Source organism: Vicugna pacos, chromosome 13 (genome assembly GCF_048564905.1).
Source record: "Vicugna pacos chromosome 13, VicPac4, whole genome shotgun sequence".
In the NCBI taxonomy this organism is placed as follows: domain Eukaryota; kingdom Metazoa; phylum Chordata; class Mammalia; order Artiodactyla; family Camelidae; genus Vicugna; species Vicugna pacos.
The window spans coordinates 52,472,965-52,594,860 of record NC_132999.1 but is presented as its reverse complement, the minus strand read 5'-3'; the positions used below and the strand labels follow the sequence as shown (position 1 = coordinate 52,594,860).

General features: G+C 54.8%; 3 protein-coding genes and 1 long non-coding RNA gene across 13 annotated transcripts; 2 read left to right on the top strand and 2 right to left on the bottom strand.

Annotated features, from left to right (window-relative positions):
• The first annotated feature begins 464 nt into the window (after positions 1-464).
• On the top strand, positions 465-7,912 carry LDLRAD2 (low density lipoprotein receptor class A domain containing 2). Its single transcript, XM_072975879.1, is given in 5 exon segments — positions 465-546; positions 2,416-2,835; positions 4,606-4,737; positions 7,402-7,569; positions 7,572-7,912. Coding segments are annotated over 5 exon segments (1,143 nt in total).
• Positions 7,913-8,275: 363 nt separating this feature from the next.
• HSPG2 (heparan sulfate proteoglycan 2) lies at positions 8,276-106,196 on the bottom strand. 6 transcript variants are annotated; one of them, XR_012079415.1, is made up of 99 exons: positions 106,036-106,196; positions 73,272-73,407; positions 71,936-71,980; positions 66,127-66,236; positions 65,967-66,025; positions 65,515-65,675; positions 64,323-64,373; positions 63,768-63,896; positions 63,280-63,534; positions 63,069-63,188; positions 60,725-60,856; positions 60,412-60,556; positions 60,169-60,320; positions 59,933-60,079; positions 58,385-58,548; positions 57,688-57,867; positions 57,398-57,594; positions 57,143-57,290; positions 56,300-56,427; positions 55,858-55,944; positions 55,711-55,769; positions 55,468-55,535; positions 54,451-54,591; positions 54,157-54,333; positions 53,840-54,019; positions 53,606-53,724; positions 52,847-52,958; positions 52,560-52,673; positions 52,350-52,477; positions 51,882-51,968; positions 51,343-51,392; positions 50,931-51,025; positions 50,472-50,612; positions 49,886-50,077; positions 44,661-44,753; positions 44,251-44,331; positions 43,800-44,030; positions 42,032-42,145; positions 40,723-40,850; positions 40,497-40,583; positions 39,406-39,464; positions 39,065-39,232; positions 38,872-38,982; positions 36,743-36,843; positions 36,459-36,639; positions 35,565-35,690; positions 35,267-35,419; positions 35,045-35,187; positions 34,590-34,725; positions 34,353-34,507; positions 34,037-34,187; positions 33,169-33,320; positions 32,936-33,083; positions 32,333-32,484; positions 32,031-32,166; positions 31,786-31,937; positions 30,950-31,085; positions 30,673-30,824; positions 30,141-30,279; positions 29,898-30,049; positions 29,174-29,309; positions 28,911-29,062; positions 28,570-28,708; positions 27,971-28,122; positions 27,607-27,754; positions 26,395-26,546; positions 25,827-25,968; positions 25,357-25,508; positions 24,826-24,967; positions 24,579-24,719; positions 24,124-24,258; positions 23,688-23,869; positions 22,922-23,117; positions 22,485-22,664; positions 21,913-22,173; positions 20,480-20,684; positions 19,849-19,946; positions 19,161-19,427; positions 18,302-18,411; positions 17,955-18,102; positions 17,756-17,872; positions 16,998-17,109; positions 16,108-16,252; positions 15,920-16,019; positions 15,654-15,763; positions 15,426-15,534; positions 14,583-14,681; positions 13,984-14,205; positions 13,444-13,688; positions 12,938-13,109; positions 12,720-12,842; positions 12,578-12,634; positions 10,800-10,875; positions 10,615-10,693; positions 10,390-10,460; positions 10,108-10,191; positions 9,663-9,766; positions 9,286-9,512; positions 8,276-8,963 (listed from the first exon to the last, which is right to left on the bottom strand). XR_012079415.1 is itself a non-coding variant. In XM_072975160.1 (98 exons), the coding sequence occupies exons 1-98, from the start codon at positions 106,096-106,098 to the stop codon at positions 9,340-9,342; spliced, it is 13,245 nt and encodes a 4,414-aa protein (XP_072831261.1). In that variant the 5' UTR covers positions 106,099-106,196; the 3' UTR covers positions 8,276-9,339. The 6 variants fall into 6 exon arrangements, 5 of the variants coding, with proteins under 5 accessions (XP_072831261.1, XP_072831263.1, XP_072831262.1 ...); XM_072975160.1 differs by having other exon boundaries at positions 8,276-9,512; XM_072975162.1 differs by having other exon boundaries at positions 8,276-9,512; positions 20,480-20,645.
• Positions 106,197-115,765: 9,569 nt separating this feature from the next.
• On the bottom strand, positions 115,766-118,327 carry LOC102530236 (uncharacterized). Of its 5 annotated transcripts, XM_072975836.1 has the most exons (4): positions 118,243-118,302; positions 116,850-116,895; positions 116,728-116,748; positions 115,766-116,597 (listed from the first exon to the last, which is right to left on the bottom strand). In XM_072975836.1, exons 2-4 carry the CDS (start codon positions 116,865-116,867, stop codon positions 115,842-115,844), a joined length of 795 nt encoding a protein of 264 aa, XP_072831937.1. In that variant the 5' UTR covers positions 116,868-116,895; positions 118,243-118,302; the 3' UTR covers positions 115,766-115,841. The 5 variants fall into 5 exon arrangements, with proteins under 5 accessions (XP_072831937.1, XP_072831938.1, XP_072831935.1 ...); XM_072975837.1 differs by lacking the exon at positions 116,850-116,895 and having other exon boundaries at positions 115,766-115,924; positions 116,059-116,748; positions 118,243-118,327; XM_072975834.1 differs by having other exon boundaries at positions 115,766-116,748; positions 118,243-118,299.
• A 67-nt stretch (positions 118,328-118,394) lies between these two features.
• Positions 118,395-121,695, top strand: LOC140700956 (uncharacterized). Its single transcript, XR_012079720.1, has 3 exons — positions 118,395-118,449; positions 120,255-120,404; positions 121,644-121,695. It is a non-coding gene; the product is annotated as an uncharacterized lncRNA (long non-coding RNA).
• The last annotated feature ends 201 nt before the right edge of the window (positions 121,696-121,896 follow it).

The window sequence follows — 121,896 nt, the reverse complement described above, 5'->3', positions numbered from 1 at the left end:
ACCACTTGCTGCCTCCCTAGGCCCTCAGAGAGAACTCTTTGGTGTCCTGGGCCTCCCTTAAGCTCAACCATAAGGTACCAGCTTATCTAGCAAGGCAGCAGCTCTCTGAGGCTATGGATCTCCGTCCCAGAAGCCCTCTGGCTAAACCAGATCTGAGTTTCCTGGTTCCTGTCTGGCAGGGGATGAGCAGACATCCTCCCCGCCTTCTCTCCCCAGGCTCCAGCCCCAGCCCCAAGTCTCCATGGCAACCCTAGACACAATCCTGATCTGAAGGAGGATCTGGAACGGGGAGCACAAACATCACTGTGAAGAGATCAGAGGCAGGGGTGCACTTGCCTCCCCTGCTCCTTGTGTCCTGCTAGCCTCTCCCCTGGCCTAGCCAGGCCCCTACACCCCAGTCTCCCCAAGACCCCACACTGAGGATTCCGCAGGTCTGCCTTATTGCTGGGCGCAGGAGGGCCTGGATGGAAGCCTGTCCTCTACTGTTGCCCCAAAGGCTGCTCCTGCTCGGGGCAGCCGGCCTGATGGCCTCTGCTCTGCACACAGGTGAGTATGAGGGGGCTTGGCTGGGGCAGGTGGGAGATTCAGGCCCCACCACCCTTAGAGATTTTGTTTCCCCAGTCAGCACTCACCCAAATGGGCTGGAATCCCTTGAGTTGGGGGAGGCTGGGAGACCTGGTACCTGGTCTTACCTGATAGCCCCAAGTCCACCCCAACCCCTCTGGGTGGCTCAAACTCCAAGTCACCTGGAAGCAGGGGTCTGGGGGCAGGTGGGGCAGCCCTTGGGTCTGGCAATGGAAAACACTGTGGGCTTTAGGGTCAGGAGGCCCTGAGTTCACACGCTCACTCTGCCTCTTCCTACATTTCTACCCTTGACATCACTATTTCACCCTCTAAGTCTAGGTTTCTTCAGCAATAAAATGGGAAGAATAATAGGTCCCTGCCCCTTAAGGGACTATTATTATTGTGTATATAAGATGAGACGAACCATGCAAGACAGACAGTGCCTAGCATGTAGAAAGTGCTCAGTTCACCCATTCTCTAAACCTCCCCCTGCCCTGTGTGCCTCCAGGGCAGGTTCTGGGTTTAGTATGTCTATGCAGATATGAGAAGATGCTCTAAAATCCTAAGCCTTAATGGAGAATGTCTCCCCCAAAGACCCACATCCCGGCTTGTCCTCAAGCACCACTGGTGCCCCTACCATGCACCAGGAAAGCCACCTCCTGTTCCCTCTCTATCCTTATAAAAATCAGAGATGGTTTGAGTACTTATATGTTATTGCATTAATCCTCCCAACTCTGTATGAGTGAGGGTGTTTTGGGCTGTAAGTAACAGATACCAAACTAAATGGAGCTTAAACTATAAGGAATAAAGACATTTAGTATTTCACTTAAGAAGAGTGGGGCTGTAAGTGATTCCAGAAATGGTTAATTCAGCAGCTCAACTGTGTCAGGACTTCTCTGTAATTCTCATGACCTCATCCTTGCAAAATGGCTGCTGCAGCTCTGGGCACTGCATTCTCTTTCAAGCAGGAAGAAAAAGGGGCTCCTCATCACACAGTTCCCCCCAGCCCCTCCCCCACTTTTGTTAAAGCAGGGAGGTAAATGTTTCCCAGGAACCTTCAGCAAACCTCTCTTTAAATCTCATCGGCCAGAATCAGATCACATGCCAATCCCTAAATCTGGCAAATAGAATTAAGATTACAAGGTTTGGTTTAGGACAGTGAGGGGGCAGGGGGTGGGGAGAGGGTGCTAGCATGTTGCTTCCTGATAGCGGAGGGAAATTAAGGATCTTTCAGCAAGGAGAAACACGGGATGGGTGTTGGCTGGGACAGGTGCTCAACCGTGTCTACCCCATCCTTGAATAAGTTAAAAACTAACACTTCTGTAACACTCACTAAATGCCAGGCATTGTCCTAAGCACTGAACCCACACATGCCCACGATCCTTAAGGTTTCCACTCCGAAATAAGAAACTTTCTGAAAACCAAAGTGTGTTCTTAAACTAACTTACTGGCAACACCTGACTGGAACTGACAGGAGGCTGCTTATTGTCTTTATTCGTCCTACTTAGGGAAAATGTTCTCTACAATTGCTCTAGAAAAATGTGTTTGAGCATGGAGGGCCGTGGCAGACTCCACTTGGGGCTGCATCATACCATCTTTCTAATATCTGGAAAATTCTGGAACATATCCTAGGGGTTTTAAAGAAGAGATTGAGGACTTGAATTAATTTTTTTTAAATCCTCACCAAAAGTCTGAGATTGCTTAATTATTCTCATTTCCCCGAGAAGAAAACTGGGGCTCAGAGAGGGTGAGTGACCCCCTTGGGGTCACACAGCGTGGGAGTGGGTGGGGAGGGAGCGGGCAGAGTCAGGCTTGGAACCTCGGGACCAGCGTGCGTGCTTTTCGCTGCAGCCGACCTGGTGGACCTGTGCGGCCAGACGTGGCGGGGGGACGGGCTGCTGCTGCGCTCGCACCGCGCGTCGCGCCGCTTCTACTTCGTGGCCCCGGAAACTGACTGCGGGCTCTGGCTGCGGGCGGCGGCCCCCGGCGACAGGATCCGCTTCCAGTTCCGCTTCTTCCTGGTCTACAGCCTGACCCCGGCGGCGCCCAACGCCTCCTCCGCGGGGCAGGCCGATCCTTGCGCCTTCGGGTCCTACCTGCAGTTCTACGAGGGCCCGCCGGGGGCGCCCCGGCCCCTCGGGGCCCCGCTCTGCGGCCTGACCATCCCGGCTCCGGTGGCATCCTCTGGGGACTTTCTGGGTCTGCGTCTGGTCACCCGAGGCCGCCAGCCCCGCGTGGACTTCGTGGGCGAAGTCACCTCTTTCCGGTTAGGTGGGTTGGGGCTGGGGCCCTGGGGATACCAAGAATGGACGGGCTGGTTCCTCGGAGAGGGGAAGAGGTGACACTTGGTGTCAGGGTTCTGGGGTTACAGTAAGGGACATTCCAGATCCCAAGAACCAACCCCATAAATCTGATTTCCATGGATGTACATACCAGCCCCCTCGCCTGTTCACACACAGCTCCCACGCAATTCCCACACACTTACACACCTCACACCCTGACACCCACCCACACACACTGTGCATGTCCACAACTCACACTTCATGCACAGAACTCCTTGCACACCCACATGCCTCACAGGCACTGCAGCACACAACCCACATACCTCACAAACTGCACACTGACACACACGGTTCACATCACATACACACCTCAGACACACACAGTACTGTCTTGCACGCTGATACAACTCACTCACTCATTTATGTGCTGGCTCCTCTTTCCCGGGTCAGCCTTTTAGATGATTGTAGAGGGACCAAGTTAGGATTCTTGTGATTGTAAGTGACAGAAACCCACTTGAGCAAGAATTTAACAAGACATTAACAATAATCCCTTATTAAGCATTGCCTTTGGCCCTTCCCACGCCACATCTCATCTGTTCCTCACAGCAGCTCCGTCTGGCTAGTGCTCTTACTCTCATATTTATAGATGAGAAACAGGCTCCGGGAGGTTAAGCAAAGTGCCGCAGGCACTCACAAGTGGAGCAGCTGGGATTTAGCTGCTGAAGTTTGTCCTCCGCTGACACTGAGTCAAGCCTTTAGTCCCTGCAGGTTCCCCCAGGGCTGGAGACACTCACTGTTGTTACAGCAGATGAGCTGCCAAAGCCCAGTTTCCAAAACCACAGAGAAGCTTTATTGCCTTCTTTGGCAAAATATCCAGACTGAAGAATTAAACATGGACTTGTGAGCACTTTGAGACAAGAACATGGGGGGCTCTGAGCGCCAGCACGGGTTCACCAGGAGCTGGACCCGGACATGCCCAGCCCTGGACAGCACTTCAACTTGAGCTGGTCAGAGAGTGCCCTGTTCTGTCTCATGTCTCAGTCAAGTCCCACCTTTCTTCTTTCCTGGAATTGGGCATGGTCTGAATTTTGAATTTTAGGTTCTCTCGCTCTTCCCATTAGTGTCTCTGGCACTGGAGGAAACATAAAATTTGTACCCTAAATCCTTGGAGGTGAGGGGAGGCCTTCCGATGAGATGATATTTGAGCGGAGACCTAAAGGGAGCTAGCCATGCAGTTACTTGGGGAAGAGAACACCAGGCTGAGCTGATGGCAAGTGTAGAGCCACGAGTGAGGATTTGCTTGGCGTGTTCAGGTTCCCTGAGCTCACACATACTTACACACACTGGGTACCACAGTGTTGTGATCATGGGAGTGAACTCCTACTGTGTTGCTTGGATACAAATTATGTGGCCTTGAGCTAGTGACCTAACCTCCCTGTGCCTCAGTCTTCTCATCTCTCAAATGGGGGTGGTAACAATATTGACCCCACAGGGTTATTGTGAGAACTTCATGAGCTGGGATGCAAACCCTGCCTGGCCTGGAACAGGAACTCAGTAAATGTTAGGAACCATTATCACCATCACCATCATCATCTTCATGATGATACATCTGTCTCCCATGAAATGCTCATCCATACTCGCATCTGTATGCACACAGAAACAGCCTCTCCTGCTCACGCCTCCCACATTCTCTCACTGTAGATCCACACATCCCCTGCTGCCTGTGCTCCTCATCTCATGATTCCCCTCTCAGCCCCAGGATCCTGTGGTGCCTACTTCCCGTGTCGGAATGGCAGGTGCATCCCCCAGAGCCTGGTGTGTGATCGCTGGGGCATGGACAACTGTGGTGACGGCAGTGATCAGGCTTCCAGGCCACCAGCTGACTGCACAGGTCAGTGATGGGTGTGGCCTGGGCCCAGCTGAGCAGCTAGAATGGAGGCTGGGCCTGACTCCCCTTCCCTTGGGCAGGGCCTCAGAGGGGAGGCTGGGGGCAGGGGTTCAGCAGGAGGGAGCAAGTTGAAGCACAGAAGTGGGTAATCTGTTTAGACCAGACTGCCTGAAGATCAGAGGATGTTAGGATGAGAATGATGCTAGAGATGATCTAATCCAGCTGATTCCACATGTGTTAGTGGTAGAAGCTTTCCCTAAATGGAGCCTTGCACAGAGGACCCAGGCATCACAAAGAGAGAAGCTCTGTTTAACTGGACATGGTGGGGCCCAGGCCCTGGCTGACTGATGTCTCAAAGGAGAGACTTGAGTTTGATCCTCAAGAATTACTTTGAAAACCATTGACCCAACGGCACTCCCACATTTTACTGATGGGGAAACCCAGGCCTAAGGAGGAGAAATAACTTGCCCAAGGTTATAGAATCAGCGAGTAACATAACCAGAAATGATCTCTAGATGGACAGATGATACAGACTAAGTTACCCAGGGTTATCCTTCCCAGGAATCTGGAAATGTCCCACCCCTAGCCAGGGCTGCCATGTCCTGTCGAACAGGTTGTTCACTGCAAAAAAGCACCTGGCTGGGGGTGAAATCCAGCTTCCCAGGGTCCCACACACTGTGCTCCCCAGCCACTCCTCAGTCTCCTAGGTGGGTTCCTCCTTAGCTACCTTACACTATGCTTTGTGCCATGAGGCCCAATTCCTGTATCCTCTCCTCCATCTGTCACACCTGTTCTCCATGGTCTCCTTTATATTGTATCCCCAGCTGGACTTGTCTTTGAACTCTAGTTACATAACCACCTCCCTCCTGGGCATCGCCACATGGATGTGTAGGCAGTTCTCAGAGTTAACTTGCCTAAAACTGAACTCGTGATCCACAGTCCCCCCTGCATCCTCCTTTCTTCCCCTCAGCCCATAACCCACCCATCCATGTTGTCAGATTTAGGCTGATATTTTCCTCATGATGAGACTGGAGTGATGGGTTATCAGGAGGAAGACCATAGAGGTAAAGTGCCATTCACATCACATTGTGCCCGACCAGCACAGTTAATCACTGACGTGATGTAATGAGGTTGATGTTGGCCTGGATCACTGGGCTGAGGTTGTGTTTGTAGGTTTCTCCGCTGTTACACTTTCTGCATGCTCTCTCTACACTGTCCTCTTTGGAAGGAAGTCACCACGTGCAGCCCACACATAAGGGAGTTAAGCTCCCCAGCCAGAGGAGCCTTTAAAAACACCAAGTTGGATTGCATCACTCCTGCACAGAACCCTCTACACTCCTCACTCAGCCCATGCAAGCCTCCCAGGGGTGCCACCCCAGCCCTGAGTCACCTGGCCGGTCACCTCCCACCTACTCTCCAGCTCCCTTGGCTCCTCCACTCTGGCCTCTGCAGCTCCTTCCACGATCCAGTCTGGTCCTGCCTCTGGTCTCTGCATTCATGCTTTCCTCTGCCTGGAGAGCTTTCCTCTGAGATTTACATGCTCATTCCTTTGCCTTCTGCAGGTCTCTGCTTAACCTTCACACTCTCAGTGAGCTTTTTCCTGACCCCTTTACTTAACAGTAGCAACCCTGTGTCCATTGAAAGAAAAACATGGTAAACAGAATGTGGTATGTCCACAAAATGAAGTATCATTCAGCCCTAAAAAGGAAGGAAGTTCGGATACAGGCTACAACATGGATGAACCTTGAGGACATTATGCCAAGTGAAATAAGCCAGCCACAAAAGGATAAGTTCCACTTATATGAGATCCCTAGAGCAGTGAAAATCATAGAGGCGGAAGGCAGAAGGAGGGTTGTCAGGGGCTGGGGGGGGAGGGGGAATGGGGAGTTATTGTTAAATGCATATAGAGTTTCAGCTTTACCAGATGAAAGCAGTTTTGGAGATGAATGCTGTTAATGGCTGCACAACAATATGAAGGTAGTTAATGCTGCTGAGCTGTGCACTTACAAATGGTAAAAATGATAAATTTGATTTTGTATAGTTTATCACAATTAGAAAAAATAGCAACCCTGCCACTCACCAGCATGTCCTGACCTTTTCCCTGCTTCGTTTATCTCCATCTGACGTACTATGTGTGTTTTGTGTCTCCTCACATGAAAATGCCAGCTCAATGAAGACACTTTCGTCTGTTTTGCTCACTGTCCCTAGAGCATTGCCTCGGGGATAGTAAATGATGGAAAAATACTAGTCGAATTAGTAGAAGAATCAACCTCTCTATGTTTCTGTTTCCTTATCTGTAAACTGGATATGATAAGCCTAACCTTCAGATTTGTCATGAACTTTGAGTGAAACATTGTGGGTAAAGGGCCCCAGCCCAGAGTGTGGTGCTTTGGGCACAGGAAATGTTCAATATATGTATATACTCCTTGGGAAGTAGCTCTGTTCAGAAACCTCAGCCCCTGGAGCTAGACTGTGAGTTTAAGTCCACCCCTATCACTTTCAGCTGTGTGACCTTGGCAAGTGACTGAACCTCTCTGTGCCTCACTTCTCTTATCTGTATGATGAAATTACTAACACTCTCTAGGTGGTTTGGGGAGGACTAAATGAGACATAATCAGGCCCCGAAGGGGCAGTTCTGTGTGTTGGCTCTATTATTTCCCACTGCAGGTCCCTCTCCAGTGCCCAGCCAGGCAGGGAGGATGGCCGATGGTACCTCCCAGCCCCTGACTCTTTCCCCAGCTCTTGGGTCTGCAGGCCCCCTGGGGATTGCAGCTGGGAGGAGTCCTCCAGCAGGCGGGGACCCTGCAGGACAGGATGCAGCTCCAGAAGGTAGATGGTTACCACCTGCACCCGCTCCTCTCACCAAGATCACACTTGTCCCTCTCCAGTGACGGATGGGGGCAGCAGGCCCAGGCTGAGGCCTGAGTGGACTCTCTTTCTTTCCGCAGGCCCCCGGCTGCGGGGTGTGGCGCTGGCCTCCTCACTGCTCCTAGCCTCTGCTGGCCTCCTCATCGGCCTCCTCTGGTGCTGTTGCTCCTCCAGCTGGCTGGCCCGGCGGGCAGGTGCCCATGGCCTCTGCCCCAGCTGCACCATCTGTTACCCATGTCCTGGCCAGGTGGCCCCTGGGGGGCTGCGGCTGAGTAAGCCAGCTTTCCAGGGTCAGGGAGGACATCCCTAGAGAGGCTGCGGGCATCAGAGGAAGGAGAGTGGGCTCTGGGGTTGGACAGTCCCTGGGTTCTGCCCCACCCACCACAGGGCTGTATAACCTTGGGCAGATCACATCACTCTCTGAGACTCAGTCTGCTCTTCTGGAAAATGGGATGATTCCTGCCTTATAGGGTCATGAAGACCAAAGGAGACAGCTGGGCCTGCAACTTGCACGGTGGCTAGCACACGGCTGGCTCAGTGAAGGGCAGGGAGTAGGGCCTTTGCTCACCTCAAGCTGCCTTGCTTCAGTCCCAGACCTCCCTGCTTTGCCCCACGCTGGCCCCCTCTCAGGTACCACAAGTCCAGCCCTAGTAAGAGACACAGGAGACAGCCCTGGCGGGGATAGCACCGTTTATTAAGAAAGATCAAGACAAAGACCACAGGAGGGTCCCTTCTAGGACACAGAGGCCAGGCATCCTGACCCCACATCTGGGGGCTGCTGGTGGGGAGGGCGCTTGCCCCAGCTGGGCCCTCAGGCTCCCACAGATGGGGCAGGGCTGTTATGCCCCCTTCCTGTCCCTCCCAGTCATGAGTCCTGGCTTCCCCCACCCAAGGCACTAACTTTTTCCAACCACCAACGCCCTCCTCCCCCCATGTCCCCTGGGCCTTCACTTCCAGATCAGTGGGGGGACGTGGCCTGGTGTGGGCAGGGAGACCCTCTCAGTGCTGGGCTCTGCCTGTAGCAGCTCCGGGTAAGAGCTGGGATGGCGTTTCCCTTGCAGCCCCTGAGGGCAGGGGCCCTGGGTGAGGTGTGGGGTGAGGGGTATGCAGGCCAGGAGGGCTTGGTGGGAGGGGGCGGCTGCCAGGGCCCGGTGGCCCAGTTGGCTAGGTGGAGGTGGCGGGGCTGGGACATGGGCTGGCGGGGGTGGGGGTTGCCTGCCCAGGGGTGAGCTGCCTTTTGCTCCACAGTTGGCACTAAAGAGGTTTCCCAACTCAGAGGAGGGTGGCGAAGGCCACTGCGATGCCCCCTGCTCCAGGTAGCTGGTGAGGTTCCAGGTAGCGGTGAGGCACCAGGCTGTAAGCTGAGGTTGGTTTGTGTAGGAATGAGGGCTGCCCAAGGGCTGAAGAAATGGGCAGCCCGCACTACCGTGGGGGGCTCTACTGGTGGGGGCAGTTTTGAGCCCACTCAGCCATTGCACCTGACCCCAAGTCCTGGTGGCCCTCTGAGGCACCTGCTCCCATCCAACCTGCCCTGCCCAGCGCCTGTGGCTTTGCCCAGGTGTGTCTGTGTGTGGGGGGTGGCGTGCCCACCCTCCAGTCCAGCCCAGGGCAGTAGCAGCAAAGCGTGGCATCGCCTCAGTTTCTTACAAAATATTCATAATAATAATATTAATAATAATATACTTGATGTCGTGGGGCTGTGGCGTTGCCCGGGAGTCCGCGTGGGGCAGGTAGCGCCTATGAGGGGCAGGGGCGCGTGTTGGCCCCCGCCTGGGCGCGGTGTTGCAGGTCCAGTGGCTGTGGGGGTGGGGCGCCAGGCCGGGCAGAGTGCAGCACCAGATTCTTGATACAGCCTGTGATGCCCGAGGAGAACCTGCCCCCGGTCAGCGCGGCTACATCGGGGGCTCCGCCTGCAGGGGAGGGAGAGGATGGGGCCTGTCAGCTCCAGGAGCCCAGGAGGCGAGGATGGCTGTGGGCTTTATCTCTTTGGGAGCCCCATTCCCTCCCTCGCCCGGAGGGTGGGCCCCAGGCCTGCACAGAGGCCCAAGCTCAAGACTTACCGATGTAGATGCTGCCCTTGGTGTTGACCGCCACGTTAGGGCCTGGGGACTGGCCGCTGACCAACTCCTCACCATCCAACTGGATGGAGCCTCTCCGGCCCTCTCTACGGTGGAACTGGGTCAGGCCCCTCCACCAGTTCCCCATCCTTCCCAACCCAGTGAGAGTCCCCTCCCTTTGCTACAAAGACTGCAGACAGAGAAGTCTGCCCCCTGCTCCCTGAGTTCTTTCCTTCCCCTGCTGGATGAGAGATCTGGCCCCACTCCCATGTAGTTCTGTCCTGTCCTGGAAGTCTGTGCTCTGGCTGGTGGGCTGTCTCCTGACCCTGGCTTCAAGTTCTGTCTCCCCAGAGGTCAGTGCCTGTTCCGCTGTGCATAGTAGGGGGGTGTCCTGTCCCACTCCAGAACTTTGGGCTCCTCGCCCTAGTACCTGGGTGGGCTCCTTTACCTCAATGCCGTCACCCGATGCCACTCGCCATCATTGATGGGATCCTCAGAGACAAGGCGGGCCTCCCCACTGCCCAGCTGGTAGCTGCAGTCACATAGGCCCAAGCAGGTGTGAGCATGCGGCAGGACAGGAGCGGGTGTGGGATGGTGGTGGTGGTGTGTAGCTGGGCACTAGGAGCTGCAGCTTCTTATAGGAGGAGCCATGGGGTTGACCAGAGGGGAAACCACCAGAGGGTAAGGTGGGCAAGGGAAGGGAGAGGAAGGGTCAGGTGCCAGGACCCACCTGAAGACAAGATGCCCATCCTGAAGCCCCAGACCGATGAAATCTTTGCCTCGTCCAGACTCACCCACCTCCTGTCAGGGAAGCACAGGGTCTCTGGGGCCCCCAGCCTGGAGAGGTGAGGCCCCCGAGAGCTGTAGCCTCCTCCCTCCTCCCTCCTCTCTCCCACTTCCCTGGCCATCAGGAGCCTGGAAGCCCTAAGATCCAGGGCCAGACGCCCACACTCACCACGCCCTGCCAGAGCAGGAGGCCACTGGCCGTGCTGGTCCGAACCTCCAGCTCGATGGTCTCGGGCACCTCGGGCAGGCTGTTGGCAGGGTGGGGCGGGGGGGTGGGAAGCAGGTGAGCGGGCAGAAGTCCCAGATTTCCCTTCCCCACTCTGGGCCCACACACTGTCCCAACACCTGTCTCACCTCCTGGAGAAGATGCGGCCAGGGAGAATAAGGAAGCCGTTATCATAGAAATAGGCTCCATACTGCCCGGGGGCATCTGCAGGGGGTTTGGGGGGGTGATAATGAGACACCTGCTCAGCCACATGGAGCATCCATCCCACGTCGGTGCCCCTGACCCCCACCTCCACTCCCACCTGTACCATGCGGGGCTCTGAACCTGCCATCCCTGGAGACCCAAGGGGACTGTGGACAGAATTTAGGGGCCTGTGAACTTGGATGGGAAAACATTACAGTTCTACTCTCACTCACTTCTCCCTGAAGGTTAGCAGTTCCTATCCAGGTAGCCAACAAACTAAAGGAGTAGCAGGGCCTGTGACTCAGTCACCAACTGGGTCACAAGGGCTTATCCTTGTCACATTATGGTAATTACAAATATTTCAAAACACTGTTTATGCTTATTACAGTTGTGGGAGCTATTGGGGCCACCACTGTATCTTGTTATTTAACGTGTGGCTAAAGAAGCAAAAAATTGAAAATATTTTGATAACCTTGTTTCCGTATAATTGGTTTCCTTTGAAATCCTATGTATTTTATCCTATGCAGTCAACAGGGTCCAGGTAAGGTGATCAACAATCCCTATTTGCCAGGTTTGTCCTGGTGTTAGCTCTGAAAGTCCCACATTTTGAGAAGCCCTTTAGTCCTGAGCGAAGCAGGGCAGCTGGTCACTTAGGTCAGTGGCAAATAAACGGTTCTGAACCCTTGTGTTTCCTCCATCTTACAGATGAGAAGAAAGGCTCAGGGGTGAGTGACTTGCCCAGGAAGTGGGAAGCCAGGATGGCACCAGGACCTTTTGGTTCCAACATCCATACTGTGTGTGATGCCCACATTCCCAGCCCTACCTGCTCAAATATATCCCACACTAGCGCTGGCCCCTGGGGCCTGGCAGCTACCATGGTAGGGGACACTTTGCCACCCTCCACCAAGTGATGACGATAACAGCTAACAGTTATATGCACCTATTATGTGCCAGTCACTGGGCAGGGAGCTTCACGTCCAGCTACAAACACGATTTTTAATTGGATCCTTGTAACAACCCTATGACTTAGTTATAATGTTAACAAAAGCTAGACCAGACGTTGCTCTAAGCATTAAATACGTTAAATAACTTGACTCTTGTGCATAATTTTATTGAAAGCCTTGTGGAAGGATGTTATGTCTTTCTATTTCATAGATGAGGAAACTGAGGCACAGAGAGGTTAAATGACTCACCCAAAGTCATGCACCTAGTAAATGGTGGGGCTAAGATTTGAATCCAGGCTCTTAACCACTACCACTACCTCGTCTATCACATTAGTGATAAATAAGACATGTATCTATAAAGCAGTTAGCACTGGGTCACAGGGGCTGTAAATATTCAACATTTTTATCATCATCATTGCTTTTAAACAGATTACGGAATCCTTGAGAATGAGGGTCCTGCCTTATTCATCTTATATTTATTGCTCCCAGGGCAAGGATAGGCACACATACACGTTTGTTGGTGGAATGCATGAATACAGAGGAGGAAACTGACATCAGAGGGGTTCGAGGTCTGCCCAAGGTCGCCTAGCCAGTAAACACAGGGCAGGACCCAGCTTTGTGGCTGTGCTCTTGTTTATTCAGTCTGTGCCTAGTGAGCTCCTGTTTCGTTTAGAGGCCAGGATGGAGGGTGTTGGATCATTGGAAGAGGGGCTGAGAGACCCAAAGTCTGGGAGGGACAAGCCCCTCAGCTTCTCTGGCTGGTGATAGCAAGGACATACCATTGCCCCCGCTGCCTTCAAGATGCCAGTCGGACTCCGCCATGCCATGTCCAGAGCCTGTGGGGAAAGGCGGGGTCCAGTTGGTGGGCTGTGCCAGCCCCAGGGCCCCAAGGGGGAGGTGGAGAGATGACAGGGCGGCTACCTTGTTGGCAGCGTGGGCCAGAGAAGCCTGGGGGACAGAGGCAGCGGGTGCCCTGGCAGGTGCCCCCATGCAGACAGGGCTCACGGAGCTGGCAGGGGCTCTCCTCGTGCTCACAGAGGTCTCCTGGGAGTCAGGGAAGAGGCGAGTGGGCATGGGCTGGAGCAGCCGCTGACCAGCCTGTGCCCCTCCCTCCCAGGGCCCAGGGCAGGCTCGCTCGCCTTTGAAGCCATCTCGACACAGGCACTGGAACTCGTACTCGCCCGCGGGCATGCACGTGGCGCCATTCTGGCAAGGCTGGCGCTCACACGGGGAGCTGTCGTAGCACTGCCCGATGCCCTGGCTGCCCAGGAAGCTGTAGGTGAGGTCCAGCCGCTTCCCGTTCACTGACACCTGTGGGCACAGGGACACTGAGGGCTTAAAGAGTGCAGGACGCAGAGGCACCGCTGTGCCAGCAGAAAGAATGCGGCAGAGGACAGCCAGGAACCCAAGTGGGGCTGTAGGGTGGGGGAGGAGGAACAAAGCTGAGTGCCTACTGTGTGCCAGGAACATCCACCAGGGCAGGCCATCCTCAGTACAAGCCTTCAAAACGGGTGTCAATACCTCCGTTTTAGAGAGGAGGAAACAGGCTCATAGGTGAAGCGTCTGGTTCCAAGCACCTGGGGTTGGCTGCAGGTGGAAGGAAATCACCCCACCCTCCCACTTGCCATCTGGAGCTGCTCCTCACCTCGCCCACACAGCCGCGGAAGTGGGCGCTCACGTTGGTGGCCGGGGGCAGCTGCACGGATGGCTCCACGCCGCCGAGGTAGAGGAGGGTGTTCAGGTTGAGGCCCTGGCTCTTGCCGGGCGAGGAGCGCAGCACAGGGCGCCCGCTGTTCACACGCAGGCTGCCGTCCTTGTTGAGACGCTCTGCAGACACCCGGTGCCAGCGGCCCAGGGCCAGCGGCTCGGAGCTCCGCAGGATGGCCAGCCCTGGGGAGGATACCAGGTGGGGTTGGCCCAAGGATGGCCCCCTGCCCTGCCCCACCCACTACAGGAACTTGAGCAGACAGGGAGGCTTCCTTCAGCCTCCTGGTGTCCCAGGGGAACCTGGGAGGTCTCGGGACTTACCTGAAGTCACACAGAAAGAGGGAATGTGAAGAACGGGGGACCTGCAGTTGGTCTGAATTAGGAATTCATTCTCCTGTACCTCCTTGGGGAGTGGAGGGCCAAGGGGGTCACAGAGCTGGGCGCCTACCACCCATCTGCATTTGGTGTTGCTGCTCACCTGATCCCAACTCGTAGCGGAACTCCAGGTGGCTGCCAACCATCGCCAGGGACACAAAGTCCTCCACAGGCCCCCTTGGCCCCCCGCTGAATAGCAGGATCCCGTCGGGCGCCAGCGGCTTAAACTCGACGTCCAGGCGTAGCTCGTGGTGTGTGTTGGTGAGAGCAGGCAGTGCCAGGTAGGAGCCCGTGCCCGACATGGAGGGGGTGGTCACAGTCACACCTGCAGCAGCCACAGCTCAGCCAGGGCAGTGGGGATGCTGGAGTCCCAGGAGGGCTCCAGCTACTCAGCCTTCCTCTGGGGCCCCACTCTCTAGTCCCAGAGGCTCAGGACCAGATGGGCAAAGACTGTAGCAGCCCAGAAGCCCCTGCTCCCAGCCCTGCAGATCAGGCTGGATCTCCAATAAGATGGGGTGTCCCTTTGGAGCCCTTGTGTGAAGGATTCAGGCTGGGCAGGAGCTTGGCTAGGTGACTCTGAGGCCCTCCGGCTCTAGAACAATTTTATCATCCATAGGGCCCATCATGGCCTCAGCATGCCCTATCCAGTTTCCTCTGTCCTTATAGGGATCCCTGGGGGGTCTCAGGCCTGGCTCTGCTCACCTTCCTCACACCTCATCCCTGAGCGGCCCAGGTGGCAGCGGCAGGTGTAGCCTCGGCCGTCGGGCCGGTTCACACAGGTGGCATCGGGCCCACAGGCCTCTGGGGAACACACAGACAAGTAAGGAGAACGTGGAGGTGGTTTGGGAAAGGATGGGGTCCTGATGCCAAAGCCCTACCCATTAAACTCCAGGAGCCTGGGCCAGTGAGGGCCAGGCCAGCCTGAGAACAGGAGACTGGGAGGCGGAATGGATTTGGGCAAGAGTGGCGGGGGGAAGGTACAGCTCAGTGGTAGAATGAATGCTTAGCATGCATGAAGTCATGGGTTCGATCCCCAGTATCTCTGTTAAATTAATAATAAATAGTAAATAAGTAAACCTAATTACTCCCCCCACCAAAACAAACAAAAAAAAAAGAGTGGGGCCAGAGGAGGCTGAGCAGAGGGACAGCGTGGGGGAGGTGAATGAGTGACTGTCAGTTGTTCTTGAAAGACTAGACCTGTACAACAGTGTGGAGCCATCGAGTACCTGGCTGGCAGGTAGTGGGGTGAGTGCCTTGGTAAAGTGGCAGATACTGAGGAGCAGTGATTATGGCAGGGCGGGTGCCTGGGTGCAGTGATGGGGGATGAGTGCTTGCGTAGCAGAGATGTGAGGTAGAGTGAGTTACCAAGGTGGCAGTGATGGAAGTCAGAATCCAGGAAGAGTGGTAAGTGCTTGGGTAAGACCAATAAAATGCAGATGGTACAGTCAGCAGTGGAGGTGGGGGTGGATATGAAGGGGTAGCAGTGGCAGAGGGAAGTACCTGGCGGTGGCAGTGCTTGGGAGGAAGGGAGGGTGGGGTACACACCTGGGTGGCAGTGCAGGGCCTGCGAGTGTTCACAGCGGCTCCCGGTGAAGCCAGCTGGGCAGACACACACGTAGCTGCTGCTCTCCGAGTCCTGACACAGGCCCCCGTTCTGCAAAGTAACCCCAGAAATCAGGCTGACGCTCTGTCCTTCCCCACTCCCCACTGGGCCCTGCCATGACTGAGGGCAGTGGCTTGGGCAGCCAGGTGATGTGTGCTGCATGGGGTTACCTGGCAGGGCCGGTCCCGACAGGTGGGGCAATGGGAGATGCCGTGCGCTGTAAGGTTGAGGTCATGGAAGATGATCTCCTCACCTTGGATGCGCAGTTCCCGGACACAGCCTGGGTGGGGCGGGCAGACAGGATGAGCCAAGGCAGGGTGCTGGGAGGCCTGCCTAGCACCAGCCCACGCCCTGTGGTACCCTCCCCAGTGCCCAGGGGCTCTGCCAGCCAGCCAGGTTAGGTTTGGCCAGGGCTGAAGGTGGGGAGGAGGCTCACCTACAAAGCCGCTGCTCAGGCCCGCTTTGGGGATGGCGCCGTAGTCGGGATAGCCACCCAGGTAGAGCTCCTCATTCAGGTCCAGGCCCTGGAACTTACCCTGGGGAGTGGGGAAGTCAGGAATGGCAGACAGAGGCTGGGTGGCAGTGGGGAGGGGCTAGAAATAGGGGGACAGAGCTGGGTCTCACCTGGGAGGTCCCGTTGACTGGAGCCAGGCTGCCCACGATCAAGGATCCCTGGGTGAGGCTGCGCAGCAGGGTCACCGTGTGGAACTGGCCCAATGCCAGCGGTGTGGGGTGGCGAATGGTGGCCATGCCCGAGCCTGCATCAAACCTGCTCCATGGGGAAGGGGGTGGGAGGGCCAGGGCAGGAGAGAGCAGATATGGGGTTTGTAGGAAGGGCTGGGAAGGGGGCCCAGGCTGGGCAAAGGTGTCGTCACCATTCCCTGCAGTCCTGCTCCTGTTTCTGTTCCTGCCTTGTCCTCTCGCCCCACCACCACCCCCAGCTCACCTCATCCCTGCCTCTCCCCATGCCACCTTCTCTCCCCACACCCTTTCCCTGGGAGCTTATCCAGAGCGGCCCCTGGGGCTCCAAGTGCCCCTGGCTCCAGGCCCTGCAGCCTAGCACCTGGCCTCACTGTTCCTCTAAGCACCCCTCCCTCTGAGATCACCTTGCTTCTTTCCTTCTTTGTTTACGGCTGGTCTCCCCCAACTAGAATATACTTTCCCACAAGAGCCAGGACTTGATCTGTTTTGTTTATCTCTGTATCAGTGCCTGGCACATGAATGAATGAATGAATGAATGAATGAACGAATCCTGGCCCACCCTGGAAGGATGCTCTCGGCCTCACTGAGTATTTCTGCGGCAGTTCTGTGCAAGTCTGAGGCTGCTTCCTCCTCCTCCTGGCTGTGCTGACTCCCGCAGAACGGTGGTCACGGAGGGTAACTGCCACCTCTCCTCCTTATTCCAGAACCTCCTCCATGTGACTCAGCCCAGGGTGGCATGTGCCTGACTAAAATCCTGCAGTCTAGTCCCCCAGCCCCGCTTCCCCTGTAAACGGGAAGGACAAGGGTCTCACCGGAACTCGGGCCTTCCGCCCACAAGGCCGAAGGAGATGAAGTCGGGCTGCCTGCTTGCCAGGTTGGTGGGGCTCCCCGGGATCTGCTTCTGCCCGTTGTACAGCAGCATCCCTGGGCGGGCACAGCTGTGTTAGGGCCTCCCGTCCAGCTATGGGCTCCCCGTCTGCCCAGCCCCGGCATGAATGACCCAAGCTTGTGAGCCTGACCCCTTGCTGACTCCTGTCCCTCCCCTGACACACCCCACACAGCCAGGGCCTTCCTGCTCTCAGGATGGGGACCTAATAGAAGGGCTGTGTTGAGAGCCCCTAGGAAGAAACTGCTTCACTTACACTGTAGGGTCTACCTGAAGGAGGAGAGGGAGCAGAGACTCACCCGAGTAGAGAAGGAGGCCTGGACAGTGAAAGTCAGAGACCCGTAAGAGGTGGGAGGAGACAGATGAGAGAGAGAGAAAGGGGGAAAGGGTGAGAGATGGGGGAATAGGAAGGAGGAAGGAGCACAGACAGGAAAGGGAGATGGGCCAGGAGGCCTTGGGGTGGCTGCACCGATGGCGGAAGGGCCAGGAGGAGGCTTGGGCGGGGATGGAGAAGGGAGGAGGCAGGAGAGAACCAAAAGGGGAGGCCCGGCAGGCCTGGGGGTGCTGGGACAGGGAAGGCTGAGCAGGTGGGGAGGACTGGGGGCTCCCAGGGCTCACACCATGAAGGCAGTTACTCAGAGACCCCTGGCTCTGGGCAACCCCATCAGCTCCTCTCCTGCTCACCATCTGCTGAGTCAGGCCGGAAGGTGATCTTGATCTCAAACTTCCGGTAGGCATCCTTGATGGTGGGCAGTGGCAGGAAGGAGTGAGGGGTTTGGGTGAAGTAGGGCACCACCCGCTCTGCCGGCAGAAAGCACAGGTTAGGACGACACCCGTGAGGCTGTGGGCAGGGCACTGTCAATCCCAGGGGGTGAGTTCTCACCTGGCACCTGCAGATGGGCAAAGGCTTTGACCTTGCCTTGGCGGTTGGTGGCAGTGCAGACGTAGGTGCCTGCATCCTGGGGTCGGACCGAGGGCAGCAGCAGCATGTTGTTCTCCAGGCGGCTGTCAGGCGGCAGGTTCCCATCCAGCTGCAGACACATCCGCACATTGGACCATGGCCTTGGCCCGCACCTCCACGGGGCTTGTCTCCCATCTCTGCCTTGGCCCACCCTCAAACATGGAGATTATACTCTGTGCCAAGCCTAGGCCAGGTCCCAGGGGCCACCGAGTTGGTAGACCTGGTCCCTGCCCCTCGGGTATGCCTGTGATCCCCTGCCCAGCAGTTACCTTGGTCCAGGTGATGTCAGGAGTAGGGTAGCCAGAGGCCATGCAGGGGAAGACGGCTGCAGAACCAGCAGGCACACGGACCTCTGGGGGCGTAGAGATCTGGGGCAAGGCTGAGGGGGGAGAAGGAGACACAGGCCATCAACCTGATGACAGCCACCATTTGTGAGCCCAGTTTGTGCCCTGACTCATTGAATCCTCACACCATCTCTGGAAGGGAGGCACTCTGTCCCCATTTCACAGATGAGGAAACTGTGGCTTAGAGGGAAAAGTAGCTGTTATTCCTGGTTGCACAAGTGGGACAGGGCAGAGCCAGGGCTCAGGGACAGGTCCATTTGACTCTACAGACTGAGACTCTTCAACACACCTGGGTACAAATCTGTATAGCTCTTTGGAGATCTGAGAAGAGGGTACCAGGGCAGTGTGGATAAGTTTGGGAGGAAGTCATAGGGCTTGGCGTGAAAAGGAATAGCCTTTGAAGAACACACAGATGGTGTCTGCCGGGCATCATCCGTTGCCCTGTTTTACTCTTTTATGTCTGTTTTGTGTTTGTGTTTGTGCTGTCTTTGCCATCAGACTGGGCTGTAGGTCTCCCTCACCAGAGCAGGTGCTGCAGTAGGTGAGGACTACACATCTGGTTTCCTCTCAGTGCCGCACGGCATAGCTTTTCCCTGCAAGTTCCAGCTGCTCCCAGAGGAATGCTCACCTCTATCCCCTGCTGCCCCTGCTCGTTATGCAACCTGCCCCTTAAACACACGAAACTGAAAATCTCCAAGAGTGGGGAGGAAGACCAGAGCAGGCAAGGCAGGAGAGGGTGGTGTGAGCAGCCCCCACCACGCTTCTCATCCCCACCGGCCTTCACCTTGCACGAGCAGCAGCACGTGAGACTGGGTGGTGCCGGCGGCGTTGGTGGCGGTGCAGCGGTACTGTCCCGCGTCGGCCAGCTCCACATGGGCAATCCTGACGACGCCTCCGCTCTGCACGATGCCAGGCCGCAGGCGCCCTCCGACTTTGCTCCATGTCACCTGAGGCTTGGGGTCACCCAGGGCCAGGCACTCGAACTCCACGGCATGGCCGACCACCACGGTCTGCACGGAGGTCCGGATGTTGATGAGCACGGAGGGCAGAGCTGGGGGAGGACGCAGGCAGAGTTTAGTGAGGCCAGCCTGCTGCAGGCCTGGGCTCAGAGAGGCTGCAGACTGCCCTGGAAAAGGGGAGCCCTGGAGCCCGAGGCATTCATCACTTCACTTGCTTTTTTGTGCATTCGCCCATGAGCACATGCACTCGTTTGTTCCCGTTCATTCATTACTCCCTTGTGCGCCCACCATCATTCCTCATTGGTTTGTCTGAGTGCCCACTCATTCTGCCTGGCTCCCTTCTTCCTCCCTCCCTTGTGATATTTGTCAAGCCTCCTTACTGTAAGCTAGACACAAGCAAGATAAAATTGAATAATTCTCTTTATTCCTACGCATTTAAGAGGTTTCTTCGGGAAGATGTGTCTTTTATCTTTGTCCCCTGCTCTTAGCAGAAGCCTGTAGCCACCCTCCTACCTTGGACAACCAGCTGGGCACTGGCTTGGGCCTGTCCCCAGGGTCCATGGGCCTGGCAAACATACGTCCCTTGGCAGCTCTGGTCCAAGTTCTGGATTCTGTAAAGACAAAATAGTAAGACATCAGTGAGTAAAAATAATTGGTGAGAATACTTTTTAATTGTGTCAGACAGAGTTAAAAGCCACCAGAGATCAGCACACGATGTAAACTTCTAGTCTCCCCTCAAAACCATGGGGGATAGGTAGGCAGGGTGAGTGTCACCACAACCATTTTAGACCAAAACTGTGAATCATGGTCTAGAGATCAAGACCACACAGTTACCGAGCAGCACAGCTGAGCTCCAGGCCGCGTACCTGGCCTGTGTATACACCTGGCTTCAGAGCCTATTCTCTTTTCTTTAACAATCATGTGAATATGGGCCACTGATTACTGAAGGCCATCCACGCACACAGCACTGTGCTAAGTGCTTTAGGTAATCTCACGTTGGTCTCATATAACCCACTGTAAAGCTGGGAACACTGAGGCTCAGAGGGATGAGGTGACTTGCCCAGGGATATCCTTTCATGCTAAGCCCTACTATGCGCCTTGGGCTGGAGCGCCCAAGTTCAGTTCTACCCCCATCCCCACTCACCGGAGCACCCCATCGTGCACACTGTGGCCAGGAGGCAGCTGACCCCCTTCCTTGAACCAACGGAGTTGGGTGCCCTGGTCGCTGGGCACGATGCAGTGGAACTCGACACTGGCCCCTATGCTCTTGGTCTCCAGCTGAGGCGTGACCTGAATGGTGGGTGTGGATCCTGCTGGGACAGGTGTGGCGGGGAGAGAGCCGGAGGGGCCTGTGGGAACAGGTATGAGGTTGTGTGTTTCTGTGTGTGTGTGTGTGTGTGATATCGCCGATGCCGATGCCCCTCCAGGGCTCAGAGAACCCCCATCCTAACATGCTGGGGATGTTCTTCCCCTGTTAACCTCTCTGACCAGGGGAAAAATACCTTTCATCGGTAGGTTCATTCATTTGCTCAAGTCATTCCATCAGCACAAATAAGAGTCTGTGGAGTGCTGGGCTGTGCGTTTACAAGCCCCCGGCCTTGGGGAGGGGAGGGCAGTCCAAGGTGCAAGCAGGAGGGGTCAGTCTTGGAAAGATTTAGACATTTTAAGGAAGGACAGCAAAGGCTATTCTGGTGCTAGTGTAAAATAGGATGGTCCCAGGTGAAGGCGCCTGCCTGTCCTGGTGCGGGGGAGGGGGTGGAGGGGAGGGTAGATCGGACGCGTATTTTTACCATTTACCAAGTGCCTACGATGTGCCACAGGCTCTACCTACGTGTACCCTTCTAAGTCAGCCTGTGTGTTGGCGTTGTTCTCTCTACTTCACAGATAAACAAACTGAGGCTTGAGGTTCACTGACTTGGCCAAGGTTGCACAACTGTCAAGTGACTGAACTGTGCACTGAATGTGGGTTCCCTGCAGCCCAGGCTCTTGAGCGCTGGGCTTCATGCTTTTCTGCTTCTAGAATTTGGGGCCCATCAGCACTTGCTGGGCTTTGTCATTGATGGAGGAGACCACAGAGATGCTAGATTCTCTGGAGATCCACTGAGACCCCGGGCGTGTGGGGGTGGGAGCTGCCCCGTCACACATTCATTATTGTCACTGTCCAGCATTTACACAGCCCGTTCTGGGTCCTGCTGTGGACAAGCCAGGGGCTGCTGAGATGACTGGGTCCAGGCTCTGCCCTGAGCATCCTCAGGCTGGCAGGTGAGGTGCGCTGGGGTACTTATGTAAACATAGCCTCTGGCAGTGTGAGGTCAATGCCAAGGAAGGGATGCAGCAACGAGAGCTGGAGTTGTTGAGAACCCAGTGATAGGGGCTCTCCCTGGAGGAGGCAGGTCTACCTCGGGCCTGGGGGAACGGGGAAAGGAAGACATTCCAGCTGCGGTAATGGAGGGAGGTCTTCGTGCTCCCAGTGGGGGTCGTCAGGTCCCAGTTGCCGGGTAAGTAAAGGGCTCAGACAAGGGCTTAGTGGAAAACTGACTGACCTCCTTTTGCCCAGCCTGAGCTGGGGCTGCTCACCTTGGACGAGCACCTGGGCGAAGGCCTCAGCTGAGCCCACCTTGTTGGTGACCTGGCAGCGGTAGCGGCCTGAGTCCTCAGGGGCAGCAGACTCAAAGAGCAGCAGCTCGTTCCTGGCAGTTGCCCTCCCAGGGAGGCTGCCACCCACACGGCTCCACTGGAAGGTGAGCGGGGGTGTCCCATGAGCCAGGCACTGGAGTTGCACCGTCTCCCCTGCCCGCACCGAGGCATGCTCCGGGACTGTGGTGGCATATGGCGGGCCTGGGGTGGGGAGGACACAGAGGTCAGTGTGGCAAAGAGCAGAGGTCAAGATGGGAGCAGGTGTTGGGCCCTGCGACTTGCCAAAGGACCAGGGAAGCTGAATGGTGAGCCCAGAGGACTGGGGATGAGGGAAGCGAAGGTTCGAGGAGGGGGTGTGGGTTTCAGGTTAGGGCAGGCTCTGGGGGCCTGAAGTTCATGGGGCCCTCGGAATGGGGTCTTTGGGGTTCATTCCAGGGTGCAGCCTGGTTGGGGGGCTCAGCCTCCATGCAGTGCAGAAAGGGTAGCCCCAAGAAGGTGGATGAGTGCCTTACTTTCTACATGCAGGGCGATGGTGGCCTCAGCGTGCCCGACAGGGCTAGTGGCGTTGCAGATGTACTGGCCCGAGTCCTGCTGGGCTACCCGCGGGATGATCAGCGTGTCACCTTCCAGCTGGTGCTGCCAGGGCAGCGGGGAGCGAAGCTTGGACCAGTGGATGGTGGGCGTGGGGCTGCCTGTGGCGTGGAGTGGCAGATGGCAGAGGTCAGTGGACTGGCCCAGTGACCAGCTGGGGCTGAGGATGGTCAGGGAGGGACCTGGATGAACTTGCTCCTTCATGGGGGCACTACACGGGCACCACAGTGATCACTAGGAGACGTCAGCAAGAAAGCCCCTCCCCAAGCGTGACATCACCTTCAGATCTCCGGTGTCTAAAGTCAGGCCCTAGGGCACGGCTGCTCTGCCTGCCCTGCATGCTAGCCCCCGTCCACACCTGTGGCTGAGCAGCGCAGGGTGGCCGTGTGTCCAGCCTCCACAGTCAGCTCGGCTTCTTCAACCTGGACCTGGGGGGCACCTGGGGCCACGATGCCTGTGTCCACAATCACTTCCACCCGCTTCTGTGCTGTGCCCAGTGCATTCTGAGCTAGGCACACATAGGTGCCTGCATCTGATGGTTTGGCTGATGAAATCTGGAAGAAAGTGAAGATGCTGGTTATTGGGTCCCTGAGAAGGGATCTTGGCATCAGCCCCCAGCTCTGGCTTGGATTTACTTCTTTCTTCCAACTTTCTCTTTGTTTTCAACTTTTCTATTTGACTAGCTGCTTGAATGTTCACACTCAAGACATCCCATTAGTCCATCCATCCACTTGTCCATCAACTCATCCACACATTCATCCACCCATCTACCCACCCATCTATCCACCCATCCCTCCATACCCACCAACCCAACCATCCATCATCCACTCATCTACTCATCTACCCACCCATCCACCTATCCACCCATCTACCCACCCACCTACTCACTCAACCACCCTTCCTACCCATACCTTCTTCCATCTTCCTTCTTTCTTCCTGACAGTCTCCCAATCTACCCATCATCCACCTATTCCATCCTTCCCTTTCTCTCTTCATCCATTTATCACCCATCTGCCGATCTGCCAATCTTTCCTCCAAGCATCTGGTCAAGGATGGGCCCTGACTGGGCCTCAGACCCAGAGGTGAGAGACCTGGCCTCTGGCCAGGGGAAGGCCGTGCCTCACCTGCAGCACTGTATGGCTGTCCAGGTGCCCGTACGCCCGCTGCTCCAAGTTGGTTGGGGTGCCAATCCGGGTCCAGCGAGCAGAAGAGCGGGGCTCCCCAGCACTGACACACTCCAGGGTGACAGATTTTCCCACTTTCACCCGCACAGGGCCCTCGGGGAGCACCGACACTGTAGGGGGCCCTGCCCAGAGGAAGGACACAGCTGATGCGTATGCAGGACTCTGCTGGTCATGTGCACTGGCACAGTCCCCTTACCAGTAACTGGTGGTGGGCACTAGTCTCCCCACTGCACAGATGTAGAGACTGAGGCTCAGACACAGAGAATGTCCAAGAGGGAGGGAGGCAGTGGCAGAGGCGGGATTTAAACTCAGACTCTGAGCTTGGAATCAGGGCTGGAAACGCGAAGGCAGAGCCCATGGGGCTGAAGGCCCTCACCGTGCACACTGAGGTTCACGACACTCTGGGCCACACCGTAGGCGTTGGACGCCACGCAGCGGTAGGCACCGTGGTTGCTGGGCCGGGTGCCCACGATGGTGATGATGGAGCCGTTGGGGCTGATGTGGACGTTGTCTGCGGGGTTGGCTTACGGTCAGTGAGGATGCCTTCATGCCTTGGTGTTGCCAGTAGGTGCACCAGTGCCCCATACCCCCCACCCCTCCAGTCTGGGGGTGTCCAGCCCACAGGGTCACGGATGGCTGATAAACAAGTCCTTGGAGACTCCTGGGTCCAGCCCCCTCACTATCCAGATAGAGACACCGCATTCCCAGGGAGGAAGGGCTTTACCAGGGTCATACAGTGAGTTTGGTGCCATCCTTGCCTCTGCCCAGCCCCCAGGGGTAAGCATTGTGCATTCACACCTGCCTCCAGCCCACCCACCTCGCCCGGCTCACCCTCTAGCTCTTGGTTCCGAGTCTTCCACTCAAGGCTGATGGGGGCTGCCCCGTCATGGATGAGGCACTGGAAGCTGGCATCTTGGCCCTGCTGCACGGTACTGCTGGGCGGGTCGATAGAGATGACAGGGCTCCTAAGGCCTGGGGGAGGAGAGGGGCAGAGGGCTGGGCTCGGCAGGATGGGGTGGGCTCAACCCTGCTCCAGGGTCTCCCTGCTTCCCCCGCCCACGGCACTGGTCTCACTCACGGTAGGAGGACCCCTCACTGGGTGGGACAGTGACCGTGAAGGAGGCCTCCTGCTCAGGGTCTGAGCTGCCAACCACGCGGCACACATATTCTCCAGAGTCGGCTTGAGAGACATGGTGCAGCCGCAGCCTGGAGCCATGGGTCTGTTGGAATGAGGAGGGGGTTGCCATCGCACCAAAGCACTTGGGACAGATTGCATCCTGAAGCCCGGCTGTGCCAGTGCCCAAGAGTTCTCCCTTGGGTCTTGGGAGCTCAGGGCTCCAGCTGGTGGGGATGAAGAAGCTTCATTCACAGAATCCTACAAGTCCATCCCCTTTACAGAGGAGGAAATTGGCTCAGGAAATGATTCAGCAACAGCCAGAAGAAAAACGCATTCTCTTGACTCCCAGGCTGGTGAACTCCTCCCTGACAAGTATTTTATCCCCTGGGGTCTCCTAGCAGGCTGGGGTTGGTGTGAAAGTTTGGGATGCAGAAGGCAACCGCAGGTCAAACCTTGCCTGCCCTGGAATGCTCCCTACCCTTGGCCCCGTACCTGGTGCCGGGTGGGGAGGTTTCCCCCGCGTTTGTACCATGTGACCTGGGCGTGGGCTTGCCCGGGTACCACACAGTTCAGGTCCAGGGTCTGCCCTTCAGACACGTGGGAGGAGGAAGCCTCAATGTAGACAGGCTGGGCCAGTCCTGGGGCTGCAGGCACATGGATGGGTGAGAAAGGTGAGGCTCTGAGGGTGCAGGCAGGGACCTAAGGTGGTGGCAGTGAGTACCAGCTGGTCCTCCTGGAGGTGCAGTGGCTTGAGAGGGGCTGACGTGGCTGAGCGCCATTGACCTAAGAAGGGGCTCCATCTCCTGGGGGCCAAGATGCCATGGTTAGACCTTGGTCCCCAGTGGTGGGGGGAGGGGCTGGAGAACCATCGTGGAGCTGAGGGCTAGAGCCCTGCTGGGAGAGCAGGAGGAGCAAGGCCAGGAAGGGGCCTCCAAGCACCACCCACTGCTCCTGTCACTCACCAGGAATGGGGCCTGGGCTGGAGGCCTCGATGGTGACCAGGACAGAAGCCTCCAGGGTGCCTGAGCTGCCAGTCACTTGGCATGAGTACTCGCCAGAGTCGGCTGGGGACACTTGGTTCAGCCTCAGCAGGGAGCCATGGACCTAGCCAGGGTAGGGTGAGAGTGGGGCGAGTGAGCTGGGGGGCAATGGCCAAGGCGTTCAGATGCCCAGCGCTCTCATACCTGAACTCCAGGGCTGGACCACAGGTATGTACCGTGGTGGAGGCTGCCTCCTGCCAAAGACGACCCTTTGATATTAGACATTGTAGAGTATGTTTCCTATTACATTTTTCCTGGTGTCCAGTGTCTTGAGTGGGAGGTGTCTTTTTCTAATATGCACCAAGGGGCTGGGTGGCCAGTGGCGGCCCCGTCATGCCCAGCCTCTTCTTGACCTCCCGACTCCCAGTGATCTCCTGCTGCAATTTTCCTGAGGCCCCAGATGTTGTGGCCACCTTCCCTCCTGGACAGGGGATGGGGTGGGGTGTTCCCATGGTGCATTTCCACATTCCACTTTCTCCAGCCTCCATACCTGATGCCGGGCTGGGAGGCTGCCCCCGCGCCTGTGCCATGTGACCTGGGCGTGGGCCTGGCCAGGCACCACGCAGTTCAGATCCAGGGTCTGCCCTTCCGCCACGTGGGAGGAGGAGGTCTCGATGCGGATGGGTGGGGTTCCGCCTGGGGCTGGGGCACAGGAAGAAGTCAGTGAACTGGGATTCCTACTCCTGTGCCCTCAGTCCCTGCTCCTAGTTGCCCAGATGCTCAGACCAGAGGCCATGGAGAGGTGGCCTTGACTCTTCCCTTCCCATTCCTCTGAGGCCTGGAGCAGCTGGGCTAGCCTGGGGCATGTAGGCGCCTTATTCTCCCAGCCCTGCCTCAGACTATGGCTCCACCATCTCCTCCTGTGCTCCCAGCACCACTGGCAGCCAGGGTTCAGGGCCAGGCACCTCCAATACAGATGGTGGTTTCCCAAACTTGAGTAGTGTGTGGCTAAGAACCCAGACTCAGGCCAGACTGCCTGGGTTCCAAACCCAGCCCTGCCATTTATTAGTTGTGTGACCTTCAGAAAGCTATTTCACCTCGCCATGCCTCAGTTTCCCCATCTGTGAAATGGAAGGAATAACTCTTCCTACTTCAAAGGGTTATTATTATGAAGGTGAAATGAGTTAATATGTGTAACTGTAACAGGGCCCAGTACCTAGTAAGTGCATAGCATGTTTATTACCTAGCAATTCAGGTACTATTATCATGATGTCTGGTATAACTATGTGCTGTTAATTCCTTTACAGTTCCCTTTCAATTGATTCACTTAAAAAAAACTCTTAAATACTTAACCCCATTACAGGCACTGATTTCCGTGCAATCGTGACAGGTTTGATGGGCTGCTATTTTCCCCCTAATACAGCACTATTAATATAAAAGATGTTTATCCAGGTACCACCTAAAATCACCCTCATAGACCCCAGGGCGCAGTTCCAGCCTTTAGGGAACTTGTGTAGTTGCTGCAAGAGCTCTGCTAGCCCCACATCACAGATGAGGAAAGTGAAACACGGAAAGAAGTCCCTCGTGTAACACTCGGTGTGGACAGAGGAGCTGGAACTCAAGTCTGCACGTGCCAGACTCCAGAGTCTGCGCGCTCAGGCCCTACAGACAAAATGCACTTGACCTAGCTCCAATCTCTGTCTGCCGGTCCCCTACTTTCTCCCCTCCTCCAGCCTCCCAGTCCCACTGTAGGAATCCTCACCAGGGACGAGAACAGCACCAGAGCCAGAAGCCTCGATGGTGACCAGGACTGAGGCCTCCAGCTGGCCAGAGCTGCTCACCACACGGCACACATACTCGCCCGAGTCAGCCGGGGACAACCGGTGCAGCCGCAGCCGTGAGCCGTGGGCCTGAGCAGGGACAGGACAGGAGACAGAAAAGCAGAATGAGATGGCACTCGGAGTCCTTGAAGGCCTGGGGCCAGGGTCCAACCACTGACCAAGGCAGGTGCTGCACTCCACGGAGGTTCCCAGCCTCCTTCGTGGGCAGAGATGGGGGACAGGCCCTTGGCCAGGGCCTCCACATCCAGCAGCCCTCCCACTGTTTCCTGCCCCCAACTCCCATACCTGGTGGTGAGTGGGGAGGCTGCCCCCACGCTTGTGCCACGTGACCTGGGCATGGGCCTGGCCAGGCACCACGCAGTTCAGATCCAGGGTCTGCCCTTCAGCCACATGTGAAGATGACGACTCAATTCTGATGGGCAAAGCCCCGCCAGGGACTGGGGCACAGAAACAGCAAGTTGGGGCTTTGGTCATAGTCAGATTTGGGAACAGATTTGGGAAATGTTCTATTACCTGCACTGTCTGATGTAATGCTACCAGCTACACATGGCTCCTGAGCACTTGAAACATGAGGATGTGAATTTTAAATTTTAACTAAATTTAATTACCACGCAAGGGTAGTGGTCACTATATTGGACAGGTTTACAAGGCTGGAATGATCAATACCCACATCTTACTGATGAGGGTACTGAAGCTGAGACAGGAGAATAACTCACTCAAGCCCTTTAGTGGTGCAGTCAGGATTGGAACCCAGGCACTTTTCTGCACAGCCCTCTCCCTGGACCACCATCCTCATCTGAGGGCTCTGACTACAGAGCCCTTCCTCCCCAGAAGTACTGTTACTTGCATCTCCCAGTCCCTTCCTGGGCCTTCATCAGACTCACCAGAGGGGCTGCTGGCACTGGGGGAGACTGAGATCATGATGGAGGCTTCCTGGGCATCGATGTTGTTGTTAGCCCGGCAGACGTATTCGCCGGAGTCTGCCACGGACACCTGGTTCAGCCGCAGGCGGGAGCCGTGGGCCTGGGGGTGTGGATGGGGAAGAAGGGAGCTGAGGGACGAAGGTGCTGACGGCTGGCTCAGGCTCCTCCATCAGACCAGCTACCCTCTGTCTACCCAGCACTGGAGGGAGCACTGCCCTGGGACTGCCAGCTAATGATTCAGGTTCTTTACTCGTGGGGCTGTTCCTGCACTGCCCACCCCACTGCCAGGCTCCACTTTGTACCTGGTGTCGAGTGGGAAGGCTGCCCCCACGCTTGTACCATGTGATGGTGGCCTGGGGCTGCCCAGCGACCACACAGTTCAGATCCAAGGTCTGCCCTTCAACCACTGTGGGGGATGAGGACTCGATCCTGATTGGTGGGGAGACACTGGGCACTGGGGACAGAGAGGGAAGGATCACACAGCCATAGTCAGACAACAGTGATGGTGTGAGAGACCATCACCCTGCACCCACTTGCCCAGGCCACCTGCTCTATGAGTTCTCACCGTGGGATGAGCCACTGCCCTGGATGGTGACAATCAGTGAGGTCTCCTGGGAGCCGGCACCATTACTGACATGACACACGTATTCGCCCGAGTCTGCCGGTGTCACCTGGGGGATCCGTAGCCGGGAGCCCACGATCTGTGGGGGAGCAGGTGTCAGTGGATGGGTGCAGTATCTCCAGCACTGCTGCTGTTGCCCCCAGACTTCAGGAGCCTCCATGCCTTACCTGGGGCCTGTCCCTATCCTGGTCTCTTTCAGAACTCCCTCAGTGACCTTCCTGAGGCTCTGGGCTGAGTGGACAGTACCTCTAGCCTTTGTACTGTTCTCCTCCATCACCCCTGCAGGAAGTTTGCTGAGGCCCACCCTGGTGATTCACAGTGACCTACTCTGGCTCCTAATACACTGCTGTCGTTGGTATGTCCCCCTCACCCTCTAGCTTGTGAGCTCCCTTTCGAATCTTTAGTGCCAGGAGCAAGACTTGACCTGGATCAGGTTCCCAAGGAAATGTAGTGAGTGAGTAAACCACAGAATGTTCTATAAAAATACAGAATCCAACTGAGGTCAGTGGGACTTATCTTTATATCCTCAGCACTGGTCCACGGCCCACCCAGCAAGAACAATCAATGTTTGCTGAATGACCGAATGAGCACAGAGTGGATGCTGAGAGCTCCTCCTGTTTCCCATCAGGGCTGGTGATCCCAGCTTTTGCCCTGCCTGACTCCATACCTGGTGCCGGCTGGGTAGGCTGCCTCCACGTTTATACCAAGTGATGGTGTGGGGGGCTTGACTGGCCACCAGGCAGTTGAGGTCCAGGGTATGTCCATTGGCCAGCGAGGCTGAGGAGGACTCGATGCGGACGGGGTACACGACATTCTGGACTGGGAGGGTGAGACGGAAGGCAAGGTTTGGGAGCCACTAGGGGTGGAGTGGCCCTCTCAGCCTGTTTGTTATGACCCTTGGGACACTCACAGCGAGTGGGGCCGAGGCGCTGCTGAATGGTGACAAGGACGGAGGCTTCCTGGGTGCCTGAGCTGCTGACCACGCGGCACACGTACTCCCCAGAGTCAGCTGGAGTCATCTGGGGCAGCCGCAGCCTTGAGCCATGCACCTGGGAGGGCAGGAGAGAGGCAGGCTCAGAGCTGGGCATGGAGGCTCACAGCCAGGCTCTGGCTCCCTTCCCTGGTCCCTCTCCCAGCCTGAACCAGTAAGATGGAGCTTGAGGGAAGCTCTCCCAGGGAGAACCACCAGTGACAACCCTTCAATTCCTTTGCCCAAGGGTGAGACTGGGTCCAGTGGGAAGAAGCGGGGGACCAGCTTTTGTTGATGTACTATGGGGCAGGTGAGGGAAGGCAGTGTAAGCCCATTTGACAGATGAGGACACTGTGGACCAGGGAAGTCAAAGGACTGGCCAGGCAAGTGGCAGTGCAGTGTCTAAACTTAAAGCTCCTTACTCCGCAGCTTGAAGGGTCCTTTGGGCCCCCCTTATTTCCCCGCCTCCTACCTGATGGCGGGCAGGGAGGCTGCCCCCACGCCTGTGCCACGTGACCTGAGCGTGGGCCTGTCCAGAAACCAGGCAGTTCAGATCCAGGGTCTGCCCTTCAGCCACGTGTGAGGATGACGACTCGATCCGGACTGGCGGGGTAACCCCCAGTGCTGGGGACAGAGGGCAAAGGGTCAGTCTCCAGCTGGGAGGGGAGGGTGTGAGTGAAGGTAGGGGCTACTGGTCTCTGGGGTCCTGCCATTGCTGGAGTGGGGAGCCTCCCCCCAGCATCACTCACCAGGCACAGAGTCTGCAGGCTCAATGGTGACCAGGACAGAGGCTTCCAGGGGCACGGAACCACCCACCACACGGCACACATACTCGCCTGAGTCGGCTGGGGACACCTGGTAGAGTCTCAGCAGTGAGCCGTGAGTCTGGCCAGAATAAAAGTGAGGTCAGAGGGGGCCCTCTCAGGACCCCTGCACCTATAACCTGCAACCCTGCCTCACTCGGAGCCCGAGGGCTGGCTATTAGGTCAGTCCTGCTTAGAGGTGGAGAAGTGGGTGTCTTGTCCTAGGAGTGGGGAGTGGCCAGGAGGAGCAGTGAGGAACTGGGCAGACACTAATACCACTCTCCATCAGTTCTAAGGCACACTTTAAAATCAAGACGCATCTTGCAGTGAATTATAATTACAAACGGCAGATTTTTTTTTCTTAGTGGTACATAAAATAATGGTGCATCTTGCAATCAGTGGCATCCTAAATTCTGTAAAATACAGCAATAATAATAGCTAATGGTATTATAGTAATAACAGCTCAGAGCGCTTTCTATAAGTCAGAGCTCTGAGCACTTTGCATATATATTCATTCACTTCATCCTTAAGGTAATTCTGTAAGGTAGGTACTATTACCATTTTACAGATGTTGAAAATACGGTCCAGAGAGGTGAAGTAATCTGCCCAAAGTCACAACCTAGTAAGTGGTAGAAGCAGCATTCACACCTAGGCTGGCTGGTCCTAGAGCCTGGGTTCTAACCATTGCCTCCGGCCCTCCCCAACCCACCACCCCTGACCTCCACTCCACAGTGGCCTCCCTCTTGTCCCTTTCTTGGCCTGTCCATCCTCTGCTTCTGTACCTGGTGCCGGGTAGGGAGGCTGCCCCCACGCTTGTGCCATGTGACCTGGGCGTGGGCCTGCCCGGGCACCACGCAATTCAGATCCAGAGTCTGCCCTTCGGCCACGTGGGAGGAGGAGGGCTCAATGCGCATGGCCTGGGTGCCACCAGGAGCTGGGGGAGAAGATGGTCACTGGTCAGCCCTGTTCTCTGCAGCTGCCCCATACCCCTTTCTCTGTCCAAGCCCAGCCTGGTGGTCTCACTCACGGTAGGCGAAGTTGGCTCCCTGGGTCCTGGTTACTGTGACTGTGATGGAGGCCTCCACACCATTGCTGGCCCGGCAAACATACTCGCCAGCATCAGCTGGTGAGGCCTGGAAGATGTACAGGCGGGAGCCGCGGACCTGGACAGCCGTGCGCAAGGGTGTGAGGGGAGGCTTCCAGAGCCCAGCAGACACCCTATTCCTCTGAGCTGGGAACTGACAGCCCCTCAGCTCAGGGGCTGCCCCCCACAACCCACTGTCCAGAGCTTGGCCTGGCTGACCCCCTCCCACCTTTCTAACAGTGTACCTGGTGCCGGGCAGGGAGGCTGCCTCCACGTTTGTACCACGTGACCTGGGCATGGGCCTGCCCTGCCACCACGCAGCTCAGATCCAGGGTCTGCCCTTCTGCCACTGTCGGGGATGAGGACTCAATCCTGACAGGTGGGACGGGTCCTGGGGCTGTGGGGAAAGGGGCGAGGGTGGTAGATGCTCCCCAGAAAAGAAGGCGAGAAGGCAAGAACTGTCCACCCTGGAACCAGCTCAGCCTGGCAGGTTTAGTGGCCTGGGCTTGAGGTCCTCAGCTGAGAAACCCCGAGGGGAGGGCTGGGGCAGGAGCCCAGCCTTGCAGAGGGGAGTGAGGAAGTGGGAGAGATGAGGGTGACTGAGGCTGGGAGAGAGGAAGACGAGGCAGGAGCAGAAACATGAGGAGTGACGTGGCCAGAGAGAAGGGATGGGGAAACCATGGACTACTCAGAGCAGTGGAGTCCGCCTGTGGCCAGGCCCTATGGTCAGCCCCAACATGAGCTTCCCGCTACCCTCTTTCCTGTCAGCAACGGGAGTCACTAGGACCTCAGCACCTGGGAAGGCTCTCATCCTCCTCCAGCTTGCCCTGTCACGCGCAGTGACTCACCAGGGATGGAGCCAGTGCCGGAGTCGGAGGCCTCAATGGTGACTAGGACGGAGGTCTCGAGGGGCCCAGAGCCAAGAACTACGCGGCACACATACTCGCCTGAGTCGGCTGGGGACACCTGGTGCAGCCGCAGCAGCGAGCCGTGGGTCTGCGTGCAAACAGGGAAGGTTAGGAGGAGGCTGAATGGCCCTATTCACTCCCTCCAGCAGGCTGGCCCTGGGGGGCTGCTGTACCTGGTGCCGGGCGGGGAGGCTGCCCCCACGCCTGTACCACGTGACGTGGGCATGGGCCTGCGCGGGCACCACACAGTTCAGATCCAGCGTCTGCCCTTCGGCCACGTGAGATGAGGAGGACTCGATGCGGACGGGCTGGGTACTGCCCGGAGCTGGGGCACAGAGGAGCTGGTCAGAGGCCTGGGCACCTGAGCCCCAGCCCTGCAGCCCTGGGACAGAGGGCCCTGGGATATGACCAGGCCTGGGCTTGGGAGGGCAGATGGGAGGCCTTTCTGGGGCTGGGACCATGCTTTTCTGCCTCGGCACGGCCAGCCAGACTCCTCCTTCCCTCCTCAACCTCCAACTTGGAGTTCGAGGCCCATTTGCCCTCCCATGACTCCATGATCTGTGACAAACTGCTCTGGCTTACAGGGAATCAGAGTCCTTAGTGCCCAGGCTGTGCCAAAGGACGCAGACAAGAATGCCACAGCTCTCTTCTTCGGAGTGCCTGACAGGTACTCACACCACATGTCCCCATTTCAGGCATGAGGAAACTGAGGCCCGTAAAATAACCCGTTCAAGGTTGATGAGGGATAGAGCCAGGATTGGAACCCAGGTCAGCATGACTCCCAACTCAATATTCAACCCTGACTCTGCTGCTTTCTGCCAAAGTGAAAACAGTACCCTTACCATGGGGTCCCAGGTCAGCCAGGTCAACCTCACCCCTACCTTCAGTTCCCTCATCTCCCCTCGCAGGGAATGCAGGGTCAAAGCCTGCCTAGGGCGCCTCCTCCAGACCTGGTGTCACCAAAGAGACCACAGGCACCATCTTTGGAAACAGAGCGAGGCTCGAGGGCTCAGCCTCCACCCAGCCCCACCGGCTCCTCACCTGGGGTATAGCTGGGTCCTGAATGGGTGCTGTGGAGGACAGAGACGATGATGGAGGCCTCCTTGGGGCCTGACTCATTCTCCACTCGGCACACGTATTCTCCAGAATCAGCTGGTGAAACGTGGGGCAGCCGCAGCCGGGAGCCGTGCACCTGGGCCGGGTAAGGACAGAGCTTATGTGAGGAAGAGCAGGGAGCTGCCCCATATTGGAAGCTGGAGCAGGAGGGAAATAAGGGTGGGCCGTGCTTGTGCAGAGTGCAGGGCTGTGTGAAGGAGCACCCCCAGGCCCCCTGCCACGGGCTCAGGGACCCTCATACCTGGGCATGAGGAGGCAGGCTGCCCCCTCGTTTGTACCAAGTGACCTGGGTGTGGGCCAGCCCTGTCACCACGCAGTTGAGGTCCAGTGTCTGCCCTTCGGTCACAGAAGGTGCTGAGGACTCGATCCTGACTGGCGGCGAGCTGGCACCTGAGGCTGGGGCCAGAGAGGGAGTGAGCAGGCCTCAGGGCAGCCCTGGCTTGCCCTCCCATTCCTCCAGCCCCTAGGGGTCCCGCACCTGGAAGGACGACCACTTGGATCCGGGCCTGTGCGGTGCCTGCGGGGCTGGTGGCCACGCAGAGGTAGAAGCCGGCGTCGGCGGGTGTGATGGCTGGGATGAGCAGTGTGGCGATGTCTGTGCGCTCAGACCGGGCCTGCCACACAGTGAGAAAGGTCAGCTGCCAGAGGGGCCAAGGAAGCCTGGCAAGGGCTAGCCAGTGAGGGCAGGCAGAGAGGGCATAAAGAGTAGGGGTGAGCTCAGGGCTAATGTTAGGGCCCAGTTGGGCACCAAGGAGTGTGGAGCCAGGCAGCAAAGTAAGAGGCCAATAGCTGCCACTTGCAGGATGCACAGAGCAGGATGTCTGAGAGGCCACCCCCTTGGAGGTGAAAGGAACCAGAAGAGATGGGCAGGGTAGGTGGCAAGTGCTGGGACTCTGCTGAGCCTGTGGGCCTGGCCCGGAAGGATATCCTCACCTGTGGGGGGAGGCTGCCTCCTTCCTTCCTCCAGGTGATGGTGGCACTGGGCACACCTGCAGCCCTGCAGTACAGCCTAACAGTGCGGCCTTCATGTACCTGGGTCCTCTCTGGACTCACTTGGACCCGAGGTCCGCTGCCCCCTGCAGACAGAGCCCTGTGAGAACTTCTCTCTGGGCTGCAGTGCACCCCCAACCCTCACCTGCAGCCCTGGCCTCTCACCGTGCACGTGGAGCACCGCCCTGGCCACGTGCTGCCCGGAGCTGCTGACGGCGCGGCACAGGTACTGCGCTTGATCCGCGGGCTCGACGGCTGGCAGGTGCAGGATGCCACCGTGGATTTGTGCCTTCTGAGGGAGCTGGCCACCAGGGCCCCCTGACGTGGAGAAGTGGGGTCAGCACCCATGGGACTGGCATTGCTGGGACCCCCAGACGTTGTAGTCCACAGCCTAGAGTCCTGTCCCTAGTCCCCCAGATCCAGGAGAGCCAGGCCCTGACTGCCATTCCCCCCATGGCCTCACCTGTCCACTCGAGGGTGGGCGTGGGGTTCCCCGTGGCGCTGCAGTGGAACTCAGCCACCTGCCCAGGCTGCACTGTGAGCTGTGGCGGGTGGATGGAGGCCAGGGGGGCAGATGGCGTGCCTGAGGCTGACGAGGCAGGAGAAAGAAGATGTGGTCAGGGTGGGGAGTAACCCACAGCAACAGCCTCCTTGCTGCTCTTTGCTTCCACTCTAGTCCCTCGTGGCCGTTTGTCCACAGAGCAGCCAGAGGGAGCTTTTAAAATATCAGTGGACTCTTGTTACTTTCCCACTTAAGATCTGTCTGTGGCTTTTAGAACAAAATCCGAATTCCCTGCTGTGATTGGTCCATACTGCGCACACTCACCTCTGCCTACATCTTCAAGTTCCTCACCCACCCTCCCTTTCATGGCTTCAGCCATGCTGGCCTTGCTGTTCTTCAAACACATCCACATGCTCCTGCTTCAGGGCCTTTGTAGCTGCTGCTTCCTCTGCCAGCTCTTTACTACCTCTTTTCTTCAGGTCTCAACTGAGATGTCACCTCCTCAGAGAGGTCCACCCAGACCACCCCGTGTAGAAGAGCTCACCCATCTCCCAACTCATTTCTCGCTATCCTATCACTCTGTTTACTCCCGTCCCTGGTCTGGTCACCTGTGTAATTATGTTATTTGTTCATCTGTTTCCATGCTTATTGTCTCCCTACTAGAACATGGAAAACAGGAGGGCAGAGCTCCTGTTTGTCTTTCTCTCCCCACCCACCGTTTCTTCAGAGTCTAGGCTGGAACCTGGCATATCATAGTTCAGAAACTGTCAGTTGAATGAAGAAATGGTCACTGGTCCTGGTGGGTATGGAGGAAGGCCAAGACTGGTGGGACAGGCACGGACATGAACAGCGTACCTTGCACATGCAGCGTGGCAGTGCCCTGGTCCATGGCGAACATGTTGGAGCCGGTGCACACATAGGTGCCTGCATCACTCGGCTGTACATTGCGAATGGTCAGGATTCCATTGAAATCCATGGCTCGGGCTGGCAGTTTCCCATTATGCAGGCGGGTCCACACGAGGGTGTAAGCTGGAGACTGCAGGCGGGGCAGAGAGGAATGGGGTGAGGGTCAGGGTCAGGGTGGGTCTTGGAGACCCCAGAAGACAGATCCTCACCAAGCCACTCTCTGCCCTGCCCACCTTGCTCTTGGCAGTGCAGATGAAGGTGACGTCGGCTCCAGGGCGCACGCTCTGGCTCCGCTGCTCCTCCACTGTCACCGTGATGGGCTTGCTTGGAGCCTCTGCAGGGATGAGAGGTCCCTCAGTGAGCTGGCTGCTGGCCAGGCCCCTGTTTGTGGCCACTCTCTCTCCATCACCCCATCCAGATGTCGCTTCCTTCCCAGCCTGGCTAAGATTTCATCCACTTCCTGGCGCCTCCCTTGCTCATCCTGGCTGAAACCCATCGTCCACTTTCTTCCTGCTGGCACTGAGCACCCAGCAGGCTGTGATCAGAGAACACCATGCCATCATTCACTTGGCTCCAGTTCATGATCACAGACCACAAATGAGCTTTTAACACTTCTCACTTCACTCCAACTGGGCTTCTCTGTCTGGTTTGAGTTTCTATCCTCCCAAACAACCATTTCACACTTCCTCCCAAATTCTCCACCCTCCTGAGCCCCACTTCCAACTTTCATGGCTAACAGTTTCAACTCACACATCTTGACAAAATCGAGACTATTAGTGAGGAATTTTCCATGTTCCCAGATCTACCCGCCTCCCTCCTTCCTGGTCCCTGAAGGATGAGCCTCTCCCCTCCTTCAGGCCCCCACCCTCTTCCAGAGTGCTGGAGCCCCTCTCAGGGACTTCCAACCCCCACTGTGTCCTCTCTTGCTACATCATCCTCTCCGTCTCCCAGGATCAGTCTGCTCCACAGATGTGTTCTAGAAGTTCCCATCTCTGAAAACAACCCCTTGACCCTGTACTCCCCCCAGCCACTGCCCCATTTCTTGGCCTCCCTGCAGAGCCAAGACTCTTGAAGGAGTTGTCTACATGTGCTGCCTTCCCATCCATTTTTCGCCTCCCTCCAGTCTGGTTTCTAGCCCTTCTCTCCAACGCAAACTGCTTTGTCAATGCATGACCTCCAAGGGTTATTTCTCTGCCCGTATCTGACTTCCCCGGGGCATCTGGTGAGGTCAGCCACACTCTCCGGGAAGCCCTTTTCCCCCTTGACTCCCGACACCCCAACCCCTCCGGCTTCCTCCTGTCTACTGGCTGTGCTGCTCAGCCTGTCTGGCTGCCCTCCCTCCTCCATTTGACATGTTCAAGTTGGAGTTCCTTGGGGCTCTGTCCTGGGCCCTGTCCTTGAGCCACACTCTCCTGGGTAATTTCATCCTGCCCCAACCCCATGCCAAGAGTTCCCCAATTCATTTCTGGCCAGGGCCTCTTTCCTGAGTTCCAGACTCACATATCTAAGTGCCTGCCTGATGTATACCGACTTCAGTGTTTCCCCGAACATCTCAAACTGTAACCAGTCCAAAACCAAACCTGTGTTTCCCTTGGACCTGTTGGTAGCTGGTGCTGCCGGTGTCCTGCCCATGACCCCTCATCCTGTCACTTTAGAACCCGCCTGCCTGACTTCTGCCAGCCGCTGCATTTCTTTGCATGAGGACTTCCTTGGGCCACTGGTGACCATTGTGCTTGCCCATGAGGTGGGACAGACGGAAGGGAATTGACGCTCCTGGAACAGGCCCCAACCAGTGACTGACAGGAGCTGGTGGACACACAGCCCAGCTCCCTTGACCCTGGGGCAGGGTGACTCCAAGGAGTGTGTTTTGTTATGGAGTTTCCCAGATCTGCCTTGGCTGCATTCAGCAATCACTGCTCTAGGTGGTAACATGTTTGATGGCACACTGTTCACTGGATGCCTTCTCTTCCTTGCTTCACTTGAACCTCCCAAATAAACTATGTACACACAAATCCTTGTCTCAGCCTCTGCTCTTAGGGAAGCCCAAATGAAGATGCCCACCTATTGGAGCCTCTCTCATCTCAGTAAATGGTACCCCGTTTGCCCAGATGCTGGAATCCAGACTCCTGGGCATCTTCCTAGACTTTTCTCTCTTCCTCAGTGACCACAATCAAGTCCTGCCATTTCTGGCTTCTAAAACCAGTCTCAACTCCATCACCTCTTTCCCTCTTTCTGGCTAGTGTCCTTGTTCGGGCAACCACCATCCCTTCTGGTAGATGAATGCACCAGCGGCCTGGGTCTGCAGTTTGCAGCCCATCCCAGGACAGGCAATCTTGGGGATGGGAGGGGAACAGGGACTCACCAGTGACCAGCAGCTCCGCCCTGCTGGTGTTGGCATGATGGAGATTACGACAGGTGCAAATATAGACTCCAGCATCTGAGGGCTGGACGCTGGGGAAGTGGAGCTCGGAGCCTGGTGGCAAGGAGACGGGAGGTCATCAGTACAGGTGCCCCCTTCTCCCACCCAGCCCTGCGCCTCCCCTCCCACTGCATACCTTGATGTCGCTGCTGGGTGCTGCTGGGCAAGGGCCGCCCATCTTCACGAGACCAGTAGAAGTAGTGGGGTGGGCTCCCACTGACCTGGCACCGCAGGGAGTGGGGACCACCTTGAGGTACTACGCTCCTAGTTGGTTGGACCTGGACCACCAGCGGGGCTTGGTCTGCTGGGGGAGGGACAGGAGAGGCCATTCAGGCAGGAGGCCCCTAGCACGTACACTGTCTCTGATATCTCTGGCATGCCCCACCCTTGGCCCTGCCCCCAGACCCCGTATCTCTCAAACTCCCTGGGCCCCCTGTCTTGCCTATCACCCCAACTCAGGGCCACAGTCCCACTTACCCTGTGGCAGGCACCGGCCCCCTCGCACATTGGGGTTACCCACGTATCCTGGGGCACACCTGCAAGGAGGAACAAGGACTAGCTCTTTCTGACCCCAGGGGCCCAGTGCCTCATAGTGGACTCGGGGAGCCAGAAGCTCAGCTCTCTGCCCAGTGTTGGGTGAGGAGGCTCAGAGCTCTGGAGGGACTTCAGAGACCAAAGAGGCTCCAGCACAGGGCCTCTGTGAGCTGAGAAAGGGGAGTGTGAGGAAACATCAGCAGGTTGGATAATGGAGGTGGTAAGGGAAACATTCATTCAACAAACGTTTATTAAACAATTACTATGCTAGGTGATGGAAACACAACAGTGAACGTGAAGAAGTCCCTGCTCTTACGGAACTCACTTGTTGTAAAACCAACATGCAAACCATGTAAATGAGAGGAGGGGCGTGTATGGGGGCTGTGAGGGCATGGGGTGGGGGGCAGTGATCCGGCCCTGAGAAGCGGGAGGCTTCCCATAGGATGGGACTGCTGAACTTCTGTATTTCCTTGGAGCAGACTACACTCTATAGGGATCTACCACTGTTTATAATTAAATATTTATATGATCACGCATTGTCTTGTCTCCCATTATAGGTGCCAGACTCTATGAGGGCTGGGACTGAATCTGTTTTTGTTCACCACTTGATTTCCAACACCTTGGTACACTGCATGGCACACAGCAGATGCTCAATAAAAACGTGCTGAATGAGAGAATGAAGTTGTGCCTTGAAGGCTAAGCACAAGTTAGCCAGGAACAGGGTGTTTGAGGGTGAAGACTGTTCCATGTAGAGGGAATAGCATATGCAAAGACCTGAACACAAAGAAGTCAAGAAGCTAAGTTCAACTTGAGTACAGAGTTGGGTGTCAGAAGTGGGATGAGACTGAAGAGTGATAAAGCTACCTAAGGAGCTGGGCTGGTCCCAAGGGCAATGAGGAATCTTGTAAGGGTTCTGGGGAGGGGAAGGACATGATCTTGGTAGGGACCTTTCTGAGTAACACCATCGGGGACTCTCACTTAGGAGTCAAACATATGCCCCCCTCTCCCTTCATCCCACTTATTTGCAAACTTACTGCTCACAATACTGGCCAGTGTAGCCAGGTTCGCAGGCTGTGCAGCGGTACCCACTAGCTCCCAGGCTTTCACAGGTGCGAGAGAACCTGGAATAAGAGAGGCAAAAGTTAGGCCATGGATGTCAGCTCCTCACTCTGTTCCTTCCACTTCTGCCCTCAAAGCCAGGGCAGTGCCCTCCACTCCCCAGTGGGAGTTCTTCCTTGGGCCTTGAGCAAGGGCACCCACATGTTCTCTGGGTTGGTCAGTGGGCAGGCACAGGGCTGGCAGTCTTCAGGTGTTCCAGCTGTGGCATCTCCATAGTAGCCAGGTGCACACAGCTCGCAGAACTCCCCAGCGGCGTTGTGCTGGCATTGCTGTGAGGCACAAAAATGTCAGCCACTCATCATTTGGCAAAATTTACCAAAAACTCAACAACTTTATAATCCCTTGATCTGGAAATTCCATGTTTGGGAGCTTATCTTAAAGAAATAACCGTGGAGGGGCACAAAGATTTCACTACAGGAAGTTCTTCCCAGTGTGTTTATAAAAGCAGTATGTTGGAAACAAACCATGAATAAAGAACTAGATAAATTAAAAAGAACACCCATCCAACCATCAAAAAGCATGATACCGATTGCATTTCTTACATTTTTCTACTTAAACACTTGAAGTACCAGAGGAAAGTGAAGGTGTACACCTGGGTTTGTGGGGGCAGAGTTTTGGATGTAAGTACTTTATTGTAAAAATGTGTATGAGTTTAATGCTCTCCTCCAAAGAGACCCAGAAATCGTGTTTGTTCTATTTGTTATTTATTTATTTTTTGGGGGCGAAGGAGGTAATTAAGTTTATTTATTGAATTATTATTTTTTTAATGGAGGTACTGGGCACTCTACCACTTGAGCTATACCCTCCTGCACTCGTGTTTGTTTTATTAACATAGCATATTCCTCATTCCATATTTAGCTTGTGGTTCTGTTGACCATTCAGTCCTTGACCATATACCCTGGACATACATCACTCTGAAGAGTTCAGGTATAAAAAGGTATTTGAATATTGAAAATGTTCATGAGCTTGTTAAGTGAGAAAGGCTGACCATCAAACATGATGATCCTATGTTGATTTGTAAAATGGAAGGTATATTAATATGTGTAAATATTTGCTCAGAAAAAGAGCAAAAGTCCAATGTTGACAGTCTAATGTTGACGGTAATTACTTCCAGTTGGTAGGATTACAGGGAATTTTTACTTTCTTTTTAAGTTATCTCTACAGTCTGATTCTTCTACAGAAAACATGTGTCACTTTGGTGATAAAAAATAGCAGGAACCAAAGATTTCTTTATAAAGAAGGTTGTTATTCCATAGTTCTAAGCACCCCACTGTGCCTGAAACCCCTCAATGGCCAGACCTGCTGGTCCAGGTGCTTTGTGACCCATGACCTTGCCCCTGGACCTATGCCTACCTTACCAAGCCCACCCCTCCCTATCCTACAGCCAGCCCTGATATCTCCACCCAGGTCCAGCCAAGCTGACCCCTACCCTGGCCTGCTTGCATCTTACCGAGCAGGATCCAGTCTCTGGGTGGCACAGGTCTGAGTGGCCATTGCATTCACACAGCTCACAGTGGCCAAGGTAGAGTCCACTCCCAGTGCGTGTGTAGCCGGGGGCACAGTCCTGGGGGGTAGAGAGGAGAGCTGGTCTCTGATGTGGTCCCACCCAGAGCCAGCAGACCCAGAACCCCTCTCCTCCTCCATCATCAAGACTCCCACTGGCCCTTGGAGGGGAGATTCCAGGTCCAGCTCTCCACCCCAGTGCCCCCTCTCAATAGCCCTCCCCTTCCATCTTCATTTTCCCAACACTCCAGAGCTGGGACAGCGTTCGCCCATCCTGCCTGGCATCTCCAGCTACTATGGATATACTGAAATAATAGTTCATCCAAAATGGAGAACCCTTCTCCATCCCTAGGGCTTTGCTCCTGAAAATTCTTCCAGCAGGGTCTTCACTGAAAAACTTAACCCCTAGATGGAAAAAAGAGGGTTCAGGAGACCTGGATTTGGAATAAGTCCTTGAAGACCTTTACGTTTGCTCATAAAGCAAAAGAGGTAGCACCCATACAACCAAGGATGTTTTTTTACACATCCTAAGTGAGTAATCACAGGTTCTGAGAACCATGAATTTCTATTTGCTGCCCCTTCTTTCAAATCTCCCCAGGCCCTCCCTCCTCGATCATTTAAAAAGGATGTTTATGAATCTGTTTGTTTCACTGCAGAAAATGTGCACCAAGGATTCTGCTTTCCCCAGGGGCTCTCCAAAATGTGTTAAATTGGTAACTTCAAGGGACATGTAGTTCCTCTATCTGGATTTGAAAGTTCTTGTGGCCACAGCCAAGGTGCACAGATGCAAAGCTGCAGCGATGTGGACTTCCCATTGGGAGTTCCTGAGTGGGAGGCAGGGGTGGGCTGGCTGTTCCCAGGCTTGACCTCCCTGCTGCCCACCTGGCATTGAGGCCCTGCCCCCCGCCCTGAGATTCCCCTTCCCTGGTTCCACATTCACTCATCAAATGTTAACTGGTTGTCTGCTGTGTGCCTGGGGATTCAGTGGAGCAGTCAGCTCGGGCCCCGCCCTCGTGTCCATGGTCTCCAGCTGAACCCTGCAGATGTTCTCGGAGTCCCTCCAACTGGCCCTCTGTTCTACCCCCCACTGCCCTTCCCTCCCAGTAGGACCCCCTGTCTCTCTCCTGCCCCATCCTTCCCATTCACCATGGGCAGAGGAATTTCCTGGGGCCAGTTCCAGTCCCAGCACGCCCTCAGTATCTTAGCACCCTCTCTGGACAGAGCCTTGCTCCAGGCCTGAAGAAGCGCCCTCCCTACCCAGCTTTCCAGGGGTGACCCTTCTGCCTCTCAGGCTATTTCCCTACACGTTCCTCCTTCTGAGATTCTGCTTATTCTGCCCTCCTGCCTAGAATCCTACTCCAGTCCACGTTGTTCACCATTCTGAGGCATCTCTACGCTCTGCTTTGGGCTAGCTTGAGTCTTTGTATCGTCTTCCTGTCTCTGGTAGGAGCCCCGAGAACACAAGCTGGGTCTTAATCTCCAGAGAGCGTAGCTGTGTGCTCTTGGGTAAGTCACTCACCCTTTAGCACCTCATTAAAAAACAAAGTCTGTTTAAAGGAGAATATTATACATTTCTCAGTGCTGTTGGAAAGAACAAATGAGATGTTGCCGAGTACATTAAAGTTACAACGGTAATCGGAGGCCACAGAAATCCCAGTGGACCTGCTTGCTGATCCAGCAGTGCTGGTGCAGGTGTCTAGGCTGGTCATCCTCACCTGACAGGATGAGCCGACGTAGCCTGGAGGGCAGCGGCATTCCTCCACCTCAAGGGCCCGGGGTCCCTCTGAGGGCCCAGGCTGGGCGACCTCCAGGCTGACTGCGCTGATGCTGGCCGCTAGTGGCATCGAGGAGAATGTGGCCCGGACCAGGAGCTCATCCAGGTCGGCCAGTGCCATCAGGAGGTGCTCACGCGTGGCTGGCTGCCCGTCAGGACGGCGCCAGAATTCCTAGGTGGGAGCACACAGCACATGAGGGTGAGGGGCCTTGGGCTTTGTGTGCTGCCCCTGCAGTGCCCCCACCCCCAGTTCCAGCTCTCCAGGTGCTGGCTGAGGACAGTGAGCTGAGGATGGGGGAGTGAGAGGCAGGGGTAGCTGGTGGCAAAGCCAGGCTCCAAAGCGGGGTGGAGGGTGGGGAGGGTCAGACATGGTATGGCCAAGCGCATCTCACCTCTTGGAAAATGATCTCATAGCTCTTCCTCTCCGGGCCCTGCAGTGCTGGCTGGGAGGCCACCAGCATGATGTTGTTGCCCTGGGGAGACACCAGTGGGATTGGGAGGGGAACTGAGAGGTTCCCAGGGACAGTGGGATCCTCCAACAATCCCAGCCTCGCCTAACACCAGTCTCCCACATCTCCAGTCTCCCAAGCTCATGTGCCCAAAGGTATCAGGTACATGCCCACTGCCCCCGTCTTCCAGTAGCTGGCCCTCTGCTTGGGTGGCATCCAAACAGATAGTGGGTGGAGACATGAGCCTAACCAGTGGGTGGGTGCCTGGCCAGCTGAGTGCTGGACTGAAGGGTGCCCCCTGGCCTCCACACTCCAACTCCTTCTGCCTGCTGGCATGGAATCCACATGCTCACCGTGATCTGGATGTCAGGGTCAGAGAGCGGGCTGCCCTGGGCCCCCGCCGTGTAGGAGAGGGTGTAACGCAGCTTCCCACCATAGGCCGCCACCTGCAAGAAGCAAGCCCTTGCATTCACAACCTGACTGCCCTCTTCTGGGGTGTGTGGGACCACACAGGTGAGGGGGCGGAGCCTCTCCAGGCCCTTTTGCACCTGTGCTGTCCCCCCCACCCCCACTCAACCAGAGGCCAGAGGTTGCCCAAGTGAGAGGATATCTCTCAGTTTCTTCAGTCTCAGACCTGGTGGCAGTGAGCCTGAGAAGCCTCTTTTCTGTTATTTGCGGTTCCCCATGTCCCATCATCTGACAATTCCAGCAAACAAACTCCAAGTCCCTTCCGTTAAAGGAATTTCCCATAAAGCAGAATGAGGTAATGGCAGTGACCACCAGGGGAGGTTGTAGAAGGTTCAAAAGTTCTCAGCCGTTGTTGGGGTGGGGTGGAGGGTCCTGAAGGTAGCCACTTAGAGCTTTTGCCTCCTGGGTAGATAGGGTTTTTGTTTGTTTGTTCAGAATCCATTTCTCCCGTTTTTGCGAACTGCAGTCCTGGTTTCCTTTAAAGGGAACTGTTCTACAGGGAGGCCATGTGGTTTGAGGGGCCCGCCCCCTCCTCTGCAGTGGAGACATGAGCCAGGTCTGGCTCATCTGCATATTCCACCACTCACTGTCTCTGCTCCATCAGGGATGAATGTGTGAACCTGGTACTTCTGCTCTTTCCACTGGCACAGAGAAACTTCCTTTACTAGTCAGATCAGAAGTTGGAGAATGGCTCCAACTGAGATAAAGTCCTAATGAGCTCCTGGATCCAGCCATGCCTGATATCCTTGGGCTTTGTAGTTACACGAGCCAAAAGATTCTTTGTTGCGGACAAGCCAGCTGGAGCTGGGTATTCTACTGCTTACAACTGTAAGAGTCCTTACACCTGCTGCTGGGCGCCTGCATGTGGGCAGTAAGGCCCCAGCTCTGCCCACAGGATTTTCCTTTCTCTCCTCTGCCAACAGGGCAGATGTTCAGATCAATACCACACTGTGGCAGGCCTAGCCCATTTGTTCATTTGTGTTCTTTCAGTTGATAAGCATTTATCAAACATCTACTGACTGCATGCCAGGCCCCAGGCTACACAAGCTCTGAGAATGTTCTCTGTAAGCTCAGGGCGAGGTAGGGAATTCAGGGGCACAACCAGATAACCATGAAACAGCTGGTTTCCCGTTTGCTTTGGATGCCCAAGTTCATTGCCATGTCTAGGACCAAGCTGGTGGCTAAGGGAGCAGATTCTGCAGTCTAAGAGCAGAGTTCAAGTCCAGCTCTACTGGCTAGATAGCCTTGGACAAGTCACTTCATTTCTCTGAGCTCAACTTTCCTCATATGGAAATGGGAATACAAACAATACCTCCCTTGAAAGGCAGGATGAGGATTAAGTAATATAGGCCATGTAACATCCTGCACTCAGCACAGGGCCAGCCGAACACACAGCCTCAATGCTTGCTAACTCCTCACTGCACCCATCTCTACCCTTCGCTCCAGCAGATCTTCCCGATCTTCATTTCCCCCTGGACCAGGCTGTCTTGTCTGCTTCTCTGAATGTTATTTTACTGTATACTGTGTGTATTCTTAAGAGGCAGGCAGTCACTTTTGGAACAACACTAACAATAATGCAGTGCTAATAATAATAATGACAATGCAGAGGCTGATGCTGTTGATGGCAGGAAGGATAATCAGACTAACAGGAGCTCTGGGAGGCCAGGGTCTTGCTCCGCCTACACACAATACAGCACACAGTTAAGTACCAATTTATGCTTCTTGAATGAATGAATGTAGTGCCCAGAGCTAGGTCAGTGATCTGGATACAGGGGACAAGGAGCCCAAAGAAGGGTGTTTTACCTCCCAGGAGAGAGCCCCTCTGCCAGGGCTTGCGGCCCGCTGAAGGGTAAGAGTAGAGCTGGGTTCAATCATAGCCCAGCTTTGACCTGGATGTGGGCGCCCTCTCTGAGCCTTGGTCCACGCATCTGTGTCCTTTGACAAAGTGCCTTTGGATATTTTAGGATTCTATGGAACCCCTGTTACCTCCCCCCAAATCCTTGTTACCTTGTTCCCCAGGAAGGCTTTGGGCAGCTGCCAATAATAGAGTCTTTCAGGAAGCAGAGAGAAGCCTTCGTAGGACAGAGAGAACTAGGACAGAAGGACAGGCGGTGAAAGGGAGGGGACAGGTCGAGGGGGCAGAGATGGTCCTAATGCGGTGAGCACAGACCCTGGAGAGAGACCCAGGAGGGCGGAGGGAGTGAAGCCCCACCCCCACTCTCATAGCTTAGGTCCTGGCCCTGCTCTTTGGACAACCTGCTCCCCTGTCTGGACCTGGACACCCCAACGGCTCTTGCTGGCCAGTTTAGGTGGGTGTCTCCTCACATCTGGTGCTGTGCTTCTTGTGGAACATAAGATGATTTACGGGACACACCAGAGAACATTTTGAAATTTAGTGGCTATTTTAATGTGTATTTAAAAATGTATAACTAACATAATTGCATTGGTATGTGATTGAGTTAAAGAAACAGAGTAAATAATAGTGCAGCAATGACAGAATTTGTGAAGTTGATTCAGAATCAGCTGAAGTCTAGAAAACATGGTGGGTGGAGGTCCCTTGGTGGGTGCCTTGGCACATACCTGAGAGCCTGCTGAGGAAGACAGGGAAGTGGAGGAGGAGAAGGAGGAAGAGATGGAGGAAGAAGAGGAGGGAGAGGAGGGTGGAGCTTCTTGTAGAGCAGCTGCAGGCTGGGGATGGGGAGAGAGTCTCTGGGGAGGGGGAGGGGGGTGGGCAGCAAAACTGGAAAGGAGCTGCCAGATCTCAGCATCCATCCGCCTCTGGGCCTCATCCACCTAGGGGACCAGAAGAGGGAGAAGGAAAGGAGCAGAGGGACAGAAAGGACACCATGAGGCTTTTCCTACCCACCAGGCCATGCTGGGCCGAGCCAGCCACCCACTTCAGTGCTATCTGTTCACAAGTACTGATGTCTGATGCTCGGCCCTTGTACTCCCTGCCCTCCTGCTCCTCATGAGCCTGGTAGAGCTATCCTGGAATGGGCCCAGACTATGAGGGAAAGGCCATACAGTGGGTGCCTGGGCAAGAGAGGGGCAGACACCCAGCCCAGCTCAGGAGAGAGGGGCTGGAGGCAGCCCCAGGGGCATTTGTGGTGGGGGAGACCAATCCTTGGACCTCACGGTCCATGAGTATCTATGGGACCAGCCCAAGCCATTCACAGTTCTGGAACGTCTCCCAAGGACAACAATGGGGTGGTCTGGGCATCAGCCTGGGGCCTGGCCTGGTAGGGGAGAAAATGACCCAGGATGACCTGGGTCTCAGCTCCAAGCTCCTACTTGGACTATGCTCTCTGGTTTCCCCCCCTAGACACAGCCTGTCCCTGGTCAGGCTTTTAGTTACCTGTGATGGCTGCTGTGCCCAGCCCTTGCCCCGTGGGGGCCCCGGGATCCTCCCCGCTGTCACAGCTGCCCGCAACTGCTCCTCTGAGAGGGACGTGCGGTTCTGACGGGTAGAGGGCACAGGCCAGCTCAGAACCTCTGAGCCCCAGAGCTAGAGCCCTGGTGAGTGTTCTCTCCCCATGGATATGGTGGCCAGAAAGGCCCACATTGACTGGGAAAAAAGATGCATGCTCCCCTCCCCAGGCTGGCACGCTGGGGTTAACTCCGGGCCGCTTGAGGGCCATACACACACAGGTGGTTAATGGAGGCTGCTTGAGAGGCAGTGCTAGGGTAACCTGGTGGGCCAGGTATAGTCACGTGGTTTAGCATCATGTTAGTTTCCCTGCCACCTCTCTGGCCACAGACAACTGGCACCAGGACCAGACCACACAGCAGATGAGGCACACACCCCTCCTGGCAAATTCCTGCCATCCCAGGGCTTGGGCAAAGCAGTGCCCTGACCATGGGCCATTGGGCCCAACCCGGGTCCACGAGGACCCACACTGCCGTGGGTACTGGGCACCTCCCCATGCGGGGCTGAGGGCATCCAAGAACACAGCACGCCAGGTCACATCACTCAGATCACAGGCCTACCTGGTGAGCCCGCCGTAGCCGTGCAAAATACGCCTCCCTCTGTGGGGCCCAGGGAAGTACCAGGACAGGGAGTCAGAGAGAGAGAGAAGGGTCTGAGAGCTGCGGGGCAGGACAGTAAGCAGGCAGACACGGTGGCCAGGAGAGGAGGAACCGAGAAGGGAGAAGGGACTAGAAGGCAGCCTGCTCTGCAAGGAGGCTAGGATACGTGGGTCTGAAAAAAGGAACAGGGAGAGGGCAGGCTCGGAAGTCCTCCTCCTCGGTCCCTGACCTGGGACCCTGGGCCGGGGGACACATCTGCTTGAACACTGGCCTTGGCCAGCAAGGGATTCGTGAACCAAGATCCACTTCCTCTGGGTGCCACCAGGTGGCCTTGACTGCCCAAGGAACACATTTGGGCAGGCCGCCCAGAGTCCGCCCCAAGACCCTGAGCCCCACAACGCCATCATCACCACTGCCCCATCGCCTCTCCACTAGACCATGACTTGGCAAGAGCAAAGACACATTCATCTCTGACCAGTGTCATATTTAAGGGCAGCCTCTGACCTGGTTTGAATCCCAGCATTGCCACCTTCAGGCTGTGCGAGCTCAGGCAAGTTATCTAATCTCTCTCACCTAGTGGTACAGTTGTGACTTACAACACGTAAGAGTGCTTGGAAGAGCACCTAGCACAGAGTAAGAGCTCACTGAGTATGACCTGTAATAAGAATGACTATTTGTCCAACCCCAAGCACAGGGCAGACAGCAAAGAGGAGTGAATTCTGAGTGAGCAAGTGAGTGACACTGAAACTGTCTCATTTGTCCTTGTGTTTCGAGGGCCTCACCCTGGACCTGTTTGTTGACTAACTGCATGAAAGCTAATAATCGTTAACAGGTGAGCACTTACTATGTACCAGGCACCTATGTACCACCAAGCTGCCCTGGAGCTAAGGCTTATCACAAGGCAGCCAGCTGGGAAGTGGCAGAGCTCGGTTTAGACCGAGGTCAATCTGACCCCAGAGTCCGCACACTCAACCATGACGTAGCTGACGCCTGCCTGCCAGCCTAGATCGCTCTAAGGTCAACTCAAGGCTTGGCTCAGAGCTGCCATCAGGGAGGGCCTGCCAGGCCCTGCTGCGTGTCACACCTTGTCTCCCTGGTATGTTTCTGGCAGCTGCCAGTAGAAGGACTCATGGCCAAGTTGGGCAAAGTTGCCAAAAGAAAGCTGGGCGCCCTCGGGCACAGGTTCCACGGTGAAGCCTCCTGTCAGGTGGCTGTTTCGCTGCGGGTTCACCAGGGCGAAGCCTTGGAAGTCCCCGGGGGCAAAGCGCGTGGAGATCTGGCAGGGGAAGGAGCATGGGTGTTAGCCTGGGCACTGGGGCAGGTACCCTGGTGGGGGAGGGGCACAGGAGAGCATTAAGGTGGGCAATGGGGGGTTGGTGAGATCAGGGCTGGGATAGAAATAATGGGGAAACAGAGAGGATATTGGGGGAAAGGAGCGGGGTTGGGGGTCAATGTTGATGTAAGCAATAATGGGGCATAGGGAGGGCATTAGGATAGGGGGCGAGGGTTGCTGGGGTCTGTGCTTACATGAGCAGTATCGGAGGCATGGGGATGGGCATCCCTATAGGCAATGGGGGACACCACTGGGCCAGGCTTCTCACCTGCCCTGGTGATGACCCAGGAGAGGCAGGTGGCAGGCCCCGGTGCTGGGGCAGTGAACAGGCTCTTACCAGGTGGCGAGTGTAGGAGGAGCTGGAGCACTGCTGGGTGATGCCCATGCAGAAGCAGGGCAGGCAGCCGTCCGGGTTGCTAGCGCTCAGGTGGAAGTGGTGGGGCCGGCAACTGTCGCAGGTGAGGCCTTCCACCTGGGCCTGGGAGGAAGGATGGACAGGTGGGTGCAGGGGGTTGGGACAGGCCACCTGCACCTCTAGTAGCCTTTGAGGCCAACCTTCCCAGACACTTCTGGCAGGTGTGGGGAGCCCCTGCTGCCCCCATGCCTAGGCTGCGGTTCCCATCGGATGCTGCCTGATTTCTCAGCAGACCCCGAGCAGTGGGGCAGAGGTGGGTTTCATGACAAGGAAGGGTCACAGGGGCACAGGGACAGCGCCGAGGGTATGATGAGAGGGAAGGCCTGGCCACAGCCGTGGCTGTGGTTCAGGGCTTTGTGGAGGGCAGGGGTTTGGACTAACCTTGCACTGGCACTGTCCAGCGGCGTCACACTGGTTGCTGACGCTGCCCTGAGGGTCACAGCCACAGTCAGCCGGCTCTGGCAGTTGGCCGTCTCCTGAGGTGGAGGGAATTCACAGTTGGAGCCCCAAACCTGCCCCTGAGCACCCCCACTTCCACTACCTTTTGGGCATCTAACTCACCACCTGAGAGAGGGAGTGTTTGTGTCTGAACACCTACCATGCGTAGGCATTATACACATTCACAGCAGCCCCCTGGGGTGGGTGGGCCTTTTACTACTCCCATTTTATGGATAAAGAAGCTGAGGTTCAGAAAGGTAAAGTCACTTGTCCCAGGTTGAAGGAGAACACAGGCTCTGCCCCAGCTCCACCCCTGAGGTGGCCTGATCCCAAAGGCCTCCCCAACCCTACTCACTTCGACAAGGCTGGCCCTGGCTGGGGTTGCCATAGTAACCTGGAGCACACCTGCAGAGAGAGAAGGCATTGCATGAACGGAGGGCAGAACCACAGAATCCTGGACTGCGCTGGGGCCCCGCATTGATTCAGTGACCTCAGAGTGCTGGAACCAGTCAGCCTCACTCACCTATTTCACAGATAGGGAAATAGATGGGAGAAGAAGGGCAGGGGCATTCCTTAGGTCACAGAGCCAGTGCCTGGCACAATCAAGCCTTGAACCTATTTCAGCAAGAAAGAGGGGTTTCCTGGGAAGGCTCTGGCCTGGCTGGGGCAGGGGGTGCAGGGGTTGGAGGTGAATTGTAGGCCTAGATCTCTGAGGGCCTCAAATGCCAGACTAAAGGTTTAGGCTCTTAGGCAAGGGGAGCTGACTGTCTTCTCGGGGTCTCTGAAAGTGGGGGTAGAGGCTGCTGGTCCCTCATGGTCAGGAGGGCTGGGCCCACTCTGACTCCAGGGGCAGCCCCTCCTGCACGCTCCCCACCCCGCCTGCGCCTGCCTCACCTCTCACAGTGACGCCCACTGTGGCCTGGGGAACACGCATCACAGGTGGGGTGTCCGTCTGTGTCCAGAAAGCAAGTGTGGGTGGCCCTGCGGGTGTGGGGGCAAATTTCCAGTTAGAAGGTCAGTAGCTCTTCCTTCAGGACCAGGGGAGGAGGGAGAGAAGGAGCAGGCATGTGAACTAAGGTGTCCTGAGCACCAGCTACGTGCCAGGCACTGTGCGAAGGGTTTCTTGGGCATCATCTCATTCTCACACCAGGGGCCAGAGTGGGGTACAGCATTATCCTCGTTTCACAGATGAGGAAGTTGAGGCCCAAGAGGGAAGTAAATCTTAGACAAAGTGACACACCAAAGAGGTGGTAAGGCCAGGATGTATCCACTGCCTCTCAGAAGGTCCTGGGAGGAAGGGAACCTAGGAGGGGGCAGCGGACATTTCAGGAAAGGACAGGTACAGGCAGGGGCTGGACGCACTGGCCAGAGGCCGGGGCTCCGTGGCATGGGCATGGCTGGCAGTCCTGCGGTGTCCCACGCTGGGCATCCCCGTAGTATCCCGGCTGGCACTGCTCACACCGAGGACCCTCTGTGTGGTGCTGGCAGCCCTGGGGGGCAGACCGTGCGTTGAGGCTGAGCCCCTGGAGGCCACAGATCCCTGGGGTAGGAAGGAAGGAGGGTGGGACTCACCTGGCAGGAACCTGTTTCAGGCTCACAGACCTCCGTGTGGCCATGGCAGCTGCAGCGTTCACAGGTGCCCAGGTAGAGGCCGCTGGGCATGCGTGTGTAGCCTGTGTCACAGTCCTGGGTGGGGAGATGGCAGTGGGAAGGACTTCCTCAGCAGGGTCCCTTCTGGGCAGGGACCACTGGGTGGCGGGGTTGGGGTGGGCCTGGGGAGGTGGAAGAGCTAAGGGAGGAGGAGCCAGAGAGCCCATGGAGGGAGCTGGCTGGACAGGTGGGTGGGGCCCAGGGCTCACCTGGCAGGATGGGCCACGGTACCCAGGTGGGCATGTACACTGCTCCACTTCCAGTGCAGGGTCCTGGCCGGTGTCCTCGGGTATAGCCACATCCATGCTGATGCCAGAGACCCTGGGTGTGGCAAGACCCACTATGAATGAGCACTCGTGCTGTGCCAGGCATCCCTAGAGTCCTATACACGATCACCTTGTTAATCTTCCCAATGGCCCTGTCGTGATGCAACTGGGGCCCATCCAGCTCTCTGACTGGGCATCCATCCAGCTGCTGCAAGAGCTGTGGTAAGTGGCTTATACCTGCAACTTTCTCCAGAGAACAAGCCTTCCTTGCTAGAAGAGGTCACACTCCCTTGGGGTGACCAACGACAAACTGACCCAGGGTACAAAGGTCCCTTTGCCTCAAGGCAGGATGACTCTGCAGGGCTCCAAAGGGATGGGACAGAGGCTGGTCTTTTCCAGAAATCACTTCCTTGCCTTGCCACTTCCCTCTCCTGTGTCCCTCCCTTGCTCCCAGGTTCTCCTTGTGAATCATGTGCACCCAAATCCGTCTCAGGCTTTGCTTCTAGGGAACCCGACATAAGACAAGCCCTGTGAGGGAGGTAATGTTATAATCTTTTTACAGCTGGGGAAAATGAGGCACAAAAAGGCCACATAGCCCGTAAGCGGGAGAGCTGGCCGTCTGGCTGTACTGCATCCCACTGCTTAGCCTGGAGCCGCCTACCCAAGCCCCCCCCCGCCCTCCTGCCCTCCTGCCCCAGACACCTGCTCTCAGCTGGCCGCTGGGTGTAGGATGCCTGGATCAGGAGGGTGTCAATGCCCGCCAGTGCCATCAGCAGGTGCTCCCGTGTGGCCGGCTGCCCATCAGGACGCTGCCATGCTTGCTGCCAAGGAAAGGACATATGGGCTGTAACCCCTGACATCCTGACACCCCTGAGTGACAGGAGCAGGGAGCCTGCCTGCCTCCCCCCAGAGGTGTCCTGGGAGGGTGCCACTCACCTCTCGGAAGGGCACAGTGAAGGTGCTGGGCTGGCCGGGGCTTGGTTCCTGGGAGGTGTGATGCTCCAAGACAATGTTATTGCCCTGCAGTACCACCAATGGCTGCCCGTGCAGGGGCGCGGAGCCAGGCTGGGGCTGCTGGGTTACTGTGAAACGCAGCTCTCCTCCGTAAGAGGTCACCTGTGACACAAGGTGGACAGGCGCTCAGCTGGGGCCCCCACTGTTGGGCCCTGCTACTGCTCTGGCCACCTCTAAGCCTCTTCTCCAAACGCACCGTGCTGCCTGGAATTCCCTCTCTCTTCCCACTCCCTGCCCACCTTGTCCCCCAGGAAGCGAGAAGGGAGGTTCCAGAAGTAGGGTCCAGACAGGAGGCTGTGGAATGAAGAGAAGGCCAGTTCCCCGGGCCTGGGTGACGAGATGCCCTCGCTGGTGGTGTGGGTGCCCACGGCGTTGGTCAGGCTGAACTGAGCAGGCTCCTCAGAGGCCCCAAGCACCTGCGAGGGGGAGAAGAGGCTGTGGTGGGGGCCGTGGCCTGCGATGGCCCTTGGCTCACTCAGCCCTGGGCTCAGTGGTCCCGCCCGTCTGCCCAGCCAGTCACCTCGTGTAGGTACCTGGGAGCGGCTCCAGGAGGAGCTGGTGCACTGGCGACTGACGCCCATGCAGAAGCACTTGAGGCAGCCGTCGGGGTTGTGGGCACTCAGGTGGAAAGAGCCGGCGACACACTCATTGCACAGGCGTCCCACCACGTTGTTCTGCAGGCAGAGAGCTGGGAGCTGCAGGGTGGCCCCTGGAGGGGCTGCCTGGAGCTTCTGGTCTAATCTACCCATATTCTGGATGGGAACCACGGCCAGAGGCAGCCATGGAACAAGCACATGTATAAGGGATTGCCACCATGTGAACAAGAATACAATCAATCATTTTTCTCTTTTCTCTTTGGTTGCTAGGGGGCTCACAAATAAATTTAGATTTGAAATATAGCAATTTGGTTAAATTAATTAGTTACTGTTTATGGAGTATTTCATGCACTGTGCTAGTTTCTGTTTAACCAGCACCTCATTTAACATCTCTGAGTACCTTGAGAGGTATGTGGTATCTCTGCGCTTCACATGAGGAAAACCAGGCTCAGGAATGAGAAACGATTTACACTGGATAACTCGGCTTGCTAACCCACACTAGGATTTAAGGTCAGAAGTGCCAGACTCCAAAGTCTGTCCAGTTCTTTTTTCTACAGATACCTGATGCTCCCACTCTCAATGCAAATGATTTCCCTCCTCTTCTCATCTGTGAATTGGTGATGCTAATTGCTACTTATCCCCTTGTGTTAACGTGAGAATGAAAGCATGGTTAAAGCAAAGGTGCAGTACGGATACAACGGTCACACAAAGAATGACTAGCAAAGGACCTGAGACTTGAACCCAGGTCACCTGCCTTCCCAAACCAGTGCTCCTTCCTGGCGTCAGGCCACCTCTCATGAGGGGGAGACTGGCTGGTCAGGCTCATCAGCCTGCACTAGGCTCCCAACCACTGGCCCAAGGAGCCATGGAGGGGATGGAGTGTCCCTCCTCCCTCTCCCAGCTGTGTGCCAGGACCCTAGGCCCCTGGGGTCGGGGAGGGGAGCACATGTGTACCTTACAGCGGCAGGCCTCCCCAGAGGCCCCTGTACTGCCTCGCTCATCACAACGCACGATCTGCTGGTCTGGAGACACAAAGTGGGTGTTGGCAGGGAAGGCAGGATGGGATAGACACAGTCTGAGCAGACAGGGGGAAAGTGGGGTGGCTCCCCAAGGACCATGGGGTTTGTGCTGGGCTCTGGGACTATGGCCTGGTAGGCAGCCTGGGGAGGTGCCAGGGATGGTGGCAGGAATACTCACTGGTGGGCCTACACTTCCCGCCTGGCTGGATGGGGTTGCCCTCATATCCGGGGGCACAGCTGTGGGGGAGGGAGGGTTGTCAGCGGTACGCCCATGCCCCCACCCAATATGGCCTGCTTCCCCCAACCTCCACCATCTCTCCTTCACCTCTCACAGCGGCGGCCTGTGTAGCCTGGGGCACATGCATCACACGTGGCTTGGCCATCTGTGTCCAGGAAGCAGGTGTCTGAGAATCTATGGGTATCAAGTGGACAGGACATGGGGCAGGGCTGCAGTGATGAGCCAGGCCAGGGCCTACAGTCCCACTCTAGGAGTGACTGCTGTCCACATGGATACAGCAGGCTATGAGGCAGGATGTCGTCTCTCTGCCCACCTACTCTGGATCTCATAGCAACACTAGGAAGACAGACAGGCCCATTATATGGAAAAGGAAACTGAGGCCCAGATAGCATGAGGAATCTAGAATAATTTAGTGTCCAGGTGAGAATGTGAAGCCAGATTTCCCACCTCCCTGCCCAGAGGATGCCCCTAGCCTAAGGCATTGCCCACTCCCCTAGCCATGTCTGCCCCATCCCAAGTTGGGTCTGACCTGCGGGAGGCATCAATGTATGGGCAAGGGCAGGGTCGACAGGCAGTGGCCGTGGCCTTTGTGGCGTCGCCAAAGAAGCCGGCCTTGCATTTGTTGCACTGTGGCCCCTCCGTGTTGTGCTGGCAGTTCTGGGAGGAAAGGGAGGGAGTGGTTCAGGTTCTACAGAGCAGTCCTCTGCCCTCAACGCACTGGACCAGATGGGCTCCTTGAAGGTGGGTGGTTGAGGCTGTCGGGATCAGCCTCCCCCATCATGCTAGAATTACCCCACAGCTCTGCAGAATCAGGGGAACATCCAGCTCTATCCTGACAGGGAGCTCATCACTTCACATTGGCAGCTTGTCCCATAGAAGGTTTCAAATGCCTGCTTTGTATTGACCTAAACCCACATCTCTCTTCCAGTCCACACTCGTTGGCCCATCTGCCCTCTGCAAGCCACTCCTTCTACCCCTGACAGATCTCCAGGGGTTTGGTGATAACAGCTCTCCCTGTTTGAGCCTTCTTTTCTGTCAGCTCTACAATCCCAGCTCCCCCTACCATTTGTAAGAAATAATGTATGACTTATAGGCTCCTTCCCCTTAAGGCTGCCCAGCTAAAGGCCATGCTTTACACAGTGCTCTCCAGGATTGGTCTGACCAGGGTAGAAGAGATTAGGACCTTTGCTTCCCTCATCTGGACATAATATCTCTATTAATACAACTAGAGGTCAAGATGCCTTGCCTGGCAGCCATGAGAGTCATTCTGGAGGCTTATGCTAAGCTTGTGGGCACAAGGAAGCCTCAGCCTGGACCTCCCACCCTGCCCTTGCCCCTAGCCAGTGTCCAAGTGTGAGCTGGCACGACTCACCAGGCAGTGGCCATATACAGGGTCACAGGAACTGGCATGGCCATTGCAGTTGCAGCCAGAGCAGGTGCCCAGGTAGGGCCCACCAGGCACCCGGGTGAAGTGGGCATCACAGCTCTCACAGGACAAGCCAGAATAGCCAATGGGGCATCTGTAGGGATAGGACCAAGACAGCAGCTACAGAAACCATGAGGCCTTGCTGTTTCTCCCCTATTCTTCCCAGGGTCTCTGTGATCCCGGCCCTGCTGGGTCAGGCACCTGCACTCCTCTACGCTGTGGGCACGGCCATGGCTGGTGGCGTAGGTGACGGTGGTGTCCATGGAGATGTCACTCAGCCCCACGTTTGCCATCTTGGTGTTGTACACCGTCTGGATGAGCATGGCCTCCAGGCTCTGCAGCACCTGCAGCATCTCTGCCCGCTGCACGGGCTGGCCAGACTCATGCACCCAGTGCTCCTGGGTGTGGACGAAGTTCCGGGGTCATGCATCAGCATCTGCCCAGCCTATACCCCCTTCAACCCCAGCCCCGAGGGCTCAGGCCCCACACACCTCAGAGAACTGGACCTGGCGCTGGTTCACAGCACCTGGCTGGGTGGGAGTGTGGCCGCGGGAGAGCAGGCGATATCCAGCACCCACAAGGACCACATCTGGCCGCTGCACTGGCTCCAGCATGCCACGTGCCAGCTCATAGCGCACCTTGTAGCGCAGGAAGCCACCGTAGGAATCCACCTGGCCAAGACAGGGCAGATCAGGGGCGGTTGTGGGCACGCTTGATGCCCACTATGTGTCCAGTCATCCCCCTCCTTCCTCACTCTGCATACCTGGTGCTCACTGTGTGCTTGGCATGGAGCTGGGCACAGGGAAGCAGAGATGGGTGGGGCTTGGGCTCTGCCTTTGGGGTGCTCAGTCCAATATGGGGGAGGAGTCTGATAATGCTGTGTACAAGGTGCCCAGGGAGGCCAGAGGAGGGGCACTGAACACTGCCCAGGTGTGGGGAGTGGTCCACGAGGGCTTTCCAAAGGCTGAGTTAGCATTCCTCCCAACCTGAGCACAGCACGTGGAGACCTTGCCCTGAATGAATGAGCCACTGTCCACAGGGGGCTGTGCTGGGGCATGACACCCTTCCCCGAGGGGAGACCGCCCTGCTGCCCCCCAGCTTCAGAGGGAGTAGAGCCCAGGCAGTTTCTGGGCATGTGTGTAGGGGTTCGGCTCCCTCTCCATCCAGGGTGGCAGCCCTGTCCCTCACCTTGTTGCCTAGGAACTGCTCAGGCAGAGTCCAGAAAGAGTCATGGACCAGGAAGCGTCGGGACAGGTCGACCAGCTGGAACTCCTGCAGAGCAGTGTCGATCAGCAGCTGGGTGGAGGAGAGGGGCTGCGTGCCAGGCTGTGAGGGCATCGTCACATTCACACCTGGGTGGTGAGGGGGAGGAGTGAGGGCCATGCACGTGCCTGTTCCAGACAGCCACCTCGAGGGATCCTAAATGTAACTTCTGCAACCATGGAGAAGTCCAGCCCCTCATCTGCGTAGCACCCAAGATGAGGCTACCCTGCACCAGGCCTTCCTTCCAGGGATGTTTTCAGGCCCCCTCTATCCTGGTCACCATCTACATACAGGCCACATGCTTGGCCTGGAATCCCTGCCTACCCATCCCCTCCTGATTCCGGTCAAAAAGGCCTGGGTTCTGAACTTGCCTTTAAACAGCTACATGACCCCAGTGAAGCTCCACGATCTTTCGGAGCCTCAGGGTCCTCATCTGAAAACATTAAAAACAGCTCCCACTTGCAAGGACTACTGACTGTCCAGTGACCACGAGTCAAGCCACAGTGCCGCCCGAGTGCTTAACAAATGGTGACCGTGGCCGTCATTATTCCAAAATACTGGGGACAACTTTGGGAGGTAATTAGTTTTACAAGAGTCAATCTGAGGCTCCTCAACCAATGAAGGGACATAATAGGCAACACCTGTTGAGTGCTCACTGTGTAAGGACCTAAGCCCTCAAATTGAATTTAATCCTCTGTGATGAAGGAAGTCAAATGAGGGGCTGCCTGGCATCAGGTGATAAAAGACAGACCTGGGACTTGCACGCAGGTCCATCTGGTGTCTGGGTCCATAATATACTGCCTCTCAGAGACAGAGAGAGCTGAATTCAATTGCCTGCTTTTATGTTTGTGAAAACAGGGGCAGTGAAGTCGAGTCCCAGAGTCACACAGGCAGTAACTGGTGCACCTGGGGAAGATGCCAAAGCTTGGGCTCTTACGCTCTGGTCACTGGTACCTCTCTGGCTCTTAGCATGAGGATGATGAGGACGATGAGGATGACATTAGGGCGACAGTGACTTACTGGACACATCCCACAGACCAAGCACTATTCTCAGGCGCTTACACATATTAATCCATTATGTCCTTGCAACAACCTGGGAAGTTATTATTTTATCCTCATTGTGTAGATGAGAAAATGGAGACACAAGATAGTAAGTTGACAAGGGCACACAGGCAGTAAGGGTCAAAGTCAGGATCTGAACCTGGAATCTGGCTCCAGAGCCCACCCTCTTCGTCACCTAATGTGGGCAAATGCCAACTGTGGACTTGGCTTTTCCTAAAAAAGTTTGTTTCCCCCAAAATGCTCTTCTTACAGGGCTCAGCATTTCTTCAGCAACCCCGTGTCCCCCCAAAACCTGGCCGCATCTGTCCGGCATGTGCTGCTCTCCCGTACCTGCCCTCTAAGCCCGCAGGAGCCTGACGCCCGCCGCCCGCCCACCAAGGCACCCGGTCACCTGCCTGCCCACCAACGCACCCTTGAAGTCATTGGGCTGGTCAAAGCGCAGATGGATCTGGTCTCGGAAGCGGCGGCTGCTCTGGCACACGTTGGTGATGCCAAAGCAGAAGCAGGGCAGGCAGGAGGCGCTGTGTTCCAGGTAGAAGTGCCCATCGGGGCAGGGTCCTGCTGGGCGGCATGGGAGTGGGCTGCAGCTGGTCCCCGGCAGGCAGCCCTGGCTCCACGCCCAGTGCCCACCTGCCCATCGGCCGTACCTCGCTGTGGGATGAGCTCCAGGACACCGTCGGGAATGCCAAACACCATGCCTCGGGCGTTCATGGCCTCACATGTGTATGCACCCTGGTCTGCCTCCTTCACATCGCGAATGGTCAGCGTGCCACGGCCTCCCTCGCTGGTCATTGTTATCCTGGTGGGCCCCAAGACAGGTGTGGTCAGGCCTCGTCCATGGGTCCAGCCGCCCCCAAGTGCGCAGCCCCTGCCCAGGCCCAGAACCGCACCTGGGATGAGAGGGGATGTGGCCCCAGTTGAGCCTCCAGTTGATGATAGGGGTGGGGACGCCGATGGCCACACAGGTGAAGGTCACCGTTTGGCCCCGGGAAGCCTGGATCGACTCCTGGGGAGGGGTCACCACCTGGGGAGGCACTGGGAGACCGAAATAGGAATGAGGGGTGTGAGGGGCAAAGAGAGGAGGAGCAGGGGCATGACACAGAGGAGCCAGGATGGAGGACAGACTGTGGGGAAGGGTACCCGGAACCCAGAACCTGGCCCGGGGCCCGGGGCCCAGAGTTTGCCCCCCAGCTCCCTGCTCACTGCAGCCAAACTCGTCGCTGCGGTCGGGACAGTCGCTCTCCTCGTCACAGTGGAAGCTGGCCGGGATGCACGCATTTGTGGAGACACAGCGGAACTGCGTGGGCCCGCACACGTCCTCGGGGCGCTTGGCGGCTGAGGACAGAACCAGGTGGTGTGGGCAGCCGGCACTGCCCCCACTGCCCACCTATACCCAACAGCCTACCCTGCCCACCCTCCCCAGGTGTCCCCAGGATCACTCTCTCATCTTGCCCACATGACACACAGCTGCCCTGGCCAAGCCCAGACATTGTCGCCACGACTACCCACAATGTCATGGTCACCAGTCAGCCATCCAACAGCCATCACCAAGTTTCTACCTGCGTTCCCTGAAACAGAGTTCTACTTGGCACATCACACTCAGCCCCTCCTACATGAAGCCACAGGAAAACACAAGACCCCCCAGTCAAAGGCACAGCCCCAGTTGCCAGTACCTCTGGATACCAGTAATACCTGGGCAGTTCTCTCTACTGGAAAGGATGTGCAAGGGCCTGCCACAGCCTGGACCTTGCTGCTCTGGACACCTCTAACTGGCCCAGCAACCCCATGACCCTTCCTGAACCTCGGAGCCCCAACCTAAGGCAGCTACTGATGGACTGGCCAGAGGTCCCAGCTAGGCATCTCCAGTAGATGGTACCTGACATTCTTCTAAAGGGAGAGTGAACTTGAGACAGACACACAGGCAGGGACAGAGAGGGCAGAGTGGTACAGGAGGGGAGGCCACCTGCCCACAGAGAAGGAACGAAGAGGAGGCCAGGAGGCGGCCACCTACTGACGTTAACCTCAGGGGCTTCAGCCCCGACACTCTATGAGCCCCCAAAGCCATTCAGCTTTCACGTTCTCTGTTTCACACACTCTGTCAACAAGGACTTGGCCTTCCTTAGACTGTTTCCAGGAAGATGCCTCTGAGAAGGGCTTTTCAACTAAAACCCTCAATTACTTCTCTCTCCCAAGGGGCCATGGTGTCAGGCAAGCTTAGAGCGACAGAAGGGCATCACAAGACTCTGCCAGTCTGCGGCATGATGCTGCCTCTTTCCAGAGTCTGCTGCAGAGTGGGGAAGCGGAGGGGAGGCCAGGAGGAGAAGCAGGACCAGCAGACGGTGGGAATGTCAACATGCATTCAGACATGTGACCCAAGATCACAGAGAAATGATTAGAAGAGTATCCTCAATCTTGGACTAACAAGCCCCAGGCTTCACCTCACAGGGAAAGGCACTCACAGTGCTACCTGATATGGATCTCTGACTCTCCAGTCTCACCTATTTAACAGTCATAATTTCTATAACATTGACTACATAGGTGGGTGTCAGATGGATGGATGGGCAATGGGTAGGTGGATGGCTGGACAGATGAATAGGAGGAAGGAAAGATGTTGGCTATACGAATGGCTGGCTGGCTGGAGAGCTGGAAAGATGGACACAGCATGGATGGATGATGAATGGGTGGATGAAGAGACAGATAGGAGGAAGGATGTTGGACAAACAGATGGATGGATGGACAATGGATGGATGATAGAATGGATGACGAGATGGACAGAAGGAGGGATGCTGGAAAGATAGGTAGATGAAGAGCTTTGAGGATAGACAATGGATGGATGGATAGATGGATAAATGCATGGATGGACAGATGGATAAGAGGGAGGAAGGATGTTGGAAGGATGGATGGACAGACAGACGATGGATGGTTGAATGGTTACATGGATGAAAAGTTGGGCAGATGGAGGAACAAATAACTCAGAACCAGCTCTAGACCAAAAACAACAACAACAACAAAACCCCTCTAGGGGAGGGTACAGATCAGTGGTAGAGGGCATTCCTAACATGCACAAGGTCCTGGGTTCAATTCTCAGTACCTCTGTTCAAAAAAAAAGCAAATAAATAAACTTAACATTACCTCCCCCATTAAAAATCAAAACCAAAAACACCTCTAGGCCCATCAGGGAAAGGCTGTGACTCACACGTACATCGGGGACCTGATCATTAAGGAACCCTGGTGTATCAAGTCCTCTTAGTCACTCGCCTGACCCACACATGAGCATAAATAACAAGGAGGTTAATGGCACAGAATAAAGAAATAAAGAGACATTAACCACGGGCAGTCTAGCAACATTGCTTGCTACAAAGGCCAGATCAGAGTCCAGGGTCCTCACTGCTGGGGTCAGAGAGAGATAAACCTTAAAGTCTGTCCCTAGGGCCTTTACCGCTCAGCCAGGGACAGCAAATAAACTTGCTGGAGAAGGGTGGGGGCTGGGGGAAGTAGGCCTGGGCAGGGGGGTCGGGTGGTGCCAGGTGGACCCTGGGACACTCACGGCAGTTGGCTTCATCGGTGCGGTCCTCACAGTCAAAGTCGCCATCACAGCGCCACAGCTTGAGGGCACAGTGCCCATTTCCACAGGGGAACTCATTGGGCTCACAGGGCGGGCTGGGGCCTGGGTGGGCCAGGCAGGGTTCTGCTAGTGGCCTTCCTGTGGCCATTTCCCCCACCCCCTACCCCCACCTGCACCCCTGCCCAGTCCTCACCGCAGTCCAGCTCATCACTGCCGTCCTTGCAGTCCTCCTGCCCATCACAGACGTAGTCTTTGGGGATGCAGTGCCCACTGTGGCATGTGGCCTCGTGGGGCCCACAGGGCACAGGCCTGTCTGGACCAGGGAACAGAGCCTGGGGAGCAGGGGTGGCTGGTAGCAGCCGTGTGGTGGTTGCCTCCGGCTGGGGTGGTAAAGGTGGTGTCTCCACCAGACGGGGTGGCAGGGAGCTGAGCGCTGGGACTGGCTCCTCTGTGGACAGAGCCCGCATGGCGTTGGCACAAAGCAGGGGCTCCTCACGCCTGGCCCCCCACACTCCCCAGGCCCTGACCCTGTTATTACTCCTCCTGTGTCCCTGCCCACCTCCCTCAGACCCCTTTGCCTGCAGCCAACCCTCCCGGCCCCAGGATGGACTTGGAGGCCCAGGCAGACTCTGGCCCTCCCCTGGCGTCTGGAGGTCACTGTGTCCCCGGAAAGCCCCTCACCACAATCGAGCTCATCGGACATGTCCCTGCAGTCAGGCCTCCGGTCACAGCGATACTCCAGGGCCACACACTCATTGTAGCGGTGGCAGGCGAACTCGGCCTCGGTGCAGGCCCTTGAGACCTGAGGCACTGTGGGGGTTGGGGGGAGTCAGAGGCAGGCAGGAGGTTGGTGGGCAATGTCACGGGTGGCACGGGCACTGCAGGGCTGAGAGTGGGCTCTGGTGCTCCGCGTAAGGCCACGTGCTTTCTGGCAGACTCGGTGAGGGCAGAGAGCACGTGGTGGACACACCCACAGCACACGTGGGACACGGGATACGTGGTCGTGGCCTCACCCACCCCTTACACAGACCCCACACATGGTTAACATGCCACACCATGCAGCCACCACATCACACATGTGCAGGCCACCACCAGGCCTAGCGAGGATGCAGAGGAAGGGGAGGAGGGGTGGCCTGAGGGCTCTGCCCAGCCATTGTGCCCTCATCCTGTCCTTCCCCTCCATCCATTAACTTCTCTAGTTACCCGGCTGGGCCTGGGTCTGGCTTACACTCTCACCTGGTGTCACTGCAGCCGCCACGGCGGCCAAGGGGGGCGGGGGTGTCTGTGCTGGAAAGGAAGGTGTGATCAGCAGCCATCCCACCTGGGACCTGGGAGCTGTGGGCTGCAGGGCTGAGCCAGGCCCATCCCACCATCCCTAGTCAGGGAACTCATTGGAAAGTGAGGAGAAGAAGACTAGACCCCCAGAAATCTTCACACCTGGGCCTCGGGATGCCAAAGAACAAACTTGATCTTTGGGTGCATTGATTGAGGTTTCACGTGCAGAACAGGGAAGTGATGGTTTCACTATTTTTTTTTTTCGATTGGGTTACACCATGGTAGGGTTGGGGTTTGTTCTTTTCTGGGATCCACTGAGTCAGGGATGGCGACATGTTAAAGGCTTCCCAGAGAGAGAGGACTGAGATGGAGACTGAGATAGAGTGGGGACTGCAGCCTGGGAGGAATGAACTGGGACTGTCTGACCCAGAGAAGACACTCAGGGAGTTGAAACAGGAGACAGAACGGGCAGTGAAATTAAAGAGCTGGGCCAACTGAGAGTACAAACGCCAAGCCTTTGTGTCCAACAGCTGTGTGACTTGGGGCCAGTTTCCTACACTCTCTGAGCTGCGTTTCTCATCCCATCTCATCACAGGTTCTGGCAAGACCAGCACAGACGCAGGGTTTGGTTCAAACTCTGGCAGTTGTACTGTCTGTATTTGTGGATTCGGACAAGCCAGTTTTCCTTGCTAGGCCTCAGTGCCCTCATCTCTAAAACAGGAGAAATAATATCTACTTCATAAGAATTACTGTGAAGATTGAATGAGTGGCTGGAGTCAGGGCCTGATGGTGTGTCTTGTGCATAGTTAGTGCTCAGTAAATAATTGTCGGTTATCATGAAACACAAAAGTGTGTTGGATGGGAAAGTGTATATGAAGAAAGTAATTACTACCTATAGTCAATGTAGAGAGGTCAATAGGGAGAGAGAGAGCAGAAACTGGGTCTAATGGGTACATGTTAGAGGAAACAGTTTTGCTCAACCCAAGCCAAGATTGCATAAAGATTGATGGGGCAGACCCCTAAGGTAGTGAGCTCCCTGTCCCTAGTGGTGTGCAAGCCCAAGCTAGGAAGGCCCATGGTGGGGACACTGAAAGGGGGCCCACATGAGTCTGAGAAACTGGAGAAGGTGCCCGCAATTCCAGAATGGGCTCACCTGTGCCCAGGCGCCGGAACTGAAATCCCTGGGGAGAGGTGATGTAGGAGGCAATGGAGCCGCTGGAAATGACCGTGTGCAGCACCTCCTGAATCTGAGCCCCATCCGCATTCCCTTCGGAGCCCACATCCAGCTCCACAAAGACCCAGCCATCCAGCTCCCTAGGGATAGTCATGAGGCAGGGCAGCAGGGTGAGGAAGATGCCTGCAGTCTCAGCTCCTCCCTTTGTCCCCTGCCTGATGCTCAAGCCTGATCTCTTGACTCCACCCCTGCTCCTGGATAGCCTGGACCCCAAGTAGGGCAAGTTAAGGTCCAAACTGACCACCCACCAATTCCCAAATTCCCACCAATAGAGGTTCAGCCCATTAGGCCCCTTCTGCCTCCCCTCCTGGCACCCAGGCTTCTCCCCATCATTGTCAGTCCCTCACCAGCCCCCAGGGGACCCTTCTCACTTGATGAACACCACACTGACAACCTGGTCTCCAGGAATCTTCAAGTACTCTGACTCCAGCTGCAGAGGGACACAGCACCATGAGCCTCCAGACCCCTTCCCCCCAGCTTCGGTCCTGCCCTGCCACACCCAGGGAGCTCCCCAAAGCCCCGTCACCTCACCGTGTCTACCACAGCCTCGGACACCTCTCGGAACTTCTCGGAGCCAGCATCCTCTAGCTGAGGGCTGTAGTCGATGGAGCGAGTGAAATTTACCAGGGCTCGGAAATAAACTGCAGAAGAGGAAGTGGGGGAGGGCACCACTGTGAGGGATCCAGCCTGGCAGGTAGTGGCCTCAGGCAGCTGGGCCACTGGGTCCAAATGGGGGGATGGTTCGCAGAGGCCTCTTCCTGAGGCTGACACCTGTGCCCCACAGCCTGTAGGGGCATGTGCTGCAGTGGCCTTGGCAGGCCTGCCCAGGGGTCAAAGCCGAAGCCCCACCCTTGAGTGAGGGGCTTCAACTAGCAGGGAAAATGTCCTGACCCAGACACCAAGCAAAAGTGCAGAAAAGGAGACCGCCAGTGGCTCAGAGGAAGGCTTGGTGAGAAGAGGTGGCTTCCAGAGGGGGTGAGCCTGGCACAGAAATTACTTGAGAGTGACTGAGACATGCTTCTCCATGGTTCATGTCAGTCCCTCCTCATCCCTCAGGGCTCAGCTCAGCCATCACCTCCTCCAAGAAGACTGCCTGAACTGCCCTCCTTCCCCAACCCTGGCTAGGTTAAAGACCTCTCCTCTGGGCTCCCCCAGCCCTCAGCTTTTCCTATCAAAGCACCTTCTACCCTACGTTGCATAGCCCCTGCCTGGTTACACACGGCTTCTAGAGCATCCTCATAAAAGTCATGGGTTCTGAGGTCAGCACACCTCAGGCATGGACCTCACCTCTCTGAGCTTGCTTCCTCCTTGGTCAAACGAGGATATTAATGACACCTACTGCACTGGGTTGCTGTGGCGAATAAATGATACCATGCTCACAGGCCCAGCTCCCTGCGCACTTACATGCAGCATCCAGAAGGAACAAGTGCTAGGGAATTGGAAGCTGTTGTCATCTTTCTCTCTCTACTGCTGGATTATACACTTGATTGGGGGGGACCTTAGAACTCATTCACCCTGTACCCTCAGTGCCTGCACAGTGCCTGGCACACAGTAGGTACCTAATAAGTGATGGCTGAATAAATTCATAGAAGATTAGTGTGAGGATACACTTATAGCAACTTTTTCTCAAGAACCTACTATATACATTTTATACATATTAAATCTCATAATGTTCATGAGTTCATACAGAAGTTATGAATATGAGTTAATAAGAGTTGCAAATGAATCATATATATATATGTGTGTGTGTATGTACACACACATACATACACAGTGCTTAGATTAGAGCCTGGTGCACAGTAGATGCTGAATCAATCCATAACATATACCTATGGTATACACAGACTGGTGTACACACATACACACACACAAAGATTATTTCATGCACAAGATTATTTTATGCATTAATTCTCATAACGTTCATGAGTTGAGGTGTAAATTATAAACAGTGAGTTAAAATGAGTTACAAATTAACTTAAATATGTACAAAGTGCTTAGAACAGAGCCCTGAACACAGTAGGTGCAATATAACGTAAGCTATTACTATATAAGAGGCAGTGTAGCTTGGTGGTTAAAAGCTCAGCTCTGGAGAAAAACTGCCACTTACAGTCCTATGACAAGCAAGTTACTTAATCTCTCTGAGCCTCAGTTTCTTCATCTATAAGACATCTATAAGATGTCCCCCTATAAGATGGGGACAATAGTAGTGCCCACCCCAGAGGGCTGTTGTGAGAATGAAATAACAAATCTAAAATGCTTGTAACAGTATCTGGCACACACTAGGAGCTTGTCGTCTCTCTAATTATCATCTCTGGTCTTTTATGACAAACTTGAGGCATGGATTTGGTTTTATTTCTTCCTATCTGAGAGAGGCATTCATCACTTTAACAATTCTATATTGAGGCCCTATTATATGTTAAGCGGTGCTCTAGGGTCAAGGGATACAGCAGTGAACTCCAAAGATGACAATTCCTGTCTCCAGGAAGATCACTTCTAAGGGGAGGAGAAAGGAAATAAAATAAATGCGCAAGGAACATATGGACTATGGGGAAAAAACAAGAGTTGGGGGAGGGCATGCTGGGGTGGGGGTAGGTTGCTACTTTCCCAGGGTGGCCAAGAAGGCCTCTCTTCAAGGAGGAGGCTTGAAGGAAGAGTGAACCACTGGGAGGCATCTGGGAGAAGAGCATTCCAGGTACAGGGAACAGCAGCTGCAAAGTCCCTGAGGCAGAAGTGGGCTCAGAGAAGTGACAGATGACCAGTGTACAGGTGGCAGAGCAGGGAGTGGCACTGGCTGGGCCTGTCCTTTCCCTTCACTCTGTCTGTCAGGCCCACAGGTGCACAAGCCCCCAGAACCAGGACCCTCCCCTGCTGTGGCTCATGGAGCAGGCCCTGGGGGAAAGGATGGGGCAGCCAAGCAAGCTGCCCGAGTGAACTCCTGCACCAAGAGAGGGTGCTGGTGAGGGCGGCGCTGCCTGCTCTGAACCTTAGGGGCTGTGCTGGGCGGGACTCCTGGGTGCCGGGCAGGCAGTGAGCTCCGCCACAGAGGCCCCTTGTGAGCCGGCACAGAGGCCCATTGAGAGTCCCCCACCCCGGCCCCTGGCCTCAGCCCCACGGCTCAGCGCGGGCGAGGAGGCCGGGCCTCTGCCCAGGAATGTGCCCACTCCTGGAGGAGGGGGCAGGGGCTCCACAAAGCCCCTTTCTACTAGGGCCTGGGAAGGGCACAGGCCCTCCAGGCTGACCCCAGGCCCCATCTTCTCCTGGACTAGGAGCAGGTCAGGGTGAGACCCTCCCTCTCCCACCCTGAGTAGCTTCCCCGTGGCAAGTATCTGAGGGCTGGGGCAGAAGGTGTCTGTTTCAGGAACCAGCCCCCAGAGCCGAGGAGGCTCTCAGGGGGTGATGCTGCCCGGGGGTGAGAGTGTTCTCTGGGTGCCTGCGCAGCCAGTCCTCTCCCTGCTGGCCTTCATCTGACCCCATCTGGAGAGCTCACTTGGAGCCAGAGGCTGGAGGGACGAGAGGCCCAGAGCTGTCCCGCGCCCGGGGTTGGGATGGGGAATGGATACCTGACAACCCCTAGCCCAGTCCCGGAGCCGGTTACCCCACCTATACCCAGCCCCTGCTCAACAGGACTCCTCCCACACACCTGGGCCCCAAACCCCAACCGGGTCCTTCTGGGTCCCCTGGGGGCATTCAGGATCAGCCAGGCCCGAGGTGGATATAAGTCATCTCCAGACTCTAGGGCCTTTCCCCAGAGGGGTGGCTGCACCTGTCTTGCTAACTGCCACCCTGAGGGGAGAACACCAGAAGCCCGGCCCACTGCTTAGATCCAGTGCCCAGATGGGGCCTGGCTGCCTCCCGAGCAGGGGCAGGGGAGAAGGCGGGGCCAGCTGGGGCAGGGCAGCAGCTGGCCTGGCCCTAGACCCTGCAGGGAGATGCCTCTGAGCCTCAAGTGTGACAAGTGCAAGCTGGGGAAGAGGAGGGAAGGAAGGAGAAAGGAGTGAGAGGAAGAGGTGGGAAACAGGGCCGGGAGGGAGAGCAGGAGCGAGTCCCAGGCCGATGGGGTGGGAGAGCAGGAGCGAGTTCCGGGCCAGGCACTTACTGAGAGGAGACTCCTCATCAGGTTCCAAGACCATCACACCAGCCCCAGGAGGGCGGCCCAGGGGTGGCCCAGGGCCTGCAGAGTGGAGCAGCAGAGCCGAGGGGTCGAGGAGGGGCAGAGACAGCAGGGAGGCGGAGAGAGACAGAGGGGAGAAATGACAGAGACACACAGAGATGAAGACAGTGACACAGAGACAGATGAGACAGTGACAGAAATGGTGACAGAGACACACAGAGAGATATAGGCAGAGACACAGAGAGAAAGTGGTGGGGAGCAGAAGAGAGAGAAAAGACAAAGGGAGAAGGGAGAGAGGGAAAGACAGAGACATGAAAGCAGAGATGGTGAGTTCAGGAGACCAAGGGAGAAAGGCAGAATGGGACAGAAGGATGAGACACAGATGAGACAGAGACACAGAGTAGGAAAGAGACAGCCCAAGGCAGAGGAGGGAGGGAGCAGGAGAGACACGGGGACAGGTGTCAGAGCAGGACAGACAAGAGCAGGAAAGATAAAGAGACGGTCAGAAGATGGAAAGAAATTGGGTGAGGGGGAGGGTGGTAAGGGTCCTGGGGAGGGGAGGCAGATCCAGGGGCTGCCAGGGAGGGGTACTGGCATATGGGAGTGGGGTGGGACAGGGCTGGGACGGAGCCAAGGGGAGCCACAACCCTGCCTGAGGGAACAGGAGAGGGAGGAGCCGTTTCAGGGCTACATTCCAGGATCTGGGGTTGGGCCAGGCAAGGGGTGGCCAGACATGGCCCCATCATGGTCAGGAAGGTCTTTTCCTACCAGAGTAAGGAGGCAAGGTTGAAGCAGGCACACTGACCCTAGGAATCAGGGAGACATATCTCTGCCTCCAGCTGCCTGGACCTGCCCCAAGGGCAATGGGCTGGTGCCAGTGTTTGGGCCTGGAGGGCCTAAGGCCCACATCTTCCCACAGATCAGCCCCACTAACAAGGAAAGGCTCCTGCCCTGCCCTGGGGCCCTCCCCAGCTGCTGCTCTCCATCCCCACCCTTCCCCCTCCTCTGCCTCCTCCAACCTCACAGCTGCTTCTCATGGGAGGAGGTGGGCTAGCAAGCACCAAGGATGGCTCAGAGTGGGCGGGGCTGCCACAGTGAGCAGCCCTGTGGGAGGGGCCCAAGGTGTTTCTGAATAGACAGGGTGGACTGGACCAGGGCCTCAGCAGGCAGGCCTGGCTTGGCAAGAGGCAGCTCCCAGGGATGTATCAGCACAGGCCTTTCTGGCGTGTGGGTTGTGTGCACAGGCCTCACCTGGCTCCCAGGCATCTGTAGCCACACGTGGAAAAGCTTCAGGCAGTATCTGAGTCCCAGGTGCTGGGAGGTCACAGTCAAGACCATGCCACCCAGGGACCAACCCTCCTGTCTGTACTGGCCCAGGTAGGATGCCACCTTCTGGCATTTGGATACTCGCGAGGGAGGCAACCCCACCCCTGGAGAGGCCCGGGCCTGCTGGGTGGGCAGCAATGGGTGCAGTGGGGCCGCAGAGTGGTCACTCTGAGCTGAGCTCCATCTTCGGTCCTGATCACAGACGCCTAGGCGATGGCTCCCAGAGAGGGCAGTGGGAACCATATGGAGCTGCTGGGCTTTGATCCCAGTAGTTCCTTCTCTACCCAGAATCCCAAAGTGGGAGGCAGGAGGGACTCTGAGCCCCGACCCTGGTGCTGGGCCAGGCCCTGCTCTGATGGTGCACTTGGAGTGCTGGCAGCGTGGGCAGCTGCAGAGGCCTGATTCCTTTTCATCCATGAAGCCTTGCCTGCTTTCCCCAACCCAGGAACACCTGGTTTCCCAGCAGGTGACCCAACCTAAGGCAGGTTCCCTCCCAGGTCCAGCTCTTGGCCTGCCAGAATGCCATGTCCACCCCTACCCAGGGTCCCCTGCTCTGCAGCAGTTACCCCCAAGGAGGGCTCTGGGGAAGGACTCCACAGCTAAGCTGCCCTGGGAGGTGAGAATTTGGCTTTGAATGCTGAGCGGCTGACTTTCAGTCCCCACCAGAACCTGGCATTTCCCAGCACAGGCAGGCAAAGAACCTGGCCACCCCCAACCATGCAGGGACTGGCCAACCAACACATACAATTGTCACGCAGCAGGGACAAGACCATTCCCACTGCAGGCCCAAGGAGCCCTCAAAGCCGTCAGCCCAGGAGATGGAGCCTCTGTGGCTGGGAAGACCTGCTCTGGGGCTTCCCCCAGGGACAGGATAGGGGCCTGTGGGGTGCCCCAGACACTTACCCATCTGGAAGTCCCCACTGCCCAGGTCCCCGCTGCCCACGCCATCTGCAAACAAAAGAGAGACTTATTTAGCAACAACAAATCTTTGTTGAGTACCTACTGAGCATCAGGCACTGTTCTGGGTATGTGGCACACCGTGGGGAAGGTCATGAAAACACAGCTGTTGCCTCCTCTCCACCCCAGGGAGGGCTAGCCTGTAAAAGCCAGCTTAGAAGCATCCATCACAGAGGGTGTGGACCAAGAATGGAGTGGGTGGGCAGGGCCAGGTCAGACTGGCCTCCAGGTGAGGACAGGAGGAAGTGGAGGAAGGGGTGGCAATCACCCTCTACTGTGCATGGCCTACCACCTTCCCCTTAGGTCCTGCTCATCCTGTGCCGTCAGAAGAAGCAGCCACCAGCCCAGGGTCACATGGTTTTAAGTGGAGGATCCTGGAGTCACCGGGACCAGGGCTGAAGATGCACATAGCTCTTAGCTCATCTCTCTTCTTTTTTTTAATGTATTTTTTAATTGAAGTATAGTTGCTGTACAATGTTAAAGTTACAGGTGTACGGTATAGGGATTCACAATTTTTAAAGGTTATGTTCCACTTACAGTGATTGTAAAATATTGGCTATATTGCCCATGTTTTACAATATATCCTTGTAGCTTATTTTATACCTAATAGTTTGTACCTCTTACTCCCCTCACCCTACCTTTCTCCTTCCCACTTCCCTCTCTCCACTGGTAACCACTAGTTTGCTCTCTATATCTGTGAGTCAGATTTTTTTTTGTTATATTCACTAGTTTGTTGCTGTTTTTAGATCCCACATATAAGTGATATCATAGAGTATTTGTCTTTCTCTGACTTATTTCACTGAGCATAATACCTTCTCTAAGTCCACCCACATTATTCGAAGCGGCAAAATTTCATTCTTTTTTACGGCTGAGTAGTATTCCACTACATACATACATATATATATATTCCACTATACACACACACACACATATATACACACATCTTCTTAATCCAGTCATCAGCTGATGCACACTGAGGTTGCTTCTCTATCTTTCTTAACCATCTCTTTTGTTTGTTTTGTTTTTGTTTTGTTTTGTTTGAGCAGGGGGGAGGTAATTAGGTTTACTTATTTATTTATTTTTTAATGGAGGTACTGGGGATTGGACCCAGGACCTTGTGCATGCTAAGCATACACTCTAGCACTGAGCTATACCCTCCCCCCTCTTCTCAGCCTGTCTCTTCAGGTGTCACCTTGGGCACGTGTCCTGGGGCCTCTTAAAGGACAACCCCAACTCCATCCCTCATCCCCTCCACTCCCAGCCACCAGGACCCTCTGCTCACCTCCAGAGGCCTCGTCAGCCAGGAAGTCCTCATCATCAGAAAGGTCTGAATAACTCCAGCCAGCCCGGCCAGCTGTGATTGTCTCTGCATCCTCAGGCAGGGACAAGCCATCGTACGCCCTCAGCCCATGGGTCACCTGTGGGAGACCACACAACCGATTGCATCACACTCTCCAGCTCCTGCTAAGCCCAGGACCTCTCTTCTCACCTCCAGGGAGACCCAGAGTCTCACCCCAAGGCTCTGCAGTGGTTAAATCAGATGTGTTTTGGCAAAGAGAGTCAGGCTGGGGCTATATCACTGTTTTTGATTCAGTTTCCCCAAATTCCATTAGTCTTTGGAGGCCTCAGAGCCCAACCTGGCAAATTCATCGAGTCTGAATGAATCCTCAAATAAACAGACAATAAAATTAAAGTCACCTTGGTAAGGGATGAATCTTCTTCCTTTGAAGAAGTCAAGTGATATCCAGGATATGAGTTAGTGGACAAGGGGACACAGGCAGATACAGGGTGACCAGGGCCAGCAAAGATGGGGGCTGTGGGCAGGTGACTGGGTGGCCAGGGTCAGCATGGATGAGAAACAGAAGCAGAAATTGAGGGTGAGTCAACTGAAGCTGTTGCCTTCAACAGCAGCTCCCCCTCAACCCCGCCTAAGCCGTCTTGGCCACCTCCTTCTGCCTCAGTCTGGCCTCTGCACTCCAGGCCACAGGGAACACATCCCAGCCATGTAGGAGATGGGCTCTGGCACTTGCCGCCACACTGACAGGCTGATCTGTTCACCCAGAGGCGGGGGTGGAGCCCAGCAGCTGGGCTGAATGGGGGCAGGACAGGCACGGTGTCAGCTCCACGTGACCCCAGGCTGATGCTGAGCCCAGCACAAGCCCCATGGAGGGGCTGCTGGGACCCCATGTCCTGCAGGCTGGCTCAGGAGGGCCCCAGCAGCCATAACATCTGCCTCTCTCAGGCTGGATGTGGGCCATGAACGCCTCTTTGCCCTTAGACAAGATTGACATGTTTTCAAAGGAGTTTTATGAGATAACTTAGAGGAAAACAAACCCTGCGGCGCCCAAGGGAACCCCAGAGTCCCCAAGCACAAGAGAGTACGGACTCGTATGTCCAGGCCCAGATGGCTTGGCGTGAGCGTCTCAGGCCCTGCTCTGGCCTCAGCCCTATCTGGGGAGCCCCGCCTGGCCAGAAGGAAATAGTCTCACTTGTGAAAACCAAACCCAGCCCTCACTGGCTAGACAAGGTGTTGGCAGCAGGAGAGAGGCCCCAAGGAGAAGAAAAAAAACCAAAGACAGCCAATGCCTCTCCCTCCCCGTCCTGCCCTGACTTCACACGTCCATGTCCCGGAGCCTCTGGCCTTTTCTCACGCTGGTCCCTCTGCTGGAATGCCCTTCCTCCTTTTGTTTATCTGGCTAACTCCAATTCATCCCCCCAAACTCAGCTAAACATCACCTCCTCTCGCTACTCAGTAGTAAAAAGGAACAAATCGCAGGCCCAGAGACGTGGATGAATCTCAGACCCACTGGGATGAGTGAAAGAAGCCAGACACAAAGACACCACACTGTATGATTCCACTTATATAAGACTCTGGGGATGGGGGGAACCTAATCTACAAAGAGAGGAAGATCAGTAGTTGCCTGGGACCAGGGGTGGGGCAGGGCTCACTCGGAAGGGGCATGAGGAAACCTCTTGGATTAACGGTCCCCTGGGTATACACGTCTCATTCTCATTACTGAATTGTACACTTAAATTAGGTATGTTTAATTGTATGTAATTTATGCCTCAATAAAGATGACTAAAAGGAAAATCTCCTCTGGGAGACTGTCATGACTCCTCGCCCTTTCCAGGCTGGGTTCTGGGCTCTCTGGGGCTCACTCACACTGCAGTGGCCTGTGCCTCCACTAGAATGAGAGCATCTTGAGGGCAGGGACTGTGATGAACTCATCTCAACCTTCTTAGCACCCCATGTTCCATAAGCACTTGAATAAATGAATGGACAAAAATGTCATCACTTATTAATTCTAGCTGCTTCCTGAAGATGGCTTGCTTTGAAGGTAACACCTGCCCTCAGCACAGTCTATACACATCTCCCTTCCAGGCTAGGAGCTCCCTTGGGTGCCATTTGGTCATCTTTCTGTTTCCAGTGCTACAAAGCCTTGTTTTAAGGTCCACACAGCCCACGTCTTATTCCCTGCTATGGGCTCCAACCCATTCCTCGGCAATCCCCGGGCAAATCCCTCCTTCTGTTCCTTCTTCTTTCCCCTCCCTCTCCCTCTGGACAAGTGCCCATTCCTGCCCTGGGTCTCCAGTGGACTTGCAGGCCATGCCTACGAGGTTTGCATCCAGGAGTAAGCTGGAGAATCTCCAGAACTGGTGAGAAATAGATTCCTGGGCTTCTTCTCAGAACTACTGAGTCAGGCTCTCCTCACCCCAGGCAGGAGGGTTAAAGTTGTGCCTGCTCAGGGGATTCTGACACTCACTGGTTAAGAAACACAAGACCAGCTCCCTACCCGGGGTTCTCCTTCCTCCCCCAGCTATGGGTGGAGAGCAATGTTCCCACTGGATGTGGAGTGGGTCCTGAACAGGTCCTGATTGACCTAAGGGAAGTGTGAGGCTAAGGCTGGTGCAGGGGCACTGACACTGGACAAAGGAGGTTAGAGGGGTAGGCTTAGATCCTCCTCACCAGGGGAGGTCTCCCTATGTGTCACTGCCGCCCCTCCTTCTCCTGATGCAAGCAATGCATAGGTCCCAGAGACTCCTGGCATCCCCTAGATACCAGACTGCTGTCTGGAAAGGAAAATCTTGGTGGTAAGCAAGGTCCAGAGCCTCTCCCAGGGAAGAAGAGGCCATCAGGGCTTGGGAATGGACAGGAAATAGCAAAGTGAGATTCAGCTTGGAAAAAATGCTAGGAACACACAACTGCAGTGGGAGAGGAGAATCCAGAGCATGTTGGGGCCTGGACCGAAGCCCCTCCATCCCAGGGACCCCAGGGAAGGGGTCCTTCCGCATGCCTGCCTGCCCTTGTTGCAGCCCTCTCCCCAGGACCCAAGGCTCGGGGGTCAGATCAGGGCCTGCAGCAAGGGATAAGTCAGCAAAAGCAGAGACTTCGTTTGTGAAAAGCTGAAGATCAAAAGGTTTTAGCAGCTGTATTTTACATCTGGGAGAGGAAATGAAGCCAGACCGGAAAGAAGATTCCAGAAAGAGCCCACAGGAGCCTGAGACTTGACCATAAAGGGAACTTGGATTCAGACCTGGAAAGTCCAGGGTCTACTTAGGGAAGAAAAAGAACTAACATTTATTCAACACTTACTATGCATCAGGCACTCCTTTAAGAATTTTGTACGTGTTAACCCAGGTTCAGTGCTGGGCAGCCCCACTGTGAAGATGCGGAAATGTTTGAAGATCTAGCACATGGTAGAGCTGGGATTTGAACCCTGGTGGTCTGGTTCCAACCCTTACCCTTACCACTGTGCCGCACCGCCTCTATAACCAAGGCTGCGGAGGGAGAGGAACCGACTGAGGTCAGTGACAATCACTCCCGCAAAGCCTCTCAACCACACTGCAGTTCACAGTTTATAGAGCATTTCCTTAGCCTCTGTGTCATTTGACCCTGACAATGACCCCCTGAGGTGGATGAGCTGGTGTGAAGGGTCCCTCTTCACTGGCTGGCAGAGTCGGGACTGACCCGGGACCTCTGAGCTCCCTACCCCAAGCCCCCTGCTTCCCAGGAAAGGCGGTGGGGCTTGGGCTGGGCCTCCAAGCTGGCCAGGAGGCCTAAGCAGAGGGCAGGGCCAGGAAGCCCAGGGCTAGCTGGTCCCCACTTCCAACCAGACCAGCTCCCAGGATGACCCAGGGGATGCCTGAGCTGGCAGTGGCCTAGGACCATGCGATGGGTGCTTAAGGTCTCAGGGAGGGCAGTCAGTGGCTCTAAGGTCACAGGCAGAAATAGAACCCAGGTTTCCTGCCCTCCAGCCCATCTCCAGCTGCAAGGGAGCCCTGCTTCCTCCCAGAGGAACACAGTACTTCAGGCAAGGGTTGGAGCCGGATGGTGGGGCCAGAGAGGAGAGATTCAGAGGGTCAGAGAGGAAGGAGTCAAGCAGAGAGGGGGATTTTCCAGACCCTGCAGGTTCCTGGTGGGGGAAAGGGGGGTGCAGTGACTCATACAGGCCAAGGACTATTCTAGAATGCTGGGAACAATTGCTTGGGGTGGAGGTATGGGCAGAGTGCCCCACCACAGCCAAGCACTCCCTGAACACAGGCAGGGCAGGCGAGGGGGACGAAACAGGCGAGGACTTCTAGGAAGCACCCACTCCCTGAGGTGAGGTTATATCTAGGGCCTCCTGGTGAGGACGAGGATGCACGTGGAGCTCCAAGCCCAAGTCTTGCAAAGGCCCTTGGGGACAAGGGGCAGAAGCTGGACCCTCCTGTCCTGGCCTGCAGAGGATGCAGAGGGAGCCAAGCATGGCTGGGAAGAAGCGTGGGGGTGAAAGGTCAGGCTATTAGAAAAGAATATAGAAGGCAGAGGTTTGGGTTGCAGGGGGAGGTACAGATACAGATATAAGATATAGTTTTAAGTGAGGGTTGTGGGTCCTGCAGAGGTTATGTGTTCAGATAAGAGTTTCTGAAGTTTCTACTAAAATCAAAGGTGTAGGAAGGTGGCGGCACAGAGAAGAAATGACAGTAACAGTCACTGTCCACGGAGGACTTTCTAAACACTGCGTGGACCGTCTCAATTAATCCTCACAGCACAGGGCCACCACCCCTCATCTGCAGTAAGGGAAATCCAAAGAGCTCTGAAAACTGAGGGTTTTTTAAAATAAGTTTATAGAAGTTCATTTGGTGCCAAGTCCTGACCTAAATTGACCTAAATTGACGTGAAGCTATTAATAGCTTTTTCACTCTACTTGGAGTGAACACTCATACATTTTGCTGCAGCAATATTAATATGTTTGATTATGGGGTGTTGCCCCAGACTCTATTGAGGATGTCACATCACAGCTGGCATGTGCTCTAGGGTACCTTCTGAAGTCTGGAAACTTGTGAATTCCAAGACACATCTGATCCCAAGGGTTTTGATTAAGGGACAGTGAACTTATACTATTATTTCCATTTTGCAGGTGAGGAAACTGAGGCTTGAGAGGGTCATCTGTGTGAAGGCATTAAGCATGTTAGACACTCAGCATGGCATCTTGTATACAGTCAGGGCCCAATAAGCTCTAGAATTAGTACCACGCAGGGGATACAGGGTAGCGGTGAGGGGATGAGAGGTGAGGAGTGTGGGGTGTGGGCTCAGGCCTAGGGTCAGGCTCAGGTCTGGGATGAAGGAAGGGTCTGGTTCTGCTGCCCAGGCCCTAGCTGGGGGTGACAACAAAGCTTGGTTCCAAGGTTCAAGTTGTCTGCCTGCTCTAACGTTGACTCTGGGAGGCCTGGGTGACTTTGGGCTTCTCCATGGACATTCTTGGGCCGCCAGCCCGCCCCCCCCCTACTCCCCATGGTCCAGGCCTAGAGCTGAGTCCCCCACAACCCTCCAGCTGGGCAAGAAGGTCTGAGCACTGCAGCTGCCCAGGGCGAGGCTCCAGGCATCTGGGCTGGAGTGAGCTCACCCCATCAGAATCCAGAGACAGCATGGGGGTGGAGGACAGACGAGCCGCTGCCTGCCCACCTGCCTCCTGCCAGCACAGACTCTGCCTCATCCCTGTCCACCCCCACCTCCACCCTGTCCACGGCAGAGGAACCAGATGCTGTGACCCAAGGCCCCCAGATCCCCAGGGAGGGACCAGAACCCAGACAAAATCCCCCTCCCACTCTGCTATGATGCAGACTCCCAGGTAACTCCACAACAAGTGCTCCCCAGACTCTGTTTCAACCCAGCCCCCAGACACAGGGTTAAGGTGCCATGCCCCACCCCCAGGCCGCTGGGTACCCTGTCCACGGGCAGCAGACGGCAAAGGGGAAGGAATCTGTCTGGGCAGCACTTTGTTGTGCAAACTGCCAGGGGCGGGAGAGCCCAATACAAAGGCCAAAAGGCCTTTAATCCCCCGGGAGGCTGAGAGGGGCGCCGGGCCGGAAAGGTGGTGGCCACAGCCTCCTCTGGCATGCCTGCACTGCCCGTGCCACTCGGGAGGCCTGCCAGCTTCCCACACTTGGGCTCCCAAGGTGGAAGACCTTTGCCAGCCAGGTGGCCAGGAAGAAAAATGACCTCCCAAATAAGGAGACTGGCCGAGGGTCACTGTGTGCAGGTTCTGAGACAAGGTCCCTAGAAGGCTTATCTTATGCAAACCCACAGCCTCATAAGGAGAGGCCAGCGGCTCCTTCATTTTACAGATAAGGAAAGAGGCTCAGAGAAGTGAAGTCACCTGCCCAAGGTCACACAGCTAAGACAACAGAAATCCAGTTTGAAAGTGGGGCCTCTGTGCTAGCTCAAGAGGCACAGCTGCCATCAGGCCTCTCCTTCTGACCCCTGCCCTGTGTCAGCTCCAGTACTACTGCCTGGAACCCGGAAAGGCAGCATTCCAGCCAGGGCCCCATGGGAGCACTGAGGCCCAGTTAGAGCCTTCAACAGAGGCCAAGGGAGCAAGAAGCTGGCATCTGGGGTCTCTAGTCCCAGCTCTGCACCAAACTTACCATGTGGCCTTGGACAAGCCCCTTGACACCCTTCCCTTCTAGCAAAGTGCAGTGAGTCCTTACTATATGCACTAGGCTTCCATACCAGGCATCTCACAAAAGCACCAGGAGGGCAGTGATTTGTATGTGTTTTGATCATTGCTGCATCTTCAGAACAGACAGCATGTAATAGGTGCTCAATTAATATCTGTTGGCTCACTGGTAAAGGTGAATGAATGAACCTGCCCGACAACGCTGGGGTAGATATTAGACCATTTGTCAGAAGAAAGCAAAGTTCAGAAAGAGAAAGCAAAGACTTGCCCAAGATCACACAGCTAGAATGTGCCAGAATAATCAAAATGGGCTTCATTTCCCCATGGATAACATTGAGGCCGTAATACCTCAACCCAAGTGAAGGAGGGGACAGAACCACACACTCCCTGAAATCCATCCTAGGACACCTTGCCCTTGGATGATGATCCCTCCAGGCCTCAGGTCCCTAGCTGATAAAATGGGAGCAAAACCCCCTGCTTTGTTTGCCTCCTTCCTGGGGCTATTGGGAAAGGCGAGTAGACTGAGGGGTGACCTGCTTCTGGAAGTGTGGCCAGAGAACTCTGAATCTGTCTGCCCTGTCCCAGGTGGACCTGATCCGGTCTCTGCCTTGAAGTCCCCTCTAACGCAGCTGGGGCAGCACTGGAAAGGGTCTGTTACTGCCATGGGCGAGCAAGAACGCGTTACCCCTGAGTCTCAGAGAGATGTGGCCGGTGGGGCAGAGAGGGTGGGCACCCCTGATTCCAGGCCACCTCAGCCACTTTCTAGCTGGGTGGCCTCAGTTTCCTCATCTGTCAAAAAAAAAATCATCAAACAGACCTGCCCCATAAGTTTCAATTCAAGTCACTCTGACCTCAGGGAGGAGGGTATAGTGGTAGACAGCATGTTTAGCATGCACGAGGTCGAGTTTGATCCCCAGGACTGCCGTTAAATAAAAAATACTAACAGTAAGTAAATAAAACTAATTACCTCCCCCTCAAAAAAATAAAAGCAAAACCAAACCAAAACACTGTCACACTGACCTCTACTTATTGAGCGCCTACTAGGGGCTGGCCCTGGGGATCAAATGAGAAGGCAGATGGACACGGAGCACCGTGTTTCTAGAGGAGACACACCATTAAACTGAGTGATGACAACAGTGTGTAGAGGACAGCTCTGCAGAGGAAGGACGGGGACTGGGAGAGCCCAGAGGAGGGTCCCCCTGCTTCGCATGGTCGGGTAGGAGGTTGGAAATGTTTCCCTGGGGAAGGGACGGTTCAACCAGGTTTAAAAATGATGTCACCTAAGCAGGATGGAGAAGGGAGAGTGCGCACCAGGCAGAAAGAAGCTGGGAGAGTGCATGGCATGGGCGGAGCTATGGGAAGAAGTTTGGTGCAGTGAGTGGTGGCAGAGGATCAAAGGAGACCAGCCCTAAATGGGCTTTTCCACTTAAAGAGCAGTGTCCCTTTCTGTGCTGTTGTCATGGTGCTAGTCACAGAGCCCAATTCTCCCCGTCCCAGTCCCCCCCCCCCCCCGGAGTCCCCACACTCACCTCCTGCTCCAATACCCCAAGTACGGGCCTCCCCTGGTGCTTCCTGTGCTGCCTGCTAACAGGGAGGAAGCAGGAAGCTATCGCTACCGGGAAATGTCCCTGCCCCACCGGGTGCCAGGTGGGGCCAGGGGAAGGATGGGGGGTGGCCAAGCAGGAGCAGCTTCCTGGCTGGGCCGCCCAGCAAGAAATTCCCCGGGGGCTGAACATTATCCGCCCAGCACTGTGGGTGACAACAGGGCCCGTGGTGTTCACGTGCCTGCCTCCAGCCCACAGCCCGGCTCGCTCCTCAGATTCTCCGGCTGGCGGTGGCCCTGCTGCCATGGAACACTGGTGTGTCTGTGGGCATTCAAGGCCACACCAACTTGGTGGGGTGTGCGCATGCCTTCTGGGGTCACGACCCACAGATTTCATGAATGAAGTCCCCAGCACTGTGCCAGTCTTCTGGGAGGATAGGGGAGAGTTTGATGAAATGAGACACCACTAACAACAACCACCACTTCCTGAACCTACTAGGTTAGGCCTTTCCGCTGCGCTGGACTCCCCAAAGGATTAGGGGGAAAGCCTTTATTATGGCCAACCAGGTCTTGTGTGATCCACCTACATACACAGTATACCTGTACACACCTCTGCACCTCATCTCCTACCGTGCTCTCCCCACTCCCTGCCACATTTCTCTCAATAGTCCTCAAACACACCAAGCCCTCTCCCACCTCAGGGACTTTGCACTTGCTTTTTCCCCTGCCTGGGACTCTGCCCCCAGGTATACACATTCCTCTTCCTCTAATATCTGCTCAAATGTCACCTTTAGAGAGACCCACCCTGACTATATTCCAGGTCCAGAATCCATTACAGTTAGCTCTCTGTCACTTCCCTTCCCTTGCTTCAGAGCATCTCACCACCTACAGTGTACCCTATATTTACCTGTTTATCACGTCTCTCCAACTAGAACATTAGCTTCACAAAGGCAGGGACTTCGTCCCTTTTGCTCACTGCTGTATCCCCAGCACCTAAAAGTACCTGGCATACAATAGATGCTCAATAATATTTGTTAAATTAATGAATGAATGGGGTTTACAAATGAAGAGACTGAGGCTCAGAAAGGTGACCTGCCCATGGTTACAGAGTTCAAAGAGCCAAGACTTGAAGCCAGACCGCTGGTTCCAAACAGTGAACTCTGTTCTATCGGAGCCCTCCTCAGGCCATCTCTGACGCTTAGAGCCTTCCAGCTCAGAGGCCCATCTCTGGGGGGACAAGAAGCTGCCCATGCCGGCAGCCCAGGGAGTGGGCAGAGGTCTCACAGGCGAGCAGGCCCACAGCCCCGGCTCCAGGGCCTTGCGCAAGGCAGCCAGATCGCCAGGCCTTGGTGACTCCATTCCTGCTTGTTCCCATGGGCATTGGCAACAGGAAAAAAACAGGCTGGAAAGGCAGCCCAACAGCTGCAGACAAAAAGGCCAGCTCCCCCTGTCCCCAGGGTTTTCCTCATCTGCTTCCTGGAGGGGAAGAGGGGCAGGCAGGGCTGAGTCCGTGGTTGAAGACAGGCCTTCGGGCAACAGAGCTGGAAATAAGAGGAAGGGCCTCTTCCTTCTGAAGTGCCCCCATCCCTTTCCCTCATGACTAACGTCCATTCCAGGGCACAGTAACTCTGGACAGGAATAGGTATGGGGGAGGGTAGTACAAACAGCTCTGGGAAAGGCTGGTTACACAAAGCTGAGCTGGTTCCTTCCATCTTAAATGTCCTAAACACCACGAGGAGGGAACAGGGGAGGGACACAACTATTTAGTGTTTCACAAACTTGCTTAATTTGGAACCCTTACTTCTTACAGATCTCATGGGACTAGGGTTCAATACATTTGGGGAACACCCACCCCAAACATACCTTTCCCTTGGCTAGGGGCCAACTAGCCCTCCCTAAGTAAGGATTCAGATGTCAGGTATGAGCCGCCACCACCACAGGGGTTTTGCAAAGTGGGCTCCTGAGACAGAAAAGCCTCGGCTGAAGTCCCATGAGATGAAGTGCGGATGGGAAAAGCAGGCCAGGTGCCAGCTAGCTGGCAGCAGGAGGGTATGCTCTCTCCTGGGGTGAGAAAACCCCGACAAAAGTTGCCCCTTCCCTCCCTGGCCACCAGCTGCCTTCTTAGGAAATGAGTTCCATCAGAGAGGACAGAGAGACCTAGCACCTGGTCACTCCTAGCATCCTAAGACCAAGAAGAAGGTCCCAGGGTACCTATGCCCAGAGACAAAGGGAGTTGAGTGTTGGACGGAAAGCTCTGATGCTGAGTGCAGAGATGGGGACGGGGGATTGCTAAGTGAGGGGCTGGTGGTCCTCCAGGCAGCAGGTGGGCCATGAGGGATGGACAATGAGCTTCCACCTCACCCCACTGTCTTGGGCAAGTCCTGTCCCCACTCTGGACCTCAGGCTCCCTTGGTCAAATGATGCAGTAGGCCTAGATCACCGGTTTCCAATCTGTCCTCAGCAGCCTCAGGGGCCACTTCAGACAGTGGGTAAAAAGGGCTTGGGGGGGATAGGTAGAGTTTGAGCCCTCTCCCCCCAAGTACTAGCTTCAATAAAAGCAAATCCACCTTTTCCCATTTTATATTCTGAACTTCTACATAATATGCCTGGTTCAGTCCCTGGTTAGCTGTAAGCAAGTCACTTCACCTCTCTGTGCCTCTGTTTCCAGAACTGTAAAGTGGGCAAGACAATTTATATTAATAGTATCTACCTCAGAGGGTTGTTGTGAAAATTAATTAAAAATGTAAAATGCTACAAATGGCCCTAGCACATGATGAACGCTCTATAAGAGTTTGCTGTTATTTATCAAAATATAATAGCATTTAATCAAAATACTAGTATTTTGATTGAAATAAGGGTTTTACTGCTTAATAAGAAGTTTGAAGGTTTTCAGCTTAAATGATCCCAAAGGTTCCTTCTGGCTTTGCCATTTCAGGACTGAAATCCTGAAATGTTAGGATTCTAAAATTCTGGGAAACAACAAGTTTCTACTGTATGGCACAGGGAACTATATTCAATCTCTTGTAGTAACTTATGGTAAGAAAGAATATGAAAATGAATATATGTATGTTCCTATATGACTTAAGTATTGTGCTGTACACCAGAATCTGACACAACATTGTAAACTGACTATACTTCAATAAAAATACATGTAAAAAATTAAAAAATAAATCCTGGGCTGTGACTCCCACCAACACAGAGGGTGGGGCTCATGGAGGGAATTACAAAGTTAGAATCAAGCCGTATGGAACAACTTCAGAGAACCGACCAGCAAAGGGTTACCGTCATCATCGCCATCATCATCGCCATCATCATCATCTACCTATTTATACTTCCCCCACCACCCTGTTCCAGAAACTCAAAGCAGCTTACAAAGATGTCCACATAACAGCAAGAGAAAATTAACTGAAGATGCATAAGAAAAACTCGGGTACAGCAGACAGATAGGGCCTGGAGTGAGGTGGGTCGGCAGAACGCATGTGCTCAATTCTGGGGGTCTGGGAAAGTGACAAGGCATAGGGTTCTAAGCTTTCCAGTAGCCAATGGGAAGAAGGAAACCTGACCGGTCCCTGGATTCCCCAGGAGGTAAAAACAAACTGGTTGCTTAGAAGAAGCACAACTATTCCTGATACTGACAGCACGAGTGTCCTGAGGGTAAAGGTTTATCGGGCACCCTTCTTTGCCCTTGCCAGAGGGGCCAGCATCCTGCTGGAGTCCATTGACCGTGACCCTTTGAGGCTGAGGTCAGGGGCAGAGGCTACAGTGATCAAAAATCCAGGAGGCTGGAATGGAGGTCCAGGGAGTGCCCCAGCATCCTTGGTCTGGGCAGGATTACCCATCCCTCCCCATGCCTGAACACAGCCAATGCCCAAAATAGCCAGAGCAGGCGACTGGTGCCAGGAGGCCCGGGGCAGGGGACCTGACTAGGCCCGCCCACAGCGGAGGGCCCAGTGGGCCAAAGCACACACATCCCTGGGGCACAAACGAGCACCTTCTCTTGGGCACACGGCCGTCTCTGGGAGTCCCCCACCCACCAGGCTCCCCCCTCAGCTGCACGTTGCTCACGCAGAGCCCAGGCAGCTGCTCCACCCTTCCCGCAAGGCAGGCCTTCCTGCAGGAGCCAAATGGAAAAGGCTTCACAGAAACACCCGTACCATATAGGGAAGTCCTTGAAGACCTCCTCCCGCTCCTCACCTCCAGGACCAGCCTCCCTCAGGATTCTCCTGGATCTCCTCAGCTGCAGGTCAAGACAATGGGGGCTATTCTGGGCTGCATGGAGGGTATTTAAAGCCCTGGCTGGGCCTCATTCCTGGGGCAACAAGAGGCCTGACCTTGGCAAGACCTTCCTGAAATTGTTGCTGCTCAGACTGTTGTGGCTGCCTCCCAACCTCTCCTGCCAGGCCTTAAGGCCTTGAGGGATGCAGCACAAGTGCCTCCTCCTCCAGGAAGCCCTCAGGGCCACTGCCTCAGACCCTCAGAGGAGCTAGGTCCTGGCCCCTGCTTTGTCACTGATCTTCTCAGCCCCAGTTTTCTCACAAAATGTGGATGAAAGTACCAGAATATATACATGTACTCAGAGGCTTCTGTGGTTAAAATAAAGTTGTGTCTCCCCAGCCACTATGCGGGGTACAACATAAGCGGGGTAGAAATCTTGTCTGTTTTGTCACTGCTCTTTTTCTAGCACCTGGCACACAGTAGGTGCCAAATAAATATTTACTGACTGATACAAATATTTGTGGAATGTGTCTGTAACCCCCACAGAACCACCCACAGAGCTGAGTACACAGGTGGCTAGTACTTTTTGGTAGTAATATTGCCAGATCTCATTTTGGGCCCTTGAAATATGCCAGGCCTTATGCTAAGCACTTTACATCACTTATCTCATTTAATTTGCTCAACAATCCCAAGAGGTAGGTACTATTATTATTTTATTTTACAAGAAAATGGGAATTCCTCTCCAGGTGATTAAGGAACTTGCTTGGGGTCCTAAAACTAAGCAGCCAAGCTGGGAGTCAAAGCCAAGAACCCGGAAGCCACTGCCATCCTGCACAAACACACTCCAAAAGAAGGCAGTGGGGTGAACACTGAGCTGGCAGCCAGGAGCTTGAATTCAGCCACTCAGCAGCTGTGTGACTTTAAGCAAGCCACTGGCCTCTCTGGAACTGTTTTCTCTTTTGTAAAAACAGGAGCACTTATTCCTATTCCTTTGTGTCATCAGTAAAATCAAAGAAACTAAGGGATGAGACCATGTCCCCTGTGTTCACCCCAACCCCTCCCCAGGGTCAGCAGCTATGGAGAATGGTGGGAAGATGTTCCGGAGAGGATGGGGGTGCCCAGCACTGGCTCTTTAACAAAGCTGAGCAGCTGCTGACAACAGCTGGTAAGAGTTCTGGGCCTGGCCCAAGCCGGGGGAGAAGGGGTGGGCTGAGAGGTCACCTCTGGCCCTCCCCTGTCACCCTTCCCTGTTGACAGCTGCAGGGGCCTCAGGGCCAAGGGTCCCACAGCAGGAGGCAGGTGGAAGCGGGCTGACTAGGGTCATCTCAGTCCTCATGCTGCCAAATTCTCAAATCCCAGGGTGCCTGGCCCCGCTGGGCCCACTGGCCAGGATACGGGCCTCACTGCCCCACCCCACAGCCCTTTCCCCAGTTCCTGGGGAAGTCTGGGGTGAGGGTGGAGGGGCTGGAGCAAAGGTCTGCGGGCTGAACATGCCTCGCCTGGAGGCTGGGCTGCCCCAGGGACCCTGGCGGGAGGTGGATGGGCAGGGCTGGGTAGGAAGGGGGTCCTAGGAGAGGCCTTGTGGTTTTCCTGGCAAATGGCCAGGGTTGCAGGCCCTTCAGGGAGCCTCCTTGGAGCCTATGAACCCAGCCTTGCCCCGCCCCACCCCAGGGCCCTCTTGGCTCCTCAGCTCCACTCCCAGCTCAGTGCCGATCCCTCTGGTCTGCAAGCCCACGCGGCTCTCGCTCCTCTGAACTCTTGCACACCCGTAATTACCACTGACCATATTTTCCGAAGCAAACATGGAGAACAGTTTAACAAAGGATTCCTGGGCCACTTCCAGGTGTCAGAGGCAGCCTGGGAGATGTTCAAATACTAGGACATGGTCACAGTTTTGGTGAAAGACTATTGTTATATTATTTTATTCAAAAATCAAAGCTATCCTAGGAAATGTGTGTTGGCCACATACTACCTCACACCACTTAGAGCTGACTGGATGCCCTAGCCTTGCAACTTCCTAGCTGTGCAGCCCTGGGCAAATCACTAGAACTCTCTGAGCCTCTGATGCCTCAGCCATGAAACAGGAGTAAAAATGGCCACCTCACAAGGCTGCTGTGATTCAACAGGACGACCCAAGAGCTTAACCCACTGTCTGGCATTTACCAGGTTTAAGAGTCATTTCTTGCCTTTTCTCCCCTCCCACCCTTACTCATCCAAGACCTTATACGTCGAGAGAGTGAACTCTTCAGAAACCCCTGGGGAGAATAATTCCTGTTCTGCCCCCTCACAGGCTAGGTAGGGCTCAAGAGAAACCTACCTACAAAAGTTTCCAACAGATTCCTGGGTCCTGGGCTGTCAGGGCTGGAAGGGATCACCTAGCCTGACACCCTCATTTATCAGAAGGGGAAACCAAGGACCAGAGAGGGCAAGTAAGGACATCAAGAAGGCCCAACCAGTGTTGGAGAGGCTGTGTTCACATTCCATTCACCCTGGGTGATGCTACCTCTTGGAGCTTCATTTTAATGTACCTCCCCACCCCAGCACTGTTACAAGGATAAGCTGGATTATGTATGGCAAGTTCCCAGAGCAGTCCTGGGTACTTGGAGAAGATGTGGCAGATGAAGAAGTGGAAGAAGTCTCCCAGCAAGTTATTGACAGAGGCAATAGGAGTCTCCAGGCTCCTAACACAGGGTCCTCTGCCTCCCATGGTGCCCTTCCTTCCTATCCCTCCCCAAGGCTGGGGTCTGGGCTGCACAGATGAGGACTCGGGAGGGTGCCATTAGGCTGGGTCTTTGTGATGGGCTGATTAAGGCCTGAGACCCCAGTCTCAACCTCTGGGATTGAGAATGGGTCCCTTCAGCCCACCCCAAGCCCCAGGCAGACAGGCCCCGCGTCGGAAATGTCAGAAAGGGCTGGCAAGCAAGGGGTGCATGTCCTTGGCAGGGAGAATTCACCTCCCAGGGACTCGGGTTACCGGGTTACCGGAAATGATAAATCTTCTGCTGCCTGCCACCTCCAACCAGGAATGTCTGCTGCCCCAGGGAACATCCTGTGCACCTGCCCCCAACAGCCCAGGGACAGCCGGGACCTGGCCCACCCTCTGCTCCGGACCCGACCCCAGGGGCCTTGGCTTGGTCTCTCAGCCAAAGGGCACCTGCCATTCTGGGATGGTGGGAGAGGTTATAACTGACCAATCACAGGAGGAGAAGAGAGGGCTGGAAGGGAGACCCCCAGATTATTGAGAGCCATGCTAAATCTGTTCCATTCAATCTTGTTAAACATGGAATCTGAGCCTCAAGTTTGGATGAAACTTGGGTAAACTCTTGTTAACTCAATGTAGGGGCAGCATCACGTTAAGCTCTGGGGTAGGATTAACCAGGCTGGAGGCCTGGCTCTGCCACTTGCCAGTTGGGAGGCTTTGGGTAAGTCACTGCAGCACCTCCCACTCCTCATCTCTGATACGGAAGTGACAAGGCAGTGATGGGCACCCTGTGACATGCATGGAGCTCAGCTGTGAGTCATTTAGCACAGGGCCTGCACACAGAAGGGCCCAATAAACAGTGGCCATTAGGTACCAGGAAGTATCAGAAAGGAGAAGGGAAGATAACCAAGAACTGTTACGTGAGCACATACGACTTTACTTGGAACCAGCTGGATCATAAACCAGTACTTGTTAAATGGTGACAGTGCTACAAAGAAAGATATAATAGGGTGAGGGGGACAGGGAGTGGCTGGGTGGAGGTTGCTACTTTATACAGGCTGATCAGGGAAGGCGGCACAGAAATGTGAAGGAAGCTGGTGCATTCATAGAAGAGCTCTCCAAGCACAGGGAACAGCAACTGCAAAGGCCCCAAGGCAGGAGTATCCTTGGAATGTTCTGGAAACAGCCAGGAGGCCAGTTATCTAACCCTAACTGCCCTGAGAGTGAGGTATAATTATTCCCATTCCTCAGATGAGGAACATGGGCTCAGGGAGGCTTGCCAAGATCATAGAAGGAGCAAGTGGCAGAACCAGAATTCCAACCCTCTTCTCAGCAAAAAGTCTAGGGACTCTTGCCCTCAGAGCTCCCATGGGGAGGGACAGAACAGGAGAAAAGTATGCAAGATGTTCAATCAGAGACCTGATTCCTCCAGACTGGCTGTGTGATCTCGGACAGGTTATATCTCATTGCTGGGCCTCCATGTCCTTAGCACTCATGGACCAGTAGTGATGTCTGTTCGTCCACGCCCCAGCTGATGAGGGGACAGAAGGGGAGGGGAGAGTATGATGCCGCCAGGTGACCTTGAGATTCTCTGGCACCTCAGACCCAAAGCTCCTCCCCTGATAGGTGTGAATGCCACATACAGACCAGACCAACCTGAACTGCCCAGGGCAACCTCCTGCCTGGCCCCTGAGAGTTTGCACCCTGCCTATGACTGCCTGGACCCTGTCCCCACTCAGCACCCAGGGCCCAGCCACAGCCAGGAATCTGTCCTGCACTCTACCTCCAGGTGTCAGCCATGCCCCTCACCTCCGGGACCCAGGACCCAGCCCATAAATAGCTCCTGGTGTTCCTGGCCAGGCAGAGGCCCATGATCAGCCTTTGTAACCAGGGGTGCCAAAGCAGGCCAGGCCTCGCGGGCATCAGGCCAGACCCTGAGGCCCAGCCAAGTGCAAACAGCATGCTTGGCGCCCAGATACAGGCGCGTTAGAGCGGGCAGGCTGCCCACTGCCCCCGTCACAACAAACCATCATCTCCACCCTGCCGAGAGGGGCCCAGGCAGCCAGCACCTCTGCTGGGAGCTGGGGACTGCCAGGGGAGGCCTCCTCCCCCAAACCCAGGAATGGGCAGTGGGAATCTCCAAGGCTGGACATGGAGATTCCAGATGCCAGCAGCTGAACGGGGAGCTAAGCAGAGGCAGACTGAAGGGAGTGGGTGGGAAATGAAAGCAGGAAGGGTGGGCTGGATGGAGCCAAGTCATGGACTCCTTAGTACTATGTGTGGAGTCAGGGAAGGGGAGAGTGAGACCTCCCCAGTGCCAAAGGGAAAGCAGTCGTGGCACAGTGTGGCAAGAGGGGCAATCCTATCTGCCTCCCTCAAGGCCCAGGGGTCTCTCAGGCCTCCAGAGACTGCGGCTTCCAGAGTGGGACAAGGGTCCAGTAACAATGACTACAGCTACACCTTACTGAATGCACACGTGCTAGCAAACAGAACTTTCCGCAGTGATGGAAATGTTCCGTATCTACATCGTCCAGTAAGATAGCCACCAGTCCCCCTGTGGCTACTGAGCACCTGAAATGTAGTTAGTGCAACTGAGAAAGTTTAATTTTATTTAGTGAAATCTTAACTTTAAACAGTCACGTGTGGCTGGCGGTCACCAAGGGCAGCCATCCCCTCGGACAGGGCAAGGTTACACCATCACCAATCCTTAACCCAAGCCTGAAGGTAGAGCTATCTCCAGTTGACAGAGCAGGATATTGAGGCTTGCCCAAAACCACACAGCTGGTGAATGGCACAGACGAAACCAGAACCCAGGCCTGGCCCCTCCATTGTGCTCCCCACCCAGGGTTATTGTCAATACTGGAAAAGACTAACGGAAATGGTACATGCACGGGCGATAAGGCGGCCCAGCTAATCAAGATGTCAAGTCTCTTGTTTTGGCCTGAACTCTATCAGCTACACCGGTTATCACACGTTGACCAGACGGGCCATTTATAAAAGTCTTTGATTTCTTGACATGAAAAAAGGCAGGATGATGATGGAATAATACCATCTGGTGGAGAAGCCAAGTCTTTGAGAACACTGGGAATCTTCAGTGACAATGATGATCTGCTTTGCCTTCCCCACCTCATCACTGAGACCCCAAGCAGCCCCTCGAGGCCGTGAGAACTGGATGACTCTCCCATAGGACACATTTTCCTGCCTCCAGGCCTATATGTATGCTTTTCCCTCCTCCCAGAATGCTGTTCCTATGCCTCCCAATCAATCTACTCGTCCATCCTTCAAGGTCTGGCTTAACTACCACCTCCACTCTCAACTCTTCCTGGATCCCCCACAAAGACATCTTTCTCCCCCACACATCCGTAGGACTTAATTTCTACCTCTTAGAGGATTTGGTCTTAATTATAGCCACTTGAGTAAATGTCTCTCCTCTCCTGTTGAAATCAAAGCTCCTTGGGGACAAATATCAGGTTGAGTTTTTTTCCCATCATACTTATATATATTATGATTTTATATATATATATATATATATATATAAAACATTTGGACATTTCTCAATGCCAAGCAGCAGCAAGTGCATAATAACCAAATATTTGCTAAATTGAAGTGAATTATAAATAGTGGCTCAGAAGTTTGAGGACTCAATTTCTTATGGCTCTGCCCTAATCTCCTGTGATCCTGACAGGCAAGTCCCCTCCCTACTCAGGACTTCAATTTATACGTCTGTAAAATGGGGGCAATGATAGTGCCCACCTTGTTGAGAGATTGTTTGTACCTATTATATTTACTTAACCAACACTACGTGCCAGACACTTGACAAAAATTATCTTCCTCATAACCCTATGAGACAGGTATTACTATCACTCTCCCTATTTTATAGAGAAGGAAACTGACTATGAAATTAAACAGATAAGAAAGATAATGCAAGTCAGGTGTTCAGCACAGCATGTGGCACATGGCACGTACTAAATAAACTATAGTAACTTTTTTTTTCCTGTATAAAGAAAAGTCTACAGAATTGGAGGACATTTAGGATACCTTCCCAGGGCTGGGCATGTAGTATTTGCTGTTCGATTGACTCAATCCCCAAAGTACCAGTGATAGGAGGGGTGGCCCTAACTAAGCCCAGGGCAGCCGCTGCTCTGACTCCCCCGTCTCCCTCTGACCTGCCAGGCAGTGGCCACTGTGCATACCACAAGCACACCAGTAGGGAACTCTTTTCCTGCCCCCACTTTCTCCAAGGATGCGAAGTATGGAATGACTTTGGGGAGATGGCTCAGGCTCAGCTGTGCTGATCCCATGGGTGAATGGAGGGAACAGAGTCTGATTAAGTCTCAAAGGCAGGGGATACCCTTGACCTTCTCCAGTCCTGCCAGGGGCTAGGACACCCCATTCTTCTCCCCACCTTCAGCCCAGACCAAAAGAGGGGAAGGAGGAGCAGAACTGGAGAGAGACAACATTCCTGGGGTTTCTATGTTGGCCATCTCTCCAGGCCCGCGTTTTCACAATTGTCAAATGATAGTAATTCCTACATCACAGGGGTGGTTTTCAAGATAAAATGAGACAATGCACGTAAAGTGGAGCTTCTCCATCTTTAACATGCACATGAATCACTGGGATCTTAGGATCTTGTTGGCATACAGATTTGAATTCAGTACGTTTGGGTGAGGCCTGAGACTATGCATTTATAACAAGTTCCCAGGTGAGGCCCAAGCTGCTGGTGCATGGATCACCCTTTGGGTTATGAGGATAAAAAGGGACTAGAACAGCACCTTGCACACAGCAGCCCTCAGTAAAAGTTAGCTGTACTTTTTCTTCTAGAGATTTAATCCCTAGGAAACATCCCTAGGGCGTTGGAACCATTATGTCACCCCTGGTAATACTGAGTCCAGTGAGGCTGAGTGACTTGCCCAAGCACAGAAGGCTAGGACTCAAGGCAGAAGCAGGATTCAAGGCCAAGTCTGCAGATCCATCCTCGGCATGCATCACACCACCCCAAGCCCCACCCGCCTCAGTGGCAGCCAGAGGCCTGGAACTGAGGACACACCAGCCCTGCCCCTCAGTGCCCTCTCAGGCCCCTGCAGGGCCAACCAGGCCTTTGGGCACGAGCCCAGGGTCCCCTCAAGAGAGGCCCTGGACTATCACCTCCACTCCCCCAGTGGCAGCTTCCAGCAGCCTCCCCCTCCACCGCCTTATAAAGCGCCCCAAGCTGCTCTTTTCCAAGTTGCAGTTTAATTTTATGTGGAGGGAACCAACTGTCCTCTCCCTGCAGCCTCAGCCTGACTGCTTCACACATTCCTTCTGGAGCAACATTACCTAATTTAACCATAGCCCCTGCTCTCCAGGGCTCTCAAAATAGCAGCTGCCAGTGGGGGAAAATGCCCTAATGTTATCAAAATAAACAATTCTCCCTCCTCCCCGACTCTTGGCCAGCACCAGCCTCAGGACCCAGCCCAGGGAGGAAGGAGGGCTGGGAGGACGGAGGTGGGCCAACGCCGAAGCCCCCTTCTCTCCATTCTTTCAGCCCTCTCAGAGATACCCTCTCATACGTGTTCCTGGGTCCGCCCCATGCCTTCTCCCCGCAAATCCTCCAGCTAATCCCACGAGGCCAACGTTGCCCAAGACTAGGATTCAACTTTCACTTTCACCTAATAACAAAAACTATACTAGCAATAATTGCCACCATTCCCCAGGTACTCATTATGAGCTAACTACTTCCCACACCTTGGCTTACGGACACCTGCAAAGCAGGGATTAGTATTCTCTTGTTTCAGATAAGGAAATGGATGCTCAAAAAAGTGCAGTGACTTGCCCAGGGTCCCCCAGCCCTGAAGTGGCAGAGGTAGGACTGGAACCCAAGCCCACCTGCCTCAAAGCCCTAACTACCTACTACCTTGTGACGGGGACACCTCTGCAGGGTCTGAGCCCAGGAAAGGAGGAGCAAAGGGGTTTTTTGCTGCTAGAAGGGGCTTGCTCAGCTGGTGTATCACTGTAGGGTCTGCTCACATGGCTGGCGCCAAACCACAGGGGCCTATTATACCCTAGCTCACATTTCACCCAAGGACTCCAGGGGCACAGGCTGCCGGTCAATCTGTGATTCCAAGCCCCTACTCCCTGCCCCCCCAGCCCCACGTGCCCCAGAGCAGGGCTGCCATATTAAAGCAGGGAACACCCAAGTGCCCACATACCTCAAGTGCAACCAGTGGTTAAGGAGCTGGGAGAGTGGGCCTCCCCCTCCTCTGCTCTCAACACACAGAGTAATCATTAACCAGCGCACAGCATCCCACCCCCGGGGCCAGCTCTGGGCCCCTTCCCACCTAGGGTATTCTAGGGCCACTTTCCCAGCCAGCCACTGGGATTCTGAGGCCCCCTGTACAGGGGAAGGGGCGACTTAGACCGGGAAGGCCTAATCTGTTATCACTAGGGCAGGTGGCCCAGCAGGTGCCTGGAGGGCACTTAGGAGCATCTGGGCCTTCTTCACTCACAACCCTCCCTGCCCTGCTCCCCTCCCCAAATTATGAAGATTCATAAGTGAAGAGTGTTGGACAAGAGAATGGACACTAGGGTCCCCTTAAGGGGCAGGGGGAGGCAGAACAAAACCAAGCCCCAGCATTTACCCAGGACCAAGTACCAGGGGCAGTCTTGAAGAGGGGAGGCGAAAATCACAAAATAATAGCTCCTGTTATTTATCAACTGCCTGTTCTGGCTGGAGGTGATTTACGTGATCTAATCTTCATCAAAGCCCTGCAAAGACGGTATTATCATTTCCAGCTAATAGATGAAGCTTAGAGAGGTTAAGTCACCAGCCCACGGTCACACAGCAATAAGTAACAGAGCTAGGACAGGACTCAGGCCTGTGCCTCCCGCCCATGACACTGTCCCAGAGCATAATCTGTAGAATTAACTAGAGCAGAATTAACTGATGGGGGGCTAACAGGACACATAAAGGAGCATCTGAGCCCTGGCCAAAAACTCAAGGGGTGAGCGAGCTAGTGGGGGTGGGGATGGTAGGCAGGGTGTCCCCCAAATCTGGACATGCCAAGTAAAGGTGGCCCCTAGGGCTTCCACCCTTCCTGGAAGGGACCTGAGGCCTGCGTGAGGTGGGTGGGGCCTCTCAGAGCGCCGAAGGGTGGAGGGTGGGACCTGCAAACCCCTCCCCCAGGAGGTCACTTAGAGAATTCCCTTCGATTGCTCAGGTGAAACCTAGGTGAGGCCCAGGCAGGCTGGAAGCTTTGATCTTATCACACATTCCTGCCCCAGCCATCCCTGTCCCTGTCCCCTCCCTACCTCCTCCCACCCAGGAGGTGGGAAACTAGGAGGACTTAACCCTTTCCTCCCATTGCTTCAAATCAAATCCAGGCTTGAGCTGATCTCTGCCTCCCTGGAGCTCCCCGATGAGAGCAGGGAGAGAGAAAAGGAAGGAAACTGGGGCGCAGGGACTTCAGCCCTACTTCTCTTGTTTAAGTCACTCAACGCTGCAGAGCCCCAAACCTGAGCTGCTGGCAGCTTCCATTTCTCTTCAATCAAGTAAAATAACCAGACCTGGGATAAATAAGCCTCGCTATCTTTCACATCCATGAGCTCATCTGAGACTCGCAGCAAAACGGCCTGCTCTCCAATCTGCCCTAGCTCAGGGGAGCGCTCTCCCTAACGGGGCTGAGACAGAGTCACAAAGACCCCAGATATCTCCCAGAGGTCCTGTGGCCCTGGGAAGGTGCTCTCAAGCTCTTAGATACCCTTCCTTGAATGCAGCCTCCCTCTGTCGAATGACCTCCCCTTTTACTGAGGAGTCCGCCACCCAGCTTGTCACCCCATCAGACTAGAAGCTCCTTCAACCCACACTTGGGGTTTATACCTAATACAAGGCTGGGTATATAGCTGGCGCTCCATAAATGTTGGCTGAATGACTGAATGAACGGTCTCATTTCGCCTCTGGGGAAAATTATGATCCGAGAAGTTAAATGACTTGCCCAGGATCACTCTGGTAGGGCCAGGAGGAGAATGACTTCTAGTCTAGCACTCACTGGTTAAACAAACATTCCAGGGTCCCTGGATGTTAGCTGAGGTGAACCTCCACGGGTGGACCACTGCAGGAGTGACCCCAAGTCCACATAGGAGGACAGGTGAGGCTTCAGGGAGGTCTTAGGGGAGCAGGCGAGGCTTCTCCTTCATCTATTTCCCTAGCCTGGGGCCTGGCACTTGTGGGCTGGTGGCATCAATGAAGGAAGACATGAGATTGGTAAGACGGTGGGCTCTGCATGGTGGCTCCACCAACCCTTGAGGGCAAGCTGGCAGTTTACTCCAATAACTCAATGTCCCTTTCCTCTGACTTGGCAAGTGGGTAAAGAGTGAGAAAGGAGCCCATTTTACGAGTAGGAAAAGTGAAGTCCAGGGAAGAGGGTCAGTGGCTGGCAACTAAGAGGAGGCCCAGGCATTGACCTTTGCCTCCTGGTCTGACCAGTTATAGGGTAGGGGACTGGAATGCATGTCACCTCAGCTATCTTGGTGACTTCCTTCCATTCTTTCCCAGTGTTAATGACTCAAGCAGCAGGCCAGGGCCTTCCTGCTCACACACTTAACAATGTAAACCTAGGGGCGATGGGGACAACTTCTGGACCCCTCCCCCCGATGCCTTTCTCCTTCACCAGCCACATCCTCCTTGCTCTTTAAGCCCGACTTCCTCCAGAAAGTCTTTCCAGATAATTCATGCCAAACTGATCTTTTCCTTCCCTGACAATCCACTATTGTTTAGACTGTGAGTTGTGCTGCGTAATTATGGTTCGTGTGTTCTATCTCTCCCAAAAGATCCAGAGCTTCTGGAGAGTAGCGACCATGGTGCTAATTTCTTCCAGGTGGACCGACAGAGCTGGATTCAGCTCCCACTTTCCTCTGCATTTGGCTGTGTGATCTTGGGCAAGTCACTGTCTTCTCTGAGCTGTTTTTCACCTGGGAAGTGGGGGCATAATCCCAACTACACAGGGAAGTTGATAATGCGGACAAAACATTAGTACATTGTCTGGTACACACATGAATGAGTGAATAAATGAATGGATGCATGGATTCTTGATTCTTCCACCACACGAAGATGTTCAAATGACACAGTTTGGGACTTACATATAGATTCTGCTCCCAGCTGGGCCACTATTGAGATGGGCCCAGGGCTGGCTCAGAGCAGGCCTCACTCAGCAAAAATCCACTGAACTCCAAACAGGGCAAAACCTACAGGCCCCGAAGGGAGCCTGGGACTTGACTGACAAGGGTCCAGGATCCCAAGGATCTCAATCCCAGGGAAAGCCAAATCCATTTCCCTGGGGCATGTTATCACAAACTGAGCTAGAGGCCAAGGGGCAAAAGGCACCCAAGTCTGAGAAGTAGAAGCTGGATAAGCCCACGTGGCAGATATGCAGCTCGCTGTACCCTCTCCCAAGGCTGGCCCAGCCCACCTCCTCCAGGCAGCCTGTCCTGACCAGGCCAGCCCTCCCAGATTGACCTCTCTCTCCCTCCAGCAGGCTGGACCCATTCAGGAAGGGATGACAAGTCTGGAGTCAGACAACCTGGGCTCTACTCCCAGTTGTGCCACGTACTGAACCTGAACGGATGACTTGGGCCAGCCATGCCCCGTCTCTGTGCCTCATTTCCCCTTCTGCAAAATGGAGATAACAATGCCAACGTCAGAAGACTGCTGTGAGGATTTCATGTGATAATGCCCGGAGACAGCCCCGTGTGGGGCTTGGCTAAGAGAGGGTGGCAGCTTTAATTAGAAGGTGTGAGCGCTCACTGAGCGCTGGCTGATGATCTGGGTGACTGAGGTCATTGGGGAGGAGACCCTGGAGGTCCCAGGGGACAGAAGAGATTGGTCTGTCCTCAGGAAACTCTGAGGTCTCGGTTCTTCTGGCTGAAGGGTCACAGGGAGGCAAACAGCAGGAGAGGGAGAAGAGCCGTTAAGGGACAGAGGCCACAGAGGCCAGATTTATGAGGCCAGAATTTCAGAGCATCCAGCCCAGCGAGGGATCCAAGAAGAGGCATGATCCCAGTTCCCAACTATTTGAAAACTGGAAACACCAAACAAGGAGGGATGAGTCAGCTGGGGTGAGGAGGGGAGGCCAGGACCAGGGGCAGACAGGGGGTGTCACAGCTGGCTCTTTGGGGATCAGTACAGGGAGGCAGGGAAGAGAGAGGTGGGGGCAGGGACTTGGAGGTTTGGCTGGGAAGGGGCCAGAAGCAGCTGGGAATTCCCAGCCCCACCCCAGGAGAAGCATCTGTGGGGTCACCTAAGGCCGTCTCTACAGTCCTCCCCTGTCCAGCCCCAGGCTGCCTCCCCATCCCCACAGCCTGGGATTGGGGAAAAGATGCCAAATATTAAAAAGTGAAACACCTGGGCGTGACCCACCCTAGTAGGGAAGGGGCATGTCTCTGCTCAGCAACCCAAGCCCAAGGCACAGGGTCAGGGGAGAGGTTACCATGTACTAGTGGGTCCTTTAGTCCTGCTCTTTCTCTGAGAGCCCATGGGGGCCAGACCCAGAGTTGTACAGCCCCTTCTACCCTGGCCACAGACCTGCTGCAGGTTTCCCCAGGGCCCTCTGGGCTAGGACCTGCCTCCTCTAGTGGGCCTGAGGGAGGATGGGGCTGGGATGGAGTCCCAGGGACCCCCCCCCTCCACCATTCCCCTTAAGATGCATGAACATCTTTTCTGCACCCATGGGAGCCACTTGGCCACATCTCCTGTTGCTCAGAGCCCACCAAATGCACACATCTGGGAAGGGGACAATGCGTCCACAGGCTCCAGCCTTTCCCAGGCCACACCCTGGGGTGTGCCCCCCTCCTTCTCCCCCTCCAGGAAGGAGCAAGCAGGGTGGAAGGGTGGACTCTGTCCTGCAGCTGTGGCCTCAGTGGGGGAAGCGGGGCCAGTGACAGATCAGATACAGTTACATCCGGGGCTCAGAGGCTGAAAAAGAGAGGCAGAGGGAGCAGGAATGATCCCTTAGCTCTGTCATTCATTCCACCAGCCCAGAGCAGGGCCTGGGTCATAGATGGCAACAGTTGTGATCAGGAGGTGTATCGTGCTGGGCACTGGGAACTTCAAGTCAAATACCACTCTGGCCTTACCCTCAGCAGGAATGAGACTACGAGAGCTACCACCAATTGTCAAACACCTTTCATATTCCAGACACCGTGTGAGGTGCATCCACCTAGTCTCACACACACCTGTGAAACAGGCATCATGGTTCTCATTTCTGACCTGAGGCTCAGAGAGATGAAGCAATTTGCCCAAGGTCACACAGCCAATCAGGGCAGGGCCAAGACTTGAAGGCAGGGCCCTCTGAGCCCACACCTTTCCCTTGATCACAGTGCCCAGAGAAAGGGGATCCGAGTCCTGGGACGGCACAGAGAAGTGGAAGATGGCAGGGTGGGCACCTTGGCTTGTCCCACATGCTCCAGGCCTCAGCAGAGAGCAGTGGCTGGGAAGAACAGCTCCCCTGTTTCTGGGGGGGCCAGAAGCAGCCCCTTCTCAATCCTCAGCAAGAAGCCTGGGCCTTCTTGGCCTGCTGGCTCCCTCGAGGCTATTAATTTATTCACCTGATAAATGTTCACCTACTATCACCTAGCAGCCTAGACTGGGCAAACTGTAATGAACAAAACTGAGTGCCTGCCCTCACGGAGCTTCCATTCTAGATGGGAGAAGACAGCGAATTCCAACTAAACACGTAATTATACAAGCTATGAGCTTAGGCTGTGGGGTTCCAAGGGATCAGTGTCTGCCGCTCCACAAATGTACACTCAGCAAGACCCCCTTCACCTGCCCTTACAGGCCAATGCAGAGGCTTCAATTTGGGGTGGGGATGATGGGCTGCCCTAGCTGTGAGTGAGTCCAACACCATCCCCACCCCTATGCTGTCTCCTCCATCACCTGCCGTTCTCTGTCTTCCTCCCAAGCCTGCTCCTGCTGGAGTTCTCCCGTTAGTGGCAGCTCCATCTTGCTGATGCCCAAGGCAAAGTTATGGAGACATCCCCGACACCTCTCTTCCTGTCCCCGTCCTCACCCCTAGTCCATCAGCCAATCCCGTCGGCCCGACCTTCAAAATACACTGGGATTCAGCCACTTCTTCCCACCTCCATCGCCCCGGTACAAGCTCCCATCATCTCGGGGCTCAGTCATGGACTCCTTGCTTTGGCTCTCACTGCCTCACATTGTCTTCCCCACACAGCAACTGAGTGACCTGTCACCTACTCAGAAGCAAAATCCAAAGTCCCTCCCACGGCCAAGGCTCCGCCCCATCTTCCCTTGCCAAGCCCCTGGCCGCATCTACCACCCCTCACTCATGCTGCTTCAGCCATGTGGGCAGACACACCAAGCACCTCTGTGCCTTTCTGTTAACAGTTCCCCCTGCCTGGAGTGCCCTTTCCCTAGATATTGGCAGGGCTCATACCCTCACCTCCTTCAGATCACTCTCTACCCGCTTCCCCGTTTTATTTTCTCTTCCAAACACCACCACCACCTGACATATCAATTTATTGTCTGTCTTCACCAGCTATCTGCCTGCACCAGCTATCAGGCAAGTAACCTGAGGGGAGAGAATTTGACTTTTTTGTTCTCTGCCGCAACCTTGGCACCTAGAACCAGGTCAGGTACTTAGAAGATGCTCAATAAATATTTGCTTAATGAATTTTGAGCGTAACACTTCAAGGACTTCAGTTTACAGAATATTTAATTGCATACATCATTTGTTCATTCATTCATTCAATACAGACCACAAGCTTTTGTGTGCCAGACAACCCCCTAAAATCAAGGGCAACAGAAGAGCAGGGCGCCCTCCTCTGTGCCTCAGGGAAAGGGCTCTGGTAGGTAACCAGGAGCTGGTCCTAAGGACATCTCATGGATGCTACAGATGCCTCCCCCAGGGATGCTCTGAGGTCCCTGAAGCCCCGGATCGCATAGACAACAGGGAAAGGAGGGGAGGGCAGGTTCTGGGGGTGGCTAAGACTTTAAGGCCCCACATTCCCAGGCCTCAAAGAACCGCCTTGTTCCTGGGACTTTCATGACGGTGCCCCTGGCCCAGCCACCCCCAGCAACCACGAGCCACTCCCTTCTCAAGGCCGCTATTGACATGGACCCGACGCCACCAGGCTGGGCAGTGAGGCTGGCGGCTCCCCACGAAGCGAGTTCCACACATTCTTCTGGGTTTCAGTCAGCCAGCTCTGGGCGCTGGGGCAGCCAGCAGGCCCCAGTCAGGCCCTGGGAGCAGGAGAGGGCAGCAGGGCCAAAGAGGCCAAGGTCTGGGTTGGGGCAACATTTCAGCAGGGCCAGGACCCTCAGCCTAACCTCCCCCTTCCTGGCAGAAGTGAGATGGGGGGAAGGCCAGGGTGGTGGGCCCTGAGAGGAGGGACAGTCGGCTCAGCAGAGCTTTGGGAAGCTGCTGGGGGACGGGGTCACGTTTGCCCACTCCTCCTCCAGTTGATCCCTCACAGCTGGGAGTGGACTGGGTAGGGGGCAACAGGCCAGGGCAGGGAGTCCTTTCCGCATCCCCGAAGTGGTCTGAGGGTCCAGAACTCATAAGTCTGGCCTCCAAGTCTGGCTCCTGAATCATCACTCCAGATCTTTCCACATTTTGGACAGCCCCTCTCACCCTCCCTCCTAAGACTGGCCCCAAAGCCAGGCAGCCCTGAAGCCTCTTAAGATTCATCCTAAACCTTCAGCCCCTAGTGAACAGCCAGGGGAACCCAGTGAAGGCTTCATACAGAGCAGCCAACCATTCTCCCCTTCACTTCCCACACAGGGTAGGGCTGGCTGGGTCTTAAAGCCCCTGGATTAATTCAACTGTCTGTAGGGCCTCGTGGAATATCTGATGAGGAAATTAACAAACCTACAAACGAACAGGTAGTCCCACAAATGCCTGCCCAAGGGTTTAGTCTTTCTAGGCTCCCGCCAGGACAGGTGTCCCCAGCTGGCCTTGTGGACACTCAGGCACACCCATCCTGAGTGCCTCTGTCCCCAAAGCCAGGCTCCATTGTTCCTTGTCTGTGGTAGCCCCTGCACCATCTAGGACCTGGGTCTTTTTATCAACATCAGTTATGAGTTTTATTCACACCTACTGCCTGCCTGCTACAAGCAAGTGGGATGCAGGTAGAGCAGTGAGGAGCTTTGTCTGCTTCCAAAGCCTGGCTTGTGATGCCACTGAGTACAAGTGTACAGGAGTCACTGGGCAAGTGACACAACCTCTCTGTGCCTCAATTTCCTCTGCTTAAAGAATGGGCACCCTACTAGTAGCTACAGCTTAATACATTCAACAGATATATTTACTGAGCGCTTACTACCTGCCAGGTGCTAAGGATACAGCACCCATGAGTAAATGCACATAAGTCCTGTACCCATGGAGCTGAAGTTGGGGCAGAGGACAGAGATAAACAAGTCAATAAATACACATCAGATAGTGACAAGTAAAAGCAAAGCAGTTTAAGGGGACAGCAAATGGTGGGCAGAGGAGTCAGAGACCTGAGGGAAGTAAGACAGGGGGGTCATGCAGATATTTGGGGAACAAGTGTTCTAGGGAGAAGGAACTGCAGATGCAAAGGCCCTAAGGTGGGGGTGTGTCTGGAATGGTCTGGCAACAAAGACTGGTGTGGCTGGAGTGAGCAAACAAGCGGAAAGTGGGCAGGAGGAGAGGGTCGAGTTAAGAAGGAGCCAGGGAGGCCGATCTGTAGGATCTTGTGCGCTCAATTAAGTCAGGGGCTGCGGTCTGACTGTGAGCAACAGGGCAGGGAGCAGGGAGGTTCTGAGCGAGGAAACCACGTGTGATGATTCGTTGAGAAATTTCATGCCTGGCAGACAGTGGGCACTGGATAAATGTGAAGTCTCCATGTCATCTTGTCAGCATCTGGCCTGGCACCCCAAGACCTCCTTCCCCACCACTCCAAGCCCTATACCCAGTCACCTTCTGCCACCTTCCTTCCACCCATCTCCCAGGCTGGGCCTCAGGCCCACAGATCCCAACTTGCCTGTGCTCAGCCTGAGAACAGGCCCGGGCCAAGCCATTCGAGGGCCAGGACTCCCCAGATACAAGAAGCTCAGCTGGGGCATCGTGGGATGGGGGGTCCATCTCTGCCCCTGCCAGCCTCTGCCTCCTTCTGTGGACAGACCTGCACCCTCCCTCTGGAAAGCCCAGAGCACACTCAAAACCCCTCCCAGTGGCAGGTCTGGGGCAGGGTGGTGTGGACAGGGCAGCCAGTTTTGTCAAGGGGAGGGCTGAGGTAACATGGCCCCTGAGGGTAGGGGAGGCTCCTCATTTCCCGCTCGCCTCCCCAGCAAGGAAACCCAGCTGAGGCAGGAAACAGGTATCTGAGTGATTTCCCTCCTCAGCTCTGGAAAACACCATAATCACCCTCAAGAATCCTGTGTCTTGGCAGGTCTGGCCTCAAGAAAGGGAGGGCTAAGGCCCCAGCAGGAAGAAAAGGGGTCAGCAGGCCAAGGCAGGCCCTGAGTCACCCAGGCCTGGTCCCCTTCCCAAGCAAGCCTCCCCACCTCCTCTGAACTGAAATTACTCCCACACTTAATCACAGACCACTGTTTCCTCTGTCTCCTGCCCCCAGTGAGATCTGGAGCTCCCTAAGGACCATCTTAACCTCCCCTCATGTCCGACCTTCACCCACTAAGGGCTTGTGGACACGAACTGAAAGGCAGAAAAGATAAAGGGTGGCAGGCAAGAAGGAGCCAAGGTTGCCTAGGGCACTGGGCTAGGAACCTGCTGTCGTTTAAAACCTACAAACTTCTCATCCCCATTTTACAGATGTGGAAACTGAGGCTCAGAGAGACACTTGCCCCAGATCACACAGCTAGGAAGTGGCAGGGCTGGGATTCTAAAGTGGATTCATGAGACTTCAGTGGCCAAGCTCTTTTCAGCACATTCACCTTCAGCCTAGGGTGGGACCGTGAAGACCTCAGTGTGGTTGCCGAGGAGACCGTAATCCCACAGGATCAGAGCTGCCTGTTCACCCGTCTCAGTTCTGGGAAAGCACAGACAGGGCCTGTTCTTGCTCACTCATAAACCCCAGCCCCTAGTGCCACACTGGGTGCACTGGTGCACAGTAGGTGCTTAGCAAGTATCTACTGAATGAATGAACCCTGAACTCCCACTCACTGTCATGGAATGCTGCTCAGAGATGAGGTGAATGAACAAGTGAATGAGAGGACTGGCTGCAATCTGGGAATTTCTGTGGAAATTCCTCCCACACACAGCAAACGGTTCCTCCCACTCTCCCTACTCCTTCCAGGAGAACCCCTGATCGGGGGCAGAGCTGAGGGATCTCTGAAGAGGAAGACATTCCATGTACTAGGTTGGTGCCTACTTTTTGGAAAAGTAAAGATCAGTGCTGGGAGCTCCAAGTTCAGATCAAGACGGGAGCAACTGGATGAGTGCTGCTGGATGTGTTGGGGTGAGAGACTGAGACAGGATTAAGGAAACTGCCCAGATGGGCAGTGGGGGAGGAGAGGTGCTGGGTGGGTGGGGCAAGAGAGGTGAAGGGTCAGGTCTGGGGCGAGTGACTCAGGAGGGCAGAGGTGAAGGGAGCCGGCAAAGCGAGGACTGGGAGTCAGTCACTGGGTAAACACTAGCCGGCTTAGAAAAGTCCCTCTCTTGGCTCTGAGAACAGGGGACAAGGATGGCCCAGGACCACCTGAAAGAGGGTGGGGTGGCTCTGTGGTTCACCACACAAGCCCAGCTCCCCAGATGTGCCCGCGTCCACATCTGCCACCAGCTCCCAGCCCAGTGACCCCGCCCTGCCCTTCACTGGGTCCTCAGAGCCTCTCCCTGCCATGTGTTCTCTTTTCCTCTGCAAGGGCCCATCCACCCAGAGAGCAGGGAACTGGGCTGTAGGGGCAGGCCACCCCTGCAAGTTGAAGATCTGAGAAGAAAGCTGGGGAAACAGAACTACTAAGTGTCCACCACGAGCGGACCCAGCACCAGACACTTTCGCAGGTACTCCACCCAGTCCTGCACTTTGAGGCCATGCATTTTGAGTTCCCCAGGGCGTGTGGGCTGGTCTCAGAGAGGTTAACTAGCTTGTGGGAGGTCACACAACTGCTCAGTGAAGAGCAAGGATTGATTCAATTCCTGGGCTGTGGGACTCCATGGCCCTTGGGCGATCCACAGAAGCCTCAGTTGTGTCCTGAACGGTTCTTTACTTGTGCCTGCCTGGTGACCAGCTCCGAAAGGACAGATGTAGTGGTAAAGTTCCGGTGAGGACTGATAAGGTCTCCATCACCACTGAGTGCCCCTTTTCCAAGTTGGCACAGAAAGGGGTGTCCTCGCCCTGCCAAGTTCCCACCCTGCTTGAAGTTTCTCCGCCTGGCCCCCAGGAACAGCAGGCTGGGCCATGCAGAGCGCGACTCGGAGACTCAGCAACGTGGCTGGGGGACCCACGGGCTCCCACAAGGGCAGGCCCCGCCCCTGGCCCCACGCAGGGTTCCCTGGGCGCCCCTCTGGACAGCCCCACGGCGGAAGGTGGCGCTGGCCTGTGCGTGCCCGGGGTCCCTGGCGGGCGCCGCCGTCCCGGGCCAGAATCCTAGCCGCGCAGCCTCGGCGCCCCCGCCAAGTTGGAGGGTGCGGCGAGCAGGGCCCGGGGCGCCTCCCGCCTCTCCGCCCCGCACACTCACCGCGAGCAGCCGCCCGTGTAGCAGCAGCGCCAGCAGCAGCGCGCCTGCCGCCCGCCGCCCCATGGCCCGGCCCGCTCCGCTCGCTCTCTCGCTCGGAGCCAGCCCGCAGCTGCCCGCTGGCCAGCCTGCCGAGTCTTCGGGACGGCGCGGCCCGCTCCCGCCGCCCCCACCCATCCCGCCGCCCGCCCCGCCCCCGCGGCCGCCCGCCCCGCCCCCGCGGGAGCCAGGCCCCGCCCCTGTCCGCCCCGCCCCTGGCGTCAGGCCCCGCCCCCGGACCGCCCCCGGACCGCGGGCTCCGCTAGCCCCTGCGGGCCGCGCTGCCAACTGGGCCTTTGTCTGGGCCCTCAGCCCCCTCTGCGCGAGTCGGCCAGCCTAGCTCCCCGTCAAAACCGGCCTGGAGTGTGGGATGGGACGGGGGCCGGGACCCTGCGCGAGGGGCCGCCTTCCTTCAGCGTGCACACCGCTCCGGCACGCCCCCTTCGACCCTCACCCCTAAATGCGCGCTCACATCCTTTCCCACTTGGCAGACGTGACTCCGCGCGGGCCTGCTCTCCAGGACCCTGAAGAGTAACACGCGCTTACGTACGCCCCTTTCGTACGCGGTCGTGCACGCTCATGCCAACTTGGACTCACAAGATCACCCTCACACTCACAACTTTCACGCACTAACGCGCTCATCCACTGAGCATGAACGCTCGGCACACACACTCTTCATCCAACTTTCATATACAGAGTCCTAACCAGCTCAAAAGATCATTCTACCTGTTGAAAGCCTTCACCTCTGCAGATGACACAGTGGCCACCACTTACACACACTCAGCTGCCCACGTTCATATTCATATTTTCACACATTCACGTATTTGAATCTCAAGACACGAAGCGTAAGTACGTTTTCATGCTCAGATTCCCCACAGGCGCTCACAGTTTACGCACTGGCCAACATAATTTCTCACATGCGTAGCACTCACATTTTTTTACATTTTCTCACACACTAACCACAGTGCCTTACAGTAGGCACTAAATACTAAACTGAATTACCCCTGACACACACCGTTTTCCACACTAACCACAGTACCTTACAGTAGGCACTCAATACTAAACTGAATTACCCCTGACACACACCATTTTCCACACCATTCACTCACAGACCTCCTTTGACTCACGTAAATCATGGCCCCAGTGCCAGAGACACACCGACTCACACACCCAGGCCCAGACACAGACACTGCCAAAGCTCCAGTCACAGATGCTTGGGGGGTAAATCCCAGTCCCCAACAGTCCCTGTCTGACACAGACCCACAGACAGCACACGCAGTCATGTCACCAGGCCTCTCCAGGCCGTGGTCTCCTTTCTGCCTGAAAATTTCCAGGGCAGCCCAGGCTGATGGGTGGAGAGAAAACTGGGGTGTGATGTGTGGGTGTAGCTTAGAGAAAAACCTTTTGAGTAATGATGGAGGAGAATAAAAACTGAAGTTTCCATTGTTTCCTGCGAGAGTTGCTAGGTTCCAGAGACTCATAGCTGGGTTTGCAGCCAGGAGGGAGGTGAGCTGTGGACAGAAGGAAATGCCTAGCTAATTGGGTGGCACCAGGCCTGGCTCCGGAAGGCATGTTCTCTGTGATAGGGGCTTGCAGGCTCTCAGGGGCTCTGGGACCTCCCATCCAAGGGATGAGTAAACACTGGGGCATCCTAGCTGGCACCTGAGGGATTGAGAAAATAGTGACATCCTGACCCCCAGATAAAAGTCCCATCTCCAAAAGACTGGGTTCTTCTCCACCTATGGGATATTTCTAGGGGACCAGCTCAGAGCTGTAAGGGGCGGAAACTATGTCCATAGTGGTTTGACCAACTTCCTGGCCACAATCCAGATGCCAGGCACAGCACTGAATAAGGTCTGTTTCAGCCCCAGACAGGGACATGGGGTGGACAGAAGAGGGCTGCCTGATCTTGGCCCTTGGTGAACCCCTCATCTGATGGAGGGAAGGGGGAAGATACTGTCCCTGTCCTCATGTTCTTCTTAGTCTGATGGAGAATCCTACCTCCACCACCTTGCTGGGCAATCTTGAGCAAATTATTCAACCTTTCCATGTCTCTGATTCATTATCGAGACAATGAGAATAATGCTAAGACCTCTGTCACAATGTTGTTATGAGGATTAAAATGACTTAATATATTAATTTTTTTAAGTACAGTTTCTGGCATATAGTAAGCACTAAATAAGTAATAGCCATTTCTTTTACTATTTCTGAGTGAGCTACCAATCTGAAGAGGGAGACACAATTCTGCCCTCCGGGGGCTTCAGTCTGATGGGAGAGCAGCTTCTGACCCAACATGTTGCTCCCAATCTGAAGGCCAGATGCAGCCCCCAGTCCAAGGATGTCCAATCTGATGGGGGAGTATAGCCTTGCACTTGGGAACTCCCTGTCTGATGAGGCAGGCTGCAAACCTCTACTGACTTCAGAGTTGGCAGATGGCCAACCTCGGTGGCAGGATTTTTCCAAGGCCTTGCCTGTCCGTGGAGGGTCAGCATCCATGACAAATCGCATTTTGTGAGCTGCCTCTGTGTCTGTTCCCTACCTCGGGCCCTTTGAGTCCCAGAGCCTTGGCTTCTTGGATGATTTGCTCATAAGCAAAGGAAAAGGAGAACAAGCAACCTTTTGTAGATGTTTGGTCAAGACTAAATCTGAGCTATAAGTCTGGCTTCCTAAACGAGGTTGGGGGAAGAGATGGTAAAACTGACTGGAGACTGGAAGGAGCTGGGCTGACGTGGAGGGCAGAAAATATGGCCTGTCTTCCCGAGTAACTCCACCTACCCCGAGGATTTGTCATCCCCCTATTTATTCTGCATCCTCTCCTTCCCACTAAGGGATTTGGCCAGCTCTGATTTATTTTGCAGTCCTTGATATCTTTAGTAAATGTTCTCGAGTTGCTTTGTCTAGGGCCTGGCTATCTCCTCATATGGCTTAGAAGAGGAGCAGAGGCAAGGCTCCCAGCTGAGCCTGGGAGGCGCCTGTAATCGCACTGTGCGTGCTTGTAGCTCAGGGTGCTGGTTATGCTCTTTGGGAGAGAAACAACTCAAGTCTTTCACAAAGTTCCTTAGATAAGGAGAGACTATAAGAGTTTGGACAGGCAAGAATGGCCAAACAAGTTGGCTTCTGAGACATAGGAGTTGGGGACTTTTGGAACCAGCAGCCAGAGTTTGTGGGTCACCTGTCTGCCACTACAAAATTGACAGGGCTCAGTTTCTCTTGACTTCTATTCCAAATATTTTCTTTGCCTTGGAGCTTCTCACTCATCTTGTATTCCTTTATTCATTCATTCATCCAGGGCCACAGTGGACAGTTGGGCAGTTTGTTCACTGAACAAGGATATGCAGCCAAGTGGTCCTGTTGTGGTGCTATATCTGCCCAGTGGGGGTACTTTTTGATAATATAAGCAAAGGCACTTTATGGTCTAGTTGCGGTCCTGCATTTCATTCAATAATTAAACATGCACAGTGTTCCAATGCCTGTGTGGGAAAACAGATGTTGGCAGGTTAAGGATATGTACTGGGGTGAAAATATAGAATAGGAAATTGGTGCTAAAGGGAGTGGGGATAGAGGAGAGGGAACAAGGAGATGATGTGGAGAACAGGAAGGAGGGAGGACACAGTTCTAAGCGGGCAGTGGAAGTTCATGGAGAGGGAGGAGCGCATGCAAGATGGGAGATGTAGTTCTGCCCGGTTCCCCAGCCATATGCCTCCCCCCAAATGGTCTTTGCACATGCTGTTCCTTCTCTTCAAGTGCTGTTCTCACCCAACACCCACCCCATGTCACCCTACAACCCTCTTTTAGGATTCAGCTCAGACATCATGTTACCATAGACGCCTCCCGACCTCCCCAGGCTAGATCACATCCCTCACACTGTTTCTCACAGTCACCCTCCCCCAAGCTTCTCCCTCTTAACATTTTTGATAATCACAATAATTTGGAAGACCATTTAATGTTAAGAGGCATAATGAAGGCAGAGAATATGACTTTCTGGTTTCTGTCTTGTTTCCCAGTGGATCCCTGTAAAGAGTACAGTGCCTGGCAGTGTCAGCACTTGAATAATTTTACTTATTCAATGAAACAACAAGTTGGTTCAAGCATAAGGCGTAATGTCCCCCTTCTCGTTTGTACTGGGGGCACAGGTAAACTCCCCTCACAGTCTGAGAACATTGAAACTCATTTGATTATGGTCCCAGCCACTAGACAAGTGAGTGTGTTTTATTACTGCCCTTTCCAGACAAAGAAACTGAGGCCCAGGGGATGAAGTGGCTTGCTGACATCACACTGTCAGTACATGGGTGGAGCCAGGATTCACGTCCATGTCTGTCTGACTCTAGAACTCACATTCTCAACCATACCCAGTTCTGCCTTCTATTGGTTTGTTCTCAACTCTGCCCAGGCAGAAGTGTGAGTCTTCTGAAAATGGCCTTGGATTTGACCTCTCTGCCCCTTCCTCATCATTACCCACCACCCCTCGTCATTACTAATTATACAAATTGCTTTTTTTTTTTGCCTTTTTTGGGGGCAAGGGGATAATTAGGTTTGTTTGTTTGTTTATGGAGGTACTGGGGACTGAACCCAGGATCTCATGTATGCCAAGCACACACTCTACCATTGAGCTATACCCGCCCCCTACCAGCTGCTCTCTTGCTGAGCTTCTGCCTTGGGTCCCAGGCCCAGGGCATGGTTCCCATGCTGTGCCTTGTGGATCACCGGTCCTCTGAGGTGCTCCTTGGAAAGGGGGTTCCCTGGTCAAGAAGTTTGGGAACTCTGTACTCTTCTCTACACTTTGGCCATCTCAAGGGTCACCAACACAGGGAAAATGTCTGAGCAGGCCTCCAGGAAAGTTGCTCTTCCAACTTGGTTTCATTCAGCATCCCTCAACAGATTTGAGAATGGAACCCACTTGTTTCTACAGAAAAGCCTTTTACCATCTCATGAGACTGATGTTCCTCATAACACACTTTGCAAACACGGCCCCAGAGCCTGGCTCCCGGGCTGACCATAAATGGTCTCCGTCATTTGAATTTGTCACCCAAGCCCCCCACCCCCACCACACCCTCCAGCCAGACTGGAATTCTTATGGCCTCCATACACCCCCTCACATTCCTGCCCACACGCTCTGACTTCAGCTCCAGAAGACTTCTGTGTGGGGGCCGGTGGTTGGGGCTCCATCCATGCTCATTTTCCTTCCTTTGTCACCGCACGCATGGACATTCCCCTCCTGTGATCAGCGTTTGCCTACTATTTCATGTCTTGCTTTTCTCACTTAACATTTTTATAAACACAGTTAGATGTGTAAATCAAGACCAGAGCTACTTAAAAATGGCTCTGCGGACCAGTGCCAGTCCCCAAACTGTTTATTACCCGCCTGAGATGAGATAAGGAACTTGCTCAGAGTATAAATCAGCTGTGTCAGTCAGCACCCTGTTTAGCCTGGCTGACACTATTTTTTCCTGCAATACTTGGTCCATTTTGGAAGCAGCACATAGATTTACATTCTGGTATGAGCTCTTTATTGCAGATGGTAATCGTTAGCAGTCTGTGGGCCAGCTACTTTGAAGCCCAGTCATCTTGACTGTGCACATAATGTTTCCAATAATTATTTGGTATCATGTCTCATCAACACACTATCATTCACTAACCCTACCCTATCGTTGGGTATCTGGGCTGCCTCCAGGTCTTTGTGATTCATAAAGCATTTCTATGAGCAGATTATCTATGCATCTCTGTTTATTTTCACAGTTCCTTCGGTTTTTAAGGACCAAAAATCTGAGGTCAGAGAGGTGGAGTGGCCTCCGCAGGGTCACTAGTAACAGAGGCAGGCCTCCTGCTCAGGCCTCCTGACCCCCGGCCCCTTGTTCCTTCCTCCAGCCTGCACTGCCCTTCCTCCTGGGCAGATTTTCCGTCCCTTTCATGCTTTTCTTTGCTAGGCTATGAGCCTTCTGCAGTGTTCCCACATGTTGTCTTTTGGAGCTTGAGAGAAATCCTTTTGGAATGTCCTGTGCCTTCTCCCTCGAGTTCCCGGCTTTGTTCAATTGTTCATGAGAAATTCCTGCCCTGTTGGGAGGGGCCCAGGAGTCTGCTGAAAGAGTTTGCCAAAAATGGTGGTACCAACTCAGGCACAGCACACGTCTGAGACTCTTTGCCTTTCCTGAAATTTCGACTTAGAAAAGGGCCATGTGGATGCAACTGGCGGGGAGCATTGTCCCCGACTCTTAGTTTTCTGTTTCGTTTGTAGAGCAAGCAGGACCAGTCATGTGTAGACAGAAAAGACAGGAAGGGATAAAGTGGGCCTCAGGAATGGGGGGTGGGGTGGGCTGAGGCTTAGAGGGTCAGGTTCAGAGATGAGGAACGCTTAGGGTGGGGGGAGGGCTGGAAGAGGATGCGTGTGTCTCTCCAACACACACCTGGCTAATACAAAAAGCTGCACTTATTTTCTAGTCATAGAATCATACTCTCAAAGTATCTGTTTGAAAAGGGTCACATCAGATTGCTTTAAATATACAAAAGTCATTCTAATATCATGCCCCTCCACTCAAAGTTACCAAAGGACACAGGGACCAGTACATTGGGCATTTGAGACCACAGGTGGGCTTTGAGGAAATTTCTCCCTTTGTTTACTATTTCCTGGAAAGAGCATATTTCAGGTTAACACTGCCCTGTTCAGAACACTGGTGTTGGGGGCAGCCCATACCTCCAGGGTTAAACACTCCTTCGTTTGTCAAAATTTCTGCCTATTTTGAAGGCCAAGATTTACCTCTCTTTCTCTTGGAACCTGTTCAATAGATACTAAGAAAAAAACTGTACTTTGGGTGGAAAGGACAATGGTTGAGGGTCAGAGCCTTGGGGTGGAATCCCAGCTCTGCAATTTTCCAGCTGCAGTTCCTTGGGTGTGTCAGTTTCCTTCTCTGAGCCTCAGTTTTCCCCTCTGTGAAACCGGTACTAAAACCTAGCCTCTCAAGGAGCAGAGGGCTGCTGGCTTATGTTTTAGGCCTCGGCAGCATGCCTGACGCACAGTGTGGGTGCTTGGTAAACAGTGACATACGTCTGCATGTGTGGAGGACTCTCCCCGGCTGCCCTCAGCTTCAGGGACAACTTGGCTGCTTCTGTACACAAGGCGGACTGTACAGCGGGCTGCGGCACTGTTCCGCAGCCAGTATGCTGCTTCCTGTTTACACGGACCCTTGGATGCATGGCTTGAACAGTAGACATGGGGGACTTCCTGTAGCCTCTGCATGGCCACACAGGGCAGAGCGCCTCTCTAACGAAGAGCCTTATTTCCTCTGGACTTGGGCTGAGGGACTGGAGGAAAAGAACCATGAGCAGTGAGTTTCTACCCTGAGTAAGACCTGGGCCAGCACAGAGATCCTGTCCCTTTAGGGTACAATCCAATCCTCAACCTTCAGACTTCATTTGAGCACCTACTGTATACTGGGCTCTGTAATGACATCTACCATTCGTTGAGCACCCTATGTGTGCATTTGCAGAGCACATACTACTTGGAAGATGTTGTAAGCATGAAGAGTACATGAAGAGCCACTGTGCTCTATGACTGTAACCGTCTTCATCATGTAATCACTTATATCCGATCTCTCTGTGCCTCAGTTTCCTTACCTGTACAATAGGGACAATCCTTCCTTAAAGGATTGAGGAGAGGATTAATGAGTTAATATACACAAAGCACTTAAAACAATGCCTGGTGTATAATTAAGCGCCTAACGTTTGCTGTCATGATTAATATTATTATTACTGAACATCCATTAATGTAAGACACTATAATTACTCTTGAGGCAATAGTAGTAAGGATTGCTGAGCACCTGCTGGGCACAAGGCCTTGTAATTAACATCAATATGATAATTGGGCCCCTTTTGTGAGCCAGAACTGGGTGACATACTGGAGACCCCAAGAGCAGAATCCTAGGCAAGGGTCTTATCACTCTGAAGAGAGGAAATAGGACTGTTTGGAAGGTATCTCCAGGAGAGTCAGGGATGACTCTTATGCAAATATGGACCTAGAACAAGAAGGGGATGGCTTTCAGGGGCCAGAGAGGGGCTTTAGTAATCACTCTTGAACTATCTCTTGAGCTGGGTCAAAATGGATCCAACAAGCTGTATTCCTGTGAATTTTCACCTGGGAAATGGGTCACTGGGGGGCCTGAGGACTCATCAAACAGAGGACAAAGTCTTCTCCCTGGGGAGGGAAGGGAGGTAAGAGACAGAGAAAAGAGCGTGCTGCACTGGTGAGCTTTGGATCTGGGGAGGATGTCCCTTGTCCTCCAGAGATGGAACAGAAGTAGAGGTGAATTCAGTGGGCTAGGGGTTCAGTGCCCCCTTCCTTCCTCCTACCCTGGGACCACCGTAGGGAACTCCTGGATATTTAGGTTGCCACCTTCTCTGCTTGGCTGTAGGGCTAGGCCACAGCAGGTCATCTCCCCCAGGAGTCATGGAACCTTGTAGACCTCCAGGTTCTGCATTATTTCAAGGGCAGCCCCATTCCACATTCTGAGTTGCTATTGGCCCTCACATTTCCAAGGAAACAGGAGAGCTCCAGCAAGAAGGGACTGGGCCTGAAATTAAGAGTCACAGAGAAATGGGCCCTGAGGCCTGAAATGGCCCCTGGGCAGCCTGGGAAGATGGCTCTGGACTCAACAGGCCTGAATTCTTGGGTGAGGACTCTCTCAGTTCTCAGCTTAGGAAGCTCCAGGCCTGGCTTGGGACTAGGAGGAGAGCCTCAGTAATCCTCGAGTCTGGGCCCTTTAGAGACCATCAAAACTATGCCACTCAAGTCACAGAAGGGGAAACAGAGGCCTGGAGAGGGGGGTGATGTCCCCAAGGTCTCAGGGCAGGCTAGTGGCAAAACTAGTCTGGAATCCAGTCTCTAGAGTCCCTTAGGCAAAAGAATGAGTAACTAAATGCCCTGTGGGGCTTCATTCCTCAACACCCAGGTCAGTGTCTCTGATGGTTTGGAGCCCTTGGTAACCCAGGGAACATTTTCATAGATATTCCCACCAAGAAATTTGGGACCACCTTATTCTGACCCTTCCAGCCCTCACCTGGCCTGGACAGACCCACTCTCTTCAGAGATTTCTCAGGAAGGGCCTTCCCTCCACCTGCAACCATCCCTGGTTTCCTGTTCCAACGCATCTCACACTAGCCATCATCCGGGTTTTGTCTACATCCACCCTGGGTCCTGGGCATTAATACCACATCTTTAAAAGAATAAATATACACGAAGCACTGAGAACAGCACTGACACAGAGTAAGTGCTCTACGAGGGTTTGCTATTGGCATCCTCCTCATCATCGTTTCTTTTCACCTTTCTGCTCACATGGGGCCGTATTAAAACCAATAACCATCCTGCAAAGGTATAAATCAGAGATCCCACACTCAAGTCTGTATGTAGGCCTCATATTCAACCCACAAGTACTTTTGTTCAGCCCTCTAAGCACCATGAAATTTTGAAATTTGTTGCTAACACACAGAAATCAGATTCCTGGCTTCTCTTGAAAGGCAACAGCCTATTTGAAAGCTGGGTTTAGATGAGATATTCCCTCTCTCCTCAGCCACAGTCTCCACCCCTCCCTACTACCACCCAGCCCAATTCACCCATTCACTTGTACCTGCCCAGCCCTGTTGGTCCTCAAGTTTATAACCCCTTACTTAAATGACTGTTTCCCCCACAACGAAGGCTTGGAAGGAGCATTTTGCCACAGAGAATTTATTTTCCACAACTGCAACCTGATGGACATGTGCCCACTTCATGGCTGTTGTCGATGTCACCACCAGCTGCAGGGTTTGGAGATGGGCTCAGGGGCTCTCCAGCCTGAGCGGATTGCTTCCCAGAACTTGGGCAGCCCACCTAAGGAAAAGATCCCGTTGCTGAACAGAGGGAGCTCAGGCAACTTTATGCCTGGCCTCTGCGGCAACATGGGAGTGAGATTCCGGCTGTGAAGCCGGCGTTGGCAGCTCGTGTTGGAGGAGTCATCCACATACCGCAAAGCATTATCACCCCTCATGGATGGCACCATGCAGGTGCTGATGCAGGAGTTGTCAGAGGCGGCCACTCTGGTGGAGTAACTGCGGGAGAAGGTGTGGTCTGGGTGGTCCAGGTGGATGGAGTTGGCAGTGCGTTCCAGGTAGTTGGCTGCAAGCCTTGGAAGGCTCAGGGCTGATTTTGGGCAGTTGGTGTAGAAGGCATTGGTGGATCTGTCGAGGTAGTTGATGCCTTTGATGAGTTGGTCCAGGAAGGTGGGGCTAGAGGGAACCGAGGGACGATCTGTGCAGAGTAGGCAGTGGGGGGTACCACGACAAGCAGGCTTTCTGGCCACCTTGGGGCAGTTTGCCAAGTGGCTTGTCTCTACGCACTTGGAGTTGTAGGGCCGGCCCATGCAGATTCTCCTCACTGAGAGTCTGGGGGAGCTGGGGCGGTCGGACTGCTCTGAAGGGCTGCTGCTCACCTCTGAGCCACTCGGGATACGAGAGTGCTTGGAGTTAGCCCCAGTCACACTGGGGCAGTGGGACCAGCCTGCAGTCTGGGCCAGAAAGGATACGTTTTTGGGATGGTTCAAGTGGCTGTAAGTGTTGGAACGGCTCATTTGGTGTCCAGACATCGTCCCGGTTGGGCAGACAAAGCTTCGCGGTAAGGAACTGCTGAGAACTCACCTGGAGGCTGCGTCCCTGGGCCTGGCAAGGAGGTAGCTGGGTCAGCTCTCCTTGGCTCCCTGCCACCTCCCTCCAGGCTGTCTCTCAGGGTGTTCCCTCTGCCTCCGGAAGGCCAACGCCACCCTTATCTCTCTCTGCATCCTCTTCCCAGGCCCAGGGATTTTCAAACTGGAAAATGGACACCATATTCTTTAGAAAGCAAAGAGCAAGAGGTGGGGAGGAAGGCAAAGCTCTTGAGAACAACTGAGGCCAGAGGATCCCCTAGAAAAAGTGAGGCAGACTCCTTTTTCCTTTGGCTCTAGCCCACATTCTGAAATTCCCATTCACCTTTTAAGCAGCGACTGCAGAAGACCACAAAGGCCAAAGAATGAATCTCTAATGGTGAAGTTCCAGACACTGAGACAGACATTCTTTGAGGTAATATCAGATAGCTAATCATCAGCTACACCATGCACCCAGATACTAAAAACTGTGTGTTAGAAGTGATGTGATGTATGCACTCTCTCTGTGCCCTGTCCTTTGCTTGGGCCTCATAAGTCTCACTAGAATTCAAGGAGGTAGTTACTATTCTTCTCCTATTTGACAGATGAGGAAACTGAGGCTCAGAGAAATGTTGGGACTTGCCTCAGTTTACACAGCTTATAAGTAGTGGGGACCAAGGTACTGTCTTAGGTGTATCTGATGATCCTTGAAAGACAAGGCCATGTTGTCAGGGTGACTTTGACCCTCCTCATGGTCTACTAAGGAAAAATTCTCACTACACCTGCACCGCCTGCCTGGATGAGGGCACTGATGGGGAGAACCAGGTGGAGAGGGGTGCTTGCTAACTCTGTAAGTTGATCTTGACTTTAGGAAACCCAAGTGAGGGGGCCAGGGGCAAAGAGGTGCTGTAAGTCTACTAATGGAGCTGGACTTGTGAGAGAGAACCTTCCAGAATATTTGGTCTTCATCCTCTCTGATAGCAGGGGATCTCCCTCATCTATCCCACAAGGGAAGGGAGCTTTGGGATTCTTACTCCTCCTGGTCCAAAAGTGGGCACTCCACAGGGACTAGGGCCTGACCAGGCTCTGGTCCATTTAACCCCACCTCCTGTCCCGGCGCCTGCCTGGGCAGTGGAGCCCCACCCCCCATTTCCATTGTCCCTCAGGGCCCCAGTACTCCCCCCAACCAGAAGGAAGGCTCTGATTTCTCTCCCCCACTTCTGCCAGCCTGATGCTAATTTTCCACTTCTGCCTAGTGAGAGCGGAGCCGTGTTTGAGCCTCTCCCACCCAGAAAACAGCTGCCTGCCCCTCTCGCATCGCACAGCCCCTCAGCTGCCCTTGTCCTTTGGGTCTGAATCGTGTGGAATGTCCAGATCCTTGCCTCTTCCATCCCTGGGTCCAACCCCACCCCATCGCCTCCTCCGGAAATATGGGAGGTGACTGAGGGCTGACCCCCGAGGGCCTCACCCCTCCCTTCCTGGCTGGCTGGGCAACCCCCCCCACCCAGCTGAAAGGGCCCTCTCCCACTCTCACTCTTCCTTCAGGAGGTAGATGACTTAGCCCTCCTCTTGTTCTCCACTGGGGGACACCCTCATGCCACCACTCCAGACTGCGGGCCATGTCATAGAATCACGGAATCCTGGGGCTGGGAGAATCTTCTAGGCGTCATCCCGGTCAGGCCCCTGCCCCAGGGCCAGCACCACATAAAGCTCTCCAGGACAGATGGGCCCTATTTTTAAAGTGAGGCTGGGGTGGATGTTTTCCAGGGTTCCCTGTTGTTTTTCTAGTGTCTAATTATGCTGAGAGTCAGGAAGTTCTGTGCCGGACCCAATATAACTCTCGTTGGCTGTAGTCAGCATCAATTACTTGTCTTTTCTCGTTGGGTCAGCAAACATTTGTTGAGTCTCCCTAAAGAGCTGTCCCTTTGAGTGACCCATAATGTAACTGCCCTTTCTTTCCTCCCTTCTCGCCTCGTCCTCATGCGGTCGACAGCCCCGTGTTGGGCACCTACTATGCTGTGGGCTGGAGCCTGAGGGTGCCATCGGGGGCCTCTAGTACGGATTTGTTAAATGAATGAACAAAATTCCCCCTTTGAGATCTCATGGTATTTGCCCGCCATCATTTCCTTCCTAAAACTATTGAAAATACACTTTAACTTTCTATTTTGAAAAATTTTCAAACTTACCGAAAACTTACAAGATAATGAACTCCCATACACTCTTCATTCAAATCTACTAATTATTAACATTTTGCCACATTTATCACCATACACACACACACACACACACACACGCACACACTGACTATTATCATTTTGAGAGTAAGTTGCAGACAACAGCAGCTTTTAGTCCAGAATCCTTTGGTCTGTATCTCCCACATGCTGGGAGAACAAGGACATTTTCTTACATGTCCAGTTGTCAAATACAGGAGCGTTAACATTGGTACAGCATCATTAGCTAAGATACAGTCCACACATGAATTTCATCAGTGATCCCCCTGATGCTCTTCATGGCAACTCCATCTCCCACCCAGGTACCAATTCAAGATCAGGCACTGCCTTTAGTTTTCAGGTCTCTTTGGTCTCCTTTAACCTGGAAGGTCCTCAGTCTGTCTTTGTCTTTTGTGACATTGGCAGTTTTGAAGAGTGTGGGCAAAATTGTTTGAGAGAATGTTCTCCAATTTATCTGATGTCTCCTAGTGATCAGCTCCAGGACCACCAAGCATACTCACATAGAAACCGCCTCTGGGCATTCCCCAGCCTGCAGTCTCTGAGAGTGAAGGGCCTTGTGCCCTGTGGTGGGGAGGTTATAGCCGCTGAAATGGAGCCAAGAGGAGAGATAGGAGGTACTCCCAAGAAGGAGGAAGAGGAGTGTAGGGAAACTCACTGGGCCAGGGAAGCAGTGGCAACCGTTCCCTTGTGGGGCCTCAGCCAGGCCTGGTTCTGTCCTGGGCTGGGGGCTGGGCAGGCGGCCAGCAAGAGGGCTGGGCCTCTGCACCGTTTGTCCTGACGGTACCCAGGCGCCGAGATCACTGGCCATTTCTGGCCTGGGCACTAAGAGCCTTTGGAAATAACTCCAGGACAATTATTTCAGGAGGAATGTGCTATTCCTCCATCTTCCCAGAAAGGCAGGCTCCGTCCCATAAGATCAAAAATGTCCCTCTCTGGCCTCCCCAACTCCAGGAGATCCCGGTCCTCTGGGGGCCACAGACACCTTCGGAGCCAGAAGGGGCTGGGAGCCCAGAATGGGGTCAAGGAGACTTAAAAGCCCCTTTCCCTGGTTGGGAGAAGGGTGATTCTGTCCTTAGATCCTGACTTCAGGCTGGGCCGGCTGGGGTCCAGCTGACTCCACGCCCAGGGACACATGGAGGGGAGGGTATGAGGAAGCTGTCTGTCCCACCTCTTGCCTGGACCCACCCCTGAGAAAGTGATGTGGTGGAGCACCTACTATGTGCCAAAGAACCTGACACTGTCAGTGCCAGGCCACCACAGCCACCCTCTCGTTTAATCCTCACAGCACTCCTAGGGTAGGTATCTTGTTTTCCAGATGAAGTCATTGAGGCTCAGAAAGAGCAAGAGACTCACCCAAGCTCACCCAGCAGCCAGAATTAAAACCAAATGTTCTAGTTCCAGAGCCAACAGACTTAAGCACTAAGCGAGGAGGAAGATGGGTCACCCATTCACTCGTGAGGATTCAGTAAGTGACCTTGTGAACTGAGAGGTTTGGGGAGGGGTCCAGTCTAGAAACACAGGCTAGAGGGAAGCTGTAGCTCTGTCTCTCACTAAGCCCCCATCCTCCATCACCCCCCAAGGCCAGCTGCCTCTCCCTCCCTAGCACTGCAGGGATGGATGCCAGGGTCTCAGAATGTCCTGGGTTGGTGGGGCACCCCTTCCTGCACAGTCTCCAGCCACAGCGGCCCCCACCCTTGCCCCATCTGGGTCATCTCCAACCTAGGCTCCTTAAATGCATTGCGAAACCTACTGCAACTCATGGGCTTTCCATCAGGCCTTGCCCCTCCCACTCTTTCCCTTCCTCCTGACTGCCCCTCCTTGAGGACCTACCCGCAACCTTTCTTTTCTTGTGCCCTACCAAGACCATCAGGAGTGATTTCCCCACCCTAGGTTCGAAGAGTTTAAAGACATCTCATTCTCCTGGGCTCCCCAAGAATGGAGGGAACAGCCCCCTTCTCCAGAGACCATAGGACCCTTCCCCATTAGTGCATACGCTGCTTATTAGCCCCTCACCTGCCACCCAGCAGGTTCCCCCCACCCTGAGAACCGTCCCCATACCTCACCCCAGCCCTGAGATGGTGGGAAGAGTGTCTCCTTGTCCTTTCAGCCACATGGCTCTCAGAAGCATCACACATAGGGAGCAAGCACTGCAGCTCAGCAGCCACACATGTAAGTCCATCTCAGTCCAAGGGACAGCTAGAGCCAAGAGCCAAGACACTGTCCCACCCTGCCTGGAGGACATCTGTCCCAGCCTCAAGCAACTATTGGCAGTGTGACTCACCTGAGCCCTTATCTGGCAGGGGACCAGCCTGCCTGCAGGGCTGAAAATCTCTCCTGGGCTGGGTTCTGGCCCTCCCCTAGCTGCAGCCTTCCATCCACACAAGCACAATGAGTCACACACCCTCATCCCCTAACACCCTCAAGGATGTGGGCCCTCTGCTCACCGGCTGCCAAAACAGCACTTCCCCAAGCCCACATGTGGCAGGTACAAGCCAGGACAGATCTGAGCTCAGGGGCACGGGGCAGGTGTGGCGTGGCAGAGCCCCAGCCAGCAAGAACATCCCTCCTGCCAAGCCACCTCTGGGCTTTTGAGGTAGAACAGTCATTCTGGGAGGGGACAGGACTCTGTCTTTACGGGGCTTGGGAAATTCCCTCTAAGGGGGATGGGGATGAAGGTCATGTGTAGGCTTCTACACATCCTTAGATACACCCTTGCTGAGAGAAGACACAGGAAGGAGGAGAGCAGTAACTGGCTTGTGCTGCGACCCTGGGTAAGTGTTGAACTCCAAACCTCAATCTCCCAACCTGTAAAATGGGGGCAAGGAAGGTGCCCAGTTAAATCGCTGGCTCAACTGACTTGCGGTAATAGCTAATGTTCATGAAATGCCCCCATGTTGCAGGCACAGTGCAGCTGCAGCGGTACTTGGGAGCCAGCTCACGCTGGCTCACAAGAACCA

Coding starts and splice junctions, on each gene's coding strand:
- LOC102530236 (XM_006196739.4), bottom strand. CDS start 116,675: ATGTCTGGACACCAAATGAGCCGTTCCAACACTTACAGCCACTTGAAC.
- HSPG2 (XM_072975160.1), bottom strand. CDS start 106,098: ATGGGGCGGCGGGCGGCAGGCGCGCTGCTGCTGGCGCTGCTGCTACAC. Junction 36,640..36,742: donor TCTGCACTGCCAAGAGCAAG/GTGGGCAGGGCA, acceptor CCCCGCCTGCAG/TCTCCAGCTTACACCCTCGT. Junction 15,764..15,919: donor CCTGAGCAGCGGCTTTGTAG/GTGAGCCTCCTC, acceptor CGCCCCACCCAG/GCTGTGTCCGGGAACTGCGC.